General features: G+C 41.2%; 2 protein-coding genes and 1 non-coding gene across 5 annotated transcripts; 1 reads left to right on the top strand and 2 right to left on the bottom strand.

The window, feature by feature from the left end:
• Positions 1–39,464: 39,464 nt before the first annotated feature.
• Positions 39,465–116,538, bottom strand: TRRAP (transformation/transcription domain associated protein). Of its 3 annotated transcripts, none has more exons than XM_059862001.1 (72): positions 116,396–116,538; positions 116,131–116,205; positions 115,436–115,586; positions 115,021–115,070; positions 114,002–114,112; positions 113,352–113,456; positions 112,671–112,754; positions 111,865–111,921; positions 111,122–111,247; positions 110,716–110,793; positions 110,399–110,487; positions 109,463–109,559; positions 108,950–109,088; positions 108,388–108,466; positions 107,258–107,492; positions 106,170–106,497; positions 105,960–106,057; positions 105,109–105,303; positions 104,379–104,570; positions 102,801–102,966; positions 101,337–101,593; positions 100,495–100,695; positions 98,502–98,680; positions 97,307–97,506; positions 94,434–94,651; positions 94,117–94,314; positions 93,429–93,689; positions 92,304–92,465; positions 91,901–91,997; positions 91,334–91,455; positions 89,765–89,935; positions 88,992–89,060; positions 85,190–85,309; positions 84,751–84,870; positions 84,242–84,406; positions 83,654–83,835; positions 83,186–83,384; positions 82,654–82,782; positions 81,774–82,040; positions 81,011–81,217; positions 79,990–80,148; positions 79,768–79,902; positions 79,485–79,595; positions 78,497–78,643; positions 77,973–78,186; positions 77,164–77,289; positions 75,368–75,514; positions 73,996–74,198; positions 73,192–73,313; positions 72,121–72,334; positions 71,180–71,359; positions 70,690–70,836; positions 69,944–70,063; positions 69,365–69,652; positions 68,673–68,810; positions 68,179–68,291; positions 67,532–67,667; positions 65,011–65,202; positions 62,943–63,138; positions 62,030–62,295; positions 61,228–61,328; positions 58,848–59,049; positions 57,591–57,755; positions 55,563–55,653; positions 53,903–54,102; positions 52,892–53,153; positions 46,142–46,367; positions 45,518–45,735; positions 44,594–44,778; positions 42,672–42,875; positions 41,564–41,758; positions 39,465–40,744 (listed from the first exon to the last, which is right to left on the bottom strand). In XM_059862001.1, exons 3-72 carry the CDS (start codon positions 115,533–115,535, stop codon positions 40,460–40,462), a joined length of 11,541 nt encoding a protein of 3,846 aa, XP_059717984.1. In that variant the 5' UTR covers positions 115,536–115,586; positions 116,131–116,205; positions 116,396–116,538; the 3' UTR covers positions 39,465–40,459. The 3 variants fall into 3 exon arrangements, with proteins under 3 accessions (XP_059717984.1, XP_059717986.1, XP_059717985.1); XM_059862003.1 differs by having other exon boundaries at positions 98,529–98,680; XM_059862002.1 differs by lacking the exon at positions 116,131–116,205 and having other exon boundaries at positions 116,396–116,499.
• Positions 115,149–115,295, bottom strand: LOC132335569 (small nucleolar RNA ZL1). The gene has a single exon (XR_009488699.1). It is a non-coding gene; the product is annotated as a small nucleolar RNA ZL1 (small nucleolar RNA).
• An 807-nt stretch (positions 116,539–117,345) lies between the features above and the next one.
• TMEM130 (transmembrane protein 130) lies at positions 117,346–127,377 on the top strand. The gene is made up of 8 exons (XM_059862004.1): positions 117,346–117,514; positions 119,931–120,221; positions 121,629–121,797; positions 122,205–122,374; positions 123,036–123,120; positions 124,751–124,953; positions 125,934–126,046; positions 126,799–127,377. Exons 1-8 carry the CDS (start codon positions 117,451–117,453, stop codon positions 126,973–126,975), a joined length of 1,272 nt encoding a protein of 423 aa, XP_059717987.1. The 5' UTR covers positions 117,346–117,450; the 3' UTR covers positions 126,976–127,377.
• Positions 127,378–132,948: the final 5,571 nt, after the last annotated feature.

Below are 132,948 nucleotides of genomic sequence, written 5' to 3'. Positions count from 1 at the left end.
GTGCCACCAGGATTGTTCAGAGGTCACTCCAGCTGTGGCTCTCTCCTAAAGGAATGTATTTTGAACTGATTGTGCCTGGAAACATCAGACACAGATTAAGCCACAACACATCTGGCTGGAAATATCAAAGCATGCTGCTGCCTCAGCCACTTCTCCCATGGGAGACATCACCTGAGCTGTTACCTGGGGCTCCATCACACAGGAGGATGAGGGAAACCCCTCAGCTTCACACCCCTGGACCTGCACTCTGGCAAGGGCAGCCAGAGCACACCCTGGGAAGGGATCTGTCACCCTGCAGAGCCACAGAAGCCAGGGGGACACCCAGAGCCCCCAGGCTGTGCCTTTGCAGGGGGACAGGCTCCAGGAGGAGGGCAGCCATCCTGCTGTGCCCAGGTGTGCCCAGTGACCCCAGGTGACCCAGGGAGCTCCAGGAGCTGTGCTGTGACAGCAGCAGGCTCCAGGAGGAGGGCAGCCATCCTGCTGTGCCCAGGTGTGCCAGGTGACCCCAGGGAGCTCCAGGAGCTGTGCTGTGACAGCAGCAGGCTCCAGGAGGAGGGCAGCCATCCTGCTGTGCCCTGCTGTGCCCAGGTGTCCCCAGGGAGCTGCAGGAGCTGTGCTGTGACAGCAGCAGGCTCCAGGAGGAGGGCAGCCATCCTGCTGTGCCCAGGTGTGCCCAGGTGTCCCCAGGGAGCTGCAGGAGCTGTGCTGTGACAGCAGCAGGCTCCAGGAGGAGGGCAGCCATCCTGCTGTGCCCAGGTGTGCCAGGTGACCCCAGGGAGCTGCAGGAGCTGTGCTGTGACAGCAGCAGGCTCCAGGAGGAGGGCAGCCATCCTGCTGTGCCCTGCTGTGCCCAGGTGTCCCCAGGGAGCTCCAGGAGCTGTGCTGTGACAGCAGCAGGCTCCAGGAGGAGGGCAGCCATCCTGCTGTGCCAGGTGACCCCAAGGAGCTGCAGGAGCTGTGCTGTGACAGCAGCAGGCTCCAGGAGGAGGGCAGCCATCCTGCTGTGCCCAGGTGTGCCAGGTGACCCCAGGGAGCTCCAGGAGCTGTGCTGTGACAGCAGCAGGCTCCAGGAGGAGGGCAGCCATCCTGCTGTGCCCTGCTGTGCCAGGTGACCCCAGGGAGCTGCAGGAGCTGTGCTGTGACAGCAGCAGGCTCTGGAGCCAGCAGCTCACCCCTTATTGTGGCCACTAGGCTGGAGACACCTGGCTGAGAGGCAGCAGGGGAAAGGAGAAAAACATGAAAAGAAGGGAAAAACTGCATGGAGATTATCATTAGTGCATGGAGGAACCAATGCTGGGAGGTGTTTTTTCCTGTGTCTGAGGTACAGAACAGCTGCTTGGCTAATAGCATTATACAGGATCATGACAGAAAAGAGCATTAGCTGTATTATAGTTCAGGAAAGAAAAGAATTATGTGCTGTATATTTTTTTCCCAAAGACTAATAAAATGAAAAGGGTTCTGCTGAAGCCACTAAGGCACCCTTCAAATCACACACATTATAAATCAGCAAAGCCCTGAGGCATCATGTTTATATAGACACTTAAATTTAAAACAAAAATACTCAATCTTCATTTCTGAATAGAGATTCAATTACTTTGAGCTTTAGAGTCTGAATAATATGAAGTAGAAAACTAAGTTTTTTCCCCAAGGTATCTCTCACTCGTGGACCATTTAAATCACCTAGTTGCATGAAGCAGACAAAACAAATTATGCCAAAAAAGCAACAAGATTAGTCTTTTATCTGTGAAATCCAATACAAACTGTGAAATAGAAAAACATGCAAAAAGCACTTGGGCTATGAAGAATCATGAAGCCCTCCTCAGCTGTACTTCTTCCTTTTCCCTAATTCTATAAAGCTCTTCACAGAAAGGCAGCAAATATTTTATTACTGCAACTATTTGATAAGCTGGTCTTAATACTCCCTCCCTGTCTAGGTGAATCAGTGCCAGAGTAGAACAAAATTTCAAACATAATGCAATAGAAGTGATTATGATGACAACTAGAAAGTTCATTGAGACTACTCTGTGACAGCAAGTTCTTTTGGTTTTCCTTTTTCTTCTTTTTTTTTTCTTCTTTTCTGTTTTTTTTTTTTTTTTTTTTTTTTTTTTAATCAAATCAGAGATTGGCCACTAAAGCTTTGGTTCTCTAGATGAGAAGAGGAGCACACAGTGCTACCTCAGATTAGCTCAGCTGAGTTCAGCAGAGTCCAGCACAGAGAAGTGCACCAGCAGCAAGTTAAAGGAAAGAAGTCAAAAGTTCTGAGCTTCTCTCAAAGTCCAGGTTTGCAAAGCTGGGGGCTCCTGCAGCCCCTGTCACATGCTGCTGTGTCAGCATGGTGCAAATCCAATTCCTTCCTCTCACAGCCCTGCCACAGCCAGTGCCCAGCTGCTGCAGCTCTGCTCCTGCTGTGTGAGCACTCTGGCAGGGCTTATTGGAGGGACAGGAAAATGCAGAACTTTTTCATGAGTCACACCAAGGTTGGTAAATTCCAACTCCCAGGCTCCCACGAGCATTAAAGCCAAATCCCCAAGGAAGCAGCCACAGGTCTGGGTTTGAAAGGGCTCTCAGAGTCAGATCAATACCTGCCTGCCTGCCTCCAAAGGCAGATTCACTCACCAGGGTACAGCTGCAGCCAGGGTCACTTTATGCATCTCTGCCAACTACAGACAGATCTCCCTTGGACTCCTGAAGGTTTGTTTTGCTTGCCAGCCAATTCCCTTTCATTCTGCAACCACCTCTTAAAGCTTTTCTACTTCTTCATTACCAAAACAACTTCCTCATTGGAACATACAGAAATAAAAATCCTGGAAGTCACTGCCTTTTCATCAAACCACAGGAGACTGTTAAAATAATTGCAAAAGTCCAAAGTTTTTGACAAGATAGACAGCAGCACATGGACCCTGTGGGGCTGAGCAGTGCAGCTCTTCTCACAACCTCTCTAGTTTTACAAGAATTTGGGCAAAGCTGTGTACAGCACTCCTGCTGTAAAGACCCAACAGAACCACGTGCTCTTCCCACAGACACTACAAAACCATCTCTGATGTGCAGCACCCTCAGCACCACCAAAGAGTGCTGAGCTGGGCCCAAGATGTATAAATAAATGTGTTATCCTTTAGGTAAGATGAGTTAGAGTAGGGCAAAGTAATGAAAGCCAAGGACAGTTCTGCCAGGAGGGACTTGCAGCCCTTGCCCAAGGCTGCAGGTCTGGTCACCCCTGGGGCTGAAAGGCAGCAGGGGAAGTTTGTGTCTAAGCTTGCTCTTAGGCTTAGAGCAAAGTGCAGCCTGGCCCCAGACCCACCAGACTCAGAGAAGTCCAAACCAATTGTTTGGCTGGGACCTGCAGCAGGAAATCAGCACAAGATGTTGCTCTTGAGCATGAGAGTTTTCCAGCCATCTTTCTGCACTAGAGCAGCACAATGCAATGATTGGGAAGGAACTCTCTGAAAAGTCTCTGTGAAGGGCTCTCCAGCTGTAAAGGATTCTGCTAACAGTCCTCTGAGGCTGCTGAATGTCACTTCACAGTGCTTCAGAGGTGCAAAGCAGCCTTATCTGGACCAAAAGCATGGCCTTCAGGTCCCCAGAGATAAAAGGCCAGAGCACTAAACCATTCTGTCTTGCCAGCCACAATAAAGAGCCATTTAATTTAGCCAAACTCATTGAAAAGAGAGATTGATAAAGAACAGGACCAGATTATGTAATAACAAAAATGAAACTATTCCTCTGGGTTGGATGACACTCCAACATTCTTGCAAGAGAGAGAAATGGTAAAATGTTTAATAGAATTTACAGCATTTCATTCAGATAAAAGAGGATGCTCAATTTATGGGTGATGTTTGGCTCAGAGCAGCAATAAAAGTCAGGTCAATAAGTGATTTTTTTTCCTGACTGAAAAAATATTCTGACTAAACAAAGAATCACCATAAACCACAAACAGGCAGAGAAAGGAGTCCCCTGACATCAAGGCCCCCACTGAAAAAATAGCAAAAGGTGGCTTTCTTTTAGCTAGCTGGAAAATGTCAAAGCAAGGCAAATCACTTATGTGGTGTCTGTAAATAAAATATTGTCTAGAAAAATAACAACACTCAGTTGGAAATAAGTCACAAAGTCATTCCCTTGGGGTGAAAAAAAGAAATAGTCTTTTTAATTACAAGTACTTAACAAGGTCATCTGAATTTTTATTTGATTATATGAAGTGCTCCAAACTTAAGAAAATCCTGAGGAGGGAAATAACAGCAAAAAAAAAGTACAGGCATTTTAGAGCAGTGTTGAGAGCTTGATGCAGAGTAGCTGTGGAAATTTCTCTGTCTAATGGGGGAAATGGAGGTGCAGAGGATTTTAATAATCCAGCACTGGAGCATGCTCATCTTTTCTGCTTCTCAAAGACATTCTAATAAGGCACTGGAAAAGCCTGAGCAAACTGCAGTGAATACTTCAGGAAACATGGAAAAAACTTCTGCAAACTGAGAAAAGTGAGCAGCAAAGTGAGCCCCAAGTCCTTGGGACTCTGTGGAATGGTTTGCTCTTTATCCTGCTAGCAGCAGAATTTTATTTAGGTCCCACACTCTTGGACTGAACATACCCAGAGTGAGAAATGCTCCTCTGGCTTGGAGAGGTCTAATGACCCAAACCAAAGGGAAAGAGCTGTGTGAAAAGTAGGGTTTGCCCTATTTTACAGCTGGAAACCATGGCACAGACAGGTTAAATGAGCTGCCCAGGGTCACATGTACTCTGGGACAGAGTCAGAAATGAAATCCAAGTCCCCTCAGTTTCATGTCAGTGCTTTTACCTTGGACTATCATTTACTGTGAAAAACCACAAACAAATCAAGCCCTGCCCTATCCCAGCAGTGAGCTAAATCATCCCATCCATGTGACAGGAAACTGAAAGGAGAGTTCTAGGCAATGAAATCTGTCAGAAGCTCGTTTGTTTGAAAGGCAGGTCACTAATTTAGGTGCTTAACTCAGGAACCCACTCAGAAACCCTTAATCCCAGAGCTCACCCTCAGCTCCCTCTTAATACTGCAGAGTTTTGCACTGCTGCTGTGCAACCCCACTGTAGATCTTTTAATTACACCATCACTCTCTGCAGACATTCCCCTGGCTCCTGGGCTGGAACCTGTTCCATTTGAGCTGGAAACAGAACAGCCAAATAAGAACATGACTCAAAGCTCCTCAGACTGAAGAGAGAGAACAAGGAGAGGGAGGAAAACCACAAAGGGAAACTTTCTGGTTCAACTGTACCAAACACCAACTTATTTATGAAACTGGTTGTTTGCAAAGATTTCCTGCCAAGGGCTGGCAGGCAGCTGCCATGGATTAGAGTCAGGCTGCAAGTGCAGCTGCAGTGAAGATGGGGAATGGGCCAAACAAGCTTTGGCTGGCTGGGAAGTCACTGCTTCTCCTTCTGCCTGGAACACACATTTAGTTCTCCTGAAATGCACATGTGTGGAGGCACAAATCCAAATTCATGTGTTCTTCCTCCTCGAGGTCATAACCACGCCAGGCACCACATCCTTGGAATTACTGCATTTTTCAAAAACATTCTTACAGACAAAAAAAATGTCAGTTAAGGTTTTGGGCTTGGATTTTTTTAAGCACCACGGAGTGGACCATGAGAACAACAAGACTGAACACAGTGATGTGGCCAGACTATTCCCTGGCAGGAATCTCAGTGGGAGAGAAGCCTCCCTGGCTCTCTGGGAACCACCCTGAGGCTTGTTTGCAGCAGGCTTGTAATTTTGTACACGTGCCCCAAGCCCTGCACTTCTCAAGAAATTGCCACTGATAATTGCTGATTTATGCTCACAGACTTGGAGGAGCAGATTCAGAAGGCAAAGATTCACTGTATGATCCTGCTTAGGGTATTGTTATCTTTAAGAAATAAAAATAACAGGAGGACATGACTGGATTGCAATCAGCCACCATGCACATCACTCTCCATCTCTTTTGCCTCATGCTGTTTCCTGGGACTTTGCAGGGTCTGAACAGTCCCTCAAGGTCATTAGGGTAAGCTGGGGTAGAAACTGGATGCTTAAAGTGTTACACTCCAACCTTAGTTGCAGTTTGGCAGGTGGAGTATGGAGACTCCTAAAGAAAATACACAGCAGAACTGGGGCTCTAAACACCAACTACCACCCACAGTAAAAAAAAGGAACTAGTTACAAGTGAGAGATAAGGTGCTTGATGAAAAGTCTGAATTCACACAGGTTTGTCTTAGCACAATGATTTTGGAGGAAGAGAGATTTTAGTGATGCCATTAAATGCAATCCCTAGAGCAATACATCAGCAGAGTAACAATCTGTACCCAGGTACCCCCTCTCTGTGTCCTGACATGGCTGAGGTCAAAAAAGAAATTTAAATTTGGTTTAGTCAGGATCCTGGACATGACACAGTGAAGCTGTGGCTTGCAGGTATGTCTTCTGGAGAGAAACAGCAGAAAAACTTTAAATATAATGACTCCATTTACCCTTAATCCCCTTGCATTCACAAAATGAGTCTAAGTCTGCCAAAATCAGGAAGGTGCTCCATGCAGGCTAAATTTGGACCTGAAGCAAGCAGGATGCTCCTGCTCATTACAGCCACCACCCCTGAAAACTTTCCAATTCACTGATTATATTTGTAGCTCTGGGAGCAAGAAAGGGACAAATAACAATAGGCAGCTTGGCTGGAGAAAAATTACCAGTGATAAAAGACAACAGGTGATCACTCTAATGGTCCAAGCTGTCTTGGCTACCCCTTCTATCCCATTGCTCAAAGCCACAGGAAGATTTTTTAAGGAGGAAAGGAAGCTGCAATACCAAGTCCTTGAAAGGTCAGGACGAGCCAGTGGAAGGTATTTGGTGAAATAGTCAGGAAGAAAGAGAAATAAAAATATCAAGGTGGGGAAAAGTGAGAGCCATTTTCACTTGAGCCACTCATTTTCACTTTTCCACTCAACACCACTGGAATTTAGCAATGCAAAATCACTTAAAAGCTGTCCACAGCTTGAGTGGCACATTAAATACAACAGTGGCTTCCTGCATGGCCAGTGACATCACAGTGACCAGAGCTGAGGTGTCAGAGAGCTCAGGTGCTGCTTTTTCACTCACAGGCACAGGCACTGCCCACACTGGATGCAAAAGGGTCAGACCCGAGTCAGGAAAGAGACACTTCCCAAAAGCTGAAGAGAAAGAACCACTTCTACACACTTGACACCTAAAAAACCTCAGGGTCAAGCAATCCATCTCATCTGGATTCAAGGACACTGGTTTAGAATGAAGCTTTCTGTGCTCCTCATATTCTATTTATAAAGAAAGGAGCTTGTGAAGTTAGCTTTGTCTGAGATATAGGTTAAGAGTTGAATAAAAAATCAAAACTATTCTTTTTTTTTTTTTTGCTTTCCTTTTGTTGTGCAAGGTTATCAGAGCATCTCCACTGCTGAAAATGTGATTCATTTCAGTGTATGTCACTATAGATTCAGAAATTAATATGTAAGCATTAAAGTTAAACACCACAACCTAAACCACAAATTCAAAGTGAGTTTCAACTGGTTTTTCAATTAAAACTCTTCCATTTGAATAATCATTCTGCTGTTGTCCTAATAAGAAGTGGTAGAACTGACCTGACACTTTTTTTCACACTGCTGGAAGCATTGATATTTTTGCTTTTTATTTCAGACTGGAATTTTGTTCTGAAACAGAGGTTCCAGTAAAAGAGAAGCTCTTACTCCTGAATAGGCTGGCTTCATTTTTCCTTGGGTGAGGAAAATGATACAATTACTGTGATTGTTCTCCTTTTCCAAAGAACATTCCTGACATCAGGGGTGCAGCATTTCACAGCCACCCTCAGGACCTCACCCTGGCACAGGAGAACCCTGAGCTCACTCCATTAGCACAGCCTTGTCAAAAGGAACTCATTAAACTTCACAAGACAAATATGGGCAGCAGAATTTTGCAGAGTTCTCACCCATCCTCAGGCATGGAACAGCCTAGAAATACCAATAATGTGAGGACAGACACTGAGAGTAAGGCTTCACTTGGATATAAATAGGCCAGACTTGCCTTTAGGATGCCCACTGTAAATACAAAACTCAGAGTTATGCAGGTCTGTGGTGTTTTTCTGGGAAGTTGACTCACTCTGGTGTCAACACTTCCAGAAAAGACCCTGACTCTACCTCAATAAATTACCACTCTGTGTGAAGACATACATCCCATCAGTTCCCCAAAAAGGTAATTTCATTAAAGAACACACTGAAAGACCAATTGAAATGCTGAAGAATTTTCTCTTCATTATAACCCATTGGAAACATGCAACAAGTTGGGTTTTTTCTGGAGATTATTTATTTAGTTAACAATTTGATGGCTGAATTTTCACTACCACCCATTAGGTGCTATATTCCTTTGTGATAAGCCTGCCATAGGTTATTTACAGTCAGAAAAGAACTCTCAGCCCTGAAATTTCAGAAAGCTGTCCTGATCCTTTAATCCAGCTGACTTCTCAACGTTGTAAAGTTCTCCTTAGCAGATGGACTCTGATAAAACTCTCATAGATTTTATTTATCCTTTCCTGAGGGGAAAAGGTCACCCAAGACAGTCCCTCCACATCACCCTCAAGGCATACAGAGGAGGAAAGGAAGCTCTGTAATCCCAGGGAATGCAGTGCCAAATCCAGAGTTTGAGCTTCCCTTACAAAACACTGACCAATCACTGTTCTTACCCCTCCACTGTCACACAAAACAAATGATGAGGTTTTGAGTAGTGCACATGTGGAATAAATCACTGCTCAGGACACAGAGCACAGAGCAAGCTGAGACATGAGGAGCCAGCTTCTAGAGAAAGAGGAAATCAGCCTCCAGAAGGAAGCATGATTGTAAGACTGAACACAAGCCTTGGTCACCCTTTGTGCCCATACTACATCAACTGCAAGGACTGTGCCTGGGCAGAGAGCTGCCCACAAATGCTGCAGTTTAATCATCTGCTAGAAACCACAGGTCAAAACAGGCCTGGTCAAGCAAAGTGGGGCACAACAGCCAATGTCCTTCACCCATTTCCTTTGGTCAGTGCCAGACACAAACCAGCAGCAAGAGCTGTACCATCCACAGGCCACTTCCTTCCTCCCAGCTGTCACTGTCATCTCCCCTGACCACACAAAAAGCCACCACATTATGGGCATTCATCATTTCAGACCTATCTTTGGAAATAAACTAGAACTCAGTTGATCAGTTTGTTCCTCACAAACACCATAATTAGGCCAGGACATCTTTCCTGGCTCTGACAGATGAAGTGCATGGCATGTCTGAAAGCAATAGCTACAAAACAATCATGGCCACAGTTTGCAAAGTGTACCTCAGAGGAAAGTGACATTGACAGCTACCAAATAAAAATGACACAGGCCTGATTTGTCTCTCAGCTGGAAACGTTTTGTGAGGAGTGGATTTTTAACTAGAATCTCCATTTTCAGTGAACAGAAAGGGAGAAATGGGAATATAACACTGGTTCATGAGAACAACATACCAAAAGCTGCTGGTGCAAAGCTGTCACACAGGAAAAGAAACAAGCAAACAAAACCAAGAGAAAGAAACAATCCCTTCCCCTAGGTGAGGTACTAAGTGAAGTTCCCTTCTAGGATTTACAAAATAAAATCCTTTCAAGAGAATTTGCCCACTGCATGCCATACTTCCATAAAGGAATAGTCTTTGCTCATATGGGTTTGGAATGCAGACAAAATTTCTTCAATACCTTGAGATTATGAAAACAAAAGGGTCAATGTGCAAGTGTTGTGGAATAATTAATAGATACTTCCTAAGTATGTTTGTCATACTGGAAATATGCACTGCCCAGCTGTCCCTACCTTTCAAGGCAGGGACATTTCTCTGGGTAAATGCTGATTACTCCACAGGAAAATGTACATACTAATGTGTGTTGAGACAAGAGCTTAAATGGATTATGGACTTCAGGACAACAGTCTCGAATTGACTTCCCTGTAACACAAATCCCTGCTCCCCTCCTGACAGATTTATCCTCTGGTGTTCACAGCACTGGTCCTGCTTCCTCCTGCCTACAGCTAGTAAGTCAATACACTGATCTCTTTGAAAAAATTAAGTGGCATTAGCAGGAATAATTTGGAAAGGAAAAATTCTTCATCCTCAAAAACCATGGCAGTGCTCCAGTGCCCACGGGATGTGAATGACAGAGGGCAAAACCTCCCAAAGAAAAGCTGTGCATGCACAAGATGTCACTCTGCAGAACACCCCCTCACCCTTTTTATTTAGGAAGCTCAGAGAAGTTATTGGTTATTGATGTATCAAGACCATGTCCATTATATTCAGAAATCAAACAAAAATCAAGCCTAAGACACCAATCCTTCCAGGCTGCCATTCTCACCCTCTTGCTTCCAAAGACATTTACTCTCTGCTAAACATTAAATTGTTGGCATTTCAGTACAAAGCCAAGCCACAACACATAATGCTACAAGCAGTGAGCTGAAAGCCTTTTCTCTGCTCTGGAAAGATTAGAAAATGTTGTTGCACTCCATTTCAAGCCATTTCCCAGAAAAAGGGTCGTGATGTTGTCCATCAGATCCATTCTCTTCCACAATTTTTTCCTTTCTACAACTGCTAAATCTCCTAGTGTGCTTTTTGGCAGTACTCTTTGTTTGGTTTTGTTTTGAAACACACATTCCATTTGTCATCAGTAGGTTGCACTTTGTTGAGAGGGTAGACTTGTACAACTTTCACAGGCATCAGAGCATTGGCCTTAGCTCCCTTGAAAGCCTCAGCAAATGAGCTAAGCCCCAGGGTCTTTCAAGGAGTCGTGGTCTCAAACAATTAAAATCTACATTAACAGAAGTATTTGAGTATGTGCTAGAATTATTAAAAGCACCTGGCCTCCTATTTGAAGTTCAGTGGCCACTTGGCCATTTCTTATTATCCAAACCAAGTTTGTAAATTGGCCAGGAAAATCCTCCTTGTCCTCTTAGGTCTGGGCCACAGAAGGACAGCCTGGCCTCAGCACACCACTCGTGGCTACGGTGCTTCCAGCAGGGGCCAGCCTGACCAGGTGATCCTGCCAAGGGCCTGACACTCCTGCCGTGCCCATATTCACCTCAAATCACATTGCCTTGGCTTCAGGAGCAATGGTTTGCACTTTCAGAGCCTGGAAAATTAGACATGCATTGTGGATTCTTAGAAATTCCCCTTGCAATCTGAAGGCACAATAGCCCATGCTTGGTCACATAAGCAAACCCTCACTTGCACAGCTTCCCCAAGGGAGCAAAGGGAGCTCTATGACAGAAGAAAAAGGCACAAGACTTAGATCATGCACAGCTGAGACAGCTTTTAATTTCTCAATTGTCACAAGAGTGAAAAGAAACATCCCTTTCACACAGACAAGAAGCAGAAGGTTACAAACTGCTCTGTTCTCCAGCTACAATCAACACACATCAGAAGTGTGAACAGAGTGGCACTGCTCAGAGCAATTAGCCCAGTGGTGATTGCAAATACTCAGATTGCCAGGAACAGCAACTAGAGTGAGTCAGAGCTGCCTCTGCTTGCATTGGCAGCTGGTGCTCCCAGCGCCAGTCAAAAGACATAAAGACACTCTCTGAACTTTCAGCTCTGTGTGACAGTCTCTCCTTCCTCCTTCATGGCTTTTACCTGCCCAGGGCTGTGCATTGCTGGCTTGGCACACCCATGGAGCACCAGGCTCTGCTGTAACACAGGAAGGACATCCAGGTGCAAGCCTGAATCCCAGCAGGGTGGGATAACCCTGCAAGGACTCTTTCTAAGTGGGACTGCCACAGGAGAGACAAAGGAAGCACACCATGAATTAAATCCTGCCACTCTTCCCAGTGCCAGCACTAAACACAGGATTCACTGGGGATGAGGATAACCTTCAGGCCTCTTTTCATCCCTCTCCCAGCCTTCTGCCTGCTAAAGAGGGAAATTCTCCCTTGCTGGGAGATTACATCAGGGGGAAGATCCCCTCTGCTCCCTTCCCTTTCCCCTGAGCACCAGCAGGACAGAAAGGAAGGCTGAGGCACAAATCAAAAACTTTTGATCTGGTATTTCACTCCATTTTGTGTGTTTCTCTTGTTTTACAGTTACATTTCATTTCTCTAAATTGATGAATAGCCCCACACTAAAGCCTGGATTTGCAGAAATGCTGAGTGACCACGGCTTGGGCCAGTTATTTGAAAACAAAAGTTTTGACAGCCTTGTCAAAATATTGCAGCCCACTTCCAAATTTCATTAATGAGCTAGGTCTGCAGGTTCTTTTGCCTTGCACTCTGCTTCAAGCAAAATTCCTCTTTTTCTTCCTACCCTCTCCACAGGAAGGTTCCTTACTGAAAAGAGGTTTGAAAATCAAGACCTCACACCAAGTCCTGAACTTGAATCTGTGAGTGAACCTGGAGACATCCAGCCCCTGACACTTTGCAGGATGCTATAAAAGTGGTTCCCTGGAAACAGGAGGTGTTGCCAAGAGTGCTGACCATTGCTACTTTTCATTCCTTCTATCCTTAGAGTCAACATCAAATTTTTCCTTTCTTTCCTGTCCTTCCACTTTGCCACATTAGCAGAGCCCTGGGGACCACTGAGGCCAGCAGTGTGTGCAGAGTCAGACCAAGGTCAGCATTTCAAAACCAGATGGACCCTCAGTGCAACCACTGCTTTCAGAGAAGCCAGGATGGCTTGCTAGCTGGTACAACATGTTTGACACCCTTTCTTTAAGCACCCAGACACCAGAGAGTGCTCAGTGCTGGGAACCTGATTCACTGCTGCTGACTGGAGAGGAAGGAACAATGACAACCTTGTGAGAAGATTTTGTTCCTTTGTCTTCTGTTTATGTGCTTTCCAAAGGGAAGAGCCTTGCATTCTCAGGCAGTATGAGGCTAATGACTGCTACTGCCTTGCATTATTCAACAGGAAGTACACAATTAGATTCTTATGTTCAGTTTGGTGTTCACATTAGCATCAGGTTATCATAAAATATAATTATGTGAAGTTGTAAATATGTGCTCATCTTTCCTTTGCTGAAAACCAAGGGCAGCACTTGCATTTCCAAAGAAAGGTCACAGCTCTCTAAGCAAGCACAGCAAAACTTCTGCTTGAGCAAGTTCCCAGGACATGTTCCCACGTGGAGGGAGCTGAAAAATTACCTGAAACAGGACTGCAACAGGCTTCCTTTGGGCATTGAGGAACAGAGAGCAGCACACAATGCAACAACGCTGTGACAATGCAGGTATTGTCCAGCAAGGGCTGTGGGGACAAGGTGAGGAAGGAACCTTTGGACAGACCCAGTGAGTGCCTTGTCACCCAGCTCCTGTCAGAGCCTTGTCACCCAGCTCCTGTCAGAGCCTTGTCACCCAGCTCCTGTCAGAGCCTCGTCAGCTCACAGTGGAGTTGTGGAGGGCAGGCTGTCCGCCTGTGAAATGGGTGACACGGTGACACTGCCCGTGCTTGAAAACACAAACTGAGAGTGAGTCTGACTTGCAGAGGAGAGCTCAGCGCAGGGCTGGGTGTCACAGTCCTGCCCAGCAGCCTCCCCACCCCCAGCTGTCCCTCGGGCTGCATCCCTGTGCGCATCCTCGGGGATGATGCTGCAGCATCTGCCTCCCCCTCGTGGCACACGCAAAGAGCATCCCGGTGGCACAGCTCCCCCCGGGCAGCCCGGTCCTCTGCCAAAGGCCACCCGATCACATCAGCGCTGCTGGAAACTGGGCAGACTGCAAAAACCCGTGCTGGCAAGGGTGCAGTCCCTGTGGCTCGCAGCCCGGGTGGCGTGGTGCCCTGGAGAAGCGCTGCGGAGTTGCCACACTTGGAATGACAATGCTTTCACACAGCACAGGCCTCTGTTAATGGCCTCCTACAGGTCTAATTCATTAACTAATTTGACATGCAGGGCCTTAATTATAAGGCTCTTATCCCAGAATAAATAAAAGAGAACTTCAGGTTAAAAGAGCTTCAGGGAGCAAGGCCCTGCACAGGGAAATCCCAGCACGAGTCCATCCAGAGACCTTGGGCAGTGACCACGGACCCAGCCACGGGTGCAGAGGGAATTGCTCATCATTCCAGGCTTCACACAGGACACCCTGCAAAGCCTGCAGGAAGCTGCTGGTTGCTGTGAAACCATTGGGACTCCTGTCAGTTTGCAGCAAAGCTTTCTGCTTATCCAGCACAGAAACAAGACAGGGAAAGAGAAGACTGGAGATGTGTGAAGTCCTCCAATGCCATTGCTAGGAAATAACTCCACACAGGAATTGTCAAAGGGACTGCTGCTGGATGGAGATGGCTGATTAACCAAAGGTCTGTGGGTCTGAGTTCCTTTTTCCTCAAATCTCCTTTCCAAGTTGTTCTATTTGCCCACTTGCAGAAAAGCAGCACAGCTGTCTGTCCCTGGCTAATGGGGGGGTCTATTTCCTCTTAGAGACTGAAGCCACTCAAAAGAGAAGGAGAAGGAAAGAGCTTCTGGAATGTATTTGTATTCTAGTGCTGGCCTTACAGGGTTTAAAGTGAAGGGGGCTTTTTAACCTGTAACTACCCTGTGCTGCTGGCACTCTGCTTCTCCAGATCCACAGAGCTGCTTTCATGGCAGCTTGACAACATCTTCACTCCTGTAGCAGTGTTATCATAAGTCAAAGAAAGCATTCTGAAATTACCTCCATGCTTTCTGACACCTAAGCAGTGATCTATAAGGAGATCCAGAAATTAAATCAATCTAAGGACCTTCCAATTAAGGGCTTCAGAAAAGAAAGTTTCAGAAATACATTTTTCTCTTTCAGTGAGGAAATGATCACTGCTACAGAGAAACCTGTGAGAATCCACTACACCTGTCCTTGCATTCCCTCATCTACAGATTCCCTTGTCTCATGAAGGCACACATGTTCCCAAGGGTTTGGGATTTTCATGTAGGTGATGTCCCCCAAAGAGACAAAGACACCCTCTCCAAAAGACACCCCAAATGAAATCTTCTATATATTTTATTGTAAATACACTTCTTTTTAGGCCCACAATAACTAAAGGCCTCCCAGAAGAGATCTGCATTTCATCTAGTCTGTCAGACAGCTTTTCTAATGCAAGAACATAATTCCATATCTGGGAACAAACCACTTCCATTTTTTATTTGATAACTTCCTCCTGCCTTTAACCAGGATGAAAATTAAGCACAGGAGTAATTACAGTCACACACAATTACTCTCATAATTACTAACACACAGGCAGAGGAACCAATCCATTGTTTATGAAAACCAAGGCAAAGAAGTCTGTGTTCATTTCAGCAGAATCAGAACAGCTGAGGTGTCATATTTGGACAGCAAGTCTCAAAATTACAAAAGAAATAAGCCTGCTGCTTATTTTTTGTCAGTTCTGAAATGATCTCCAAAATTAGTCTATGGACAGTACATCAGAATGGATGCTATGCAGAGTTTCCATTCCAGCTGCTTCTACAGAAGAGGCTGAAATCTCCTCTCTAATACATTCACAACAGACAGAAGATTCACTGCTGTTTGGGGCTGCATGGGCCTCTGAGACCCAGAAAATCTTTGCTCAGGGATCCAGTAAATCCTAGGGAGGGTCTGGAGGTTGATGAGCAATTTGTCCAACTTGCTATCACATGCCAGGAATAGAAAGGAAAATGTCTGCAGTGGAAGCACTGCTCCTTGGCATTCAGAAAACTTCTGCCCACCTCCGTGCCTGGAGATGAGGGTGGAGGAGCACAGGCAGGCAGAAGATGCAAGCAAGGCACCTCCCTCTCCAAATCCACCAATTCCACAGCCTGTCCCCACCAAGGTGCCACTCTGCAGGTTGCACACAGCCAGAGCCCCTGCTCAGGAGAGGTTCCCTCCCAAGAAGGAGCAATAAAGCTCCTGAAGGGCATCTCCCATCTCCAGCCAGGCTGCTAAAGCCACACCAACCATGCATTTGGCTGCTTTTCACCTGCACAGCAGCAGCAGGGACCCAAGGAGATCCATCTCCTGCCTTCCTTCATTCTGAGGATAAAAGTCTGGTGGGAATGAAGTCTTAGCAAAAGCCAGCACAAACTCCTACCCCTAATGAGGCAATGGGAGTTTGGCCATCAGCCTGCACTGGAGAACTGCCAGATCTCATTTCCAGAGCCTCAATCCAAGCACAGTGAAATCTGTGGGAGCCCTCCTGCTGGTTCCAGTGTGTCCAACCCAAAGTCCCCAACAATTTGCTTTGTATTAAATGCCTGTGGTGGCATGCTTGAGTTCACCTCTGAACAGCACACCATAAACTGCAGAACTCCTGTTCCAAGGCTGTCTAAAGAATGTTCTCTGATTTTCTTCAATGAAAGAGAAGAGAGCCTAATAAACACTATATTTAAAATTCATATTTGCTTTTCACACTAAGAAAAACTGACAATAACAGTTCTTCAGCACCTTTGCTTAAGATAAACGAGACCAATTTTTTCTGTTTTCATCCAGGTCACAACTATACATTAAACTTATTTTATTGGTTGAGTCATATTCTAGAAAGGATTTATTTTTTAGTGTTTTCAAAATTTCTCATGATTTGAATATTTAATATAGTCCAAATATTCTTTTTTGTGACCTGTACTACTCTCTTGCTGCCTTCAGTGTAAGTTTGCTAACTATTTTACAACTTGGACATTGGGCATTTATAGATTCTGCAAGCTTGATGCACCAAAGTCCTGACTGAGAAAATCTCCAAGTAAACACCTTCAGGCAAACTCTTATGTTTTAAATGCAGATTTCAAGAGTTCTTATAGATAACATTATTTTCTTACTTAGCTCTTTATGAGATGAAATCTCACTCTAGATATCAAAGAATATTCTGAGAAAACCACAGCAAGTGCCCATTTTTCACCTCAGAGTGTTGGCTTCTGAGTGAAAACTGAAAAAAGTTGAGATAATAGCTGGGCAAAAGCCTGTTGACACCTGTAGTGCTGATGGAGAAGCACTAACAGGAAGAAGCCCAGTTGTATTTTAAGCAGTTCTATGATTAAATATGCAAAGCAGACATTCTCATCAATTCAGTAATGAACAGCAAAATGGATGATAAGAGAGCATAGACACCAGCCTATTTTTCTATTACCCCAGCTTTTCTTTTTAAAACAGATAGAACAGACCAACTGATTAAAATCCCTTTAATTTCCTCTTCTTTTAATGTCAATTAAACTTCTCTAACATGAAGGGAACATGGGGAAAGGCACAAAGCAACAATGCAATACTAATTACCTAGCAAGGGAACAAGATGATAATGATTAACCATGAAATTTTTTATCTAGAATAAAAGGATTTTGAAGGAAGGAGAATTTTGATTGGCCTCTGTGTGTGTAGCTTATTTCTGCAGACTGCAGGAGCCCTGCCCCAGCCACCCTGGGTGCAGAGATGCTGTTGTGGCTCTGTTGCACAATTCTAGCTTTTTACAGAACAGAATTCCTATTTTCTGGTTGGTTGTGCATTTGATCTGCATAATCACCCCACAGCTCTGAGCAGCTGACAGCAACATTTAATCCAAGGCCAGTGATTTCCTTTAATTATTTTAACTTTTTTTCCAATCAGCCATACACTGTGCATGGTTCTCTGCTCTCCCTGCTGGAACTGATACATTTCCCCAGCTCTCTTCAAACAAAATCTAAATACCCCAATTCAAGCCTGGGTGAATTCTGCTCAGTAAGTGACCCAAAGTGTCCAAAAGGTTCACAGAAGCAGATGTGCACAGAAAGGAAGATGATTCCATCCAAGCTGTTTGCCCATGGTTATCCTTCCTGCCTTGTCTACCAGCACTCCCCATTCCCAGCCTTTACAGCAGGTCCAGAGGAAGGAGGACCAGGCTGCTCGAGGCTGTGGAGCTTAGAAAAAGGGAGAGGAACCCTCCAAGGTTTCCCTCTAAAATGCTCCTGAATGCAGAAGAGCATTAGTGTGGCTGCCTGTTCTGGAATTTCTGCTTCTCAGGCTCAGGGTTCTCCCTGGAGAGCCATTCCCTCCCACCCCAAAGCAAACTGAAAACAGCTCCTTGCACCTTCCCCTTGGCTGTGCTGCTGTTCCCACCCTGCCCCTGGCTGGGCTCCTTCATGGGAGGGGACAGCAGATGGCACCCAGAGGGAGGTAAATGTATTTCCCAGCTCTGTTGCCTCCCCTCTGGGTTCCCATTTGGAGTCCCAGACACAGCCAGAGATGGGTGCTGGGAGAAGCAGCTTCTCCCTTGTGCTGCACAGAGAAACCACCAGGCCCCCGTGGAGGGGCACCACGCTGGGACAGGCAGAAGGACAGAGCTTTCTCTCTTGGAGTTCATTCAAACCAGGATACACTCATTATTTCCCCAACAGGAAGCCCTTTCCAGTTATCACCACAATAATGAATGTCTCCAGGGATACATGGCTTCCTTTATAATAATTCACCCATGAAAAGGCAAGAACAACACAGTGGAGAAGGCACTGAGCTCTTTTTGATTTTTGTTTCGGCCTCAGTGACTAGGAATTCATTTCATGTTTTAGGAGTCATTAGGAGCCTAAAGACTGTGGCAGCTTTTTAAAAATTGGCCAATTAAAGCTGAGTTGCAGTGACGTGGTGAGGCTGAGAAAAGGTGGCCCTGCATGAGAATGAGAGAGTTCCCTGCCAGCCCGAGCCAGGCAGGGAGCAGGAGGACACAAACCAAGGTGCCCCTTGCAGTCCCAGCTCGTGGGGCAGTGTCCCCAGGCTGTCCCAGTGCCCCCACACCAGGATCCCAGCCCTGGGTGCTCTTTCAGCATCCACAGGACAGAAAAAGCACATTCAGCTAAGACAGGGAGCTGAGGTGGCCTGGCACCATCTTCCTTCTTTCTCCCAAATCCAAAGGCAGAGACAGAACAGCCATGGATATCATAAAACAACTCAAAACCTACCTAAATTTTCAGTGCTGCTGCAGAGGCAGAGTGTTGACCAGCCAATAAAGATCAAGCCAAGAGTCCAGGGAAACCCATGCTCCCAGATGATGAATTTTTAAAATGCCTTCAGAGCTATTTGCCCACTCTGTCCCTGCAATAAACTCTAGATTTCTCAACTTGTAAGAGAGGATCCAATCCTTTTTCAAACTCTGATTAACTGAGCCCATCTTCAACACATAACAAATCCTGTCTCACTGAACTCCCATAACCTCACGTTGCAGCACAGGCACTTTGAAAAGGGAACCCCACAAAGAACTAAAGGAGCAGGATGTAAAACAGAACTATTTTATGTGAGGCAGTAGTTTCACACAGTTCAAGCCACCTTAAGCTAGGACAGGCACCACAAGTGCAGCCCTGCCCTCCCCTGTGATTCCAGTTGTTTGTTCTCAGCTCCACTCCTCCACCCCTGCTGTCAAGAATCTGTGTGGGGAAGTGGATCAGGGAACTTATCTGAATGAAAACAATAAAGTTCACCAAAGAGGGCAATTCTGGGATGGGAAAAAGTAGCCAGGGGCATAGGGGGGGTTGAACTGGTGATCCTGGCAGTAACATCTGCTGGTACTGGCTCAAAGTGCGTGTGAACCTTCACTCCTGTGACTGGGACAATTCATGGCATGGTTACAGAAATGCCTGCCCCTGAGAACCAGGGCAAAGCTGATATTCCCTGAGAGCAGCTCAAACAGGCAGGCTCCTGAATGGTGCAAACCCTGGGGGGAACTCAGGGCTGGAAAACACTGCCAAGGAAGGGGCCATGTCATCAGGATAATTCCCTGGGCTCAGCAGGAAACGGAGCTGGAGGGGCAGGTGAGCTCTGGAGGAGCAGCTGAGCTTGGTCTCTACGTGGGTGTGTAGGTCTGGGTGCAATACCTGCAGCTGGGTGGGCAGGCAGGTCTCCCCTGTGTCCCAAAAGCAGGAATTCTTGTGGTGGCTGCAGCCTCTGTGCTCAGGCTGTTTGGGAGCCCTCGTGCTCCAGAGAGACCCCTCCTCAGCACCCAGCCAGGGCTCTGTGCAGATGGAAGATCTGCTTCCAGCCATGCCTGGGCACAGGTCACAGGGCTTTGGTGCCACAGCTGGATCCTTGCAGACACGTTCCATCCACACCAGAGGGCTGCTGTGCACAGAACCAGTCTGGCCATCCCCACAGGCAGCCAGCCCAAGAGCTGGGGCTGTGTCCAGGTGGCCATGGGGGAATCTCCATGGGTGGGGGCTGCAGAAAGTGTTTCTTGTCCTAACTGATGTATTGAGGTGCATTTCTCAAACAGGGCAGACCAGGCAGGAACCAAAATTCTGAGTTTTCCAATGCCAATAGAGAAGGGAATGCACATTGCTAAAAACAACCTACACAGAACCAGACCAAGGAGACAGGGCAAGGAGGGAAACTTGGTTTTTGCTGATTTCTCATCATTTTCTCTTGTTTAGCAAAACCAGTATTAAGTGTTGTACTGTTACTATGCCTTCCCTTCAAATTACCATATTTCCAGAAGTCATAGTTCAGATTTCAGAGCATGAAAATGTCAGATTGAAACAATTTAGAAAATAACTCCATCTCAACCCATGCACCTTGGATGTGAAGACCAACTATTAAAGAAAATAAACCACAGGCCAGAGCTTTCTGGGACTTTATGCTGCTCAAATCAAACACAAGACAGTGGTGGGAAAAATACAGATAGAGGAGGAAAATTCCTTGAGCACAATGTTTTAGGAGTATCAGTGGTGTGATGATCCTGTAAATAATATAACTGGGTTTCTTTAAGGCTACTTCTGACCTGTCTGAAATTGAAGGAAAACACTCCAATTTATTCCCCTGTTTAGAAAACTCAGAACATATAATTACAAATATTACCAGCAAAATTGGCAGAGTGAACAGCTTAGTTAATTCAGCTTCATTTATCTTTTAATTCATTCCAAAGAAAAAGTAGTTGATTGATGGTTTTCATTTCAGTTAAGTCTTTTACTGTAAAGCATAAAAAAATTTTTTGATACATATGTAAATATACCCATTTACCTAGAATATTGTAATAATATTCAAATTAATAGTAAAGATTATAAGAAAAGAAAGATAACTGAGTGGCTGGAAAACCTTATTTGTTTTTGACAGAGTTAAGCCAGTTATAACAACCCATATTGTTTGTTATGTGCTTGACTATTTTGTATACTATCAAAGACCTAATGGTAAGCCCAAGAAAAGGGAGGCAAAAACATGACCTGAATACAGCCCACACTTAAAAATGCAAATGAACAACTACAGGTATTTTTCTGAAGGAACCAACACAATAAATGTTCTGCAAAGCACAACACTGTTTATATTAAAAAAAAAAAATTTAAAAATTTTTTTAAAAATCAGCCTTTTTGGGGGAGACTGGCTACAGCCTCCAGCTCTTTTTTTTTTTTTTTTTTGCCATTATTTCTTAGACTAAGAGATTAAATGACTGATTTTGATGATCAAGACAGCAAGAATTCTAGTATAGACAGAGATTTTCTCCGACCCAAATCCTAGACAGCAGCAGTGACAAATGGATACTCTGGAATGTCTCTGAGCAAGCAGTTTTATTCAAGTTCCTCACCTCCACACCATCAAAGCCAGTCCCTGCTCCTGGCATTGAGGGACACCTGTCTCAGCAGAGGAGGTGCAGCCTGAGCAGCCCCCACTGTCCCTTGGGGCTGGCTCTGCTGTCCCAGGGCTCTGAGCATCACCTGCACCATTGCTGTGCCACACTCTGGGGTTAAATCAAGGAGAGGTTCATTATCCAGCTTGGCCCTCGTCATACAGAGGAAAAAGGGGGAGGAAAGGCAAGAAAGAATGAGCTTTTTTAAAATCATGTGACTCCTGAAATCTTTGTTATTAGCCTTATTTCCCCAAGTCAGGTCTGCCTGGTGTCTGTGACAGAGATTGTTGAGTGACCCCTCCCTGTCCTTATCTATATCCATGAACCTTTGTTTTCTATTTTCTCTCCCCTGCTCACCTGAGGAGACCAGCTCTATTGGACAGCTGGTGTCCAGCCAGAGCCAGCCCACAGCTCCAGGTGAGAAGCCAAACTTGGGAGTCCAGCAGGATCTCTAAAGAGCTGCTGCTTCCCTGGGTGACCAGAGCACCAGTGGGGGATAAAAGAACAAAAAGCCAGGAGCCTCAGAGAAACCAGGACAAACCAGGAGTGAAAAGCCAAAAAAAAAAATCATATGGAGCTCCTAAATCATCTGTCCCACACAAAAAGAACTATTTCCCATGGACACCTTGTAGCAGCTTTAGTGCAGTTGGAGGTTTTTGGCAGCACAGTAATAACACTCTGCCTACAGCTGCTATCCTTCATTCCCCATGACCTAAAGCAGCTTCATTTATTTCAGCATTTTCTCAGAAATAAGAACAGATCCAGGCTGCTGCAATCAATGGAAATGCTTCCAAGAGCACAAGAGGGCTGTGAATCAGGCTCATATTTCACAGCAGGCACAGGCCTTTGCCTGATCAGATTCAGGAATACACTTTCTGTCTGACTCACAGAACAGACCTCCAGAGCAAACTGGAACTCTCCTAAACTGCAATGGAAACTCAGCAAATAAAGAACAGAACCTGTTCTGGGTGCCACTGGGGGAGGGAAATCACCAGCACAGAGCCCACCTGTGGCTCTGTCCTGGGGGACACTGCAGGACACAGCTCTGACACCCTGGCTCTGCCTGGGAGCCACGGGGAGCCTGGCACAGGTGGGACAGGGCCAGGGGCACCTGCAGCCTCCTGGAATCGTCTGGGGTGGAAAACACCTCCAAGACCTTCCAGTCCAACCTTCACCCAGCACCACCACGTCCCACACCCACATGCCTTTTGAACCTCCAGGGCTGGGGATTCCACCCTGGCCATCCTATTCCAGCTCCTGACCTCCCTTTCAGTGAAAAAAGTTTTCCTATTGCTGATCTGGAGTTCCAGGTTTGGTGTCAGGGCTCCCCTGAGCTGTGCAAACGCAGCCTCTGAGGTGAGAATTCATGTTAAACTGTGTGTAAGAGTGGAAAGAGTCACTTACCAAACTCTGGAATGAGGATTGAATGCTTAGAGATGTACAAGGATTCCCCTCAGGATTTATTCTTACCACAAATTGGCTGCCACACCAAATATTGTTCACTACAGAGTTACTTCCTGCTCTGTGCACAATAATTGAGGGGAAAAATAGAAAACAAAAGCAGCCAACAAAATCAGACTCCTTTTGGTACATTGTAGACACAAACCTGTCCTGGAGAAACAATTCTCATCCTTCTGAAGCTTGCACAACTATAGAGAAAACCAGTGAAAACACCTACCTTATGGCTGATTTATGTTTTACATTTAAGCAAACTGGTTTTCCAACCCAAAAAACACAAGAATGGACACAGCTCTTGTTTCCAAAATCAGCACCCCAGTTGTTGTTTTGGGTGCTGTCTTTTTTATTTCATAATTACACTATAAGAATACTTCTCCTGTACTTAAATTACTGTTTTCAGGCTCTCCAGCATGTAGAGGTAAAGAACAAAATCTCTTATTAGTATGCAGGCACGTCCAATGCTTTTAAGAGAAAGATCCCTCTCATAAATTGAATTACAGCAAAATGTTTACCCAAAACAAACACAGGGTGTGTTTTAGCTATCAGCATCCTTGTACTTACCTAAGGAAAACAATCCTTTAAAACATCAGTAATAAGCTCAGTGCCTGCCTGTGCAGTGACCTTATTTCCCTCCAGTCAATACAATCCACATGGGATTCTGTGTGAAAGAATAGTGCAAGGTGGGGAAGCATCTGAGCTCCAGATTTGTGTGTTGGGACAGCAATCCTCTGATTTGCTGGAAATAATTCTGTGTACAACTGTGTTTTGCTTCTCAGTATGGCAAAAAAATTGCTGTGGCACTTTCTTACACAATCCATACTCCTGGACATCAGACATGGATAGAGTCACTGCCTTCTCCAAAGTGCAGATAAAGCTGCAGGGCAGAAAAAATGCTGGGAAAAAAGGAAGTCTTTGCACAGCCTCAGTGCAAAGCTGGCCAGTAACTATTTTATCTACAGACTCTTCCAGAGGAGTGTGGCTTAAACTTTCCCTCATTAGTTGCCTCACAAAAGAAATATTTCCTTGCTTATGTCAGTGATAAGGAAATCCCAGCCTGATGGTGCTCACTGGGAGAGGAGTCCCAGCTTTTGTGCACTGACACAATATTGCTGAGTGATTTTGGGCTGCTTTGAAGAGGAACCAGTTGGGGCTGAATTAAATGTGTGCAGAAAATAAAACCAAACTTAGCAGTTCAGGAGTGGAGGCATCTGTAGACCACTAAGGACTTTTAGATCTCTTTGGTTTATACACATCACCATTTCTGTAAAATAATCTTTCATTTCAAGAGCAAATGAGCCATTTACAGACTGAAGAGCCTTTATGCATTCTGGAGCCTGAATGCACAGTGAAGAGCAAGGAGCTGGATGGAAACAGCAAGGAGGTGGAGAAATTAAGTGATCTCACCCTTTTTGCCCTCTAGAAGCAAGTTCCATCACACACAGCTCTCCCTAGCTCCCTGCTGCTCTGTGTGCTGTCCTCCAGGCTGGGGCAGACACACATCCAGGGATGTTCCCATCCCCAACACAAAGGGTCATGTTGAGCATCACCCACACCAGTGAAACTCCACTGATCTCAGGGGATTGGAGGAATTTGCTCATACAACAATTTCACACCCAAGATCCAGAAATAGACTGCCTGGGTGTCCTGATTGATGGCAGGCACCATCTGATCTTAATTAGGAGTGAATCTGTTGGGTCTCTGTAAGGTTTCCCTCCTTCCCTGGGTTTGACATATGCACCATATGGTTCATTTTCCAACTGGGAAACCTGCTCTGAAACCCACAGCAGCTCTCCCAGGTGAGATCCTGGGCTCCCAATTCTGTGATATAACACAACTAAATTTCCTACATGATCAAACACTGAATATGGAGACAGCTTTGCATTTATTGTCAGGTATGCATGACCTGTTTTATCAATTTCACATTACCTTTTCAGCAGGCATTTGAACCTGTTAACTTGCTCACCAGTGTTCATAAACAGAAGAAGCAGCTTACCCACTCTCCTCTTTTCTAAATGCTAAAACACAGGTAAACAAGCTCAGGATTGAGTTTAGTCTTTATAGACTTTTGTATTGCAAAGTTCTCATTGCTGATTTGATGGAAACAGGTTTATTAATAATCCCTGGCACTTTTCTTTCTGTATACAGGGACTAATCTCTATCCATTGACTTTACAGTATTGAAATCAAATGGCTAAAGTTGAATTTTTAGATTTCTAAATCACTCCTCTCACCTACCAAATAAATCACATCTTTGTGGTGTGAACACACTGTATATTTCTTTAGTAACTGAGGAACAGTTACTTAATTGAACAAATTAATTTCAAAGGGATCCAAGTTGCTGAAGAAGTTGTCCAGTGACACAAAATGACACTGCCATCCCAAACACGTGTCCACCTTGTCACTTGGTTAGTGCTGCTCAGTGTTTGAAATTTGAAATGTTAACACAATTTCTGAACTTGGAAAAGTTTACAAAATACCAAAACTCTCTTATAGCATCCCCCTGTTAAAATTGTGCATTTCTCCATATATATCTATATATATATTTATAAAGAATGAACCTTTAACATATTTCAGCATTGTGGATTCTACACATTGGAAGGAGAAATGGGAACATTGCTCCCACCCCTTCACATACAGTGAAATGTTAAACCTTGAGGGGAATTTGTCAAACAGGCTGGAAGGGTTAGAGCTTGACTAGAACCTTCCTGACCATTATATAGATATTTAGAACACTTAAGGACCTCCTATCTCTGGTGACAGAGACAAATTATCAGTTCCCCCTGCCTAGCATGGGAGCAGAGTGACTGCAGCCAGCATTTGCCAGCTGAGCCGTGTTATTTTGCATTACTGAGGGGTTTTGTGTTCAGATGATAAACTGTGCTCAGTGGCATTTTCTGTCACGGTGCTCTGCACTAAACTGAGCTCTGAAGGAATCAGCTCAGCAGCCCCATTTGGAAGAGGGAAGTTGTACAGAGAGTGAAGACACAAATTGCAGCTGAAGAGCTTTTATCTCTAAGTACCTGCCTGTTCCTGCAAAGCTGCAGAAAAGTTGACCAAGAGCTGCTGGAACTCTCAGCAGCTGCCCCAAAAGAGGAGGAGTCAGGGTGCCTCACCTATAAACCTCAGGGTTATGGGGTGTGGAAATGAGGGAGAGCTGAGAGAGAAGGAAAAACATTTAGTTCTCCCTCTTGCACCAACTCCACCACCTGTATCTTCCCCACGTGTCTTTTCCCACCATCTTTCAGTGATATTCCTAATTACACAGTGATGGAATACACTCCAAGTCAGTCAGAAATCTGCAGAGCAGGTAGACTGTGTGCAGCACCCAGGGTGAAGGGAACAGGCTCAGCTCACACCACTCAAACACAAAGCCAGGCATTCCCAACAGCCCTGCCACTGCCAGGCTGCAGCACAGCAAGGTTTTCGAGTTAAATCATTGCATAATATGATGGTAATGAGTTTCTCAGCAATCATTATGTCTCTGTCAGATGGTAATAAAATGGAGTATTTGTCCCTGCTCTTGGTGCACTCAGAGAATATGCAGATGTGCCAGTCCTCATTATATCTTGATAGAAACAAAATCCATTAGGCCAGGTGCTATACATTTTAATGAGGGAGACTTGTAGAAACAAACCCAGGTCAATTATAATGAAATGGTTACACATAGCTGAAACTGATAAAAATCTGATTGGGCCCATAGCAATGCACTGCCTCAGAGAGGCATGGTGTGGATCTGCTCATGGTGGGAGTGTACAGTGGGCTTTCAGCTCAGTGACTCCAGGTCATTGGTAGGTAAGGAATGATGTTTTCATGATAGGTGCTGCTTTTAAGTGTGCATGAATACAACATGAAAAATTAGTCCTTTGGGGAAAATTATTCCTTTGGGAAAAACACTTTTAAACTCTTTTTTTTTTTTATCCTCACAGGCAAAAAGGAGAATAAGAAAAACGTGAGAATTTCTTATGAGAAAAAGACAAATCTTATTCTGTTGATAAGTTATAATGGAAACAGCCTGCAGTTTTATACACACCATTCACTGATCCCCAAAGGTCAGAGTTAACTGAAATCACAGTTGCCATTTTCAGGACTAGAGCAGTGATACCCAGACACTGATATCTTTACTCTTTTCAGCTGTACTACAAATAATTTAGCAAGTGGCCATATTTGGCCCATTGTTTCAAACTCCTCACCCAGGCTTGTCCTTCCCAAGCCAGGTTTGGAAAAGAGTGGAGGGGGTAAGTTTAGTCAGACACAGGGGAGCTCACCCCAGGCAGGGAGGATACAGAACAAGAAGTTGCTAAACTGTCATCAGCCCATTCATGGCACTCACCATGTGGTCAAGGAGCCCAAATTTCAGCTCTGAAGAAGAGATTCAGCAGCCAGCACTGTCTCTGGCATGAGGCTTGCCTGGCCCTTCTCTCACAGCTCTGGCTCAGCCCTGCAATCCCCAGAGCTGGGAGGGTGAATCCCTGCAGGGTAAGCCATGGTGTGCCTGAGGTCTCCCTCCTGAGCAGCAATCAGAATGTGTTTTGTCCTGAAAAGACCACATGAAAGGGTGAAATGATGCCTGATTTCTCTTTTTGTGCGAGTTACATCCTGAAAGGAAACACAAGCTCTGCTGTGACTGCTCCAAATGAGCTCCAGATGAAATCTCCAACTGGCCCAAATTCCCACTGACTTCACTGGGTGCTTTGAACAGCACAAAGCAGAGTCTGATAGCTCTTAGCTGGAAAACATATTCACATATGGCTGCCCCATTTGTTCCTGACTCACTGAGAGCAGTGGAATTGCTTCCACGTCACACGTGTGTGAGCAATTTTCCAGACTGCAGCCATAAAGCACTGGGTAAAAATGGCTGTAGAGCCTCATGTCTTTGAAAGTTGTCTGTAGTACATGATTCACATAATTCTTTCCTCCAGTTATCCATTTATGTGCTTCCTTTACCTGCTTTAATCCTTCTTTGCTCCTTTTTGCCTAAAGAAAAGTTGCTTTACATTTGTATTTTCAGCTTTTACCTATTATGCTTCAGAGTCACAATGTTAAAAGAAATATTTGCTCTTTCCATTTAGACTACAAATCTGTGCCTGATACCAAATGACACCAGATTTATTTCTGCCCTTTTTAAAGCATCTAAATATAGCCCCTTTCCTTGTAGACGTGGTGCAGTTTACTAAGAGGGCCTCCAGGTTTCTCCAGGCACATTATGTACTATTCCCCTAAAGGATAATGATGGGAGAAAGAATTGCAGTCAGGTGTAGATATTTCTTTGGAAATTGGTTATTTCAAATTCACATTAAGTAAGAATAATTAAAAATTCTCTCCTGCATAAGGGAATTTGCTGAACAGGGATGAAAAAGTCATTTTTCCAAGTGCCTACAAACAATAGTTTCAAGGAAGCATGTTTGTTTCCTGACATACAGAGATTCTTGTTTTCTACAGAGGGACAACCAGCTATTAAATCTCAGTTGTGTCAAACATGAACATGTTGCCATTTGGGTGCCCATCAACCAACCATCACATGCCAACAGAAAATTCTGAGAACCACAACACACATGAAACAAATTCCTGCCTGTCCTCTGAAATATAAACCTTCATTTGCTCAGTTGCAATTACAGCAGTGACAACACTCTCTGTGCCTCTGTCTTCAAGCTTCCTAAAATTGCCAGGAAAAGACCAAAGGAGGCCTTTTGCATCTGTGGAACAGGTACCCACATTATTGTCATCATTTGAACATGGAAAAGATCATTGTGAAAGGTTTCATGTTCTCTGCAGCAGAGAGCTGTAGCTGAGAAAAAGGTGAAACCACGTTTGCTGCTTATATATTCTGCCAAATTAACAAGAGATAAACTGTGGGTGGGCTACTGCCCATTAATCCTGGCTTGTATTATATTCAGTTTAAAATGAAATCTGGGGCTTTGAACATCCCTGACTGAGATTAGATCGTGTCCTCACACAATACCTGACAGCCTTGGTGGAGCTGGTCTGCAGGGGCAACCTCAGTGCAGAACTGAAAAAAATCATTTCTAGACTTCAGCAGTCACTAAATAGCCTTACAGATTTACTCTGTGCTGTATTTTCTCCAGTCAACCCATATATAAATTACAAGGGCCTCTTGTCTTTTCCCCTATTATTATTTATTTTAAAAGAGCTTATTTTGAAGTTATCAGGAATCCATACACACTTATTCACCAGTGTAATTGCCTGGAAACTTTTCAGCCTTTCTGGTGTGACATTTTTCACCTTGAAAGGGACATTTGCATTGAGAGTTGAAAACAATTTTAAAACTCAAGGCTGAGAACACCCAGGATTGCTATTACTCATCTTTACCAAGCACTGACAGTTTTAAACCTCCTGAGCACTGAGATAGCTCTGCAATTTCCTGGGGGAGCCAACTATTGTGCAACACCATTGTTTTCCTGTGATAGCACTTTCAAATCATTAGTCCACAGAATTCCAAACATATCTGTAAACAGGTGTGATTTATAGCTCCTGGAGTGGAAAATCAGACTTAAAATATTACATTTTAAAAAACTGTTCTAAAAAGCCCCTCTGGATTTCTGAGGAAAGTGCCTCATCACTTCACTCTTTGCTTTGGGACAGCTCAGATGAATAAAAACCCCATTGTAGTGGGCAGCATGTAGATAGAGAAAATGACAGTTCTTTCACAAAAAGTTTAAGCTCGACACTTAAAAATATCTGTGTGAGACATCACAAGGGATTGATAAATCAAAAATCAAAATGTAATTAATTATAGTCTTAAAAATAAAATTGTGTCGAGAACATCATCCTTTTTCTCTTTAAAGAAAAATAAACAGGAATAATATGCTCCATAACACTTCAAGAAAAAGGATTTTACAAACAAATTATAATATAAATAAACTCCCAAGAGCCACCAAGGTTGGATCCACATGTGATATTTTCTGAATTTTGGAAAAGGCCAACAGGTTTGGGATGCAAAACTGAGAAAGAGAGAAATCAGGCAAAGACTCTGGACAGTAAAATTTGTTTTAAGGGGCCCAGTGGCCCTTCTAATGCAATGGACTAGAGCAAATCAAGAATAAACTTGAGATTTCTGAACTGCACCACTGTCATTAAGAGGTGGCTAAAACCCACAAGTTCTCACGAGCCACACTGCAAACAGAACAGAGATGCCAAGAGGGGTCTGTGAAGGACAAACTAAACTCAACACTCCCTAAATCCTGCCAATATTTACTCAGGAGATGTTCAGAGGCCTGCCCCATTTAGATCTCAATTAATTTAACTAGATTATTATAATCCCTCCTACTCAAGCTCTCCTTCACGTTCAGCCCATCCCCTCTGGCCCTGGAGTTTCCAGCCCCATCCCTGCAAGGAGGCAGCTCTGGCACAGAAACTGGACAGGGCTCCCACTGCAGTTAAAGCCAGGGATGGAACATCTCAACTGCCCTCATTTGTTTCTTTTTTGTGTGTACCCCACAAGTACCTCCCCACAGTCTGGGAACAGAGAATGCTGCTTTATGTCCTTAGTGCTGCACTCAGGCTGTGCAAGGATTCATCATTTTCTGAATGAACCTTTCAAATTCTTTGTTAAATGCATCTCTGTCCAAAAATCTTTTGGTTTTTTCCTTACCTCATGTAAATTCATCCTCTCAAAATAACTCACCACCTTTAATTACAGTGATCTGCTCCCCCATCCCTGTGGAAGGGTCTGTGCTGTACCCAATTATTTTAATTGGGTAGCCCCAAAGCATAAGGTTCCTTTAAATACCAGCTGTAGGTCAGCTGAAAATATAAGTCAACACTAGCACAGTGAGAAAGCCCAACTGTTGTATTTTTTTTTTACCATTTAAAAAATAAGCATAAGGTTTGGTATTAATTGGACATGAAAATGGAGTGCTTGTAAATTTGAGAACATCCCAACAGCATCCCATCAAAAAGTTGGAATTGACTACGTGTCTGCTTGGACTGAAAAAAAAATAAAAATTGATTTTTACTATTTTCAGACTTTGACGGTAAAATTTTCCATATAAAATGCATTGAATATTTTAAAAATCAACATTATTTTCATTTGAAGATAGTTTTAAAAAGAACAACAATTGTATTGCTTTCTGAAAGGAAAATTTCTGAAAACAAAACTCTTTGGGGAGAGCACTTCTCATACCTGAGAGATGGGTGACAAGGAACTGAGCCTTGGTCTGTCCTGCTAATGACAGTGTCCTTAGCCACAGATTAACTTGTCTAAATGCCAGGAGGAGAGTGCATTTATTGGGCCTACCCTGTCAAACCTCCCCCACCAGTCTTTGTCTTCTTAGTCCACATAACACAGCAGAATAAAAAATATGCTGAATAAAAAATATGCCCCTCTGCTGCTATAATCAAAGTGATTGTGTTTCAGATCAAAACCATTTATTTACTGCATGGATTAAAGGATTAAATTGCATAGGAATGCTCTGCCCAACATTTTGTGCTTGTGCTGGGATCCAGCTGCCCTTAATCTCCATATCATTGACACAGGATATTGATAAAATGGTTTTCCCATTATGGCTTGTTTGTTTGTGATGTATGCAGAATTAAAGTAACCAAAATAAGATTGCAGGGTCATTTTCTGGGCTGCACTTGAGTCCTGAGCCAGCTCTGCTGGCATCCCCTGCCCCTCCTGAGCCCTGGAGTGCAGGGCACCCACGGGGCCACATCCACCCTGACAGCTCTGGGCTCAAATTCCCCTCTTGCTCCAGCCCCCATGGGGAGTTTGCCCTTCACCAGGCTGAGTTAGGGTGGCAGGCCATGCAATGACAATGTGACATTGCCTCTGCCTCTGGAGGTGGCTCAAGGACCTCAGGTGGCTCAGGGACACACTGAAGGCTCTGGTCCACAGACAGCAGGATGGTTCAGCCCAGGGGAAAATGAGCCAAAAACACTGCTGAGGGAGCCAAGAGCCAATGGCAAACACACAGTGCCATAACTAAATATCTACAACATCTAAATCCAAAAGATCTTCTTCCCCAGAGCATGTCTCTAGCCCGAGGTACTCTGCCTGTAATCTATGGCAAAAGACACATCCATGGCCACACTCAGGCACTAAATGTTTGTTCCTCTTCCTGTACCTCCAAGGCAAGCTCAATATTTGAAATGTAGAAGATTGGAGATAGACTCCAGTCTTTCTTCATGCCCGTCCATGGGCAAGAAAAAATAATTTTATTTTGATTATGGACTGACTACAAAAGAAATTGTGTTGCCTGATGATGAGCATCCACTGCACGACTCTTGCTCTCCTTTCAGAAACAGGAACACAGTTCACAAGTAAAAAAATCCATGGCTGACCATGGTGTCAGCAGCCAGTTCCAAAAGATGAAGCACTTTTCCCCTCAGGTCTATTGTTGCAGGCTCTCTGCAAATTCAGGCAGACATCACTGCATCGAGTTGTGTCTATCACACAGGGAGAGCTGCCCTAAGAAAATATAGATAAAATCCCCTCTTTTTTCTTCTCCAATAAGAGGAGGTACCATCCACATATCCCAATAAGTTTCCAGTTCTCTGCAGCTTCAAGAATTGTTGACTTGGTAAGCAAATCCAGTAAGTTAATTTAGTGCTATTGCCTAATGATCACAAAAGAGGAGAATGAATTAAGAAGTGCCACTCTTTTATGAATCTTCTTCTATTTTACAGGGCACATGTTGGTGTGTTGGTACTGTTGTTTAAGATTATGATGCCTTTAAGGTTTATTTTGTTTCTTCAGGCTTCTGCTGTTTTGTGATTAAATGCATGGAAGCAAGAGGAATAATAATTATGTAATTTATGTTCATACACTTCCTCCCACTGGCAGGTTGCTTCTTGACTGAAATTGTATTATTTGATTCATGCACAGCTACCTATTAAAGATGGTGGGGACAGATACTGCAAATCCCTAAGAGCAATCATGAAAAAATATTTCAGCTACACCACTGATGTCAGGTCCATTTGCACATTTTTATCACTGATTCATGTTCTGTAATCTACTGCTTCAACTGGGAGCATTTATCCCTGCTCCTTCTGAATAGCAGCAAAAGCACACAGAGAGGTGAATCACACAACTCCAAGTGTGCAGCTCTTACCACTGACTCAGGCAAAATAGGAATATAATTGTTAACCAAATTTGCAAATTCAGAGAGGAACATTTTTGCAGCTAAGGCAATTGACCTGCGTGTTTGTGTTTTCTTCCACTCTAGGAAAAGTAGAACACCTCAAAAGTGCCAAAACCAGACAAATTAAATGGGAACAATTCTGCTAAAGGTTAAAGGGGTACCATTTCTTTTCTGTGTGCATCCAGTTCCTGAGTGATGAAACTAATCACAGCTGAAGAGCAACACATTATTTACACAGCAGGGACACTTAAAGACGTGGTTCTGCATTGTGCCAAGCTCTGCTCAATCTTCTCCTTTAAGAAAAATGTAAAAGAGTGGCAGGGAAATCAGAAGGAGGATGGAGTGAAGTAACTCAGCCAAGGTGACAAAGTGAGTCAATGAGAAACACAAACCAGATCCTGGCATTTGCCAGCCTGTGCCACGGCTGGCAGGTGTCAGAGTTTGTCTCACATCCTCAGATGGAGGAACTGTAAACTGAGTTTCCAACCATTCAGCTGCATTCCTCCAAGAGTGAACTGCAGTCAGTGGATAATTCCAATCCTGCATCTACATTTAGGTCTGTGTAAATAATAGTGAGGTTTCTAAGACTGATCTGACAAAGCTCCTCTGCTCTTTAGAAAACTCAAGGCTATTGTTTGACTGAACAACATTTGAAAGTAAGAGAAACAGTGAGAAGCTAAGGGCAGTGTTTTTGATTGCAAAGGAAATGCACCACAGTGTTTTGTCTCGTTGGAATCTGGAATGAGGCATTATGCCATTAATTCTGTGGATACTGTTGTTAACAAAGCCCCTGAAATCTATGGTTTCGATATTTGACAAAGACAGGACTAAAAACTGGTGAAAATCCTCTTCTCAAGCATGGCTTGTCGTGCTGCAGGAAATATCAAGAGATACACCAGCACAGCCTAACCAAGTATCCAGTCTTACTCAGAAACAGCAAAAGTCACAAACTGCTTTCTAGAAAAACCCTCCTGTTAAGAAGTGGGGGTTTAGACACTAAATTAAGTTACACTGACATTAAATCAGCCCCCTAAAGAATTAGTTTTGTGTCAGTCTACGAACTTATTTCACAAAAAACACCATGTGTGGGGTAAAAAGTTACCAAAGCTGAGTTCTTCTTCTAGGTGGATTTACAGAAGAATGCTACAAAGGAAGCTGAGCACCCTTGGATGTAAGTATTACTACAGCAAAATACCTTCATTCAGGTCATAGAAAATAACAGATGAATCCCATAATACACACAATGCCTAAGAAATACATGAATGAAAGCTGAACTGAGCTAGGTACCTTCCCCTGCAGGACTGACAGCCTGTTGGAGAGCTGCACACAGAACTCATGTCTGTGCTGAACCATCCCACAGCTCTGCAGCATCACATCTGTCACAGGAGGAGTAAAACAGGCATTTTGGCACTTTCAGCAGTTACCCATTCACAACACACCAGCTCAGTGAAACAGCCACAGCAGGGACAAGCAAGTCATCATTTCACCCCAAACTAAGGTTTCTTTTTTTGCAAGACTCTGAAAGGCTCAGGAATTTTGAATCTTTCTTTTCCCCAGATCACCAGATCAAAAGTAGATGGTCAGAGGAAGGGTCCCAAATGTTCCAGTTCCTCATTGTCCCTGTTTCATAAATCTTCCATTTTTGATCCATTTCCAGAACAGAAAAGAATCCCAACACTTTCACCAAGAGTTTACAGGCCATGGTGAGAAATCACTCTTTTCTCTCCAGAAATTTCCAAAGACAAGGGCAACACATCTCACACAGGGGGAGCTCCACATCTGGAAACCAGATCCAGCCTGCAGGGCAAATTCATCTGACCTGCCTCAGTTTCACTGTCATGGTGCCATCTCCTGGGGGTCTGTGCATGCCCATGCATTTTCTCTCTGCTAGTTTGTCTCTGCCAGGCATGCAGAGTGGAAGGGGGAAGAGGGCAAAGGGGCCGTGGGAGATCACAGAATTTTGGACCCTCTCCCAGAAAACTTTCTCTAAATTCATTTAATCCCAACAAAATTGAGTTTGGACCACCCAGACTGCAGTACCTAAACAAGAAAGGCAAGAAAATTGTTTTAACTTGGAGACACTTCCTTTCACTCACAAAGCCACTATGTTTTACAACACACACACACATCCTAAGGATCAAAAATATCAATTTTCCCCCACAGATTTACTTCATACCAGAGGGTTTGCACCACACACAGAGTTGGACAAGAAACCCTAAAGTCCCAATCCCCACTCCACACAGAATCTCACCAAGATGGGGAACAGTTCCTTCACACGCTCAAGCTAAAAAATAAATGGTAGCATAGGGTACTGCATGAGAGATTAAAAACCAGACTTTTTAATAATGGATGCTGTTAATTTACAGAATATTAATATGGCACTTTTCTCGACTTGATAATGGCTATTTTTTGGTATTACAGAAAGGAATAGGGGCAGCTATTCCACAAAGAAACAACATTTCAGTGACACCACCAGACCCCAATTAAAAGTTCTGTGCCACTCAGTATTGCTTCAAGGGATGGTGAGGCAATATTGACCCACTCCAAAGTGGTTTATGAATTGCTACTGATGAGAACTCTTGCTGAATAAGCAGAGCAGGTTCTTTAATGCCACTTTCTTACAAACAGCAGCAAGGGGGGGAGAGAGACAGTAATTAATGTGTTAGCACCAAGAGAAACAAAGAGCCAGCAAAAGTCTGTCCTTGCCCAGCTATCAGACTGAGCAAGCTCCTCTAATTCAGCTGGAACTGTAACAGTTCTCAGGGGCTGGACTGAGGGTCAGCAAGGCCTGATTGATTAAGGTACAATCCTGACAGTATTTTAGAGCCTGGATAAACATCCTTTTCCAAAAATAAAAATAAAATCAGGCTGCAGGCAGCAAGTGAAGCCCAGTATTAGGGTGTGGAGCACATGAATTTAACAAGGCAAAGCTAACAGCACCTCCAAATCCACCAAACATCCACAGCATGCTCAGCAGAAGGACCAGGTGGATTGGAAATGGGCTCTTGCCAGTGCTTTGCTATGACAGCTGGTTTCTGTGACTGCTCAGTGCTTTCTTCCAAGCAATCCAACCATTGTGGATTAAATGGCAAGAGAAGTGTTCATACAGAGCTCTAACGAGGTGAGTGCTGCTGAGCACAGGAAGAAATGAACTGCTCCTGCCCAGACCCACTGCCAAAACTGGGGGCACAGGAGAGGTGCCCACACTGGTTAGTGCTTCTCCCTTGGAAGCACAGACACAGCCAGCTCTGCCCCCTCATTTCTCACAAGCAGCATGACACCATCCTCCAGGGCTAGACAAGGTCAGCATGGGTTTCATAGCTCATTCAAGATGGATTTTCAAAGACTGTATTAACCACATGCAGTCCTCCAGTGGAGTCAGAGTGAAAAGCATCACCAAAGGACAAAAACACCCCAAACAAAACAAACAAACAAATAAAAATGCATTCTGTAACACTGAATGTCTCTTACCAAGTTTCCCCGATGATGTCCTGAGCCCTGAGTGAGCCAGACCCAGCCATCAGAGCAAGTTACCCCAGAGAAAACATTTACCAGGCTGCTCACTGTCCTTGGCCAGTCAGTCTGGGCTGGGGGATCCCTCTCCACTTGTTGGCAATTATCACAAGACTCCGTTCTTGAGGGGACACAAACAAAGAAATAAATCCCAGGGCAGCCTCTTTCTTCCTGTTTCACCGGGCTCAGCTTTGCCTCTGCCATTTCTGCTTCCTTGCCTAAAATTCCCTGGTTTTGCAGTGGATTCCACTCAGTCTCTCCCCTTGGAGAAGGGCAGGGGCAGCACAGGATGGTGCCCATCAGCCATCCCTCCCCTTTCCCTGCTCCTGCCCAGGATTTGTCTCCCCAGGCTGGCAGGGATCACCCAGGGGTCCCCCAGGCACAGGGGGGATGCAGTCCCAGATTCCTGAGCAGCTGAGGGGCCCCAGCTGGAACCAGGATGCTCCAATCCTATGTGGTGTTTTCTGGGGAGAATTGGAAGAAATAAAAAGATTTCTCAGAGTAAAGCATTGGATTATAACAGGGGAGGGAGAAGTTTGAAGGCAGAGAGGGAGCACAACCCATGCTTGGAGCTCTCAGGAAAAGGCAATGCTCATTCAAAGATGAAAAAGCCACAGTGAAGAGATGAAAGTCCAAGTGAAAAATTTCACAGACTTCTCTTTTTTTTTTTTTTTTTTTCCTGCATTTCAGCACCTTGAGCCCTGGTTTAGGAGGTCCCAGGTGAGGTGACACTGCCCTTTGGCTCTCAGCTCAGGCACACAGGGACAGTGAGACCTGACACAGACAAGGGATGATGATGACAAACCACATCCAAGTCACCAGTTGTTTGACATGGGCTCTCTTGAACCTCTTAAATGTGAAATGCACCCACACTGAGCTGATTAAAAGCTCCTGTGAGTGTGAAATCTTCTCTCTGAATAGGCTTCTACACCACAAAGGAACATTTCATACATCATATTTGAAACAGATCAGAGCCTTAAAAGCAACTTTATTCCACTGCCATTATGAAACAGAGCTTTCATTGTCTGCCTCTGAAACACTTTGAGTCATCATCTTCCAGCAATAACTAATCCCTTGCTCACTCTGTACCTGACAATTCGTGGACAGCCCAATTACAGGAGAGGAAAGTGGCACACCACTTTCAGAGGGTGGGCTCAAACACTCAACTCCTGATAAAGGCTTTTGTTTCAGAGTACAATTCACTTAAGCTAACAGGTTCTGATCATCTACTTGAGAGCAGAGTGTAATAAAAAAAAGTTAAATTGCAGCAGCATCATCTAATAAAGAAAAACAAAGTCAAACATGATTAGAAGAGTCAGGAGACAAAACAGGGTAATTTGAGACACCTGACAACTATTTATTCTCTATATATTCTCCACAGTTCACATTTTTATCCAGGTTTTCATGCCAAACTTGCTATTTAGTTGTTAGAATTTCTGTGCCTTGAATGACCTCCCAGAGTGCCCAATTCACACCAACAATTCACACCAACACAGGTGAATGTGCCAAAGCCTACCAGCATGTATATCTCTGTATTTTTACAGAATTATGGCTGGCACAACTTTGGTGTCAAGGACTTGTGACTAGTTACCCTCATGAAGTTCTGGTGAAATCTGTCCATAACTCTACTGAAGTTAAAAAACAAAACAGGAGGAATTTTCAGAATGGCATAACGCTCATACACACAAATTTCAGAGAGAACTTTAAATTTGACCTCTCTTGAGTGTTTGATTTTACTGAGTAATGACATGGGCTTTTTTTGTGTAGCATCTAATCTGAGGCAAGAAACCTTGAAGAGAACACTTAGAGTGAATTGACATTTAATGCAGCTTACTTTCAAGTATCTGCTCAGCAAGATGCATTCTGAGGATGGATCTCTAACAAGACAGAGGCAACCCTTATCTACAGTCATAAAAAATTAAATGCAGCTAAAAGAGATGTCACATGTTGGTGAAGAGAATCAGGAACTCCCTACCCTGTACTTTGTCAAACCACTCTCCTGCTAATGGACAGCTGCTGCTGATACAAGAGATGTCAGATATCCCCCAGGCTCTGAAGAATGCTCATGTAGAACTAAAAGCTTTCAGATTTATCTCCTGGAGCTGGTGGTAAAACCCTGGGTTAAGACTGTGTAACCCTTCTCACAAACTGAGGTGCATCCATAGCATTTGATCATGACAGAGAACCAGGTATTAACATTTGCACATGAACATCAGGGAGCTCATTAGAAGAACTCTGCTCCCTCACACCCCAGGTCTCCTTTCAGGAGTATATCTGAGATGATTCCATGAGCAAGAGAGATGTCACAAATCTGAAGACAACAAAGTTTGTCTCTCAACTCACATTCACTTTTTCCCATTAAGATTTCTATCATGGACAAAAAGTGGCTGAATTATCTGATGACTTCCTGTCAGGGAATGCTGTCATCTCTCAGACAGATCCAAGATGTGCAAATAAGAAATGATCCTGCATCTCCTCTGTGCAGTGTGTGCTGTATTTCACAGCTGCAAATATTACAATCTTCAATAAAGGGAAGGCAACAATTCCCTTCAAGTCATGCAAGCACTGAGCTCAGTTGTGAATGACTGCAGACAGAGCGTGTTGTGACACATGCAGGAAGTGCTGTGTTTTATAAGATTATTCTTGCCAACATGATTTTGATAAGGAAGTATTTGCAAAAAAAAAAAAAAAAAAGTTTCTTTTCAAATCTTTATATAGTCCTTAGCACTCATTTATTTGAGCTTGCCCTTGTACATAGTGCCAAAGAGCAATACTCTCATTGATACAAAAGGAGCACCAAGCATGGGAATGAAGGCCCATGCTTGTTTCATCCATCATACAAGGAAGCAAAACCACACTCATAGGATAATATTAAAAATGTTATAAATGAAATGAATACCACAGGGAGTTTTATAAAATATTTATTTGGAAAAAAATCACTCTGTACAAATGTAACATTCTCAACACTGAAGTTTTATAAAAATGCTAACACAACAAAAAGACAAGTAAAACATTAAACTGCTCTTCTTCTTAAATTACAAAGGAACAGATTCATTCTAAAGAAGCTACTGTAATTCTAAACAGTAAAGAGAACTTGATAAGGTTTTTTTTCTTCTCTATTACAGACAAATACAGATATCAAAGGATGACTTTTCCCATCCTTTTATAAACTTCCCCCCAAACACTGTCCACAACTAAACCAAATACTCTAAATGGTTTACACTTTTACTGTACATAGTTTGTGCTCCAGGAAAAGTCAGCACAATTTGATCATCATTTTCTCAGGGCCTAACAAAATCTCACCTCTATAACATTTGGTACAAAATTGTCTGTACAAAGCAAGACTGCTCATGTAAATTTGAAGCAAACTTAAAAGTTAAGAGCATTTTTCTGTGCCTTCAATTTGGCATTATGAAGAGAGTGATTAAGTAAAATTTCACAGAGGAAAACTCAGTAACTGAGATTACTGTATTTTTCTTTTTTATTTAGTAATTACTATTGTATAAAAAATTCATATACTGCAAGTTATTAGGAATGGCAGACCCTAAATCTAACAATGCTAGTTTCATAGTCTTCATCATAAAATTAGATTTTTCTACATATTATTTTTCTCTCTTCATTTTAATCTATTTGCAAAAGCTGCTGTTGCATATCAACTGCATAAACAGGAGAAAATGTCTCCTCATGAAATCAAAACCAGTAAAAAGACCACACTACTGTAAACAGAGCTAGAATGAAAACTGACAGAACACAGTGTGACAGGTAAGCCGTCGTCTGGAAAGCTTTTTTCACATCTTCTTAACACAAAATATGGCTCACACCACAAACAACAGGAGGAAATAAAAACAACAAAAAAAAACCCCAAAACCAACAAAACAACAAACTACTGAAAGCTTTGAGTCACAGCCAGGGGTGCCAGGCGGGGTCCATCCGGCACAGGTTGTCCAGGCTGTTTGCAGCTGCCACCAGGGTGTTGACTTTGCTTTCCCCTCCCTCAAACTGGGCCAGGTTGTGGAGGCGAGTCATGATGGCAGTGACAGCTTTCTGAACCAGAGACACCAGCTGCTGGCTGTCCATGTTCTCAGGCTGCCCAGCTGCTGACAGTGGAGACGAGGTGTCCTCTTGGGTTTTTTTGTGCCACGCGATGATTTCATCCCTCAGCACAGTTTTTAGGATGCCATCAACCTATATGAAAAAGAAAAATCAGATTATTAATCAAATCCACAGAATGATCAGGTTCTATCAGATTACAGAATTGTAACTAGATTTTAGTTGACAGTATTTTGACATTTTTGATGCCACACTGCAATTTCAGACTTTTCAAGACGAGTGTGGCTTCCAAACATTTTATTATTTCCTCTCCAGGTATTCCTTTTCATAAAAAGTTTCCATTACAAAAACACAACACAATGACTCCTACAGAAATTAATAACATATTAAGATATTGATACACAGATACAGTTGTGTACACCCTGTTTTTAAATTGCACAACTAAATTCATGGCTTCTACAACACACACACACAGAGAAGTCTTGGGCAGAGATTTGGAGCACTTTGAAAAGCTGGAGGGTTTTATTGCAGTCATTACACTCCCGGGGAATATTATTTTCTGCTACACAAGGAAAGAACACTGACTACAATATCCATACATATGTATTTAATATATAGACACATATATGTTATATAAGCCAGCTCTATCCTTGGATGAAAAAGAAATGCCTGCAACAAATACTTTCTCATCACTGAGCTGAGTTATTGGTATTAATCTGCCAACTCCAACAATCTCAGGCTTCTAAAGCAAAATTTTATGTGTCCAGTCTGAGTCAAATTAAATGTTTACACATAACATAAAACATTTCCAACATTTCAGCTGGCCTTTGTGATGACCTCAGGGTAAAATTTTAAAACAAATCCGCACCATCATGCAGTTCCTACCTTCACCAAAAAACTGCTGTTTTGTTTATAAATAGTCAAACACAAACCTGCACAAAAAGGTATACAAACCTTGAAGTTTGGCTGTGCAAAGCAGCGAGCTACTGCAATCATGGATGCAGTGAGGGGCCCTGACACCCCAATGGTGGTGAGGAACTCCGAGATGTTGGGGGTGAGGCGGAAGGGCACCGGCCGGTTGGCGTCCAGATCTCCCGTGGCATCGTTGATGTCAAAGCGAAAGTACGCCACGTTGAGCTTGCCAGTGTCCTGGGAGTGACAGAAACATGCACAAAAGCAATTAAAGGAACTGATTTTCCTTCATGGAACCAAAAGTAGTTGGGTTTTTGTGTCTGTTAATGCTGAGTTCCAACAGTGCTTCAAAAGCGTTTCACTTGTTCAGCCAAGCAGCTTTTGAGCCATGAAGATGTAAATAATGGCATGAACAAAGGTAAGTATTCCACTCAAAATGTTGTGTCCAAACTCTTCACTAAATACATGTATTACCAAACTTCAGGAGTAGATTCCTCTGGATCCTGATCTCTATGGAGTCACTGCCAATAGACCTCTGGGACAACATTCAGTGTCCAAGGCTCACTGTGAGCAAACAGCTGAACACTTAAGAGAGGGATCAAAAAATCTTAATTGCTCTACAGACTCTAGCTCTCCATGCATTAAAATTACATTGAGACTTTAACAAATACCACCTTTGTTCTTTTTTAAGGTGGCAAACCTCATTTTAAATATTGGGTTAAAACAGAAAAATCATGATTAATAGGAGTTGTAGCTTGATGGATAAGCTCAAAAGAGAAGGGTATTTGAAAAGGGATATAGCCCTTTAAGAAAATCAAGTTCTGTATTTTATTTTTCTTACACCTAATCTATTTAACACAAAGGTATTTTGAAAGCAATATAAAAGAGAGACTTAGCAGTCATTTACATGAAGAGTTCAAATACCTAAGAACAATTTCACAAAGTTCTAAACTCTCACCACAGAAGGCAGAGTTGATGTCCACGGGGACTGCAGGTGAAAGTGCTCCCTACAGGATGTGCAATCACACAGAAATAAAAAGCCCACTGAAATGCACTGTTAATTATCTCTGTTGAACTACGACTCATTTCAAAAGCACAGTGCAAACATCCACCTGATCCAAGACGACAGAATGAGCAAACTGAAGCACACCTGGGCAATCTGCAGCATCTCAGGGTTGAGCCTGTTCAAGTGGAAGATGAATTCTGCAAAGCCAATGAGGGCTAGCTGGATGGTGAACATCTTCCTGAAGGTCCAGTAATCCGTGGCGTTGGGGAAGGTGTGCAGGGCCCACTCCTTGAGCATGCTGCGAGGCACCATGTTACTCTGCACCTCCTTCAGGATGTCTCTGAGGACCTGCACAGCAAAAGGGTTACTTGGAAAAAGGCATTTTTAATGCACTCTGAGCAACAGACAAATCGACCTAAAACAACTATCAATCTGCTTTTAATTGCTGTATCTTGTTTTAGGAAAAGAAAAAAAAAATATAAAGCATATACTAGGCCCAATTACTTAGAAAAAGAAGGATCTGTTCTGCTACACCAGAAAACATGATAGTCATTTTGACTTCAGTTAAAGGGCTGTTAAAAGTTTCAAATGTAAGAATTCTGAAAATAGAAACAAGTGTTACATAGCATTTCCATCTTTATTTTTTAACAAAAAAGTCTGAGAATTGTTTAAACTATGTCTGTAATACATATTTACTGTGTATTTTCTAATACCTGTATTTGGAATGGGACTGGCATTTTACCCATGAATTTATACTAACCCTAACTGAAAAGAAAACCATAAAACCACCTTATACATCACAACTGGTTGTTTGGTGGAGGTTACAGAGAGGGAGAGCTTTGTTCTTTCTGAGTACTTCATTTATTAGATGAGATTGCCTAACTGCTTCTGTTTGGCTTACATGAATGGATCCACTGGCAATTTTAAGAGAAATATTAGAAGAACATGGGAAGCCTGCCTCACAGACCATGCTGTAGCTGCTTATGTAAATTAGAAATGCTGCTTCCCATGCTGTCAATTTATTATTTTTAAAGCACTATACAAAAAAAAAAAAAAAATCAATCAGCACCCTGCCTGTTTTCAGTTGCATTTACCCAAAACAACTTCCAGTAATACAAATACAGCCTTTATTTTAATAAAATCATTCCAAGATCACCTAAAACTCTGAAGAGATACAGAGTTCTCATGCAAAATCTAAATACATGCAAAATATCCAACCACCACCCATGCACAATGTATCTGTCTGACATCTAATGACATTTACCAAACACACACATCCCTGCTGAGCTGAACTGCCTTTAAAAGACAGGCTCTGCTGAATATTTCTATTTTCCATAGAAAACCTTTAAGCAAAGTCTTAGCTTTATATATAACAATAATTTAAATCTGCTACCTCTTTTCTAAACTCCAAAATATTCTGTTATTTAGTACATAATGAACTTCCTAAATTCTGAAGAAGCACTGGGGGGAATTTGCCAAGGCACAGCAGAGTGCTGGGGAAAGCCTTAGATGAAATTAGGCAGAGCAGGGTGCTGGGGACAGCCCTGGATGAAATTGGGCAGGGCAGGGTGCTGGGGACAGCCCTGGATGAAATTGGGCAGGGCAAGGTGCTAAGGACAGCCCTGGATGAAATTGGGCAGGGCAGGGTGCTGGGGACAGCCCTGGATGAAATTGGGCAGGGCAGGGTGCTGGGGACAGCCCTGGATAAAATTGGGCAGGGCAGGGTGCTGGGGACAGCCCTGGATGAAATTGGGCAGGGCAGGGCAGGGCTCAGGGCACAGCCCTGGATGGAATTGCCTGGGGCAGGGCAGGGCTCAGGGCACAGCCCTGGATGGAATTGCCTGGGGCAGGGCTCAGGGCACAACCCTGGATTGAATTGCCCGGAGCAGGGAAGGGCTCAGGGCACAGCCCTGGATGGAATTGCCCAGGGCAGGGCAGGGCTCAGGGCACAGCCCTGGATGGAATTGCCTGGGGCAGGGCAGGGCTCAGGGCACAGCCCTGGATGGAATTGCCCAGGGCAGGACAGGGCTCAGGGCACAGCCCTGTGCTCACCCCTGCTGCAGTACCTGGTGACTGGCCTGCGTGCCCCGAGCCTGCACCGTGGCCAGCCGGTCGTAGTAGCGGGAGATGGGGTTGTCGTGCTCGATGCCCTTCTTGGCGCAGCGCTGTTTGTAGATCTCCACCAGGGACAGCGAGGAGGGGTTGTCCTCCACCAGCCGCATCTGCGGGGACACTGCCACCACCCGCGGCACTGCAGGGGCGGGGCACAGAGAGCAGAGCAAACCTCAGTTCATCAGAGCCCAAATGCTGACACACCAGCCCTCAAAACACAACCCCAATAATCAACTGGAGCCAGAAAACTTTAATGCTATGCTCATAACTCGTTTACAAGCTCAGGTATAAAAGATCTACAGTAGGATTTTTTTTTTTTTATCTCAACAGAAACATCAACAGTATTTTTGAAAAAAAATTGAGCACTCATCATTCTTCCTATTTTTCTTTACCTTCAGGAAAGAGGGTACTACTTTGTTTAGATGAAATTCATCAGCAAAAAGAAAAAGTATTTCTTCTGTGTTATGTGGAAGACACAAAAGAAATTCAATATTTGCATATCACAACTCGAGCAGAAAAGTTTTTGTTCTGTCCCTCTTCAGTTGTCTCTAAATGTTGTCTTTCCCGTTATATTTCCCATACTTCAATGTTGTTGAAGTATGTGCACACATTTCCACACCAACAGGCCCTGTGCGCATCTCTTGCCTTAAATATTCACAAGAGCACTTGATATCATAAGCAAGGCACATCAGCATTTCTAAATACCAGACCCCACGCAATCAGCTGCACTCCTCCAGAGGGGTGCTACAGCTCCAGACAAGTCTAATCACCCAGCCAGATGTGAATTTACCTTGTGAATATTCAAAAACCTCCAGCCATTATAACCTCTGAGCCCAACTTACGTTTAAAAACAACCCAGAGATCCCTCCTTGCAGTACCTGTGAAGAACAAATGCCTTTTGGTGGTCTCCTTCCTCTTCTCCAGGCAGGGGTTGAGGAGGCGGAGCAGCTGCAGGACGCGCTCCTCGCGGCGCGACTCGGTCAGGCAGGCGTCGTTCATCACCAGGTACGGGTAGATCTTCCCGTTGTGCCCGCGGATGTACAGCCTGCGAGCTGCCGTGTTGTGCTTCTGCACGATCTCCACCCTGGGCATGAACCTGCCAGGAGCATTTGGAGAGAGCTCTGTAACTCTTTTGAACAACAGGATCTCTAATGGTGACAATAAAAGCACAGATCTCAACTTGGAGCAATGTACAAGAAAACTAAATATGCTCTGAACAATGCAGGTGTTTAGTGATCAAATGTAAAATTATTGAAGGAGGATAAATTAAAAAGGTCTTACACCAACGTTTGTCTATAAATGTAATACACATACATAAAATATTTATCTACCATAAAATATCTATCTGCTTTTGCAGAGTGGATGGATGGATGGATGGATGGATGGATGGATGGATGGATGGATGGATGGATGGATGGATGGACGGACGGATGGATGGAGAGGGCTTTAATTTTCTTCTCTGCTTCCAGAATTACAGCTACCAAAGGGAATTTTTAGGTTACCTTGCTATCTTGATGTAGTAATGTGTTGGCTTTGGCATAAGGAATTCTCCAGGTATCTCTACTTCCGCAGTTTGAGCTGAGAAGTTACTCAGAAAGCGGCACTTCTCCTCTATGAGGAAGAACTTTGGAAGCTGTTTAGTTTTGGCCTCCAGAATTTTGATCCATTTCTTTAGTTTGGAGATAAGGTTGTGGAGTTTCATTGATCCTGGCACACTGAAGTCAAAATCTAAAAAAAAAAAAAAGGCAAACAAAAACAAATCACCCAATTCAATAGTGCAAACCAAACACACACACCCCCACTAAGCTGAACTGCCTTTAAAAGACAGGCTCTGTGGAATATTTCTATTTTCTATAGAAAACCTTTTTGCAAAGTCCTAGCTTTATACAGAACAATAACTTAGACCTGTCAGAATCCGCTACCTCTTTCAGAGTATAAAGTTCTAAAATATTCTGTTATTTAGTACCTAACTTCCTAAGATTTTCCTGTTTTAGACTCACACAAGCATTGTAAAGTATATAGTGAAAAATTTAAATACTATTACTGTATTGAATGAATTCTCTATATACTGCAACCAGACATACTGCATAGAAGGAAAGCAGTAAAACCCCAAATTATTACATCAGACCACTTAGTGAAAGAGGAAAAGTAGGCTTACTTTATAGCACTATAATTTTCTACCTGTTTCATTACAAGTCATTTATTTATTTATTTATTCAAAACTCAGTGGAGACTTTTTACTCCTAAAGTGAATGAAAGAGCCCCAGTTGAGGATACAACATAGAATCTGTGAGGAACTGCAGGACAAATAAGAAAATTGTTGTTATTACTATTCTCTTCTCAGCTGCAAGGAATTCTTATTCTTTCCTGTCTTAGACAACAACTGAAAGACACTACAGGAAGAACAGCCAGAGCAGCCCAAAAAAAATGACAATATTATGCAAACAGCCCTGCTCCTTCCACTGCAATGTCAACAGTACCACAGAGTGAGAATATCTCCTTTAATCCACATGCAGGTGAAAAAGGAACTTTCTCAAGGTCAATATATGGACTTCAGAACATTATGCAAGTAATTCTGTGACAGAAATCACTGCAATACTGAGCATCTTCTGGGGCACACCAACACCATCTTCCCAGCATTGCTCTCACTACAGTTACAGACAAAGCAAATAATAAATAAATAAATGTCTCTGAATTCCCCAAAAGAGGGAAAATGAATAAACCACATACATGAAATGATGGCTCAGCACTTCAGTGCCACAACAATGAAAAATTAAACACACTTGGATAAGAAGACAAACAACTCTCTGTAAACCTCATTAGTTATGGCATCCCAAACTATGCAAGTTAACCTACAGGCTTGAATTTTTAACTCATCTTCACTCCCTAGAAGATGCCATTTTAAGCTCAACATGTCTCAAGTGAAAAAGCAATTGAAAAAAAACAGAATGACAATTGAGTATTTCTGAGATTTGCAGCCAGAGCAGAATGGAATCTTCAGTATTACTCAACACAATGGAAAATTAAGTCTTAAAAATTAGTTTAAATTTTCTTGCAGAACCTTCATTTCAATATGTTATATATACTCAATATTTTCCTAAGTTGACAAAAATACCAAGAACCAAATACACATGAGCACTGCTCAGAAAATTTGACCACATAAATATGCTAAAAGCATCTGCCTGCAAGTGTGCCAAGAGTGAATTAAGTATGTGCACACAGCAATTACTGCATTATAAAAGCTTTTTCAACCACAATTAAACCACTCAAAACTCTGACTGCCCAAAAGACTTACTCCTAAAACTTAAAATATTCATTTAAACAGCAGAGCTCCTGTCTTTCTACACATACACTCTCCTAAGTTTTTTTTCTTTAATCCAGGATTCTAATGCCAAAGAAAACAATGCACCTTAGGATTGCTTTAATTTTGTTGTTCTGTTACTTAAATAAATATCAGAGAACATATAATCCAACATATTTCACTGTGTATCCACAATAAACTGATATCCTAAAATCTTTCAGTAAAAGACCTAACTTTACCAGCCTAAAAGAGAACAAAAAAAAACAGCTCATACAAAATCCTTTCCACTTCTGTAAGAAAAAAGTTTATAATGAAAAATACAGTTTCATATTTATGGATGTAATATTCTCTTTTCTTTTTCTGCCTGCTGTGGGCAGTGCATCTACTGCAATATCACTGTAAAACACTCTTATTAAAATCCCAAGCCTACCCTCTAGTGAGCAGTGGGAGTAAATCATTTCATCAAAGTGACAAAATTATTGCATCATTTATCTCCCGAATCTCTGAAGTGCAGGAAAGTACCCTCAAACTGCAACTAGTTTTTGTGCTAATGTGAATCAGCCAAGAGGTAAAAACACACATCAATATATTTTCCTTACAAAAAAAGTCACTCAGTTCTCTACAAGAGCAGCTCTAGTTTGCTGAATGCCTTTTTTAGGATTTTTGTTGTTCTTTTGTTTCCCAGTGGCAGATGGGAAACACAGCAAGTTCAATTAGTCTTTCTGCTGGTGTCACAGAGAGCCCATCTGAGAAGAAAAATCACTTCAGCTGGAAGAAAGGGAAACACAGCACCAAACATTATTTGAGTACAAAGTCTCTCTGCTTTGCAGACATCTTAATCTATATAAACAGTGGCTCTGTTTAAAAAAAAAAAATCCATTTCTTCAGTATTTAGTACTGGAAAACACCTTTCTCCAGCTAACACACACTGGTCTGAAGTACCTCACTACTTGTACCTCCTATTTCTAAAAAGGATGGGAAGTTTTCCCCCTCATCCCTAACGGGGATTTTCACAGAAGGCCATGGCACAGACTGCAGTGGAAGCAGTTTGCTCTCTCTTCTCAATGCTGCTGAAGTTTCTTGCCACTCTCAGTGGAAGGAGAAATGGGGCACAATCTCCTCCCCAGTGAGACAGACCTAAAACAATCCTGATGCCTCTAACACACTTTGATTGAAGGCTGTACCATCACTCCTCAGGAAGAAACACCAAAAAACATACTCCAGGTAGCAAAATCAGAGTATCAAACCTTCTGTCCCCTCCAGTCCCCTTGACCTGCACAACATTACCATGGTATTAAGAAAACAGAGAATACCTCCAAACTAAGACTCCAGAACTATATAAAAAAACCTTTCTGCTACACTGGAAGAAAATAGTTCTGATCAAAGGCAACAGGCTATTAATGCTTTCAGAGCAAGAAACAGTCCATTTGAAGATGTTTAAGATTATTCTGACCATAGGAAAAGCCTGATTCTATTAAAGGTTCACATCTGAAGGATCTCCAGCTAAAAAGCCAATAACCATGTCAAGTGTCCCTGAGGACTGAGTTGTAAGCTCAAGGCTCACAGAGTAGGACAATTCTTTATGTCCATGACACTGAAGAAGATCCAAGCATTCTCCAAAACTGAAGTCCTGTCTTGCTTTTGAAGATAATATTCAAACATTTATATACTCTACTTCCCAAAACTTCTTTCCTATCTCACAAGAACTTTTGGAAAAAAGCAACAAAGATGAAAAATCTCCATGAGAGGACAGCAGAAATATGGAGCAGAACTTCTGGTTTATCACTCAGCTCCAGAAAACCAAAACTGCATGTACCAGACACCAAGGTCAAATATCATCCATCTCTTTACCTGAATTTCCTGGATAACATCCTGTTACCTAAAAATTACAATGGAAGCAAAGAAAGAGCTACCAAAGTACATTATGCTCACTCTTGAGCAAAAGGGAAAAAAAAATCCTTAAAAAGGCTGCAAATGCACAGAGCTCCTCCCCCTGCCCCCTCCTAACAGCTCAGAGCCACACTTGGGCTTCAAGAGCTTCCTCCTGACTACAGAGCCACCAGCACAGTGAAGGATCCACTGTGCTGGGGACAAAGTCTCCAGGAAATTACCATGCCCTTCAAGGCGGTATTTTGGAGCTCTCCATTCATATTCAGCTTGAGAGGAGAGATGGTTGCAGAAAGAAGCTGATCCAAACTCTAAACTATCATCTCCCCACAAAAGGACAATTGAGGCAGCTTTTCTGCTGCTTTCACTGCTGAGAGAGCTCTCAAAGGGAGCATTTTTCAGCATTTTCTTTTCTTTGATGTCAAAAGGTTTAGCAGAAAAGGAAAGAACAAAGAACAGATGGTCAAAGAACTATGCATTTGAAGTTCGAGAAAAAAAATTCAAAGTAAAATTTGTTTTTATAATATAACATTAGGATAGATAAAGATGACCTATCACAGCTCCAACAGCCCAGACTGCTACAGACAAAGAATTCAGAATACAAAAAATGGTGTGAGAGTCTCCAGTGGCTCCAAACAGGAATCAAAATACAACTCTGATGTTGATGGAAATGATTATGCAACCAAACCCTGCTGAAAGTGTCTATAAACCGTAGGTGTCAACATTGATCTGGGAATAATTGACAAAAAGTTTACTCCAAGACAGCTCCTTAGCCTGAACACTTTTGAAATGAAAGGCAACCACTGTAATTATCTGTCCATCATCCAAATGCAACTGGTACTGAGAACAGGAAAAGCAAACATGAACATTGTGGTGTGAAAGAAGGACATATCAGGCACATTCTACAATTGCATTCTTGTAATGTTAAAAAACTCTTGCAATTTTCAGTACAGCAATTACAATCCTATTCAGTTATTTACATATATTTTACTGTTATTGTAAAATCAATAAAAAACTTATTTTCATTTTCTGCATAACGAGTTAGATTACAGAAATTATTAAGTATGCTGATTGGTTTAATTTCTTCTGTTTTCCCACATGTAATTTGTCAATTTAGACACTGAATGTAATAGATTAAAATTAAATCTAATCCAGCACTGAACAAAATAATTACGTGTATCCTGCAGACATTCATATTTCATTGTACTTGAAAAATAAACCACAAAATCTCCAAAAAAAAAGAAAGTAATTACTGTTACTTAACTGAAGTTTACTAAGAAACACTTTGCATTTGATGACTTTACATTACTTTTATGACCAGGCCTATGTCATACTTTGGTTTATATGTTGTTCCATATAATTCTTTAATTAAGAGAGGACATCTGAAAACCTTAACAGCCATTTATAGATCACAGAGATATAAAAAAAATAAAGACAGCATAAAAAATACTGGAAATCCTCTCCACTTTTTAACTAAAAGTTGTAACTGAATCGTAATTAAACTTTCTTAAATGTTTTTTTTAGAGATGTTTTGGAATATTACTTCAGACACTGCAGACTGTAGTCTGGCATTCTATTTACTTTTCCTTTACACCTTGGAAACCCCAGAGCTCTCTGATGCTCACAGGAAAGGAAGTAGGAGCTACTGTGACAGACCAAAAATAACTCAAACCCAACCAAGCTCATCAACAACACTTACAGCAATAAATAAGTGGGTATACCACTGTTGCAATGGAAAGACTATAAACCATTACTAAAAATCAAAATCAAGTCCAAAGCTGCACTTAATGTAGAGCATTTTCAGCTGGAAGGGATCTACAACAACAATCCCCAGATCCCTGATCCAGGGCTGCTCTCCTCTCCCCAGTTACACCTGTACCTGCCATTTCTGTTCTAGGTACAGAATCCAGCACTTGGACTGGTGAAATTTCACTCCATTAATCATTATCCAATGATTTTTTTCCCCCCTGTACGCTCCCATTAAAGACACACAAAGTGTTTCTACTTCCATTTCCCTCCCTGTACACTTCATCCAGTAAAAATTTAATCATATGGTTCAGGACTTTCATTATCTGCTGTCATGCAACTGCTGTGCCTCAGAAAGGGCATCGTGCAAAGCATGGCATGCACGAGAAATGTGGGTCACTTCTACAACTCACTTTGACAGGATTCCCATCAGTTCCCTTACTTTCACAATATTATCAGCAAAATGCTTGAAAAAACATCCCAAGTCTACTTGTCAAACACTCTCATAGATGTTTAAAGAAAAGCCAAGGAATTTATGCAAAACTCAAAACTCTGGCAACCCAAAACCCTGATGCCAATCAGTGTCACTTTGTCATGTATGAGCTGCGTGGCCTTAACACATTTCACCAAACAAATCAAGCTTGTCAACAAGCTTTTCTTAGAATTCAAATCAAGATCAGATACTCAAATATGTAACCATTGGTTAAGAGAAAATGAATGAAGTAAAAAAGCTACTTCCCTCAAGTATCTTTTTTTATTAGATCTGATTAAAGTTATTGATTCGATTTACCAGTGATGTAAATTTGGGTAATAGAATTTTTATAATCTAGTTACCCAAAACACTAAAGTCATCTTTCTCATCAGAAGTAGGCTGTTTTGAAAGACTTCACATAAAATCATCAGTTTGGAGTTCTGGGGTGAAAATTTCATTAAACTCTGGCATCACAGAGAGACAGAGATCATTATTGTCCCTCACATTCAGCCAGCAGTTCTGCTCAAATTGCAAAACCATTGCACTGAAGTAATCTAATTTATCTTTAGACACATATGTGATCTAACCACAGTTTTCAATAACAGAAATACAACATATTTATTCTCTAGGTTGATGTCTGTTTTCCACTTGAATTACATTTATTGCTGCGCAAAAGACAGAAACAAAACTATTTCAGGTTTGCTGAATGACTGAAAAGTGCCATTTTCTAAATTTTCTCTCAGGAAAGATATGGGAATAAAAAACCAGAAAGCCCTCACAGCTGAACTGTGGGGGGAAATTTTCTGGAGATTAAAAGCAACATTTAAAAAAATTTTAAACATTTACCTGTTGTAAATTGGCCTTTTAACTTCTGGAACACGGGGTCTTGAGCTGTTGCCTGTGCTCTCCTAGCTAGTGACTCTGAGGCTGCACTAGAAAACATGGTGGACACATTAGAGACATTCTCAAGACCTACTCCAAAGGTGCTGACTAACTTCTTGACAAAATTCAGTGTATGAGGAGTGATTTTGGCATCTGAAACAGCTCCGCTTTTCTCAAAGGCAACGGAGTAGCACTTTGCCAAGCCCTGCTGCAGCTGTCTGAGCACCTAAGAATGAAAAACAGAAAAAACAAAATAGTCAGGAAGATCAGGCCTTCTGATTTGACACCAAATATTCATTCCCACTGCATTTTATACAGTATTATGCTTTTAGAAACTCTAAAACTCTACTCTTAAACTTCATCAGAGGGTCAATCAGAATGACAGCACTGAATTTCATTAGCTTTGCAAACAAACAAACTGAGCAGGGGAAATGCTGCCTCACAAAGGACAACTTGCTCTTTCAACAGCAGGTAACTTTTAGATTTCATATTTTGAGATATATGAAAAAAAAAGGTGAGGTGAGGAAACCTTCAAATAAACACTGTGCTAGGCAGACAGAACAGTAGTCCAACACTCTGAGAGGCAAGGAACAGCAGAGTGGCAGGTCCATCTGCTCTCTGTTGCAATGCAAATTTCAAGTAATAATCACCACCTGTCACAGACCACCAGATCAGGAAGGAAACTGGTATCTCTGAGCCTTAGTGTAAGAATATACATTTACAGTTAGGATGAGCAACAGCTTAAATCCTAGAGGGATTCATCACATTAACAGCTCTGCAAAACCCCTGTACTGCTTCCAGAAATAACCAAGATCCAAACTCCAATCAGAACAGTCAGCTCCACAAACATCAGTTTACTAATCAAAACAAACAGTTATGCTTTGATGTTTAAAATTAATTCTGGGTAAATATTTTTCAGTTAACTTTCCCATAGATGATCCATACATTCATTGAAGGTGCACTGAAGCCAAATACCTCCTCATGCCAATTCTCTCTGAACCAGACCATCTGATCCACAATGCCTTCCAGAGAGGACAGAAGGGTTGGATGCAATTCCCTCTGCATGTGCATGATCCTGCTGCATCTCCACATTGGGGCAGTGGCTCTGATGGGCCCAGGGTCTGAGGCAGAGTGGGACTGATTTCCAACTGAACTTGGCTGCTGTTGCCCTGAATCTGGAAAGTGAACATTAGAAAGGAAATAAGCATGACCTTTCATGAACTTGATATGTCAGTTTGAAATAAAATAAATTGTTCCAAGAATTGGCTTGAGATTTACATTAAATATTAACTATGTATTCCTTACTGAGTTTCAGAAAGAATTTTTTAAGAAAGAAAATTGGAGGTTTTTTTGAGAAAACTCTGCACCAAATGCTATTTAGTGGTACAAACTTCCCAACATCAAAGCAAAATAAACACTCCTCAAAAACACATAGGAGGTGTAGCTTTTACATCACTAACCTATACTCTAGAAGTAACAGACATTGTTTCATATAGGATCAAACTATTTCAATTATAGGCAGTTTCTTTCCCTCCACTTTTGGGGAGACCTTTCACAGATAACTTAAGAATAAATGTGTTGATGCTAACAACAGAAACTGTCATAGTCTGTATCTTTTAGCACAAACCATCTCTAGCATGACAACTCCATCAGACAGTGATGAAGCAGTTTTGCTTTATCAGATGACCCCCACTAACTCACACAACCCACCCACCCCGCAGTGGTTTTTGGCAGAACCTACAGGGAAATGTTTTACTATTGCTGGAAAAGAATAAATTATGAGGGTATGTGGGCATCTCCTTCTGCAAGAGTACCCAAACAAAAATAAAACATTATTTAATTAGTGCCCTTTCAAATTTTATACAGAAGTTTAGTGAACTAATTCCCAAATGGAAAGGGCAATTAAATGAACAATGCACTTTGAAATAAAGAACACAGAACTGAAATGAGAGTTCTTCAAGTGGCTCTCCCAGGATTCCAAGGAAATTAAATGGGACAAAAGAACAACTAAATTCTGTGGCATCATTTGACATAACTATTCCAGATGTGATTTGTTCTTGGGAAAGAGTTGTTGTACAAGTTGCTGAATGCTTTCCCCATCTCCCAGACATTTCTCAAAGCCAACACTGCTTTCACGAGCATTGAGATGCTCATTTTACTCAAAAATTCACCATAAAAAGTTATTACAGAGATACAATTTTTTCAAGTGTGACTCCTTTGAAAATGAACTATATGTTCATGCTGCCAATGAAAATCAGTCAAGAGAATCTTAGAAAACTGTGACATTCTGTATTTGTAAACCAAGTATTTTCTACTTCTCCACAAATTTATCAAGTAAAACACCCAGTAAAGAACATGTGATTCTCAATAATTAAGGTGATATGAGAATGAAAGAGATAGAATTCCTCTTGGTGAGTATTTTATACAAGAAAATTCAAGACAGCTCAAGCCATCTGCAGGTTTAACTCCACAGAAACAAATCAATGCAAGCAGAGCTTATCAACAGTTTTCTTCCTTAGCTTTGCTAAGTTGGTATGTTTTCTAGAGAATCTGTTTTCTCTGTAGTATCCAGTGAAACTTGACCTAACAATTAAGTTCCAAAGAGTCCAAACAATTCCATAAGGACCAAACTCACCGCTCTTGTAGCGCTCTCGCTGTTCTATCTTCAAGGTCAAATAGAGGGTCCTGATAGGGAAATAAACAGCCTGGGGGTAGACTCTTCCCACCTATTTGGAGATACACATTTCTCAGTTAAGGAATACTGACTACAGATCACATCAACACAGACAGATTCTCTTGTAAATGAGTCCAATTCAGGAATAATCAGCTCTTTGTGTTAAATAACAGCTTATGGAAATTAAAGATTCTTTCAGTAACAGGAACCCGAAGAGGATGAATTGGTAGCTCCCTGCACACACTGTTAAGACATTACCTAATTAGGGTTTCCAGATCATATTGCCTAATAAACCTGAAAGCAGCATAATGTCAGAGCTCCAGCTGGGCCAGCTCAAAGATCTTACTCATGTGCATAATGGAAGAAAAACAGACATAATGACAGCAGTTAGTCTTTAAATTAGGCCACAATTCCCAGCAAGCCCCACGATACTTGATAAGAAAGCCCATTAGAGAGTAACTTTACTCCACCTAATGTGGCACTTAATGTAAGGGGATACCAACTGCACCCAAAAATAAAACCAGGATTTTATGGCTTCCATTAAAAAAAACAACCCTAAAGAGATGTTGACATTCAGCATCCCATTTCAATCTGTAAATCTCAGTATCTATTAAAGGAAAGAAACCACGTGCATACTACCTGCAACAGAGCAGATCTTAAGACATCATTTGAGGCTTCCTCAGCCACAATTTTACTAAATCATAGATCCTTTCTCCATCCAAATGGATATGGTAAGTGGTGGAAATATAGCAATGGGATTGAAGCATTCAGTAATCTGGTATTTATGACAGATCACTAACCTGACACACACATGCTTCATGCTGTAACTCAAAAGTGATTTGAAGAGAATTGTGGAGTTTTAAAACAGTAACACAGAAAATATGGTATTTTTGATTTCATACTTTTTCTATGTACCTGAAGTTTAAAGGTAAGACAAACAGGAGTATCTGTGATATTTACAAGCCTAAGCTCCAACTAGAGTATGACTTTTGAGCAAACACTCACTTCTACAAATCTTATACAGATCTCAACAAATAAAGTGTCTGCAAAGTGTTGAAATGAGTATTTTCTGCCAGAAGACAGTAGAGCACACTGGTGTTGCCAGACAATACCAAGCCACAGCCACCAAAGTTTGCCTTACCAACTCTGGCATCTTAAGCTGCTTGGCAGCAAGGTCACTTCAAAGTTACATTTTAATTTTCTGAAGAGGGAGGGAAGGGAACATGAGTACTTCTGCACACACAGACACTTCCAGAGCTGTGTACACCCATGCCAACACAAATGGACATTATCTAGCTACAAAAACTCACATTCTTAGAGGTCTGAAAGAGCAAAGACAGGGGACAGGATAAGAGGAGCTCAGTCTCACAGGATCATAGAACACCCTGAACTGGAAGGGACCTGCAGGGTCAGAAATTCCCTATCTCAAAAACCAAGAGGGGAGGGAAAGAAAGGAGTTCTGTGAGGAATTCAGCACAAGTTGTCCATGCCAATTTCCAGGAAACAGTGGAGCAGGCCTGGAATTCAAGTATTGTGGGAGCTTCCCATGGCCACCTGTGCATTAAAGGGACTTCACAACTGTTTTACATCAACCTGAATGAACAAACACCAAAACACTCCCAGACAGAGTTTGCCCTTTAGCTACTAAAGCTAACCATTCTTTACTCCTACATTACAAGCATTTTAACTATGTATTTTATGTGTTCTATATCATTCACAAAAATACATTAAATAGAATTCCAGAGGGAGAGCTATAATGCCTTATACAAATAAGGATACAATTTCACTGGATTTAATCTCAGTATGTAAAACTCACTCTGAATTTTAAAATATCCTGCTTAAAGGCAGAAATTACCATTTTTTAACACATCAACAGTTGCAAACAATACCATTTTTAAAGTTTGGCATTTTTGTAATTTGCTTTAAAGAATATTCATGTTCACAAATGAAGATTACAGAGAAAAAGGAATTAGAGATTATCTCCTGTACCTGACTGATGAGGTTGAGGAGGAGTTTGCCCTCTGAGCCAACCAGGCACGTCAGCAGCTGTGGGATCCAGGCCAGCCACTGGATGGGAGGGACACCAATACAATACTTGTCCACTGCATCAGCCAAGGTGTTCTTATCATCATCAAAACTCAGCAGCCAAAGAACCTAGGAGAGAATTTCAAGAGGCTCTCTCAGTGCTTAAATTTAAGCCACATCAATCATTATGATGCACAAAAGCAGAGATATTTTATTAATGACTGTGGAGTCCTTGAAAGTGTTAAAGCTGCCTCACAGATAAGAGCTTACATTCATTGTGCCTGGCCAATGCTATTTTTCCCTCAGAGATAATATTTAAAGAATGTAAAAAATAAATGTAAGTGAATTCCTTACTATGAAATAAGAAAAGAGCAAATGAACATGACTGCCTTCCAGAAATTCTTTGGGATTTTGGCTGGGGATAAAAATTTAGGCAATTTTATAGAACCTAAAATATACAACTCCAATAAATGAACCTTGATACAAGAACTTGGTTATTTCTCTGGGTATTGTTAATTATTTTAATTGTCCACCCCCAGTTTAAATTAAATGTAAATATATTAAGCATTGACTAAAAATCATTAACTATTATGTATAGCCAGACAGGGAGAATAATAAATTTCAGAGTGCTGTTGAGGCCACCTTCAATCTCAGACAATATTTTCTGTGTTTGTTTTATGGTCAGAACAGATTGTCTTCCCTGGTCTGGTACAATTTCTTCATTTTCTTCATAAGAGAGATTAAATATCCCCAAACTGAGAAACATACAAAACAAATAGCTTTTTTTGGCCAAAATTTTGCTGAATTTCAGAGTAAAACTGTACAAAAAATGCTTATCTGGAATAAAATGCAATACTTAGGTAAACATCAATATTATTTATCCATAGTAATGATAAACAGACCTCAAACTATGTTACTTTTCAAAGCACCAAAGGATGCCTTTTTGCAAGTACTGCACCACACTATGTAGCAGAAATGCTGGATGTGATTTGTCCTTTTCCTCCTACAGAAAGGTTCCACATCTAAAGGAAAATCCAGACATCCTACTGACATAAAAACCCCAAAATGAGTTATGAGCAACCACACACAGCCCCTCCATCTAAATGAAAGCTTTCCCTCAGTAACCCTTCCTCTGACTGCAAAAACTTGAGCACTGAACATCATCCCAGCCCTTGCCAAGGGGGTGAAGCTCTGATTCTTTTTTAACCCCCCAGACCTCACCTTTGCTAAGTATTTCCTGGATTTGCTCTCATTCTGGTGGCGACAGGCGTGCAGGTAGCAGGTGATGGCAGACACCCCCAGGTGGAGCTGCCTCTCCTTCACAAAGATGTTCTCCAGGTAATCCCCCCACATGGCCCATGCCTTCACCAGCACGTCGTGCATTTGCACAGCTGCAGAAAAAGCTTTGTTTGCTTCTTCAGACCTGCATGGTGACAAGTAGGAACATGAGTTTGATATAATTTAGTAACAGCTAGTTGAAGTCAGATTTCTGATAGGGCAAGCAATTAGTTCCTTAATATTCAGTGACACTTTTGTTAAGTTCTCTAAGAAGGTCCCTTACAACTGTTTTGTCATTGCTTTCCTTGCAGTTCAGCACCGACAAAAGTAAATGCTTCATCATTTAACACTTAGGAGACTGAAAACAGTCTCATAAGTGTTAAAAATTTCACATACTCCCTTAAAAAAAGAAAAAAAACTCCCAGTGCACTGCAGTGGAAACCCAAGCAGTGAAACTGGGAGAAAGAAGAGCAAATGATAACACAAGGGGAGTGAAGCAAAATCATTTAAACATGCTGCTCCACTGGGCAAAAACAGAGTAAAGCAACATTAGGAAGATGTTATTTAAGTTATCTTTTAGGGGGAATGCATCTTACTTAACTCCCTTTCCAGAGAAGTCATGAAAAATTTTACACTCAACATTTTCTGGAAACAGTTAGTTCCTCATCACCACAGCTGTAAAAGTTTCTTTTGTTCAACAGGAAAAGTGAAGGAATGTGAAGGTTAATTACACAGTTCTGGGTAACCAAAAGATTATTTGTTTGTTTCTTCTGAGGTTTTCTCCAGGTTTCCTCAAGTGTCACAAGTCCAAAATTTGGCATGATTCATCCCAATATATATACAGCCCTTGAATCTCTGTTACTTCTTAGGCACAAAAATAGAGGATGAGAAAACTCACATAAGCATTATCAAAATGAGGAAATTTTAAGTTTTTCAAGACTCTTTATTAACAGAAAGGGCTTCACTTCTCCCTTGCAGAATAAGCACTGAAATAACCAATATCAAAGTAACATAATGCTTGTTTGACTCATTTTTTTAAAATTACTTGTAATGTATTTTTAACATAATAATATTAGCTTGGGGGATTATAATACTAAATTAAAATGACCAGCTACTGAGGCATAACTCTAAAAAGGAAAACAGCTTTGTCTGTCATGTGTTAGTTTTTGTGCTACATTAATGCCCTTGCTTTCAGAAGCTCCCTGCACCCTGGATGAAGGTTTAAAGAGAACCAACCCAGCAGAAGCCTGATGGATGACTTTGTATTACTACTGCTCCTTTGTAAAAAAGGGACTTCTCTGTCCATTTTCCTTTCTCCCACCCTACAATCCATCACTCCTGACACCTGAGGTGGCTTTTTTTAAATGGTTTCTATCACCTTGCCCAGCCAATGGGCAGCACAGGAGGATGCAGGAGCAGAGGTGACCTTTAACTTCAGTTTCGTTGACACACAGGCAATCAATCAGCAGTCCCATTTTCAGGTTCAACACTGCCACTGGTCCTAATTGAAACCTTCCTAAATTCCTGACCTCAGCTGCAGTGCTAAAAAATGCTTGTGTGGTTTTTGGTACTGTAAGTACATCAGAACCATGTTTTTAAACAGAAACCTTTATCCATTTTATCCTGAAGGAACAGAGACAATTCTCTGCAAGAATTTTTAAAAATTTAACAATATGGGGAAGGCACACTTTCTTCTCTTTACATCTCAACTACAATTAAGCCAGTGACCATATAAAAGCCCACTGTACTTTCCATCCAAGTAATTGCATTCTGCCTATTTAAAATTCTCCCTTGTATCCACAGAAGAAGATATTTATCATTTCCTGACTTGAATTGCTATGTGGGGTTGCAGTGTACAGCTTGAGACCTGATGGATTTCATTCTGTAAGTGGCCACAATGCAGTGGTAAAGGAATTATTCCACCCACATGTAACACATAACAAAACTGTCATTAAATCCCATGCCCACTAAGTGCTCTTGAAATCTGAAGGGGTCTTTCTGGCATCGCCAAACAAAATTTGACTGATGAGATATTTATTTTTTGAATTAAAGAGAGATCTTCCTCAGAACAGTACAATGCCTGTCAGTGCAAAGCAAAACCATTACTACTTCTATCCTACAAGGCTTCAATATAGGACCAATCATTACATCTCCAAAGTGCAAAGGAACTCTCACAGATACTTTTACTTCCTTACACAGCAGTGAGAAATTTTTGGCTGGTATAAAGACATGGAATGGCTTTTCTGCTCAAATACTGTGTTGAATACTTCAGCTGCATTTTTTTCAGATGTGTGTTAGTGCCTCTTGCAGCCAGCATACTCACTTGTTAATCTGTGCCAAGAACATTCCCTTTAAAGCATAAAACTCTGCAGTCATCTCCTTGGTGAAGTACTTCAGATTGGTTGATTCAATAACTTCAAGACCCTGTTAAATAAGCCTTTGTGAGAAAAGTCTTTTAAAAGAGAAGGCTTTGTTAAATGAAAGTGCTATAAAACAACAGCCAAAATATTCTCTTGAAATTTAAATAGCATGACTTTCAAATATTTCATTTTTATTTTAAAAAATACAGACTGACAATTTTAAGTTTTCACTGGCCTACGCAAAGCAAATACTACAGACAACATTGAGCAGGTTATCTTCCCACCTTGTTGATGTTATACTTATGTTATATTACAAGGTTCATTTGCTGGTCAACCACGTGGCAGTGGGTTTTGCCTAAAATCACACTTTTTCCTTTCCAATACACACAATTTTACTTCAGTTTGACAGCACCCATCACTCACGAGTCAGACACTCAGTGTTGCTGTTTCCCATTACAAATAATGCCATTTTCAAAGTCTTTCCATTTATCCATCTTGTAAGATTTGAATAAACGTACTTCCACTTTACTTCTAGGTCAGCTAATTTTTAATATATTCACAGTATCCAGTTCACAGAGGACATTAACTGCTTTGGACTGCCAGCATGACTCCAAACAACACTCCCTGCAGGGTATAACATGGCCAAGGCAACTCAGCCCCTGCTCTGGATACAGGCAGCTTGCTTAGATCAATGCATCTGATGGCTCGTGGTGTTAGAGGACCCATCGAGTCCCAACAGCAGCTCCAGGAACAAAGCTGCCCTACCTGCATGCACTCATTTTTGCCCATGACTCCAGCCAGCTGCAGGTAGCACTTGACCTGCTGCCGGATCTTCTGGAAGCAGTCCACGATGGGCACGGTGGGGATGGTGTGGATGCGGCTCAGGATGTCCAGGGCCACGTTGACCAGCCCCTGCTTGCGCGCGATCTTCCCGTACTGGATGATGGCCGAGGCCGAGGCGTGGACGCCCAGCATGGCGTTGTTGGAGCTGGGGTCGTGCTGGGAGCTGTTCTCATAGGCAGTCACAATGGCTGGGAAGGCAAGGTGAAATGTTTGGCACACAGGGAGCGGCACCTTACGTAGCAACACACGTGACTTAAGATGAGGATGACTTAAGATAATCAAACATTTCAATGAAAATTGAATAAAAACTACAATTCACCAAAATCAAGCCACCAAGAACTTATGTGTTTGTAGCATTCACATTCTCTGAAAAATCCCCTCGCCCAGGGTTTTTCTCCTGGGAAGCTGAGAAGCCTCAGAAAAAGGAAAACAATTCTTATCTCATTTGCTTCGCCTGTGTTGTGCTCATGTGGAATGTGTTTGGAGATTGTTTACCCACAGGTGATTGTTCCATTGCATTCTGCTGGGAGTTGTTTTCACTCTTTGGCCAATCAGGGCCAAGCTGTGTTGGGACTCTGGAAAGAGTCACGAGTTTTCTTTATTATCCTTTTAGCATTCTGTAAGTATCCTTTCTGTATACTTTAGTATAGTATAGTATAGTATAGTATAGTATTTTTAATATAATATAGTATCATAAAATAATAAATTAGCCTTCTGAGAACATGGAGTCAGATTCACCATTCCTCCCTGCCACGGGGATCCCTGCAAACATAAATACAACAAATGTTGTCTGAAAAATTCTATGATGAATGCATGCTGGACCAGGCAGACTTACCCTGGTAATGATGCTGTCTCCACATGAAAATGCTGCTCCAGTGGGATAAATCATCTGACACAATAGGTAACCTGTTCCTCCAAGTCTTGACAACAGTCTTCATATCATGTAAGCTGTTGTTCCTCCCCAGATTAGTTGGTTGCAATCCTGCGTTTATTTGGGCTGCTTCCTGAAGTTCAATTATTTGCTGTGCTGCCTAGAAAACATAATCAATATAAATAAGGAACAAACAGAAGATGGCAGCAGTCTCGAACCCACTAAAGGCAGAAGACAGTTTGTTAAAACTTCAACCACCTGAAGAAAAGGCCCACAAACTTTAATGGAATTTAATTACCTGTAGTACAATAAAGACAGTGTAGTATTCTCTAAGCTACCACTTGGCAGATAACAGTTGTATTCACTGTTAATCAACCAAATGAGATAACTATTTGAGAATAAAAAAAAGGCAGTCCAAATTTATAGAGTGAAATCTCTTGAAACAAAATAAATTAAAGTAATATTTTCCTACAATCATCTCAGTATCAGCTCTCACAATAGCTTAACCTTCATCCTACACCCATTCATCACATAAATTTAATTTTCTCATGGGTATTTAATCACATACTATCTGATATTTAAAAAAAAAGTAATTACTGCAGTGCAAATTCAAGGCTGCATTTGTACCTCTGTCAGTCACTGACTAATTTATCATTTCTTCACGAGGGATATATACATATTAGATTGTTGTAAAACTTGTTTTAATTGATATCTGAAAGCAGCTAAATATTTTATTTAGCAATATTAATCTTTTCCTGCTGCAGATGCTGCCATTCTTAAGCAGGGGAGGGGGGCAATTTGAAATATGGGTGAAATCTTAGCAGGAAGGAATTACATTCATTGGGAAGCCATCTAATGGTATTGTGTGAGCTCACAAATTGTACCTATTTACTAGATAACTTCTTCTGAATATGGAGAAAACTTCCATATTCATTCACTTTATCTGATGCATCAATTTATATTATAAAATTTCAAAGGCATGAGCTGCTGTGTGAGCTCTACCCACAGGAGCAATCATTCTATAGAGGTCTCTTTGTATATGGTGTAGATTGGTTATGAATCACATAGAGTGAACCTACTGATCTTAAACAGAATCACAGAGGCCTCTGCATCAAAGAGAACTCAAAGCAAAGTCCTCTGCACTTCCACAGGCAGGGCTCAGTGTCACATCTCTGAGCAATGGCCCATCAAGAAATCATCCCTGTTATAAAAACTGAGCTATTCCACAATTTCTCCCCTGGAGATAAAAGGCTCCCTCCACAGGAACAAGAGCTTTGTCAGGTATATATTTATGGGGTATCTAAACAGGGACAAAGCCTAAATGTCAAATGAAAGGCATGTTTTGCCTAAATCCCACACTACCAAGCCCAGCACGATCCTGCCTCAGCCCCACTTCCACACTGGTTCCACACAGATCAGAGGAGACAAGGTTCATTTTCAAGAATCTTCTGAAAGTAACTCTAGGCCAAATCAAAAATTTTAAAGATGGATTTAGGCATCTACTTCTGTTTGATTATACTTGTCAATAAAGCATCTACTTTCAAAAATTCTTCTCTTGCAGTTGAAAATTAATTATTTACATGATTAAATCCAAGAGAAAACAATGGGGTGTTGACATTTTATACATTTCAAAAGGAAACAGAAATCCATTTTTGTTATGGTAAAATGTGTGTGAGAGTTTCAAAGGACACAGCCATTCGTTTTTCACCATGTAAAACATGTTATTTCATTTCATTGAATAGTTAAACTACATATTCCATATAATCACAATTGTGCCAGGTGCTTCCCAAAAATATTTCTGGAGATCTGAAAAAAGGTGGGTTTAATCACTAACAAGCTCTTCCTGATAAGCAACAAGTACTGTGAAGAAACAGAAACACACATTCTGCAACTTTGAACAAAAATACCACGATGCAAAAACTATCAGCACTATATGTATATAATAAACACTAAAATATTTCACACTTGCAGCTACTGAAAGTTCTGAGACCTGCTGCTGGAGGACAACTGGAGGTAAGAGCTCTGTTGTTACCTGGAGCAGGGGGGTGTGGACGTGGGACACGACGTGGGGCAGGCGCCGCCACTCGCGGATGGCCAGGCTGCTCGCCATCTCCACCAGGCGCTCGATGAAGTTCAGCTGCTGCTCCTCGGGGTGGCAGATGGCCAGGTACCCCCTGTACATGTTCACCTTCCAGGCCATCTCCTTTGGACAACTCAGCTCCACCTGGTCATGGAATAGGAATAACATCCAGTAAAGATCATTCCTACTCAAACAGTTGATTTTTTTTTAAGCTTTCTTACAGCTTTGATGTTTTAAAAATAATCTCATTTCTTAAAAACATTTGATTGAAGTATTAACATTTAGGTCACCAGAAGAGTTTCAGCTCTCCTAAAGTTACTGGCAAGGGCAGGCTAGCAAATGAATTGCCAATTCAGCACAAGAGAAGTGCCCATGCCCAAGCTGCTGCTGGGGTATTTTTACACTGACAACTGTAATGCATCTCAGAGAGCTGAGCCAGCCCAAAGCAGCCCTGGCCCAGGAGCAAGAAGCTCACAGCAAACAATTCACCCTGCACAAAGTCAGGAGATGCTTCTCAGCAGATAACACACGCTTTGTCTGAAATGCTTCAGGGGCTCCAGAACATGTAATGGCAACTTCTCATCTAAAAGGATCCTGTGCCTATCTGTCCCACATCATGCAGCATTGTACTCCCTGTCTGCTCTAGGGCATTGCTAAGGTTATGAAAATAAACAGCTGAATTTTTTCAAGTAATGAAAACCAACTTCTCATTTAAGTTAAAGTAATTCCTGAGCACAGGTGCAAAGTCAGGTAACAGTGCTAAAATAATTTATAAAATAATTTTAAACCATTTCCTCGGAATTCTGGAACAGTAGAAATATGGCAACTAAACCCAGCAAAGCATTTGAATTGTGCAGCACCTAAATTCTGTGAGCACTTTACAGCAAACTTGCACTGAGCCAGTGCTCACCAGCTGACACTGCAGGCCTTTAATCTACAACTTTCTCACCTCTTTTTCCTCCACTTTACAACAAGCTCTTTATGGTTTGATGTGCAACACAGAAATCCCCCTGCATTATCCTCCTGCTGATAAACTGTATGGTGACCATTACAATTGTTATTCCTGTTATCCTTAACTGACTTTTACGCCTGAGCCAGCAAAGAGAAAGTGCCAGGTAGCATCCTTACACTTACACAGTGAAAACAATCTCCTTCTTTATTATGTTATCTACTGGATCATTAAACACAATGGCAGTGTGAGCAAATGGAAACGAGTCTTGGGTCCTATCAAAGGCTACTTGCTGTTTTAATAGCTCAACTTTAATGGGTAGATTATTAAAAATCTTTCACAAAGATTTACGAAAACTGATAGATATTTGCCATTGTCTCTAGCCTCTCCTGTGAATCAACCATGGAACTTGACAAAAAACAGCCACATTAAAGAATATCAATAAATTGGAGTAGTGAGGTACAGCAGCACAGAATCAATTATTCTTTCAGATCCCAATATTTATGCAAACGTGTGCTGACACTTCTACAAGAACCTGAGTAGAGTCACAAAGGCTCCATTTATGGCTTCAGCAACATCTTCTCCTCAGTCATAAAATAAATGTCTCATTACTGAAAATACCTCTTTTAATACAACTGCAGCTGCAGCATATCAGCACTTACTCAGGGTTGTCACTTCCACTCAACTTGCAATTGTCCAAAACCAGAAGCTGTCAGATATGATCTATTTCATTCTCTTCAAGCCCAAGGCTTGTAATATTCTGGACAATATAGTTCTTATTTTAGGCTTTAAAGGTTTCTCAAATATTTCTATACTTAGGCTCTGAAGGTGCATATTTAAATAGGACACAGAATACTAAGTGTTATAAGAACAAAAGAAATTAATTAAAATGTAAATAGTACCCATAAGACAGTTTTTGTTGCATGTGCAGTTTGCTGCTTAGACATTTGGCTTCGCATTGTATTCTAAATATATACTTCACCCTTTCATTGCAAATTCTGGCATTTTAGCAGAGTAATTTCAGTATTGCCCCACTGTATACAATAGTGCATTAAAGATCTGCAATCTCGTTTCCACCTGTGATTTAATACAGTATTCTCACTTTTTAGATTTCAGTTTTACCTCTGGTAATTGTTTCTATATTAACTCACCAGATGAACAACTCTACCTACCATGAACAGAGAACATATTTCCTTAAAATTAAAACAAAAAAGAAAAAAACAACCTAAGAAAAACCAAATCAAAACACAAACCCCCCCACCCCGTGTTTTCCATCTTCTTTATATTAGTGACACCATATTCAACACTTAAAAAAAAATTCCAGACAATCAATTGGCAACTCCAAAAGAAGTCTGCCATTGGCCCCAACAAGTTCAAGATGTCCATGCAGCCTGGCAGTTTACAGCAGCCTCAAGAATAACCACCAGCTTATTCTCATGGGATGGTTCCTAAAACAGTCACAATGAAGATACCCAAGGCAGGATGAAGAAAAACTAATCATGAGCACAAAAAGCCCTCACTCACCTGCACCAGAGCCTCCTTCATGGCAATCCAGTTTGAGACCCTCCACGCACACTTCAGCACCAGGTAAGGATTTATGTGACCTTTGGACTGACCATATTCTGTCAAAGGCTCCCACTGGTTCAACTCTTTTGAGCAACTAAGAAAATCAAATGCAGTGTCAATTTTGTTACCTAAAAAACCCCAAAAACTTCAATAAAAGTGACAACAAATGTTTGTGTATCAGAATATTATCTGTGTATTTGTTTGTCTACAGACAGCTTTGCAAGCACTGCAGAAGTTTTATCCAGATGGGAAGACTTTTTTTTCATTTATTTATTATCAGTTATAATACAAAAATCTGTGAACAGGGAAGAGCTGCATTTTGTGTCTCCCAGAACAACCATTTTAAATAGGAAAAACAAATTTTAGCTCCAGTCTGTTTCCACCAATAGCAAATTACATTTTTACAGCAATTCAGGCATATCACTTCTGAGGCTCTGTTAAGGGAATACAAAATAGCTTTTTTTATTCCCTTAAGTTTTCCCTGTATCTGAGCTAAGTCCTGAGGTAAGTTTACTCTCATAACTAATGCTTTAAACCAAGAGCAGGGTATTTTGCTTCTATTGCAAGGTAAAAATACTTGTTCCACATCAGCTTCCAAGTCTTACCGAATCCAGTGGTCTTCCCAGAGCTGGTACTCAGGGAAGATGGAAGGGGAAGCATTGCTCCTTTCATGCTCTTTTTTAGCCTTCTCCATTGCTTTTTCATAAGTTTCTTGTGCCTAAAAAAGATCCAACAATTCCAGGTTTCCATCTGCTATGTACACAATAACTCAATACTCTTTTATTTTTAAGAACAAGTGATAAGAAAGCCTTCATAGACTTGAAAAAAATAGTCAAGTGTGTTAAATTCATTCCTGAATATAGCTATTATTTGACAGCTTGACAAATATCATGAAAATCTGATGGGTGTGCACAAAAGTTTCACCTTACCTCAGTATTAAAAGGCCTCAAACTCCTACTGTAGACAGCAGAGAAGCCATGGCACTTTCCATTTTCGAAGACTGAACTTAATAATTAATATTCAGAGGTTTTTCCTGCTGACCAGAATATTTATCCTGACAGTAGAACTACTCAGATAATTTCTAAAATCAAGACTGTACCTGTTCAAAAAAGCCATGCTGTTCATAGGCAATGGCTGTTGCTGTCTCTGGGAATTTGCAGCGTTTCTGCCACAGCCCAGCCCACATATCCTCCTCTTGTAACAAAGAGTAGAGCTCAGCAAGGGAATCCAGGATTTCCTGCAAGGTTAAGAACACATATTTCTCCACAGTTAAGCTCTCTTTATAAAGCATAGTAGGTAGCAAACCCCATGTTCTACAATGAGGCAAGCTGAGAGACATAGAAATAGAGAAGGGCTTATAAAACTTATTAAAACTCTCTTTAAAACTCTACAAGGCAAGAAATTAGTAAGACCCATGTACTGAAAACAACACTGCATGACAAAAACATCCTAAGGCTTGTACACTGACTCTTGCCTGTCTTCCCTAACACAACTGATCAAATCATAAAAAACCAACAAAAATTTTCAACAAGTCAATAATACAATAGGACAAGAGGAAACAGCTTCAAGTTGCACCAGGGGAGGTCTAGATTTGTTATGAAAAATGTCTTTACTGAAAAGGCTGTAAAGCACTGGAACAGGCTGCCCAGGATAATGTTAGAGCCACTGTCCTTGGAGGTATTTAAAATACATGCAAAATGTGACACTGGGGACACGGTTTAGTGGAGGACTTGTCAGTGTTAGATTTTTCTCTTCATATTTCACAAGGTATTTCAATAAATATAACACTACCTGTTGAGGAGGAGTTATGCTTTCCTGCTCATAAAATTCTGTTGTCTGTTTAGGCTTAATCTGCAGACTGAGTCCTTTTTCAAAGGCTTGATGTTCCAGCATGAGTGTAGAACGAAACCAGAGGTTGTGAGTTTTCCCCAAGTACTTCAGGACACAAGGTCTGATGGGAATGGGAGGAACACACTGTGACATTGCTTCCACAAAGCAGTTCAGGGCACTTGGCTGGCAATCCCGCTGCACCTGATGGCTTCCACTGCACAAGAAAGGGCTTATTTCACCTGCTAGAGCCTAGAAGAAAAAACATCATATTATCTGTCTATTCAGATTCTTCAATTAGATAAACCAGATTTAACATCTCTTTAGATGAGTACAACCCTTCAATGAGTACATTTCTCTTTGTAAAATGAAAGGCCCTATTTCTCTCAAAAGATGTATTGATACAGGTACACAGCATTCAACAGGCTGAGAATGGCAAGTATCTCAAAGCTAGTGAACAAAGTCACCACACAAACACATTTTCCTGGAACAGCAGTCATTCACAAAGAAGAATCTACAAATGGAGGGGAGAGAGGTTCTCACATGTTGCTGTCTGTCAGACAAGATTTTCCAAAGTCGTGAAAATAGCTGTATCCAAGTCTTCTCTGCCAAAGGTGTAGAAATGTGACATAACTGAACAAAGGCACTCAGCAATGCTCCCGTCTGGAAACAGACAGATGTACAGAAATAGGAAAATACAATTAATCCTGTGGCAAAACAGTTCAGTTATACAGTTGTTTCAGTAGTAATACTAATGTCTTTTAAACAAAAATTTAATCCTATTTTCATGTTGATCAAGACTCTGATTCATTACTGCAACCATCAAAAAAAAAAGAATGAAAAAGGGAAGATGTTGATCATTTTGGTAATAGGAATAATCAGGTTAATTGGATAGAGCTGTTGCTAGTGTGGAGTAATTTAAACATAGCTTTCAGCTAAATTATTTTCTCAGAAATTATTTAATCATAAGATGCTGATACACATTTTTGCTCCTATACCCTGTATTTGTCATCACTAGTTTCTGAAGTGAATTGTTAAAATACACTTACAGTGAAGGAGGATGACATTTAATTTTGTAGGAAAGGGAAACAGTAATACCAGCAATGAAGTGAAGGCTTAAGAATTTTTTACCACAGGCAAATAAGAAACTACAGATTATAAGAGATGTCTACACAAGGTAACTCAGTTAAAAAAAAAGAAGTCTGAGAGAGAAAAAGAAAAAAAAACAGATTTAGATCAGTGTGAAGTTTTAGGATTAAAGTGATTTGTCACCAACAACCTGCACCCACCTTCACTTCCCGAAGGGAGTCGAGGAATTTGTCGTGCCGGTTGGTCAGCATGTGCAGCTGGTTGCCAATGTCCTTCTCTGAGAGTTCCTTTGTTTTGGGAGTGCTGGTCTGATCTCCTGGAGCCAATTCAATGTCTATTTCAACATCCTACACAGAAATTAACAACACAGTAGGTAAAAATAGGCATTTTCTGTGTACTTTTGCTTATTTTCCACAATAGAAAACACCTTTCTGATCTATTTATTTCAGGCTTCACTGTTTCTGCTCCTTCTTCAGGTTCAGACCTGTAATTGCCTAGAGTGCTGAAGTAAAGGCTAAACGAATGAATGGGAGTTCTGAGAGACCCACGCATGCTTAAACCACAGGAGACATGAACAATCTGCACACATCATCTTCATCACTCATTCTCCAAAGGTATCTGGTGAGAGACTAGGAAGAGCTGAATTCCATCCCAAAGACTGCTTTCTCCACACTATTTTCCATCAGTTACCTCCTCTTTGGATTCGCTGTTCTCCCTCTCCCGAGGCTCTTGCTTGACGTGAGTGACCATGGCAAAGGCTGCCCTGTCGTGGCTGTCAGCCAGGTTGATGACATTGGTGATGGAGGGCAGCATGGCCCCCTGGCAGCTGGTGCCAATCGTGGTGTTCCTCTCACACACTGCCAACAGCAGCTACCATGTGGAGAAGTAACAAGAGTTTCTGAACATACATTTGACTGCAGAACTTCAAAGAAAACATCACGATGGTTTAATATTTCAAGACAGGATAAAAGTTGCAATAGTAAGTTTAAGGCCTACTTATCACCTTTATTAATAGACTCTCCGAGGCCTAAAGGCTGTATTTTGTACTTCTTAACACATGTATTAATTGTCCTCAATCTGCTAAAATAAATACAGATTCTGTTACCCTAAAATGGACGTTCACAGACACCTTACATTTATGCTTTAATATGCAAATTGTTAAAATAAAAGGTTTTGTCCCATTTTATTTTAAATAACCCAGGCAAAGATGCAATTTCATTTCAATGCAATCCCACCTAACAGCTGTCATACTGTTAGGAAACATTCCAGCTTTAACAGTTTTCTTGAAATCTTCTCCTATAACAATTCTTGGGGTTTTTTCCATAGTCATTATCAATTATAAGAGATTGCTTTCCTTAAGTATTACCTGGTCATTAAGCTTATGGCAAAGTAAATAGATTTTAAACATTTCTATTCGAGCCACTTTCCAAGCATCAGCATTTCACTGTTTAGCCACTGTATGTATTTTTAAGCACCACAGGAGCTGAGGCAGCAGACTTGGTATTTTCAGCTTTGATACAGACAATACACTCCACAAAACACACACCACACAATGCTTTTACACACAACAAGGCAAAATAAGGAATGAAACATGCATCTAATTGCATTTCTGATACAAGTAGTTTCCCTACCTCAATGCACTGCTTTATCCAGAAGTGATTTCCCATTGCTTCCCAGTTCTGGGAGCAGGTCACATACAGCAAGCGCTCATAGACGCGGCGTTTCATGGAATTGTCAAAGACCTCAAAGAATTTGGCTCGGATGAGTGGCTGGGCACAGCGCAAACCAGAGAGAAAGGCTGGCTCCAGTTTAGCTGTAAGTTCACTCCCAGAAAGATTCTCATCCCTAAAATGAATAAAGATGAAATAACAGAGCCATTAGAAAGAGAAGACTCCTAGGTTTTGTATAAAGGACTAAAAACCCCAAGAGATGACATTCTGTAAAACCACACATGTGACAAACATCCAGGTGCAGGTTTTGGGAGAAACAGCAAGGAAAACTTTGCTGCTTGTTGTAAAACTGCCCAGAACTACCAGAAATACTCTTTCAGGATAAAATCTTACCATAATTGTGAAATACTGAGCTACACCTGTATCCTGTTTGAAATGGCAAATGATATTGATTGATAAAACTTTCTGAGCACTGTGTGCACACAAAAGTTTTACACAGTGAACCAGCAGTGTACAGCAGCAAAGTGACTGCAAAATAATGTGAAGTAGCAGCATCCCATTGAACACTTGGTATTTGTTAATAAGGTGACTATTATAATATTTTAATTATTTCATTGTGATTCAAATCTTCAAGTCTACCTAGCAAAAGTAACTCTCCCAAAAGTGTAATTTACAATTTAGCTTCAAGAAAAAATAATCTTTATATCCTATGAATGTGAAGAGATAGATCTTAGCTGTAACCACAGTGTTGAGAATACAGTCAGTTACAAGGATGCCTTGGGAAAGGAAGAAATTGGGGTGGATGTATTTCATCAGTGCCAAAAGTAAAAATCCTTACTAAGGACCTCCTGTTTTCAAACTGCATTCCATAAATATGCACCATGGTCTCAGTAAAGTGAATTGATTTTGCATTTTAAAGAAAAAAAAATCCCTTAATTCAGACCTGAAAGGATTGATGATATGTTATAGAGTTCATATATGGTACAAATTATGAAGCAATAAGCTTCATAAACGATTAATTGCTATAATTACCTATAGACATAGTTAACAAGGTCTAAGAACTGAGCATTTAATTCAAGGTCTTCTGGAAAACGCTTTTCAATGTAAGTCATCATTTTCACCAGTAAAATGGACTTCTCCCGGAGAGTAGGTGTCTGTGGTAAAAGAACACATGATTAATTTGGTCAATTCATCTTAAAACATGCAGAGAACTAGCACATTCAAATTAAAACTCAGCCATTCTTTACAGGACTCTGCTTCTAAAGTACTGAAAAAGAGCTTGGTAGGTCAGAATTCTTAAAAATAAAAATAACTCAAGCACTTATCCTCCTAATATATACCGGAGAATTTCAGAATTGTGACTAAAAATAACTTTAAGTTGTTCAGGGATTAAAAAATTCTGATGTATATTATAAAAAAGTGAAGGTCCTTTTGTACAGCACTAGGCTGTAAAGAGCTCAACTCTTAACAAAAATATGGCAGACTGAGGAGGCCACAAAATGTTAAAGATTAACACAATTTATACCAGCATTAGTCATCTTCCTCCTGAAGAATCTTTCTATCCAGGTTAATGTGAAGTATATTTTAAAACTTGAAAGGAAGTTCTCCACAAAGCAGCATTTGAGATCAAACACCAAATATAAGCCTATAAAATGCCAAGTATCTATAGCTGCAGCTATTTTCACAGGGAATGAAAATAGTTCAAACACCATCAAGGGCGTCTAAACATATATAACAGATCATTACAAACCTCATTGTCAAAACTGATGAATTATATTGGCTAACCATAGTTATTTAGTATTTGAGAGCAATAATGACTTCATCTACTCAATTTACCTGATTAGCTGCCATTGGGGAATTGTTCTTCACCCACTCCTCCACTATTTTTACCACTGCACGAAGAATTTTGGCATCAGTGGATTTTTCAATGAGAGATGTTAGAATAGCTTGTATAAAATTTTTCCTCATTTCCATGCTCATCACAGCCAGGCGAGTTTTCACAAGATCCAGACTCAGCATTACCAGTTCACTTGTACCTGCTATGGATGCAAAAAAAAGGGTTAGAGTTGTGTATTCACCTATGAACCACCTAGGAAAAAAATTTCCAGATAAGATGCTGTAATTTTAAAAATATCAGCATCATCTATTGCCTGGCAATACATCCCCAGAGATAGTGTGTTCAGAATTACTACTTTACATTGCTACAGAACTAAGGCACAACCCAAGGCCAGTTTGAATGGGCCTTTAGCAACTGTCTGGTGGAAGGTGCCCTTGCCCATGGCAAGGGGTTGGAATTAGATGATCTTTAAGGTTCCCTCTAACCCAAATTATTCTATGATTCTGTGACTTCCTTCAAAACCAAATCCATTCAAAATTCTAAAGGCAAGCCTGTTTTTTTCCTTTCTGCAGATCTTTAGTAGAAGGTATTACAGACCCCTAATAGTGAAAAACTACAATTAACTTTGTAAAAGAAATTGTCCGTGATGCAGCTAATTCCGTAATTCTGTTCAGCTAATTTCCTGACTTGCTTATCAATGAAGTTTAATAATTTTCCAATTGTTTCTCAGTGTTAATAAAATTTACAAGGTTCTCATTTACCTAATTAAAGTATGGGCTGGAAATCTAACAGCAACAATCCTTTCAAAGTGTTTACTTCAGTAGCTTATTCATTAGTAAATTACAGGGCCCTTTACCAGCACTGAATTTTCTTCTACAAGCACATCTGATTTTTTCTAATTCATTTGACATCAGAATTATACTGACTGAAAGAGATGCTATTTTAAGATTAAAAGCTAAAGTATCAGGTTCAACAAGTTAATTCAAACACAGTTGTTCCAATATTATAAAATATGGAAAAAAAGTGAAAGCACAGAGCAATCAAAAAAATTCAGCCCCTCTCCCCTCAACACTGCAAAGCCTTGAAGAATTTCAGCACTTCTATTTACACTGCAGCTCAACAAATGTTTCACTAACCCTTCACTGAAAAGGCTGGGCTAATACTGAAATTCATATATTAAGCAGGTAACTGGATCTCATAAGTGCATTTTTAGCTCTCAATACTTCAGTAGCACTACTCACTAAGGCTGAACTATTTTTCAACAAGTTATAATGCACACAAACCCCGCAAAGTCCTTTGAATCCCTTTAGGATGAAGATATTTTAATATTGCCAACACTTCTAATCATTAACAGACTGTACAAGGTAATACCTGTGTTTGCTTCTGCTGCTCCTGCTGTTGCCTGTGGGTTCAGGTGTTCCCTGACCATCTTCTGCAGGGACCTCATGAAAACCGAGATCAGCCTGTCAATATAGCTGGGGTTGTTGCTGCATGCAGATTTCAGAATCATCAGAGTCCCTAGAGATAAAAACAAGGCTTCAGGAATTAAAACTTCTCTTGGACATGACCTGAGTAAGGTACAGATGCCCTGAAAGAAGGATGGGACTACCCAGGTTACAAACATTAGAAATCTGGAGAGATTTGGAGAAAATTTTCAGTTTCCACTTCAGTCCTTATAGCAAGTCTAAAAGGTTACTTTTGCTCTAATCAAAATATTTCGAAGTTTTGTATACAAAGTGTGTGATGAACAGCAAAGGGAAAAAGGGAGGACAGGAAGAAAGGCATTGAGAACAAATATTTCCCCAAGACATTAAAAAATGTAACTACTCCTGATGTTGCACATTTATTTTAGTAGCAAAAGTAGAAAAACTTTTAAATTAGTAGGCACAGGTTTAATAATTAAGAAACTATAACTTGGGCTTTCTAACCTAGAAACTTTATAAAGCTTAACAAATCAGTTTCTGTGGATTGAAGACGTTAACTCAAGTTGACTACTTCACCCTTAAAAAAAACAAGCACACACATCCTGTAAAATTTTACGTACTTAAAAAAAAACTACTGCAACTTTCTAATTCAATCTATCTACACAACATATCAACAGAAGCATGCTCTGGTCATTGAATGGCTCCTGCCAAAGTTTTGATTTCTTTTTCTGATCAGATGGGCACAAAATTTGGCCCACAAAGCTCAGCCTCTGAGCCACAGAACTACTACAAAATGCACCTCCTGACAGCTTGATTGTGGTGCTGCTTTTAAGGGAGCTCTGGACAAAATGTAAGAAACATCTTTCATGGTTAGTTTGATGTAAAGTACCTCCTGACATCTGACAAATAGGCAATTCCCAAGGTAAAATTACAGCCATCTACACAGCTCACAGAACAGAACATTGAAGGACATTTGCCATTTAAATCAGCAGGTTTTCCAACATTGTACAATTTCAGGTCTGTATTACCAACACAACCAGTTCTGGGCCAAACTCTATTATCCCTATATATCTCTGTCATTCTATTATGTAGCTGAGTTGTATAGCAGCTCAGTAAGTACAAAAAAACAAGACAAGAAAAACATTTCAGCTCTTCAGAATGGTCAATGCTAAAAATTCAGATTTTGTCACTCAAAAAAATTAGTATTTTTGTAATTTCTTGATTACTGACAGTTCAAGATCGATAAATACATAAATCTTAATACACAACCTAAACCAGCTAATAAATGAGACTTAAAAAAATTAAAAAGAAAGGCAGGAACACATAAGACTCTACACAGATTCCTTGAACTGTTCTGTTCTATCTCAGAGGACTTGCAGGATTTGGCTTTTTTCCATGTAAGAAGGTGCCAGGAACTTTTACTTCTATTTTTTGCCTAATATCAATATTGCACCTTTTCCCTATGCACTTTGAATACAAAAGGCTTCCACCTAGCAGATCTACAGCTCCCTACCACCAAAAATTGCTCCCAAGACACTTCAGGGAGCAGACAGAACACAATGAACCCCCCTCCATCCCCTCTCTTCACAGACATTACATCCAAGCTCATCTCTCAAGTGGCTTGAAATGCTTACCACAGCTTCCTCTGCATCAGACCAGATTTATGGAAAAGGAAACTTGTGACAAAGACATGACTCATTCAGGGGCATTCCCACAGAGCTGCCAGGGGTGTGGGACACCTACCAAAGAGCTGGGAAGGGTTGGCATTGGTGGCTTTTTCATAATTAGTCAGTCCTTCATAAATAACCTTCCCAACTGCAGCATAAAGGCACTCCAGCTCTTCGTACTTGGAAGCTACACTTGAGGTACCTGCAGAGTTCAGAGGTGTGTTTAGTTTTGGTAACATTACCCACAGAACTGGCAAAGAACAGTTACACTGTGAATGTACAGTCACTGAAACATCACTGGAGTCTTACACTGTCAACAATGTAAGGTGACACAAGCAGATCCCTCATTTATATAAAGCTCTTTATACCAGTATGTCTTTGATAATAGTGTACCACTTCTTCTGAGTAACTCAATTTGATGAGCAGTCTTACATTACTGATTTACTTTTTTCCAAGAAAATATTATCTAAATTAGCTTCTATTAAGACACAGCATATTACTTATTGCCTTTCTTTTTTACACTTTATCTCCCTTGTTTCAGCAAAACAGCAAACTTAATAACTAAAAAATTGCACTTCTGAAGCTGAAAAATTCTAATTGCAAAAATACATTAAATTTATAGCATGCATTTCTTGAACTAAAGTTATGACAGCCACAGGTTATTAAGTTTTTATGTCAATGGATAATGATGCATTCCACATGATTACTTCTTTCAGCTTTTCCTTTTTTAATCAGAGGTTGAAAGTGCAAGCTAAAATGGACCATTAAATGCAGGAATCATAAAACAGAATATTAGCACATTCCAAAGAGTGCCTTCATCCCACCCCTCAACCACTTAAGTTGTGCAGCAATAAAGGATAAAAGGAGGAAGAAAACAGCACTCACTTGGTTCTGTGGGGAAAATTCCCATCAAGCGAGACAGCAAACTGTGGACAGCTCTCAAAACCTTGGTGTTCCCACAGGTCATACAGGCTGCTACCCCTCTTTGCAGGGGCTTGAAGCTGCTCAGGATAGCAGGGGGCTGCAGCACAGTCAGCAGGAAGCTTAAGACCTCTAAGCCAGTGCAAATGTTGGCAAAGTTGGCCTGATTGGGCTGCTCCTAAAGAGAAAGCATACAAAAAGGCAGTGAGTAAGGGTAAACAAGAATTACACAGATTACTAAACTCAGATCAAATCTGTTAAAACCGACTAAGAAAAAATCCCCAAAAATAAATAAACCACACCAACCAGTCAGTACTGCAGCTCTACAAATTATAACCACTGCTGCAACTCACACACTTAACAACTTCGTTATTTCACTACAAAGAAAAGATTAGTACTGTAAAAATCTATATCCAGATATGACTGGTATTCAATCATCCCACATGCCAGGGAAACCTAAAGACCTACAGGACTAGAATGTTACCTACCACAGTCATGAGCAGCTTATCAAACCACTGCAACTTCAGTTCTGACTTGGGCCACATGTCTGGCCTTAAAGCTGTTTTCAGAAGGTTGACACAGCGACGAGACAGCAACTCCCCAGGGGATCCAGCAGTGTTGGAGTTGTCATTGACCTAGCAATTAATCAGAGTTAACAAAATGACACCCTTTTGGAACCAAGCCATTAATTTATTATTCATTCCTTGCAAGCATGTAATTTCTTATTTCTGAAATGGATAAGCTTAAGTAGTTTTATCAGTACAGTCACACAGCATCTAATGCATAAAAAGCTGACAACTAATAATAAACACCAGAACTAGTGTCTAAATTGCTTGCTAATTAACCCAAATCACCCATCAAAGGTGTACTTAAACAAAAGTTTCATGCTATCCTTTATTACTACAACTCTGAACATACTCAAGATGGTTAATCTTTACTGTTTGCAAGGTATCCATAAACATGTGCAGTTCTTTACTCAATTCATCTTTATACTTAAGAGCACATCTATTTTGTGCAACAGACTGTGGGATATAAAATCCCATGCTACTTACCAGCTGAGTCTGCTGCAGGAGCAGAAGCCATAAAATTTGTCTGCCTGGAGGTACACCCAGATAATTTTTCCCATTCTAGAAAAGTTAATTCCCTCCAAATTTTGTGAAAAACTTTAGCTCTACATGCTGCAGCAAAGTAATTCCATGTATAGGATTTTGAAAATAAAACTTCAATCATTACCCCTAGACACAGTCATTCCCTATAAAACTCTAAATATTTTGGGATAAAGTATTCTTGACATTTAACCTAGGCAACAGAACAAGCATACATTGCAGCATCACCCAAATATGTAAATTAATCATGAAAACAAAGCAGAGAAACATTAGAATAATCCAAGCCTAAAAGGACCTGTGTGAAAAGAGGGCTTTATGGGTTTGGCTGCTCCTCCACAGTGGTATCTGCATATCAGAATAACCACAGTACCTGGCAAGCAATTCTAATCAGGAAATTCACAACAGTGTCTGTGTGCTGCTTGTCAATGGGCTTGGCAAGGAGGGCATCAGCTCCTGGCAAGGACTGGCTCCGTCCAAACACCTGCATGCACACAAAACACAAAAGCCATCAGCCAGACTGAAGGAGGAAAACAGCAAGAACAGATTTAAAACACTTGCTAAAGTTAAAACCTTCAGTTTAGGGCGTTTCAAGTCATATGGAAAAAACAATTACACTACTTAGAGTCTCTGAACAAATCCTGATTTTCTCTTACAGCACTTATTGCTCCTGTAGCTGTCCTGAATCGTTTTACTTCTTGGCCAGAATCCACAGACAGTCCTCTTTTAACAGCAGATGAGGCAGAACTTGCTCCTTCTCCACTTGCACTTGAGTCCATATCTGAATCTGGCTGAAATATCAGCAATGTGCATGTTAAAAGAAAGTACATTAAACTGTGGAACAGTTCAATCTTTACCCATTTATTTCGATTTCCTACCTGCTGGTCTTTGATTCTTTGCAATTCCCATTTAATAACAACTTCAGCAAGATCCACAGCTAATTTTCTCTGCTCTATTGTAACACTGGGAGTGAAGCCCAGTCTCTGCATGGCACTAACCATATGCTGAACCAAGTGATGTCTCACAGGATAATAAACCTGAAAAAATGGTTTCACAGAAATGTTAGTCATTAACCACTAACATTCTACACAAAACCTACAAAGTTGAAATAAAGCAAAATTGTAAAACAGTCATCAATCCCAAAGTTTGCTAAACCTGTACCACTTCAAATTTTACAGTATGGAAAATTAACTGGTGCATTGAAAGTAGTATTTTTGCTACAACTTTCAGTAGTGACTACTGATTCCATGCACTCAAATGAACACATTCTTTTTAAGACACATGGCTTCTCAAGGACCAATCATACCAATTTTTTTCCAAGCCTTTTACAGAGCTTCAACTCACATTTGAGCACACTCAGATATTCTTTCAAAAATTGCTGAGGCATCAATTCCTTAAAAATGTGTATTAGCTGTCCCTTTGGATTGCATTTTAAGACGTGTTTTCAAAAATGTTCCTATGTTGACATTCTGCACCATTCCCCCATTTGTTTAATGTTTCCCAACATACACTGGCTACAGATAAAAGTGATCTAGTTAATCCCACAGAATATATAAAGCCAAACAAGAAAGGATTACTGGAGGATGGCAAAGAATATGGTTCTGCACTTTGTTTAAAGAACTCTTAGAGAATCTTCACAGACCTGTTAAAGAACACTGCTAATGCATGTGCAATGAATTCATCTTGCAGACACTAACCTGACATTTGGAGTTCTAACTTCAATCATAACAGAGCTTAATAAATTACTTGCCATTAAACAGTTGTATTCAGTTACAGATAAGTATCTTTACTTATTTTGAAGCCAAACCATATAAATCAGATTATGCTGCCTTTCAAATCAAACTATTTACTTCCTTGATACAGGAAATACAGTGAGTACCAGAGTAACAGTACAAGTACCTTGAAATGTTGCACTATCAAGTGCAAAATATGTACTAGTTGGGGCACTGTATGGCCCTCCTCCACAATGATTTTTCGTGTCCAGTGAGTGAGCATCTGGTGTCCATCCTCCATTCGAGCAGGCACAGCTGGAGTCAGGATAGCCATGGCCTGCCTGACAATAGCCCGGGCTTCCATTGCATGAGCTTTGAGAAGGCTGTGAAAAACCTGAACAGCAGAGCTTCTCATCAACACTAATACTGTATGCATTTACAGAAACAAAGCATTTCTAAAGAAAGGGAAACGACAATACATATTTTCTAAAAACCACAATTTTTCTCTAAAGGCCTATAATTTGCTAAAAATACCATGATACATCAGCAGCAGAAGGATAGAGCACATACTTCTGTTTCTCTGTTTCCTTTACATTCCCTTTTCTTCCTCCCTCTGCACTGTCCAATTTGAAGTTTTCCCTTGGACATCACATTGTGTTTCAACTGAAGTGTCTCTGTCTCTTAAATGAAGAGACATTCCCAATTTTGCTAATTCAACCAAAACATCTGCTTGTCTTACTTACCCCTCCTGCTTTCACTCTTCTTCACACTTCTTTCTATACTCTCCTACTCCCAAGCAAATCTGTATTAAACCTTTGGCCTGCTGCTTCTGCATTTGTTTGTGGTGTTTGAATTATTCTCAGTATTCAAAACCACCATGCAGCTTCTACTTGGAATCTTACAATAGAAGAAAGCACTCCATGAACTTAACACAAGCCCGTGGTCAATACCTGCAGAACGATCTTCTTGTGAATGGCAAACTTGGCAATGATGTGTGCCAAGAGCAAGTGGCCACTGTACTTGCAGGCTGGGTCCACGCAGGCCTTGGACAGGAGGCAGGGCCAGGCAAAGGTCATCAGGCGCCGCAGTTTGCTGTTCCTGTTCTTGTTGTTGTCGTGGATGTGATGGGGGGCATGCTCCACCAGCAGTGTGGCAAACTGCAGCAGGTAGATCCTCAGAGAATCCAGCATATCAGCCTGTTTTTCTGGATCAAGTACCTAGTTCCAGGCAGAATCAAAGAAGAGAGAATGAAGATGACAAAAAAATTACTTACTTTTATTATTATAAAGGCAAAGTAGCAAATTTTTGCTTTTTGACTGGTTTTTAAGAAGACTAAGAACTAATTATAATTGCTTTCTTGACTCAGTTTAGTACCCAGAAAACAACCTCCTGAAGTGTGAACCTTTAAATTATGAGCACATCTGTGAAACTCCCAAACTGCTAACATATAAAAAGAAATAAATAAAATACCCTAACCCTCATCTTCAACAACATTGGTTTTATAACCTCTGACTGGTTCCATGAGATAGCAGTGAATTAGAAGGACACTGATGCTGGGTCATGGAAAGCTTTCCTTGGACTGGGATTATAGCCAAGTAAGGCCCATTTCTAAAGCCACATTCCAGATCTGAAAACAGCATAAACTGAAAATTGTAGTCCCATCATACTGATTGACTAATAGATCTCACATTCAACATTATGAAGCAATTCAACATAACAGACCATAATATTCAGAAGAGAACAACTAATTCAAACCAGGATGAAAAGTCAAATGAGAGGAGCAACTTTGTTTGAATTTCCAAATCCTTCAATGTAAACAAAGACTGTTACCTTTGTTATAAAAACACTAGTGATGCTTTCTGGATTATCTCCTTCTGGGTTTGGGGGGCCTAACAGCTGTTCACCTTCTCCTTTTTCAAAACTGTACAGGAAAGCAGGATTCAGGATATGTTGCAGCACCTACAGAATATAAAGAAAGCAAGTCTTACTTACTATTGTATTATTCTAATGGCAGGAAACATTCACAGGTAAACCCACCTGTTGGACACACTCACTGATTTACAAAAGGAAACTATACATAAAACCCCAAGAAAAAAGATACACACCAATTTTTCCCCCTCTTTCTTCCTTCCAAGGGCATAGACTCTTAGAAAGTGTAAACTAAAGCAGCCAGCACTGAGCACAAGATGAATTGCTGTCTCTGTTTATTATCGCTCTTCTTCAGGTATGATATTTTCACCTAAATGACTCTGCCAATTATCAAACTCGTTGACATTTAAGTAAGGGAGTTTTGTTGCCCTAGTTCCCAAGAAGAAAATTAAACCTAAATACCAGGCTTCTTTGATTTAATTGCTTTAGTTACCTTGGCTTTGAGCTCATCTCCAAAGTTTGGGTCATTCAAGTCTACAAACCGGAAGAACAAAGCCCGTTTTTGGGGGATACTGTAGTTCTTGGGGATCTCTTCTTCCATGTATTCCTTTAAGAAAGTCATATTGCAGAGAAATCGGCCCGTAAAAGCTCGAAGCAACTGGAAGAGCAACTCTATATCACCATAATTCCTTCTGTGGAAACACATAAAATACAAAGCTTCTGTGAAAAAAATACCCAAACTACTAAGCTGATGAAATTCATCTTTTAAAGGAGCAAAGAAGCAAGAGCAGCCAGTACTACAGGAATGTTTTAAAGTTCATAGGAGTATAAGGAGATATATTACACTTCCTCTTCAATAACTGCAAACCATTTATAGTAGGCCTATACACCTTTACAGTATTTTCAAAATTAAAATTAAAAAAATACATGCAGGGTCTAGGAACTAAAGATTTTTACGTACTTGCAGTAATTCAGTAAGCAATAGGCCAGCAGCTTGGGCTCTTTCCAGTTTGTTGCAGCCATATTCTCCTTCCTATGTCTCTCCTGAAAAGCTTCACTCACCCATACACGTTTCAGCTGATTCACCAAGGAGTGTTGATTTGCTAACCAACATTCATCATTCTTAACAATAATACTTATGATCTGTCCAAAGCAAAACAAGACAAATGCACAGTCAACACACAAGAGATCTGTCAGGAGAAACAATGATATACGAGCACTTGCTTAAGGTCAATTAAGGGTGCTAAAATATTCAACAGCAAAACAAAAGAGTGAAATACAAAATAGTTTAGATTTACAAAAATAATTTTTTTTTTTAGTTTTGTTGTCATGCTGTCCTCTTGTATCCTACTTGACAAAAATACAGAGATAATTTGAGTCTCTTTTCCCTTCTCAAAGCAGCTCTGGCTACAAACACTCCACCTTTCTTCAAGTGTTTTTCTATGAGCTGTTATGCACACACACACTCACTGAAAGCCTGGATGTAAGAGGCCTGTAGCTGAAGAGGTTTCAGCTATCCAGTGCAGAGACAAACAAGATAAATGAGTACCTTGATAGCCTGGAACTGCAGGTCGAGGCGCATGGTGGTGGTGCTGGGGGAGCCAGGTCTCACAGCTGCCTGGGCACCCACAGGCAGCAGCAGGGTGATAAATCGGTTGGGATTAGCTGCCAGCACATCCCGCAGAGGTTTGGCATCTTTATGCTTCAAGAAACTCTGCAAAAGGGGAAGAAATAATTTTAATAACCTTTAAAAGCCAAAATACCAGGCGACTATATCATCCTGTAGCTTTTATATGCCACACTAAAGTTGCAGAGGTTGTATTTCACGTATATAAAAATAACATCTACACTTCAGTAATAGCCTTACATGATCTAGAAAGGTATAAAATCAACACTTCAGGACAAAACAAATACAAAACCAGGAACAGGAACCCTGCAGTCAAGAGTAAGACCATGATTAAGGACTACAAGGTCATACAAGCAAAAAATATGCAAAAAATGTTCATCAGATTTGTCAAGTTGAGGGTTTTCTCCAGCTCCTCTCCCCACACAGCTTACCATAAACATTCTGCTCCACTGTGGATCATTTAAAGTGGCTTCCATCATGAACAGCTCCACAGTCTGGGATGGATGACGTGTCAAAAACTTTATCAGTGGTTCTCTGAATGGACTGCCAGCCTGAAACATTCATAAACCTTAAATTAAAAATGCAGAGTATAGAGTATTTCCCACTAACTTACTACCACTCAGAAAAATACGTTTGACTTGGCATTTATACAGATACAAAATGTTCAGAACTTGCATGATGAGAATTTATTGATACTTTCAAAACTTCACTTCTAAGGGTGTAAGGCAAATGTTAATACCTCCTAAAGGCTTGAAGAGCATATTTTAGCATCAAATGTTCTCACACTATATTTAAAACATTATAATTATCATACACTAATGTTTAAGACTATACAGCAAAAATTTCAGCAATGTTAACTTCCACTTTTACCTCGATTAACATTGCTCGTTCTGTTTTCATAACAACTTCCAGAAGAGGTTTAACCAGAGTCTGTGGGGCAGCTGGGATCAGATGGAATAAATTTATAATTGCTGAACAAATCTTCATTTCCTACAGGTAAAAAGAAACACAATTAAATAAATATTACTGGCTATAATGTATAAAAACAGTATCACACATCTTACTTCTTTTTTTCCCTCTGTATTAGCATAGCCAGCAGCCAAATGCAAAAGGTTAACATAGACACAGCATCTACTTACCATACTGCATGAAAAAAATTGCACCTGTGGAAGTCTGCCCTACCCCCTCTGATAATATCATGGTTTAAATTTCATTTTCCTTGCCAGTGAAGTGGTGTTTTACAGGTAAGAGCTAAACACTGTAATGATACTGCTGATGGGGGAGTTACAGAGTGCTCACTGCTCTACACCAAGTGGGTCAAGCACCAAACAGCCAGACCTTCCCCCCTAAAGCATTTCTGCTATACACCCCACACCCCAGATTACACATGAAGAGAGCTTCAGTTTCCTCACAGCACTGTTCAGCCTATCTCACAAACAGCTGGTTACTGTAAAGTCAGCTCTGTTCTCCCACTAGATATTAAATTCTCCAGAAGTCCAAAGCCATTTTGCTTTTTATTGTGTGATTTAAATAGAGACTGTATTTCAGCTAGCTAGAGTGTAGATTTCCCTTAGTAAGAAAAAGGAAAAGACAAAACAACAAAACCACCCTCACCATCTCTCTAAAACCAAGTTCCAGTATCCAAGATGATTTTACCAAGTGCATTACATTTTCTCAACTGAATTTAAACACAAAGCATTAGGCTGCACTCCTTCAACCTGATCTGCCCAGACAGACCCCACAAGACCCCTCTCATGGACTGAAGTGCAGGGCTGAGAACACATAAAAACCTTTTGAAACCACTTAGGACTTCACAGAACCTAAAAATCCTGCTCTTCCTGGTACAAACAGGCTCAACATCCTTAACTGCAACGTGATCAAAACAGACAAACAGAAGACAATTCACAGCACTACACTCAAAGGCACAATGCACTGTGCCCAAAACACAATGACAAAACTAACAAACCACAAGTTAAAAGAAAAAGTAAAACCAAACAAAACAACAACAAAAGAAACCAAGACAACAAAAAAAAGTTCCTGGTGCCTGCACTGAGTTTCTCACCTCTACCCTTTCCGTGGCATGCTGAACCAAAACAGAAGTCACAGCATGAAAGGAAAAAGCCCATAAAAACATCAAATAAATGTACAAATCAGCACATGCCCCTCTCCAGGCTGCAGTCTAACTTCAGCTCAGTTACTTCCTCATCTCAAACAGAAGGAATGGAGATAATCAGCATCTCACATGCTCCAAACTGTCCTCCAAAGAACTAGGATGAAATTCATGCTTTTTTCTATTTTTACATTGATCAGACATAGCTTCTCAAATATTTAAACTGAACAAAAAAATAATAGCGCTGATTAAGTCAGAGGAAACAACATTATAGCATATTTGAAGACAAATTTGACCACCATCTATTACAAAACCACTTTCACTACTTGAGCTACCAAGCTATGAAGTCCTCTAGGCTGTGATGCAGAATTTCCACCATGGAAATTTCTACCCTCTGACAAGAGGAACAGCTGGAGGCAACCATCTACTCAAAACTTATTCTTTCAATTACCAGACATGACCTGAAATCCCATGCCTTTCCTGGCATGGGAAGAGAGGAAGAAAGATTTTAATCAAATATTTTATTCCCTGGACCAATGAATTCTATTTTAATCACTACTTAATATATTACATTTTAATTTGTTCATCTCTCTAAACAGCCAGATCACAGCTCAGGATCACAGCAGGGCTGTCATAAATTATTTAGGTGAACAAGGCTTCGTTATTCTGGCATCAGTGTGGATCTTTACAACAGTCATCATTATGCAGCATTTCTAACTAATTTTTCAGTTGGTCTGGAGTGACCATTTTCATGTGAAAACTCACTCCACAGACCTTTTAAGTATTCTGTAAGAGGCTTTGCTGACCAGCCTTTATCTGCACAGTGCTGGAGAACTGCCTGACACCACCATCAAAGGGCACCTTCATCCCATGCTGCTGGAAAAGGATGGAATGCTTGGAACAGCACCAGCACAGGGAGGGCACATCAGGCTTTCCTGGTCAGTTCTGTTCTCCACTGAGTGTTTAGCAGCTCCTCTACTCAACCACACAGTCTGAAAGATCCAGCCTACTCCCCAACACTGCTTTTAATGAGTGTCTCAGATGCTGGAATCTCACTAGGATTGTGAAGAAAGGAGAGAAATGCCAGTAGCAATAACTGACCAGTTTCACCATCCCTGTTTTTCAACAGCACAATGTACACACAGACATATGAACACAGCCTGCCACAGCAACTATACAAAGACCAAGCTGTGTGCTCCTGCAGTTTCTCAGAGTTTTTATTTTTAAGGAAACTTTGGAGCAACAACTAGGAAACAGAAAAGTAATATACAATCAGCTTGCATTGACACAATTCTACTTGAAATGTTTCCAGACTTCTCTTGTCCCTCCAGATTCTTTCTCAAGTCTCTGGTGTGCACTCTTCACTCAACTTATCTCTCTAAATGCATAACTACACAGAAAATATCAACAAAAAACATTAAAATCAAAGAAATTCACAACTAAACATGACTTAGTGACAAATAAAAACTGTTCTGGAGGTGCCACATTGTGGTTTAAAAGATTATTGCTACAAAAAATCTGCAAGATATCTGTAATCATCACATTTGAGGAAAAGTAAATTCCAAAAGTATATGAAGGCCTTAGGACTACTCTGGCATGAATAAAATGAGGTTAACTGAAGAATGCACAGTGTTTTAGTTAAAACATAAGAAACCAATCTTATTCTACTTCATTAGAGAACATCTAGGTCTAATATAAAGCAATGACCAAATTCAGATTAAAAGCTCTCTTTGCAATGACAGGAAAGAGAAATGAAAAGCCATTAAGCCATTTCCACATTTTGAGGGAAATAAAAAGCCAATGTAATTTCATTTTAATTTGAGAAACAAATGACATTAATAGAATTCCCCCCATTTTTTTCTTAGGTGCAATCACAAATCTCAACACTTAATGAAAGCATTTAGTAAAATATTAATAGAATTGTGGGACCTCTGGTAATGTACAGGAAACTGCACTGAGGCAGGAATTCCCATCAGTATTGCTAAGAGCACACAGTATTGACATTACACTGCACATTTTTCCATTTAAAAGGGAAGTGATCAGCTTCCCATGCTTCTACACTGAGGCCATTAGTTTTACTGGGAGAGTGATTTTAATGTGATCCCAACTAGTAAATATTGAACTTGGTTTAAGTAAATTAAATTTTAAATTAACTGGGATTATGTTATCATTATGTATAATTTTCAAAAGGCTATATTATGAACATCAAACATACTAATGAAAAATGGGGGATTATGCTGCTGAGCTCACCAGCCATTCCAGTCAAGAACAGATTTCTAAGCAGAAAATCCTGAGGGGGAAAGGAATTACAAATGCTGCTCCCACACTAACCTAGAACAGTCTCCAAAGTAACCATTGTCAGCAGATAAGAAGTTCCTCTTCCTGAGACTTCTAACAGATATTCAATATTCTACATTCTATCCAACGAGTCTGTTAGCTTGTAACAAAGCATCAGTGTGTAATCAGTTACGGCAGCATTTACAACTGAATGAGTTCTTTAATTCCAAAACAATAATACTATTTATTTCTTTTCTTCTCACACAAAAGCATTCATTAACTTACATTTCCATCACTCCGTTGTCCACCTTTGTGTGTAATAACTACAACTTCCATCCATTTACGCAGGTGTTGCTACAAAGAAAGGATAATTAGCATTATTCTTCTAATTAGACTGTTCCATTTTAACATATGCTACAAGAGACAATATAGAGGCAGAAATAATTCTCTGAAGGAAACAAAGGGAAGAATTATCAGTTATTTTCATTCCTCAAGTTTAAAAGTTTGTTGCTAGAAGTCCTCTTCACATTCAAAAAATCAGGGATTGTAAGTACATATATATACAAAAAATTTAAATCCGATAGTCTTACACTCTGATGACTTGCTTGATGTGTATGCATTTAATTATTCATGCAAAGAAGATAAAGAATTCATATACCTAGTTTAAACACTGCAAATAAACAGAGCAACACCTCCCAAAATTTTATAAATCAAGAAACCACCAAAACAGATTAAGTGCATTGAGAAGTAAAATTGTTAAACGTGCAAATGGCACCTTGCTTAAAGATAAATTTGTCCAAGCAAAACTTAGCATAACTAGTTATGTTTTCACTAAAAAAATAAAATATCCTAATTTTTTTCATTTAGAAGCCCACCAGAAATTTACTCAAATTGTTTAAGGAAATTGGGGCTTTCTCTTAATAGTGAAACAAAAATCTTTTACTTCCAACATATACATTGAGTCACTACTGAACGTCTTTGATTTCTCACCAATAAAAATAGTAGCTAGAAGAAAATTTCTTCTGGAAGAGCTAAAATAAAAACTTGGATGGGCTTACCATCATCTGATCACAGAATTTATCATTGAAAGAGTTTGGGAAAAGCCTGGTGACTGAGGTCAGACGATTCACAACATTGAGGGTCAGACTCCGATAGTCCCCCAGCATCATCAGCAATGGCCTCATGTGGGTATGGATTTGATCAACTTCTATGGTAGCTCCTTCCAAGAACTGCAAGAGAGGGCACAATGAAGATACAGGTGGAGAGGGACATGACTTCTGTGCAAGCATTTCTCTTAAAAGGATCCAGCTGACTTGATTTTTCTTTTATTTTGCTCCTTCAATACAATAGTTCAAGCAACATCTAGTGCTAGAAATATACACAGTGACAAGATGGATTTGGGAAGCACTGAGGTATTTCTGACACACAGCAGGACATTCCATTAAATAATCAAGTAGGAGATCATAATTGTAGACAGACTGAAAAACTGCTACAGCTATAAATTAAATACACAGCTATGAACAAATTACTTAGCCACTATATTAAGAACTGCCTGTGAATCTGGCTGAAGGCAATAGAGCAAATTTCTGTGTTACAATCTGCATGCATCCTGAGCAACAGAAAAGGTCAAAAGAGCCTGGCTGCAAGCAGCCAGAGAGAATATTTCCTGTCATAACCAAATATCCTGTGGGCTTGTTTATCCCAGGAAAAAAACAATCAGACAAACCTGATGTATAGGTCAGAACAACCCTTATTTGCTACCTCTCAACCCAACTATGTTGTTAACAAGCCATAAATAGTAAGTGCCTTCCTTCTCATGACCACAGTGACATGAAAAGTCACACAACCTCTGGCCAGTCAATGGCACAAACAAATGCAAACCACCATTATTACTGCAGTTACATTCTCTGTTCCATGTCAGCCCATCTACACAGCATTACAAAGAGGCTGCAAGTAATTTCATTAGCTTTTTTCTTTTCATTTAAAATAACGGAATTCAAATCTTGCTGAATCAGAATTAGGCACAGCTATTGAACAATAAATCATGATGAAAGAATACCCTTTCCCTGTTCTTCCAGCCTTTATAGATGATAATGTAGCATCCACAGGTCAGACAGGGCAGTGTAAGGCAAGGACACTAATTCTGACCTCAAACAGGACAGTCAGGGTCCTGCTCCTTAAGGTAACCATCACACTGTGATGCAGGTCTAACTCTGCTGTCCAAAACCAACTATGGGATCTCCACTACTTCTTTTAGGAACACAGACAAAACATACAATTTTTACAATAAAGCCAAGCCTGTACATTTGAAGCTATTTAGAAAAAAAGACTCATTTACAAAGAGCAGTCCAACAGAAAGAGGGAAAGACTGCACAGAAAGACTGAAAGATTTACCATGGTCCTTATCCAAGAGCTTATAATTCTTAATTGCAACCTGGATAATTCTTTATGGCAAAGTTCAAATCCCAAACAAACACATCTGACACAAACTTCTATCAGCATCACTAACAAAAACTGAAAAGAGCAACAATATTTCCTCTAGAGAACTTCCCCAAGAAGTCTTGTACCAAGGAAGTTAAGCAGAGAGAACAATGGCCTCAAAAGGAAAGTTGTTTTAATACAGTCACCTTTCTCATGCATGCTTCTCCTGCCTCCTGCAGCTCGTTATTTGTTGAATTCAGTGCCTTGAAAAGTGCAGCAATGATTTTCTCTCTTGACTGAGGCAAGTAATTGCAGGCAGCTAGAGCATCTGCAAATATCAAAGTAAATTTGTTCTCTTTGTTAACTCAATTTCAAAGGAGAGGAGAAAATAAACCCTAATTCTACACTGTTTCTCTTATAGTTTTCTTTTCATGTCATCTCAAATTTCAGCTAAAGTACTGTATGCATTGCCAAAATCAACAAGTATCATAAAATAGTAAAAGAATGAGAATTCTATTAACATTCTATAGTTTTCCTAATGCTTTATAACATAATTAATCTTAAAATATTTTGGGTTCCTTTCAGAAAACTGAATTCTAGTCATTAAGAAGGCAGCAATACTTTCCCATTATTCTCTCCATTAAACTGTAACCTCAGGAGAGCAGTCATCAGTCTTCAGTGCTCAGGTTTTCTGCTGATCTCAGGAAGCAGACTGCCCATTGCTCACAAGGACATTTAACTGCATCAAGTCTTGTTTAGGATGTTTTACTTACTTAAGGCTGCAATTCGAAGAGGTACAAGTGATGGAAGACTTTTGTAGCAAGGTAGTTTCATTAGGGCAGCATCTTCAGCCTCACACAAATTCAGTAACTAGGGAAAAAATAAACAATCATTTTAATATTGCTACTCACATTTGAAACACCACTATCTCACCCCCACCTTTACAGACAGCTTTTCATCTACAGCACTTTTCATCTTAACTCAAAAACAGAGGATCCTCTGCATTGACTGCTGCAGGCAAAGCAGACTTCATTTGATGTTTCAAAAGGGAAATTCTTGCTTTTCAGTCAAAGTTTAAAATGCACAAATTAAAATACGTACTTTTTACAATGAAAGTACTCACACCATCATACAGAAGCATCTACATTCAAAGATGAGAACATAAAAACAAAGTACCTCTGTGTAGAAAACCTTGTGTTCCACAACATTCAGATCCATTGTAAACAATCTGGGCTGCAGAGTTGTGCAAAATGTATTTCCCTCCATCAGGCCAATCTGGGCATTTGCAGGTTGGTGCCGAAGCAAATGCTTTTTAGGAGGAACCATGTCCTGGAGTACCTACGTGATGGAATTTAGATTACTGAATTAGCAGCTATTGAAATGACCCCACAGACCCAGCCACCAAGAAGACACCATTAGTCATGGCTCTAGGTTTCTATCCATTTTCTCTTGTAGCTCCAGATGTGTCTTGAGAAGAAATTAAGCTAGAGGAAAAGCAATTCTCTGAATTACTTTGATTCACAGTCAGTTCACAAAACAGTGGAGTAGCTGTAATAAATACATATTCTCTGTGAACAGATCTATGATATTTAGTAACTTCAGACAACATTGTGAACAACAAAGAAATTCACAGACTGAAGCATTTCAAACAGTCAAGAAACAAGACTATTTTAAGCTCCTAAAACATGAGAAGACCAAAAAAGTTTGTGTAACTTTTTTCCATTACACCAACTTCTCACCTTCCTCATTATACAGCCTCAGCAAAGTAAGATATCAATTAAGGAGTTTCTCAGCATAATCTGGAATGTTATCATGGCCCTTAAGACTTATGTGCATTCAATTATCTTCCAAAAGACTAAACAATATCAGTTTTAAGGAGTATCTAGCCAAAAGGTATTTCAACCAGCTTTGAAGTTTATAGTCTCTTTCTGGATAGGGAAAGGCATGGCAATGATGCCATATATTTAGAACAGCAAAACTGAGTATCAAAATGTAATGCCTATATGGCCTAGCCTATGTCTGATTGGTGGCAGGATGAGCAGCCCATAATTTAAGGAAGTAAATCAACCTGAAGACACTATAAATACTGGCTAAGTGTCAAGCAGAGCCTGTATGAATCTCTGTAGTGCTCCAGCCATTATGTAAGCTTGAACAACAAAAGGTAGCAAATGACAAACACATGCCATCAAAGCACTACAAATTTAATTCACTAGTGTGCAAAAACGTAGCAAGAAAAGCATTTCTGTAAATCCAAACTGGAAAACAACTTTAAGCTCCAGTTCAGTGAATATTTCTGCTTACCTCTTTATGTGGCTCCATGATGACTGTGACACTTTTGCCAGTGACCTGTGCAAGCACCTGCAATGAATGCATGGCTTGTTTCCTCACAGTGGAGTTTGGAGAGGTCACTTCTCGAACAAGGTCATGTGTGACATGATGGAAGGACTTTTCCTGTGCTGCAAGGATTTCTTCTGTTTTTTCTTCATCTTTTAAAGGAGTTGCACATCTAATCAAGAGCTGTTCTAATGTGGTCTTTGCCATAGCAACTGCTCCATTGGAAACCTGAGGCATCAGAGATCATTTTTATCAGCTAAGTACAGAACAAAGATCACAAATCTACACCTTACTCACCAACTTAGAATTTGATTTTGATGAATCCTGTGATTCTGATTTCCAACTAAGCTTAGTGATTCTGTGGTAAGTGGCAGTGAATCTGTGTTCTTCTGTGATCTACGTGTGGCCTGTACATTTCTATTCTGAAAGCAGCAAGTGTAACCTCAAAAACTTCAGCAAAATTATGTGGAAAAATCTGACCTCATTCCTAACTTCAGAATTTGGTTTGAATTAAAATTACTAGAATTCACTAACTCTTGCAGGTAAAATGCATTTTGAAGTTCAGTGAAATCGATATTACTAAGAGTTCAACCTGTGTGAATTTAAGGTCAGAAATTTTCCCCACACTATTTGATAAAATTCATTCATTACATACCTCTCCAGTTAGGTCCATCATAACAAAGAGAAGTGCCTTCAGGAAAGTCTGCTGGTTCTGGAGGACCCAGATCAGTGGCAGCCGTTCCATAAGAAATTTAATGGACACAACACCTCCTAGTTTAGCATACCAAGCCTGCTCATAGCAGCAAGCACACAGACGTTCCACAATGTATGAAAACAAGGGAAGCTGACAAGCCTGGAAACAAAGAAATTGATCAGTTTCCTTTTCCCATCCTCTGGTAGCCTCCAAAATTTTAGAAGCAAAATGGCATTGGCTGAAACTCAATCATTTCAATACACTTTTTAAAATCTTACCCTTTCCTTTGAACCCAAGATGATGCTTGCAACATCAAATATCACTGCTAGGGCCACCTCTCCTATTTTGCAGAGCTCCTTCTCCTCATATGCCATGCAAATGGCTATGGCATCAATAAGCACCAAGGGATCCATGCCTTTCGACCCATTTTCTTCACTGTGAAACATGGCTGTGCTAGGCTGGCTCCCAACCTGATAGCACTGCAGCAAGAAAGGACCTGGAATTTGTAACAGGGAATGGGGGGGAGGGGAAGTAAAGATAAAACAATGGATATTTCAATATGAATAGTTTTTTAATTAGGTTTTACTACTCCTCGGACTAGCTGATGGCAAAACCAGTAAGCCCTGTGCCTATTTGCATATAAATGGATCGAAAGGCATCCTTCACTCCTAGGAGAAAAAAGATTACATCTACTTGAATATTTTCTTCTATGCACTGCAAGAAGATTAATTAAAAATGAAGAGTCATAAAAATCCCAGTTACATTAATGTGACAATGAAGAGTGATATGCTTACAATATGCCTTTTACAAAATTATTTGTCATACAGCCCAAACAAAAAGTTTTCTTCTTGGATATTAGACACTGCAATGCTCCAACATTTACTTAGTTCCCCTAAAGGTCCTTCAAAACCACAACTGGAAGCAACCTAATTAAAGACCATCTGCAAATAGTACTGTGAGTATTAAGTTACACAAATGCTCTGGAACTGTATAAGCTGTTCTGTGCTGCAGTTATTTCATTGCTGTAGGATTTGCAGAGCATTATTAGGTGACTGATTGCTTCCTAAAATTTGTTTAATAATTCCCGCTGCTCTAAAGAATTAAAACATAATTCTACCATCAAACAAAAATCCAGTGCAGCTAACCAGAAGGAACTGAAATATCGTGATTTTAAAACAAACAGCTGTGTGTACAAGCACTGAGCTGTGCCCACCTCCCCTAGACACCCAGAGCCATGTCCCCTCACTCACCACACTGTGTGTACAGCACTGAGCTGTGCCCAGCTCCCCTAGACACCCAGAGCCATGTCCCCTCACTCACCACACTGTGTGTACAAGCACTGAGCTGTGCCCAGCTCTCCTGGACACCCAGAGCCATGTCCCCTTACTCACCACACTGTGTGTACAAGCACTGAGCTGTGCCCAGCTCCCCTGGACACCCAGAGCCATGTCCCCTCACTCACCACACTGTGTGTACAAGCACTGAGCTGTGCCCAGCTCCCCGGGACACCCAGAGCCATGTCCCCTCACTCACCACACTGTGTGTACATGCACTGAGCTGTGTCCAGCTCCCTTGGACACCCAGAGCCATGTCCCCTCACTCACCACACTGTGTGTACAGCACTGAGCTGTGCCCAGCTCTCCTGGACACCCAGAGCCGTGTCCCCTCACTCACCACACTGTGTGTACAAGCACTGAGCTGTGCCCAGTTCCCCTGGACACCCAGAGCCGTGTCCCCTCACTCACCACACTGTGTGTACAGTACTGAGCTGTGCCCAGCTCTCCTGGACACCCAGAGCCATGTCCCCTCACTCACCACACTGTGTGTACAGCACTGAGCTGTGCCCAGCTCCCCTGGAGCCCCAGAGCCATGTCCCCTCACTCACCACACTGTGTGTACAGTACTGAGCTGTGCCCAGCTCCCCTGGACACCCAGAGCCGTGTCCCCTCACTCACCACACTGTGTGTACAAGCACTGAGCTGTGCCCAGCTCCCCTGGGCACCCAGAGCCGTGTCCCCTCACTCACCACACTGTGTGTACAGCACTGAGCTGTGCCCAGCTCCCCTGGGCACCCAGAGCCGTGTCCCCTCACTCACCACACTGTGTGTACAGCACTGAGCTGTGCCCAGCTCCCCTGGACACCCAGAGCAGTGTCCCCTCACTCACCATACTGTGTGTACAGCACTGAGCTGTGCCCACCTCCCCTGGACACCCAGAGCTGTGTCCCCTCACTCACCACACTGTGTGTACAGTACTGAGCTGTGCCCAGCTCCCCTGGACACCCAGAGCCATGTCCCCTCACTCTCCACAGTGTGTACAAGCACTGAGCTGTGCCCAGCTCCCCTGGACATCCAGAGCCATGTCCCCTCACTCACCACACTGTGTGTACAGCACTGAGCTGTGCCCAGCTCCCCTGGACACCCAGAGCTGTGTCCCCTCACTCACCACACTGTGTGTACAAGCACTGAGCTGTGCCCAGCTCCCCTGGACACCCAGAGCTGTGTCCCCTCACTCACCACACTGTGTGTACTGTACTGAGCTGTGCCCAGCTCCCCTGGACACCCAGAGCTGTGTCCCCTCACTCACCACACTGTGTGTACAGTACTGAGCTGTGCCCAGCTCTCCTGGACACCCAGAGCCATGTCCCCTCACTCACCACACTGTGTGTACAAGCACTGAGCTGTGCCCAGCTCCCCTGGACACCCAGAGCCGTGTCCCCTCACTCACCACACTGTGTGTACAAGCACTGAGCTGTGCCCAGCTCTCCTGGACACCCAGAGCTGTGTCCCCTCACTCACCACACTGTGTGTACATGCACTGAGCTGTGCCCAGCTCCCCTGGACACCCAGAGCCATGTCCCCTCACTCTCCACAGTGTGTACATGCACTGAGCTGTGCCCACCTCCCCTGGACACCCAGAGCCATGTCCCCTCACTCACCACACTGTGTGTACAAGCACTGAACTGTGCCCAGCTCTCCTGGACACCCAGAGCTGTGTCCCCTCACTCACCACACTGTGTGTACATGCACTGAGCTGTGCCCAGCTCCCCTGGACACCCAGAGCTGTGTCCCCTCACTCACCACACTGTGTGTACAAGCACTGAGCGGTGCCCAGCTCCCCTGGACACCCAGAGCCATGTCCCCTCACTCACCGCACTGCTGAGCCACGGCCACCATGGTGTAGTGGCGGATGAGGCTGGCCACGAAGGGCAGGGCGCTGGGCCGCAGGTCCTTGATGACGGCCGACATGAAGGCCCCGGTCAGGGCCTGCTCGAAGGTCTTGCGGGCCGGCGTGTCCTGGGCCTTGTAGCGGTGCGAGATGATCACACTGGGGATGGACTTCTCTGTGAAGCTGGAACACAAGGGTGTGTTCAACAGAACCCCGAACTGCAGCACCCCCCAGGCCAAACTTCATTCACACTCTGCTCTCCATATCCAAGTCCTTCTCCACCTCCTGTTTTCCCCTCATTTTGATAGAGCTAGACCAGTCCGTTCAGCCCAAATTAATTTTGTCAGCCACTGGTCTCCAGCATGATGGATAGCTTAATTTCATCAGGAACATTTAAAGCCAGTGGTTCAGAAGAAGCCACATATATATAATAATAGGTACACAGGCATCACACTGCAACTCAATTACAGAATGTCATTTTCAATATTTTGACATTTTTCCCTTTTTTAAAATGACATTTGATTTTAATCTTGAATGATTGAAACATTATTTATCAAATCACTGCTCAACAAAACGTATTCATTGCAAATCTATATTTACGTCAAGTCTAACAAGCCCAAACTGTGAAAGCTACTACGCTCTTTAGCTGCACTTACTACATTGCAAGAGTCAAAGTCAGCCCACACTTCTTGGGCAAAGATGTTAAAGTCGTCAAAAAGCAATAAACTCATGAAATATCAATGACTAGAATTGCAAAACACGTAATAAAAGCTCCAGTAAAAGGCTCCCACACCAAGATAAATAGAGGCTGCGTGTGACTGTGCTATAGCTTAGTCACCAAATGAAACTGAATTTTGTCTTTCACTTTAGTAAAAGCTTAGATGTACATACAAAGTGTCACAATCTAAATTAATCTCTAAAATACAATTAAGCACTAGAATATTCCAATTATTTAAAAAATGAAACTAAAATTAATCATATTGATCATATGTAATAGATTATACACAGGATTGTAATTAGGGGAAGAAAATTAAACTATGAAACATTAACATGTCACTGGCATTAAAAAACATGCTAACAAAACTCCTTTTCACCAGCAGGCAAAAACCCCGTGAATTGCACAGACTAATCACTGTCTCTAAACTGGATTGCTCCAAGACACCATAAATTTTACATACACATTTACGTTTAAAGAATTGTCATACTTGGGGTGTGCAAGGAGCTGGTACAGTGCATGTTTGTTATCATCCAGGCTCATCATGGCCACCAGGAAGCACTTGATGACCTCCCAGGCCTGCCTGCGGTAATAGGGCTCCGTGTTGGCACTCTTCAGACAGTCCAGGGCCGTCTCGATTGCCTGCAATGCAACAAGAGAACCCACACACTCCTTACTCTTGGCTTTTACCATTAGGTCATTAATCAAGGGAATGGGATCATTAATATATATTAAAAGTAGCTTTCAAAGTGGGCTCAGTTTGGAGTGCCCGAGTTAGGGAATGCAGAGAGGGCCTGAGAGCGTGACTTGAAAACACCACGGTATTTTCTGAGCTTTTGTACGTGCTGAGTTTCATGGCAGACACATTTACCTCCATGGTCAGAAAGCATTTCAAGTCATGGGTGAAATAAACCTTCACTGTGTCCCTCCCCTTTCCCAAAAAGAAATTTTCCTTGTCTTCCCTTCAGCAATAATTGCTGCGTCAAATCTCTTTATACTGTATGTATACAATGCGTTTATATCCATATATAAGTGGTACCTTTCCGTGCATGATGAAATGTCCCTGTAAGCAACTTCTAAACACCTGTTATTTAATGGAAATAGTACTCTTCCTTTGCAAGATTTAATACATTCAAGAGTAATTCGAATCAATCTTTTAAGACATGAAGATGATTAAAAAAGGGGAGTACATCTCTTTGGGAAATTTCTATTTTGTGTTCATATATATAGAGATAATACATAAAAGCACAACTGTCTAATTCGTATCCTTTTCCCACAAAAGACTGGAAGATAAATGAGATGGGCATTAAGTAAAAAAAAAAACATGTAAAAATTGTTCTGGAATGCATGAAAAAAGAAATTATCAATTGCAAGTTAAAGCTAAACATTCATGCTTAATAAGTTTATGCAGAAAAAGCCCCTGCTACAAAGTGGGCATTTTTCTTCCTTGGTATTTCCACTTACTTAACTTATCATCCCAAGTTTTTATCACAGCATCTCAATGAAAAGAAAAATAAGTTTTGGACAGACCACAAAAGTCTACCAGGGCACTAAAAGAAAACAAGGATTTCTTGTTTTCAATTTATTCCACCTTTTTTTTTCTTTGTACTTTGACATTTCCTTTTCATAGATACAAAGTGTTCAGCAGATAACACTTTCTTGGTCACCACTGAGCAGCTGCAGATTGCTCCATATCAATGTTAGATGCTAAAATCCTTTGGAAAATTTAGTTAGAATTAAACCTAGCAGGACAGGTAAATGTCAACAGCTACAGTATTTATATGTATTCAATTCATCAGCTTCAGTACAGTGGAGAAATCAGTAAATCTGCATTTTAAGAATCACTTTTCCAAGCTATTTTTAAGCCTGTTGGCTGGATGGAGCCAGAGAGCCAGCTGCCTGTGAAGAAAATTGCTTACTACATTCAGATGGTATCTACTTATGAAAGTCTAATTTAAAAGGTAAGCATTAAAACTCTACAGACCAAATTATCTCAGAATCCAGCTTCACTCTCAGATATTAGATTGCTGTAATTAGTGAGAACTAAGCACTTGTGATACACCGTGACTGCCAGATGAAAGCCAGTACAGTACAAAGTGCTTCTAGAGACAGCAAACAAAACCAAATCACTGGAGTCATGAGAACAATCCCCACTGAAGAATTTCTACAGTAAAATTTTGATACACTTCAAAAAGCAAATAAGGACTTTTAGATGAGACTCCTGCTCCTAACTAAGCAATATACCAGAAGTTCCAACCTCACCCATTCTGTGAAAACATTTATTTGGGCCAGTTTAGCTCCCTACCCCATCACTTTGTAAGAGCAGTACAGCATGCCTAAATCTGTTATTTTGGGGGTGAAATCTTACACAGTTCATAGAAGAAATCAAGAAAGAACTTCCAGACAGATATTTTTAAAGTCAGTTACTCAGCACTGACAGTAGCTTAAGCCCTTACCTTTTCCATTGGGAGCTGAATGGATGCTTTACAGTCTGAAAATTCAATTGTAATACTGGGTCCTTGGATTTCTGTGACCACATATTGTAGTTTCTGTGATTCCTTCAACATCTTCCTGTTACTTCCACCAAATTTCCCAAGCACACGATAAGCCACGTGGGAGATGCTGTCAGCAGGATTGCGCAGGGTTCTCCACAAAGCCTGGGGGTTTAAGGTACACAGGCAGGCCAGGCTTACTTCAGCATTGTTCAGGTTGTCATGTAAAAAAAACATCTCACTCCAACATTTTTCAAGGTGTAATGTAAAAAAAAAGTCAGGGAAAACACTTTATTCTTGTATTTAGGTAACTGACCCTGCATAAGTTTCTTATCAAGGTTGAATATCAGCAGTCTCAGTCCACAACAGCCCAAGTGCTTTGTAACAAGGTTGTCCTAAACGCAGTTTAGATTAGACTACTGTCACAGCTACAAAATCTTTGCTGTCTTGGAGTGCAGTTTCATGTTTATGATAAATATTAAACAACACTGTTGATTAAAAAAGCAAGCCAGTTAAGGCTGAACTGAATTAAGCTCAGAGCTAGTTTTGAAATAGAGAAGCAAAAAAAGTAAATAGAATGTAACCATTTAACAAAGTATAAAGGAGAAACAATTCATTCCCTTCTAAGTTTTCAGAGTTTTCAGTTTAACAGCACAACACCAACTACCCTTCTACACTCACATCAGACTGGTACGGGTTTCATGACAGATTTTTCAAGTTTTTGTAACCAAAGCCTCACACAAATTTCTGACGGTATTCAGCAAAGCAGTGACCTCTTGTGGTCCAACAGGAAACAATACATTTACCTGCATGAGCTCAGCTCGAACTGGCTGAATGTGGTCATACAGAAAGTCTGGCTGCAAGTTATCCACACACAATTCCAGAGTTCTTAAGCCCTGGCTAACCAGGGTCTGGGATCCATTGAGGGCTGACACCAAGGGGTCCATGAGCATTGGCAGATAAGGCAGCAGCGAGCTCAGACGAACGGGCACAGTGAGGCAGAGCTCCACAAACAAGTCTTTCATGTGCTGCTTGTGAAGGCCACTTTGCAACATATTAAGTCCTGAAAGTTATGGATAAGTTACACACTCACAGGAAAAAAATAGTCCACAGTTTGCTGTTCAAAATTGCTATTTTATCAGTTCAGGAGAATCTGATGTTTTAAAACACTGTAGAGCTTATAGCTCTGTAAATAATGGATTTATAAAATATTAATACCATTCTAACTTACATCTAAGGATGTCAGGCAGTGAATGCTTTTTTATCTACACACATATAGAAGAAAAAGCATCTATACATATTTTAAAGTTTAATATTAGACTCAGTAAGGCAGCATTTGAATACAGCAGATAGAAAAGAAAAAAAGATAATTTGATTCAAACCTCGATCTTGTAACAATAAAAAATAAACCCACACAGAACTTTTTAAAAAATATTTTGAATCCTGAGAAGAAACATTCAGTGAATCCAAGTGTATTAATTGCCCTATACAGACTAAGCACACTCCCCAAGTGATTTTTCTCCCCATAAAGATTTCACATATTGCATGAATCTACTGACATGAGTTTTACATAATGATTTATTGATAACATATATATTTGCTAACTACAATAAAAATTGTCTCTACAGGTGTAGATCTGAACCAGTCTACAGTCCTGGAATAGTTCTGATTAGCTCGTCCTTAGGTTTAAGTAGCTCTCCACATTTCACTCTCAGTATTTCTGGAACATAGTTCTTGCAAGCATAAATGCTCAATTAATCAAACTGACTTATTTCCATTTCTTTCTGCAGTCTGGCACTACTTGAAGTTCTGTTTATCATGCCCTTGCAGGTGCACACACATGCCCTCAACTGCAGAACAGCCAGAGCTTCGCTGCCATGTTCTCCCCACAAAACCAGTGGTGGCCTGGCAACGTTGCTTCACCTACTCAGTCATCCCCCAAATGCTTTATGCCAACAATATTACCCATTGCAAAAAACCCCAAACAAGTAAAAGAAACAATCAAGAAAACCCCGACAGCCCCACAAAGAAGAAAAAAAACAAGCAGCAGAAATTGTGAAGCAGCCAAAACTATGGAGCCTGAAGCAGCTGACAGTAAATGAAAATAAGCACATTCAAGGTATTTAAATCAATCACTAAACTCAAAATCAGAAGTTACTTATCAGGGGTAGAGCTTTAGTTTTGAGGGGTTTTCAACTACATAACATAACTTGATTCTATTCACATAAAAAAATCAGAAGCTGGGGCAGGGAAAGAAGGTGTTGTTCTACCTTGCAATAAGTTTGGTAACAGCGGCAAGAATTCTTGGTATAACAGATCATGACTGCCTCCTCCAATAGATCTGAACAGTGCTCTGAGCAGCAGGAAATAGTTATAGGGCTCTTTGGCAGTCTGTGCAAGTTCCATAGAGCTGTTCACAATCTTGTGCAAATGTGGCTATAAAGAAAATAAAGCTTGAAGATTAATAAAATACCAGTTTTGTCATCATTGTACTGTACAAGAGTTTAGCATGAGATTCTGCAAATCTGACACAATGAGAAAATATTTCCTCTCAAGTACCTGGGAATGGGGAGCAGAAATCAGAGGTGTCAGAATGAAAAGAGAAGACTCTTAACAATATTGATTTACCCCTGATCTAATTTCATTGTTAGTTCTTAATTTTTGTGAAAGCTAAAATTTCATTTTGAAAGCAAACTCTCTCAAGTAAAAAAGGCTATGGAACTTGTGGCCTTTCTAGAGCAGAGGACATGAACACCTTTACAAGATTCATTAAAAATAGTTGATAAATACCAGTATTCTCATGGACTAGAGACAAACAGCAACGTGTCTGGATATTATTAACATCTAAAAAGCTTTCTACATTGCTAGGCAAATGCTGCAAACAGCCTTCATCATTCAATTGAAGTGTGTGTCCAAGGCCCCTAGCATTCATCCTAGAGAAACAAAGTAACAGAGCATGAAACTGTGAAAGTAGCAAATTACACTCTTTAAACTTCATCACCATCTTATAAAATCCAAATGACCTTGATTCTGATGACAAACTGCAAGAATTAAAGCAAAATTATATGAATATTGCTTCATATTACTGTTAGTTTTCAAAGATTCTGGGAAATTGGTAATCCCCCCTGTATCAGAAATTTTGTTTGGTACAAAGTACAAGGAAGAAAAGCAAAGAGAAACTATGAGAGAACAATCAGTGTTCCATTAAATCCCTAATGTCTTTTCTAGATACAGGCAGCTGCTGCTTTTATGAGGAAAGTGCACTCTTGCTACAAGCTCAGCATTTCTAAATTCACTGAATAATGAGATGATCTCATCAACATAAATAGATCCTTGGAATACATAATATGTTGTCAGTAGAAAGAATAGCTTTCCTTAAGCCCAGGCTTCCCAAGAGCATAGAAAAATCTAACTCAAGAGATACATGTCACTGAATATGACATGAGAGAACAAGATTCACCAACACACAAAAAAGTGATTTCAATCCAAGCAAAAATCTTAAGTTAATACAGAAACAAAGAGAAAACATGCAAGAATTTATGCATGTCCTGACCATGAAGTTACATGGCTTATGGCAATCACAGACCACAGTCATGTATCAGCCACTTCTACTGAGAATTAGTACATCACTTCATAGTTTCAAATATGAGGAAAATATTCACAGAAACCATATCTTATAAACAAGAGAATGTACTTGGAATTTGGAAAAAAATTGAGATGTGTCACAAATAGTGCTTCTAACATTAAATGACTCTCGAATTAAACATCAAATAACTCGTGTTACTGTGCAAAACTCTTAGGAGTGCTGTTTTTAGAGGAGACTTATTTTTAAAACAAATGACCTTTACCTTCAGCATTTGTTCATTTTCAGCTGCAAATAGTGAAACTGAGCCAAAGACTAACTTGAACAGCTTGAGATACAGATTGGAGAGTTCCACATTAGAGCCCATTTCTGGCAGACGATCCAGAAGATACTCCACCAAAATGGTTGCAAAGAGAGCAGAGGTAGTAGGGTTTGCCAAGAAAGAATTGGCAACAATCTATAAAAGGAAATCACAAAGAACTTATTAGTGCTGTAATAAAAAGAACAAAAGGATAAATGCACTATGCATTAAAAAAAAACCCTAAGATAAATTTCTTTCCCCATCTCCACTGCTACCCAAGTGATTCTGTTTGTCCTCAGTGGAAAACAACAATCTACCTAGCTTAATGTTGAAGCCTTAGATTAATTTTAAATTAATATTATAGCATTTTCATTCTGTAAAACAGTAGAACATGAGCACAACAAGCCCAACAAAACAACAAGTTCATAATGTTCAGTACTTTTCAAGAATGAAGTCCACTCATATTTTCTAAAATTTAGTGTTCATGTTTGTATTGAATCACTTAGGTAAAGTTTTTTGAAAATCCATTTTTACATTATTTTCATAGACTACTATTTATATAGACTGGTTCAAATCTCATGTGCTAATTTCAATATTATTATTGATAATTCTACATCAGTCATACGTACCTCAAGGCATAAGCTCTTTCCTACATGCTGTTCATTATCAATTTAAGAAGTAAACAGTAACATACCTGAAGAGCATAGTTTTTAGAGATCCTCTCCACCATGTAAGGAACAGTAGTTTGAAAGATTTCTTTAAAAGTTAAAGGGTTCATCATTGTGAACACACCAGCAAAATGCTCCAGAACTTCCTTTTCCTCTTTCATCCTGACTGTCTGACAGTTTGCTACTCGAACATATGTCTGTCCATTTCCTGCTATTTGCACCTACAGCAATTGAGAAAACACATACACTGGTTATAGAATTTGAGTAGCTTATTCCTCATCATTCTTAAAATAGCTTTTGAAAGTAACTGAGATTTTATGGGTTTTACATGCAAGCCTCACACAAGTAGAAGTTGGACGCAAGAGCCAACCATGACAAAAATACTAAAATTAAGTGTTTTCAGAACAGATTTTAAAACTAGAAAGTTAGAAATGGAGAAAAACAACAGGAAATTTCAATGTATTTACAAATTACTTAAATACCCAATCAAACACATTTACATTTCATTAGTACTTTCTGTAACTACAGAAGATAGACGTGAATGCTTCAACTGTTAGCTAAACTATCTTTTTCAAGGAAAAACTTAATTCACTACATGAAAGACTATTATTTCCAGTCTGACCTGCCTGCATGAACAGACAAAAATGGCTGTTGAGAAAATAATCTGTTGCTTGCAAATAGTAAGTACGTTGAAATTCACTTTTGAAATTAATTCTTCATATTGAGCATTTCTCAAAAGTTATGGTCCCAATTAAAGACTTAGTGAAAATATACTATATGCAAATCCGTGTTTTAGCTGACAAATAAATCCTCTTATTAAAAGATCTAACATACAGTAACTGTACAAATAGAAGTACTATGTGGGCAGGTTACATACCTGATAAATATCTAATGCTTGCATTGCATATTTTACCAGTTTTATATAGATTTGAGTCTCCTTAGGCTGCAACTGCTTATTAGGAATGAATTGTGCTTCTGAAAGAAGAATAAGAGAGTTAAGCATTAAAAACTCTATTTGCTTTCATTCTAGAGAGGTTTTTTTCTGCAGAATTATGAGAGATAAAAGCAATTAAATATGCAGTTTTACCACCAGGAGCTTTGCACGAGGTGATGCCCCACGTGATCGTCTTGACCCCACAGACCAAAGTTTTCACTAAGCTCCGGCAATCCGTGACCTGAAATGTCTGCTTGTCTTCTTTTTCTTTCTCCCCTTGTTTTTCAAACACAGGCACAGGTGCAGGGGCCACGGGAGTGGCTGGGGCAGGAGATGGGACAGGAACAGGGGCTGCATTTGCTGCTGTGGGCACTCCAGGTAAGGCAGCTTCAGCTGCCCCGAGCTCGGACTGGGGCTTGCACTTCTTAAAAATGACAGAGAGCTGGTAGCGTGCTATGGTGTGGAATTTCAGAACAAACACCTAAGGCAAAGGAGGAGAGGAAAGAGCAAGGAGGGGGGAAAGAAAGGGAAAATAAGTTTCTTCTTCAAAAATCATCCTAAATTTAAGAGCACTAATATTTCAAACCAGCATACTGAGATCAATAAAACTTTCAGCTATTTTTGAAGTCATTCAAATGACAGCAAATGTTTTTAAATGTATCAATAAACTAGTTTGCCTTCTTCAAACAAGTAGTGCACCCTTGACTTTCAAAAATACAAAAAACAACCTCCATATAAAGATCATTAAAAAGGATCATTATGTCTTCAAAGAGCAGATATTTTTAATTGGACAGATTGTATTGTGCCATGCTAAGGACCCGTGTGAAGATCCTCTTTAAGGGCTTAAAAGAAAAACCACACCAAAAAGCACACCCATAACCACAAGGCATTAAAAACTACAATTCTTGCATAGTCCTACACAAAAAAAAAAAAAAAAAAAATTTAGAATAAAATTATTAAAAAAAACCCAAGCTACTCAAAACAGGCTTTCAATTTCCTGCTTTGAAACTAGCCACTGAATGAAGCTGAGTTGACAAAGCATCTCCACTACACCTGAGATATTATCCCAGCTGCAGAGCATTTTAAAGAGCCCTCCTGTGAAGCACTGAAGTGAAATACAGTACACAGGCTGTTCCTACATATTCTAATTTCTGAAGAGAGGAGAAAGTAAAATGTGATTGACAACATACTACAAAACAGGATATCCAAGCAATTATCAAATGCTTTAAACAAATCAATACCTCCAGCATTCTCATAAGGATGTCTCTACCATTTCCATTTTCCTGTTCACTTTTAGACCGGATACAGTCCACCAAATTTAGCAGGAGCTTGCAAGACATGGTCTGGATACTGCTTGGCAAGGATTCATCATCAATGTTCTTGGCAAACAGCTGGACAGCCAGGGAGAGGTCATTGAGAGGCAAATGCTGCCGGACGTGATGGACCAGGTCTGCCAGGGTGCTGTATGCAAGGGGTCTACAGCCAAAACAAGGAATGAGGAAAACACACTAAGCACAACTAAAAAGTTTCCTAATCTGATTAAACAAACAATTACTGCCCGGAGGTACTTCCAAATTTCTCAATGTAAATTTTCTATTTTCATATGCAAACCCAGAGTTCACAAGGCTTTTTCGATTACATGAGGAAATTTTAACCTGTGCAATTTAACCAATGATGCATCAATCTATCCCACAACTCTGGTATTGCCTCTCTGATCTTTCTTCCTTCACTGCAGAACACCTCACTACATATTTTCATCTACAAGCAGTTAATATACATGTTAGCCACATTTTGAGCAGGGCTGGTAATCTGTTTCGTAATTAATCATAGATGATTCTAGCAGAGAAAATACTTCTAAATCTAATACATGTTGTCAATAAGGTACACTTGATACTTAGACAAAAAGAAGTTCAGATTCAGACTATTGAAGACATAGAAAGTTAAGTGGAGAGAACTTACTTCTTCAATTGCAAACAAGTAAGTTTTAAAGTATTCATTGCCAAAACAGTTTAAATCTCATTCAGATTTTACACCAGATATAAGACTTATGGTGTTTCACAAAATATTGGGCAGATACTGAGTTGGTTTTCCTGTTTTGGTTGTCCTCCACAATTCAAAAAACTGAAATCATCTTCATTCACCCATTTTTCTTATTTTGTCCTACACTCATACTACCATGCTGCGCCATCAAAGTGTTAAACAAAAGCCACCATTACAGCAGGAGAAGCTGTGCCAATAAAACAATCTAGTAAAATTAGTTATTTGAAACAAAGATTTAGGATCCTATACAGAAGCTGCTGTAAATATTAATGATTTTCAAAGTAAGCAGCCCTGGCAGGCACTCAGATCATTACTCTGAACTTTCTCATACCTCAGCGTCTCCCGGGCAGTGTATCCAGAGCCAATCAGTATAGATTCATCAAACAGCTTGTCCATGCATGGAATAAATTCTAGATTTTAAAAAACAGAAAAATGAAAAAGCCATACACAACAATTGGCAAAGGAAATAATTAAAATAAGATAGTTAAGCAATAAACATTTAAACCTGAAGTTAGAAAGTGATTTTATCTCCAAATTAATTTCTGAAGCTTATAAAAGTCAGTGCCATTTACAAGGAAATTTTCAAACAATCTCTTGTGACTGTCTACTCCACTGACACTTGCCCCTTGAGTAACACTGCAGTACTCAGGCAATGCCAATTTTATTTGCAAAGAGAAAAAAAGTGTTCAGGTTATTTACAACTTTGAAAAACTTTTTGTACATAACTAATGAGTTACTGGAAATGACAAACTGGGCAACCCTGCACACAACAATTCTATTTGGCCTGGCATCTTGTGACAGTCCAATATAAGTAAGTAATATGCCTCAAAAATTGACAGAAATAGCAGAAATCTTTCCAGTTTACAGGTACACTTGTAAAGAGTGCTACATACGGCTCCTCAGATCTGTTGTCAGGATGTGCTTAGCAGCAATCAGGAGCTCCTTTCTGAGGTGTGCTGTTTCAGCTGGACAATTGGAGAGCAGCTGCAACATTCCTTTTACCATTTGCTGAGAATATTTAGCCACTAATTCCTGCCACAAAAAAAAAGAGTAACATGAATACAACTACCACAACGTTCTATTCTTAAGGTTTGTGTTACATTTGCAAAATAGCACGCCATTAAAATTCACTAGATTCTCTTACAAAATCTAATCCTAAAACTAAGACACAGTAGTCATTCCATAAATGCCCAGGGAGGGGAAATGGCATATTTTTACTTTGTATTCACAGGATACTTTTGATAGGATAACCAAGTACAGCTACTTGGTTATACTTCCAGATATTCCACACAAAATCTCCCATCTCCAACCCCTGATGCATTGCAGTCATGCAGGTTTACTTGCCTGCCATAAAGCAACTAGAAACCTGATGCATTAAGTACCAAAGTATTCAAAATTCATCCTACCTGGTAAATTCTGATGATGTAAGCCAAGAAAGACAATGTTTTAATCTGAGCAGCAATGAAATCAGCATACAACTCCTTGTTATAAAGTTTATGTTGTCTGAAATGAAAGAGAACAGTGGTTACAATTTTATTCCTCCCCTTTAGTATCTCCACTCAGAAAATTCAGTGAAGCTTCAAATTACATCATCTTGTAATGAAGTTTTTGCTTCTTAAAAGAATACAATCCCTCTGGAAGAGCCCATTTTCAACAAGCCCTCTGCCATTCAAATTCCCAGCAGCACTTTCTACAGAAAGCCAAGCCAATACAAAGCAGCACACATTTGGCTCAGCTCCCCTAACTGGGGCCAATTTTTCTCCAGGCAATATTCCCTCCCACAGACTTGTCTGTCTCTCTCAAGCTCCAACCACTTAACCAGGTCATCCAGGCAGACAGGGAAAGGCAGAGATCTTGCTCCCACTGCCCTGATCAGAACCACTTGCTGCTCTTCAGAAACATCCCTCTCTGAGGCAGGAAAAGCAGTGCCTATCCCTGAAACATCACAAGGCTTCATGTAAGCTACACCTTGAAGAGCACAGCTCCATCATGGATGGTATGGAAAAAGATTAAACAATGACAAGTGTCCACACTCCCAGGGTCTTCATCACTGCCTGTGACAATGTGGATTTTTGTCAGGAAATCTATTTTAAAAACTCATTATCAAATAATAACTAGCACCTATTGCACAACTATGGACTCTACCAATGAGATATAATGACAATAACTTCACCTACAGAACCTTGGTAATTTTTAATAATCATTGCTACTTTTGAGATTAAAAGCATAAGACCAGAATCAAAAATCACAAGATAGAAGACAAAAATATTTTGAGCAATACTGAATGACAGGTTTAAGTAGTTTATCTCAAATATCATCAAAATACTGTTAAATGCTCTTACCTTGCTTGAGCAGAAACTTGTATTATAATAGTGTTCATAATCAAGGGCACAAATTCAGCTACTACATTATGAATGTTCAGTTTGTAGAGCTTAAAAAAAAAAAGTATTATTAGAGAAATTCACAAGCCACACTTGCAGTCAAATTACTGGAGAGCTAATCAGAAAAAAATTAAGACATCTCACCAGCTTTATTTTTAGATGATATTTTAATTTCAAATATATATCACATTCATTATTACTAATATGATAGCCAAGAGAAGTTACCTGAGCCATTCAGTAATGAAGTATTTACATGCAAAATACTGAAGTGTACTAACCTGATACATGAGAACAACAATAATAGGTAGCTCAGCCAAGACCTTTAGGGATAAAGATCCTCTGGGAATTATTGAATGCTGAAAGAAAGAATACATGCTTTACAAACAGTCTAATTATTAATTCAAAAGAGTATGTAAAACACATTTTTACAGAAACTGCCCATTTTAGTAGCACTATATTTAACAATAGCATTTTTAAAACATAAAAGTAGTGGGTATTACATTAAATAAAAATCCTGTAATTACAGCTCCATAGAAAATACCTGGAAAGTTTCAATCAGCTTCTACATAAAAGTTTTGATAACAAAAACAAGCAAAAAGAAAGTCTGTTATTTTTGCCTGGCATTATGATCTGTGGTCCTGTGCTACAGCCAGTCCCCCAGCTAAGAGCAGTGAGAACACTCACAGTCCTCGTTTCGCTGTCCTCTCGCTCAGGGTTCACCTTCACCACGATGGTTGTAATCATGCCAACCATCTCAGGAGTGGGAACAGTGTTCTCTGGAATCACCTGAGGGTTCTCAAAGTACCGATTCTACAAGAAAGAGCACAAGGGAAATATCACAATGCCAGTAACAGTGGAAAGGCCATCCATCTCCTCAGAACTCCCCCAATAATCCTCCCCTGGAGCAGTTTTCTCCTCTCTGCAGTGATGTTTGTGCTGCAGCATCTGCCCGGGCCAGACACACACCCTGCGACCTCTCCCCCTGGACAGAGCAGCAGAAAAGCTCCCACAGCCAAGGCAGCTCCTCTGCTGAAGGAAAACATCCCAAGAGTTACTCTGTATCAGGGAGGGAGGATCAGACTGGAGCCTCCCTTCATGACCTCACCCTTCCCTCAAAACCAGACACATTTGGGTACCTGGAGACCACTGCAGCCAACCTCACCCTGCTTCAGAACTCCAGCTCACCTCCATCTTCTCCTACCACTAACCTTTTGTTTCTGTGTGCCAGAAACAAAAGGTTTCCCAATCAAAATCTAAATGTCTCCAGTTTTAGACATAGTTTTAATAAATAGATTCACTAAAACTATCTTTACTTTGTATCAACAGACGCAAAATAATGATGTCAGTATCTTTTAGAGATAAAAATCAAGAAATAAGAACTAGTTTTCTGACTAAAGCAAGGGCAATTTCATAAATAAAAAGCTTACCACTACTTTAGGAAGTTCCTTGTAAATCTGTTTCACAAAGTCCAAAAAATGATGAATCTAGGAAGGAAGAAGTCAGTTACCATAAAGAAATTTTTAAAAAATACTTTTAAAGCCACAATTTTAGAATCTCTGTATTAACAGCACAAATATATAAAATCTCTACTCACCAGTACAGTATATTTTTTATGATAACTGAAAATAATCTGAAAGTGTTCTCCTACCTCCTTCTGCTTTGTTAGTATTAATTCAAATTTCACTTGGAAAGAATCTGATCTACCTACCAACTTTACATAGTTCCAATATGGTATTGTTAGGTATAATTACTATGAAACAACTAAGTCTTCCCAGGAAAAAATCAAGGCAAAAAGCAAGAGAATAACAATGCAAATTTCCAAATTCCCCTCAATGAGTCACAGGAGAGAAGAGGGGAGGCAGGGGGAAGTCAGTCAGAGTAAATTCTTTTTCAGGATTTTCCCTTACACACTAAAAAGGCATCAATTCTCTTCCTTTGTGTGGGAATTTTATTCCTTAGACAGCTCATATTGTCCATAAACATTTAAACCAAGTACAACTAAGCTTTAACAGTTTGGTTTATTCCCCAGGAGTGCTAGCATTATGCAATTTTCTTTTAAAAAATCACTTCAATATTAAAAAAGGGAAAAAAATTAAACATATGGTTATGACAACAGGTCAGGCAACATAAAAGGACAACAGCAAAACAAGCCAATCAACCCAGTTGAACAAAATAGCAATTCTGAAGAGCATGGCAGCAAGTTTTATACCATGTAACACCAGTGATGACTTACTTCTTGAGTGATTGCTGGTCGGAACTGTTTGTGCAATTCAATAATTATTCTCAAGCAAATCAGTACATTTTCTTCATTCTCTGTCTGGAAAAAAAAAAGAAACTTTTTAGTGAGCTCACTGCTGAATTCTCCAACTACTCAGTGGGTACTTCGAAACCCTGTAAATTTATACTCTTCTCAACAGTCAGAAGTGCCCCATTAATATGGGTTTGTGTGAGCAAAATGCCTTTCCTTGGATACCCTGCAGTCCCAGAGTATGGCTGAAATTAAATCCACCCCTGGGGGAGTAAAACCCAGACATTACAAGCACTCTGTACCATCAGATCTGCTCCCATTGCCTCTCAAACAGAGACCCCCATGTGAGCTTCAAATGAGAGTGCTGTGAATTCCAGGAGAGAAAACAAACTCCCAAGAATAAGCTATCTGCCAGAAAATCCTGCCCAGCATGAGAACAGCTCCCTGCATTTGTAAAATCCGAGTTTCTAAAGGGCAGAGGAGAGCAGGCAGAAAGTCTGTAGATGGTAAGAGAGGGCATGGGTGAAGCTTAAACAGAATGTCTTTCCATTCCTGCTCCAGCAGCACAGCTATTGAAAACCTACCCCAGCAAACTCTGGAGATGAAGAAAGTAGAAGAAAATATTTCAGAACATTTCAACCAGTTTTAAGAGGAAGTAAAGAATACCTCTAGAAATCTGAACATCACAGACAGGATATTTTTGGTATGAAGACGAAGATGTTCATTTGTTGGTATTCTGTGAATTATTTCAAGCACAAGCTTACGGAGTTGCTGTAGGAAAAAAAAAAAGGAAAAATAATGATATGACAGAACTTTTTGAAAAGCCCACAAAACCCAACAATTAGTTGCAGGATCTTTTTCAGCTTAATAATTCTGCATATTGAAATAGAAAAAAAGCCATTTTATTTCATGTAGACATAGCCTTGTATACAAAAACATAACTCTTCCTACTACCCACCTATGTGAATGAAGCAAATTTAACTAATTTACAGCTGGAAACCAGACTTTTTTTAAGGAATGAAATTTTAAGTATTTAATGACAAAGATTCAACTTTTGCCTTTCATTCCTAACCTTCAGTAAAGTCAGTAATTTGTAGCAATGTGCAGTATTTCAGTAAGAAAGCCAAATCTGTTGCACCTACTTTTCCTTCTTTTTTACAGAAGCCCAGATTAGCAAAGTTTATAAGTAACTTATTTAGAAACAGGACTTTTTCAGTTCCACTCCACATGACAAATCTATTTTTAGCAAGTCTTAAATTAGTTCATTAGGTTAATCAAGGACAGCAAAAAGGCAGGAAATGCTCCACACAGCTTACCTGTGCTGGCTTCTCCTGCAGAAACTGAACTTCCCCATCCTGCAGAAAGGTGAGAAACCGAGGGATGATGTGTTCCAGGAATGTAGAATATTGAGGGGATGATGTCACATTCTAATTAACAAAAAATGGGGAGTTATAGACATCACACATTCAGTACATTCAAAGCCACTATGAAACATTTTCAGTGAATTTTGAATAGATTCAGTGACTAAGTATCTGCTGACACTACAGAACCACGTGACCGCCAAGAGAACATTAGCAAAACAAATACAAATCCTTCCTACTGAAGGGAAAAGAGAATCAACTAAATCTTCAGATTCTAACAGGTCACCAGACTAAGCAGTTAAAACTATTATTTTAGTCAGATAAATTGTTTCAGAAATAGCTTAGGCAGATAAAAAACTCCACAAGAATGATTTTAGTTTGCTATAACTTCAGAACAGGCCCATAACAACTAAGTATTCAACTAAAGTATAATTTCTGCTGACACAAGGCTGGGTTAACTTGTGTTTCACATTTTCTCTGCTGCTCATCTAAAAAGATGGTCCATCACCATGCAAAAGATGTCACTGATGTCAGATTCTACATCTGACAACTTCTCTCTCACTTCCACACCATGGAATACTCAGAGGAATCAGAAGGGCCTCTGTTTCACAAGGGCACAATACACATTTGAGCTAAATAGAAGAAAGCTTTAAATACAGACATTTCATAGCATTCCAAAACTAGAAGAAAAATTTCTTACTTCACTTTTATTTAAATGCTTAATGAATAAAGATTTGGCAATGAAAGCTCACTAAGTCCAAACGTAATTCTTCAACAATCTGGTTAATTCCTAAACACAAACCTAGAATCAATGACTAGTAACCATATAAATCATTAGTCACAGGATACTACCATTAATATTTTAGCTGTATAACATCAGAAATTCAATTAATAAACTAAGCACAAGAAAGGCTGCCAAACCAGGGGGTTTTTGCTGGGGTTTTGTTGCTTGGGGTTATCATCTTTTTATTTACCTCAAAATTCTCACTGACTTCCTGCATCATTTTCAATTTGGTTTCATCAGCTGAAAATGGAAATTCAAGCAGAAAAATGTGAGTGTAAAACTAGGTCATGAAGGAAAACAACAAACTCATTGATCAAAGAAGCAATCAGATCTTATCAGTTTAGCTATCACAGCCCAATTATAAGACACACAGTAGTCTCAAACAACCACCGCACAACTGCACACACACACACACACCTCACTCACTTTGGCTCATGCAAGTGTTTCTCATCATTTTGCTTCTTCAAAAATCAAAACTCAAACAAATTTCAAAGTGAATTTGACAGATTTCACTGTCTCTTTCATCAACTGTCAGAACAAGTCTGCAACACTTGTGACACAAACTACTGAAGAGCTGCAATTTACAAGAAGAAAAAGTCTCTTACGTGTATTGACATCTGTAAGAGCAGCCACAAACTGAAGGTATTTTTTCATCAAAGTGGTTTGGTCCACCACCGTAGGCCCTTGCGCTGAAACAAATGCCATCTTGGAGGAGTAAAGATCAGCTTTCAGTACATAAAATCAAGATCAACACACCTACAAAAGAATACAGAAGTATTTGCTAGGTTACATGGCTTGCAAACAGCAGCTATCCCATCGCCTACACCCATTCTTCTAACATATTGAAGAGGACCACCTTTTCCAAAGACCACAACTGTAATATTTACTTAGGCTTACAAGTACAACACCAAGCATGCAGAGCACTCATTGTGACAGGAGTGCACTAATAGATAAAAGGGGTTATTGAGCTCTTCACAGCACCAACATTCCCGTGTTCTGCGCGGTTTCCTCTCTCCCAGCAGCAGGCTCCAGGCTCAGGGATGCTCCCAACACGCACACCTGTCATCATCTGCCCTCTGCCCCAAACTTACGGCTCCCCTCGGACACACCCCTGCGGGACTCGCTCCCAGGAGCGCCTGCAGATGTCCTGCCGCCACAAGCTGCCTGTCTCGCTCGTAAAGAAGCCTAAAATCACATCTGGCTTGAGAGATCGGCGACCTCCCTCCTCCCCTGGGGGGTCTCCGTCAGTTTTGCTCCCGGCCAGGTCCGGCCGAGCCAGCCCGGGACCCCGCGCCCTCACCTTCCCCGCCGCAGCGCTGTTCGCCCGGGTTGCTCCCCGCTGCCAGGGCGCCGTCACGCCGAGCCCATCTCCGCCCTGCGAACACGGGCACCGTGAGCGGCCGCAGCGGCGTTCCCCCCGCCCCTCAGCCCTCCCGGTGCCGCGCTCGGCCCCAGGCCTCCGGCGGGGCTCCGGCCGGCCCCTCCTGCCCGCAGCGCGCCGGTCCCACCTCCCCCCGCCCCGCTCCACCGCGCCCAGGCCCGGGCCCCACCGGGACGCTTCTCACCCCGCGGCTCCCCGGGACCGCCCGGCCGCGGCCCCCCGGCTCCCTCCTTTGTTGCTCCCGGAGGCCGCCGGCAGCGCATGGGCGCGACGGAAGCGCCCGAGCTCAGTTCCGGCCGCCTCCTCCCGGTGCCGCCTCCCGCGCCTCTCCCCGGGCGGAGACGGGCGCGGCACCGCCCGCTCCCTTCGCCGGCCCCGCGAGCCTCGCACGGCCCCGCCTGGACCCGCCCCGGCCGGGCGCTGCCAGAGGCCGCCGCCTGAGGCCGGCCCCGCCCGTCCCCTCGTCCCCGGAGGCTCCGCTGGCGCCGCGGCCGCCGGTAACAGCGGGCGAGGGGTTACCGGGGTAGAGGCGGCCGCGGCCGGTGCCTCCGGCCAGGGCACGGCCCACCCCGCCCCGACGGTGCCCCGGGGGAGCGGCGGCACCACCGGAAGCGAAGCGCGCAGAGAAACTGATCCGCCGCTAGAAACAGAACGGCGGCCCGGAGCGAGAAAGGGCTTCGAATGTTGAGTTTAAGAAAATAAAAAGAATAAAAGTGAACGAATTAAAACCAAAATGTACAAAACAAAACAGGAAAAAACAAAATAAAACGACAAAAAAAGAACACTAGAAAACCACATTCCGGCGCTTTTGCTGTCGCTTCTCTCCAGCAGGGCACCCGTTACAGGCCGTTCGGAGCGCTGCGGGACCGGTAACAGCAGCAGAAGTGCCCCCGGCAGAGCCATCCCCGCGCCGCCGCAGGAATACTTTATTTATATGCGCTTGCCGCAACCAAAGCGCGGCACAAACCCCTTCCCAAACACTCCGGGATGTCCCCACGCTGTCGGCAGATGGGAGGCATTTGTGGGTTTTATTGATTATTTGTTTAAACCGCCGGCGGCTTTGCATCCCTGTCGCGCTGGCAGCGCGGTCCCGCAGGAACTGCCCCGGGAGAGGCGGCGCTGCCGCGGGGGAGCGCCCCGGGGGCGCGGACACGGGAGCCGCAGTGCCGCGGGGGCAGCGCGGCCCAGACCCGCTCCCGCTTCCCGAGCCGCCCAGTGCCCGTCCCCGCGGCCCCCAGCATGCGGTGGCTGTTCTGCATCCTGCCGCTGCTGCAGCTCGGCCACGGCCGCTCCCCGGCCGCAGGTAAGGGGCCGCCGGTCTGCGCTGGCATCGCCGCCGGGGAGAGGGCGAGGGGTGCGTGGTGCTGGGGGCGAGGGCTCAGACCTCGGAATGAGCTGCATCACGGGTGGGGGTGGTTCCCTGTCCGACCCTGACAGATGTCACAGCGATGAAAGGAGCTCTGGGCACGCTCCCACCACCCCAGACTTTATTCTCAGGCGTTGCTATCTTGGTGCCTGCAGTGGAGGTGGGGCATCCCGGGAAGCCGGGGTTCTGCTTTGCACTTCTAACCCAAAAGCTGCACTTCTGCTGACCCCGCGCCGCAGGTCACAGGGCATCTGGGCAGCTGCTGTCCCTCGCTATGGGACTCACAGAGCTCCGTTCTGCAGAGAGAGGTCGGAAAGGCAGGAGAAATCCCTGAATTGGATGGAGTGTTTTGCTGTGCCGGTCACTCCCTAGGTGACCTTGGGTTAGCCGCTGAACCCAGCTGCTGCAGCTGTTGGGATGGTGTGGCCCTGATTTGTAAGGCACCGTGATAACCCCCAAGGAGAAGTGCTAGATAAGCATGAGGTAGTCGGCTATTTTTTCCCTGAATTCTGCTGAAACTAAGTGGAACATAGCCTGAATCTTCTAGAGACATGAAACCTCCCTCTGCCAGATTTCATCAAATCACAAGCATTTCTCTTTTAACTCAGAAAACTGAACTCAGGGCCATTTCTTGTGCTGTGAAATGAGAACAGTGGAGTTCTTTCTCAGGCAGAAGTGTTACAGTTCATTTCTCACAGTTCTTCTGCCTCCAGAATTGTTCAGCACCTGTGATCTGTAAAATAAAATGCACAAATACCATCTCTTTCATCCCATCCCAAGCTGATGGGTGCAGAAAAGCCAGCACAGGAGTCAGCTAGCCCCAGTGCTCTCCTCATATTAGAAGCCATGGATGAGTGAGAAATGCAGTTTCTAAAGGTCAGAGATTGAGGTCCCTGGTAGCAGTCTGGCTGCTGAAAGAGAGGATAAGGAAAGGCTCCTGCATTAGAGCCTCCCAGCTCTGCTGCTTTGCCCAGCACTGCTGATGAGAGGAGAGCCAGGTAGAGCTCTGATACAGGGAAGGGAACATGCTCCATGTTGGAGGCAAGCAACTAGACCCTGCTCCCAGCTCTGTCCCAATTCACAGCTATTTTGCATTTCCTTTTGGTTTGGGGCTTGATTTTGTTTTTTAACACATTCTTCTTCTGCACTGCTATTTTTTGGGAAAGATTTAATGTATTCTTTTCACAAAACTCAACACTGTCTATTGCAGTAGTTGCAAGATCTGAAGTAAGTAATTTGAGTAAACATGGCAGAGAAGATAATGGTGAGTCATTCAGAGCAGCAGTATCACAGGTCCTGCGCCTCTCATGCCTTGGTGTCTCATAGAATCATAGCATGGTTTGGGTTGGAAGGGACCTTTAAAGGTCATCAAGTTTAATCCCCTGCTATGAGCAGAGACATCTTCAACTAGATCAGGTAGCTCAGAGCCCAGTCCAATCTGACCTTGAATGTTTATACTGGGCAACCCGTGCCAGTGTTTCACCACCCTCATTGTGAAACATCACCTCCCTCAACCTGCTGGCTGATTTTTATACAGCCTCGTATCTTTCTTGGGCGGACATTGTTGGCTCAATCCACCAGTAGCCCCAAGTTCTTCTCTAGCCCTTCATCCCCCAGCCTGTATACCAGGAGTTACCCCAATCCAGATGCAACACCTTGCACTCAGCCTTGTTCAGCCCATGAGGTTCCCATGGGCCCGCTTTTCCAGCTTGTCCAGGTCCCTCTGGACAGCAATTGATCTGCCACTACAGCATGGTACATCTTTTATTTGCCTTAGGACTTCTGGTCCTTCCCTGTAAAAGGAAATTTAGGGTGGACCATAGAACAGAAAATGCTTCTACTGAGTATTTTTTTATGTTTACTTATGAGGAAAGTTAGATGAACTTTTCAACAGAACTGGCAAAGGAATCTAGTGAATGAAATCTCACCTGAGTTTGAAAGTTTGCTTCTTTAGGGCAGAGATTAGAGCTGAGCCTCTTCCAGTAGCTAGAAGTCTAGTGATTATGTTAGATCATTAGTGACAACCTATAGCCAGCATGCAGCTCTGGGTGTAAAACCTCATCAAAGCTTTTGTGATGTTCTTGACTGAAGCTGTCTTCTACTATGAACATTTCTAGAACCCAGTCTGACATATTGTTTACTGCTATTTATTTGAACTCATATACACATGCAACAGTTTCTGTTCCAGATATTTAAACAGTAAAAAATTATAGTGGTAAATTCTTTGCTGGGATAAGTGTCATTGTGAGTCATATAACTAGAGCTGACTAGTTCAAATGTATAAATAAATAAATGAAATTTAAAATTCCATACAAGAAGGTTTGGTTTACTCATTTTCTTCTGCTTTCCACAGAGTTGCATAGCCTGGAAATAACCAACAATGGTCCCATCACAACAGGAGCTCAAGCTACTGTTCAAGCCAGGCTAAGAATGAAGAACAAAAATGTCACATCAAACTGGTATCACTTTAACTGGGTCTATGCTCCTCTGATTCTGATCGAGAAATCCGAGCAGCAGTTTAATTCCATAATTAATGTGACTGGTGAATTCCCTGGCACTTTCCCTGTGTCTGTCTGGGTGACTCACAAAAACTGTTGGTTGTGTCGGCCGATTGCAAGAAACGTCACTGTGCTCCAGATTACAGGTAAAATGGGTGAATGGCTTTCCAGCCTGTTCCTCTCCAGGAGCTCAGGATATAAGCCTTTGCAGCATCAGGGAGAAAGCCAGTGTAAATATGGCTTCTGACAACAGAGTTTGATTTGTAGCCCTGTGGCTGGCTGAAGGTGGGTTTGGGGGGCATGGTAGAATCAGTACCATTACAGCCATGCTCTAGTCTCAGCAAACCCAGAAGAAAGTGTGGTGCTGCCTGTGTTTTCCTACCTCTGTCATTTAGAGAAACTGAACTGGAAACCAGATGCTTCAGCAGCTGCAGTTCACACATCAGCATGGGTCAGTGATGTCCAAACTCCTAGAACAATCCTTCTTCTTCTGCTTCCCAGCATTTCTAGACCTAAAGATGGGATGACCATCAGCAGTGCCAATCTGCTGCTTTTCTCTGTTGCATGACACAGCAAATCTTAGGCCATCAGCACAGCAGAGCATTACATTTTCTTTTAAAGCTCTGTCCGAGTGTATTGAAATTGGATCTGAAATCATGGCTGCATTTCTAAATGTTGCTAAGTGCAACTTCAGTTCTCTGGGAATATTCATAACTATAAATAAGGGTTTTTTTTACAAATTAACCACTGGTGTGCCATGGTTAACCAGATCTCTGATACAGGGATTGACAGCCCCATTCCAACAGTAATTGCAATTATTACTTGTGCATCACCAAAAAACCTTTTAACCAGATTTAATGACTTGTTAACAGGATAAGAGTCTGTTACTAGTAATCAATAGCCCATTAATTTTATAACGAGCTGGTGTCTCATCATATCTCTTTGTTTGTAGGTTAGAGAGGATTTTTTTAGATCAGTCCTTGCCACTCATTGCCCAACCAAGAACCTCTCATAGATAAAAACATTCCCCCCTTTCTGTATTCACAATTTATAGCACATCTGTAATTCATATAGCCAAATCCTAATTTCTGTAGAAACAGCTAAAACTAAGGGGGGAAAAAAGCTACATCAAAAACCTCACAAAACAAACAAAAACCACCATCCCAGACATGATGAATATGTGTACTGGCCTGACTCTGAATCTAGATGCTTGATATCAATACCAGTTATTTTAAAATAAATAGTAAAAGTTTATATTGAGCCCAATCAGTCCAGGATTATTTCTCTTAGTTCTATTGGGTGTTTTATCATGGCCCATTGTATAACCCTCAATAAATATTTTCGTTTCATTGCCTCATTCACACGCATGACAACGCTGAGTAACAGCTGTAAAATACCCTTAACCACTTGGACTGGGACACAGCAAGACTTACCCAGTACATCTGAAAGGATGTTTTGATACACAGAGCATGCTGTGGAAGCATGCTGTCATTCTTCTGTCATATATGCTGTCATACATGCTGTCATTCTTCTTTCCCCTTTTTATTCTGCAGAATTTATCACAGGGAACCTCACCATAGCCCAGATAGAAGACAGCAGAGTTACCACACATGGTTCTAGCTCCCCCGTGGACACAGTGACCCGGATTTCCTTCTCTCTTCATGACCCAAGTCATTACTTCAAATCAGCATCATTTGTCTACAACTGGGATTTTGGAGATGGGTAGGTGGTTACTTTGTTTGCTTTAATGAGTATTCAAGATGGTTCTGATTCAGATGTTAATCTAGAGAAAAATCCCAATAAAATCAGTTAGCTAATAGTCAGCCTGCTATAAATGTTGTTTTCATAACTTACTGACTATTCCTATTCAGTTTCGTGAATTCTTTTAGCATTATCTTTAGTTTCTTTCATTAAAAATGCAGAGATTTACTCTGGATCTTGTAGTTCTATAGGTAATACCACAGATATAAATCCTCGTTTATATGGACATAAAGTAGAATTAGAGTCACAGCCACTGGAAGATTGTCTGTAAAGAAAATATATTAGAGCTTGTCCCTTTTTAAACCAGAAATATGCAAGCACTTGGTAAAAGGCAATTTTGATTCTAAATCTTTTCCTGTTGCACCCAGAGTTTACCAGATTACCAAGGCACCCTTTGTCTACTGCAACTGCTCCTCCATGGGGAACCGCACGGTGCACCTGAAGGTCGTGGCTGAATGGGAGCAGGTTGGAAGCATCATACACAAAAGAGAAATGATGCAGAAAACTGGTGATTTTACCACAGCTCTGGAGCTCTTGGGTAATTATGAAGCATTTGCACCTCCAATGCAGAACAAGCTGTGTATGTACAGATACAATCTAGTGTGTACAGATACAATCTAGCTTTGACATGGTAACACAACTTCAACATTGTTTCATGTGCAAGGACTGAGTGAACACTGACAGTCCTGTGTTTCCACTGCAGAATTGACTATTTGCTCTTCTAGGGCAGAAAAATTGGTGGAAACAGATAAAATCTTCTGTGTCTTTTTAATCTACAGATAATTTTACTGTCTTTTGTAAAAGTCTTACATACAGTTCAAACAGCAAAGTATTTATGGTAACTTAAGGTTGATTTGTTTGTTTAATTTACACCAGCTATCCCTAAACAATAAATCAGTTAAATCAAGCATTAGGAAAGTCTCATTGATTTGATCAGCCTCAGGAATAAAGAAACACAGTATTAAAAATGTAAAGAATTAATAAAGTTGATTATACATATAAAAAGGAATCAGACAAAAAGTCAGAAAACTTACAACATCTCTAGTGGTAGGTTTCCTTTTGGGGTGTGAGACAAATAGTATTATTTGTGGGACTAATGAAGCTCAAACCTGCAAGTCTGTGCTATGAAAACAAACCTTCACTGGGAAACCAAGTTTACATGTGGAGTGTGATATCCCTGGCTTTTCATTTTTTCTCAGATGCTGTTAAAAGCATTGACATAGTGGGCTCCAGAGAGACTCATGTAATGGAAAACTTGAATTTATCTCTTCATATCAATGGCACGTAAGTAGCAAACACAACTTCTTTCCTTAAAATTGTCTCTTTCAGTGTTTCTCCCCAGTGTTTCCTAAAAATAGTTTAACCCCACAGAACAATTATTAAAAGACAAAACCAAAACCACCTCCTTCCCCCCAAAAATACTGTTGAATATTGCATTTTCCTGACTTGAAATGCCATCAGCTCTAAGAGCCTGAAAGACCCTGCATCTTTACAGAAAAGAATCCTCTTATATAAAGCAAATGCTATTTTTTTTTTAAATCTTTGTAAAGGGAATGTTAAAAGACAAGTAGCCAGAGAAATAGCAGGGGGGAATACATCTGAAAACTTCTTTCTGAACTTTTCTCCTTCACCAATTTCCCTGATATTAAATTGAAATATATTCCTAGCCTTGTTGCATAACAGCAAAGCTTGGCTGGCATAGGAGATGAATGGGTTTGGGGAGTGATTCTGGCAAAGTTCAGATTGCCACAAGATGAATAACACATAGGAGCCCCGTGCAGCAAGGATCATAGAAAAACAGGAGAGCTGTGAGCACCTCAATCCTAGCACAAGCTCCCTCAAGTTGCAGCATTAGAGCACATTGGAGTTTTGCAGTGAGCAGCATCCAAACTGAGGCATTTACCAAAGGCATTAACAGTCCCAACAGACAAAGCAGCATTCAGAAAGTGAAAGGCATATTGGCAGGAATGGCAACTGGAGATGGCATCCCAGTAAAGGTGAACAGCCAAAAACTATGACAGGCAAACCTGACATCAGTAAGACAGTCTTAGTGACCTCCTAGTCACAGGACTGGGGCTGATGCAAGAGGAGTTTAAGATAGAGATGCAGTGACAAAGAGATGGGTTGTCAAAAACAAAGCTAGAAAATGAGATAAACACATAAACCTGATGCTTTCTTTAGCAAAGAATGTTGTAATGAGATAAGAAACAAAAAGCTAATAAAATAGGGTAAAGAAAATCTCTGTTATCAGAATCAAAGTCTATAGTGCATAAGGTGAGTTTAAGCAGAATCAGTTGAAACAGGGATCTGGAAAGGTAAATAAAAGGCTTCAATTAGATGTGGTGAGAAGCCACATAGCCACAAAGTGCACTAAATTGCTTGATAGTAAATAAAAGCCCTTTTGTTATTGTAAGGGAATGCTGTGATCCTTGAAATTTACTTACATTTTCCAGCTATTAGTCCTTTGTTCAGAGCTCATCTTATATTCTTTCCAGTTTCATGTGCAGGATGTTTTAATTAAAACAGTCTTGGGTGTGCTTCAGTGGTACAGACAGTAATCTCTGTGAGAAGGACAAAAAAAAAACTACCTTCCCTTGGAAGTGCAGGAAAAAAAGATTCCTTTTATCTTTATTGAAGAAGGACTATGGAGTTTTCTACACACCGTGGCCCACTGATGACCCTTGCAGGTATTCAGCTCTCAGCTGAAAGACCTGCCTTTATAGAAGCATCACAAAGAACTTTTTCATTTGGCATATGCTATAAACCAAACAGTGCAGTGGATAATTTATTTGCATTTAAATTAACTTCATTAGTTTCAAAATTATTCTGCTATTTTAACCAAGCTCTTTGCTGAAATTTTTTGTAGAGTTTTCACCTTTTTTTTTATTTTGCCTTTTTGCTCTTGTCGTTGCAGCCCACCACTGGCATTATGCTGGCTTATAAAATCCGAGTGCATTCCACTTGAAGGTGACAAATGCCATCTGGTGGAGATCAGTGGCTCCTGCTACAACCTCAGCCACACCTTCAGGGACGCGGGGCAGTACTGCCTCAGTGTCAGGGTGGAGAACGGCGTGACAATGCTGCAGACGTACCACGGGATCAAAGTGCGGCCAGCAGGTGAGGGACAGGGAGTCTGAGCAGCACGGAGAGTCCCAAACAGGTTAGGGACAAGCGAAGGTTAACCAACTGCAGATGAGGTTTCAGGAATGTGGTGTAGATCCCTAAAACAAGAGGAATAAAAAGGGAAATGAGAATTTATAATGTGCCTGCTGTAATTGCTCTGAGCTTCTTGTGTTCTGCTGAACTCTTAGTCCCAAGAGTGTCTTGAAGCTACTTAGTACACTGGGAAGGCTGCATTACTTAAATGAAATATTTTTCAGTTTAAATAGTCCAGCTTTTGTAGTTAGAGAGGATAACTAGGGAAATGTATGTGTCTGTAACACTATCTTAATTAAACAGTCTCAATTCTTACTGCTTAGTTTAGTTATGGAATTTTGAGGGTAGATTTTTCTAGGCTTCCATTTCATTACAAGTCTCTGTCCCTCCTGCCAGTGACCCCAGCTGGCTCCCCCATGCATGGTCACACATGGCCCTCCTGGGTCCCTAAACCACCTGGAAGAGGGGTTAGGTGCCAGGGGAAGAGGATGGGGCACAGCCAGGCTGTGCCACAGAGTGGTCACACCATGTCACTGGGAGCCAGCTGTGTACAGACACTGGTGTGCATGCAGGATTCAATCCTCTGTGCTGGAGGCTCTTGGCTGCTGTGGAGGTGAGAGTCCTCCCCATCCTCTTGGAACCCTCTTGGGGTACCACAAACACCCTGGGGAGTCAGGGGCTAACACGTAACTGGGTGGAGGTTTTTAGGCTCTTCAATGCAAAGAGAGCATAAAGGGAAAGACTCTTACAAACCCCTCTCCCACTCCTGAGATTTCAGAAAAATCTGGAGTGATCAGAGCTGAAAAGTTTATTCCTTCTTATAGACATTCCATCTTTTTTCTAAAAATACTCCTAAAATTTCTTCATTGTGTCCTTCTCACTGTTGCCTTTTTCTGGGGTATTTTGTCATTCCAGAAATGTGTCCTTGTGCTTTTTCCTAGGAATGCACCCAGCCTTCTTTGTCCTGCTCTGCACTGCTCTGGTTTCAGTGATGCTGATACTGGTGCTGTACACAACCTTTCGAAGTCACACACAACAAAAAGATCTCGTGGAGGTATTCAGTTACTCTTACTTTGAGTAAGGGATAGTAATGAGGTAGCTTTCAGCCATGAAATGTATCTGATATGAAAGGTTCTTCAATCCCCAGACAAACAGAGTGGGAGGGAGAATTTCCCTGGTAATTGTGATCTGTTCCACAAAAAAAAACCCCAGCAGTGTAGGCAAATGAAGAAACAGCCATGCTTCTGGTTTGGTGCAGAGAACTCTGAATTGCCAGAATAATAATGGGCAGGTTTTTAATATTCCCAAGCAGATGCTTGCATTGAAGCATCCATTCCAGAGGATCTGCCTCAGAGTAGTTACATGAAAGAAAGCAAGGAGACAGTGCAAGATGATACAGGATAATGAAAAAGGAGGGGTATGTTACCTAAAGCAGCCCTAAATTGTTACCTACCCCTTGTATGTGGCCTTCATCTCCCCAGCTCCCTGCCATCTCTAATATACTCTCACTTGCTACAAAAGGTGTTTTTGCAATAAGCACGAGTTCTTAAATCAAAAATAGCTTTCATGGTACTTTGGAAAGTACCTAATACCCTTTACACTGTGCCACAATATAGATTATATACCTCTAGAGACGCTGTCTATAAGCCATGTGCACAGCAGGTATAAATCAGAAGTCTATTTGAAGTTAGTGACTGAGTAAAAATGGTTGAGGACCAAGTGCCATTTGCAGCCCAATGTGCTCTTGCTGGACTTGAGCCAGTGGGAACTGAACTAAAAATTAACTTTTTGGTGTTCCTTTCCCAGGTAGCTGACTTTGACTTTTCTCCACTGTCTGATGAACACCGGTCTAATCATTCCAAGTCAGGCTGTGGCCCAGTATGTTGCAGATCATGTTTTCTTCAACCATCAAAAGAAGCTGCCTGGGAGAGTCATGAACTTCTACATTCACTTTACAAGCCAGTCAAAATGTACACACTGTGAAGAACACAACTGCACTTTGGTTGCACTAACTGTCTAACTTTCTCACTTAGGCTAAGTCAAAAGCCTGGTGCTGCATGAATGGTTTGGTTTAGCCAATGCAATGAGGTTCACCACTTGAGTTCCAGCACTTGAGTACTTCATTTTCTGAACTTAAAAAGAACAAGAAACACAGTAAAAGTAGCTTTGTATTTTTAACTTATACGGGGGGTGTGTACATTTACAGCTGTAAATGCAGCATTTTATTCTTATGAAAGATTGTTTTATGTGCAGGTTTGCTAAATTCACTACCTCTTGTAATTTCTCTGTTCCTTCTGTTCTCTGTTCCAAAGAAGAAAATGCCTAAGACAAACATACCTCCTTTCCTATGTAAACAATATTACTGGAAATGGAAGTCACCCAAAATACTGTTGAATGTGTATTTCTTCTATTAAGGAACTGATGTGTCCATGTTGAAAACATAGGAGGTGTTCCCAATGAACCAGACTACCTAATTATGTTGTTCTTTTTCCTGTCCTAAAAGACCCCTTTTTAAGCTAATGGGCTTCTGTCAGACTGCAGTGGTAGTGACATACTCACCTGCTAGCAGTATTTTGGTCCTGCATAAACCTCCACATGTCCACCACTTTCTAAAATAGAATACCAGTCTAACCTGTATAAGTAGCTTTTTTTTTTTTTTTAGGCTATTCATGCTTCTTTTATACCTCATATTGCTCCCCAATTAGCCACCAAAGGTCCTCTTCCAAAAAAATGCAACAATTGTTCAGCAAAACATATTTAATTGAAATTCCTAATCAATGTTCAAGGCTGTATAAACTCCATGCCTGCTGCAGACTATCATCTACTATCAGCTTCCTGCTCAGCCAGGCTTTACCACTGACATTTCAGAGTACCCTGGAGGCTTTTAAACAGAAGTGCCTTTGTGTCCACTTCTTTTTTTAAATGTGACACACCCTCCCCACCTCTGTTTAAAGCATATGGGTATTGTGGGCTTAAGTTTTTTCATAGTATCTCAGATGATTAGAAGATAATTGTCTGAATGTGAGGGGATTTACCATGAGGTTTCTGGGGTACTCATCTCACATGTTAGGCTTCTATGCTTCCTCAGAGGAGCCCAGAGCTTCAGTTCTTCTGTGAAAGAAATTACATGACCCTTAATTAACTTGATACATTTAAATTAAATAGGATCATGTAAGATAGCAAATCCTATAAACCCAAGGTTTTGTCAAAAGGTCCCTTCCAAAGCAGAACTTCTTTCAGCTTTTCTTCCTGAGAAATGGTATTTCTAAGCAAGCTCAATTGAGAGTGGTGTTCTTTGTATTCTTTCTCAGTGCTCTGGTATCAAACTCTTATCTTCAGCCATATTCAGTTACTGCTAAGAATGTGCCCCTCTTTAGCAAAGAAGCCACTGTGCCTGAGAGCTTCAGATTAATTGTTTATTCCTGAGATCCCAGCCCTCTGAGCCACTGCCAAAGGCAGTGACTTGTTCTGGGATGTCAGTGTAGTTTGTAAATGGCTACATGGTCCTTGGGCAGTGGAAAGAAGAGATTTCTGATATGCAAAATGCAGCTCAGAGTGACAGAGTCCTGAGGCTGCACAGGGGTTTCTGCAGCCAAAATTTAGTTTGGGCTTCTTTTATTACATTTGTGAAAGACATGTGGCCCTTGCTGCTGTAACACACTTAAAGACAACCCAATGATACATTAATGGATGTATAAAAGGCCTTTTCTTCTCCATATTGTACTGCTAGCAAAGACAATATCTGTGAGAGCAGACTCAGTTATAGATACATGCAACTGGCATCCTTTGGGTTTGAAACAGGGCATTTGAAAGGAATAAGACTTATGCGTGGCCCCCTTGTGAATTAACACCCAGGTGATAAAAAGGGCGTCATGGGGAATTAGGCCATGAACTTTGCTGCTTTGGGTTTTTGCATTTGTGTTCTCCTCCATATGTCCAAACCAAGATACCTCTGATCATGGCAAAGTAGGTATCAACCCCCATCAAAAAAGTGGGACATGGAGCCAGAGATACAGAAGACAGGCCTAAGAAAATCCCCAATTTCCTATTGAGAAAAACAGAGCAAATGTCCTTCAGAAGAACATTGGCTCTTACTCTCTGCCTAGAGTGAAGAAAGGATGGCAAATGAATCAAATTATTCAGGAGGGTAGAAAAGATAAAGTGCTGCAAAGTAGAAAGTCAACACTATCACATACTGGAAGACACTTCTTCAAGAGCAGAAAAGAATAGAGGTTAGAAAAAAAGACATCTCTGGCAAAAAATAAGCACTGGAGAAAGTATACTTTAAAGGGTATGTCAAGAAGCAAATTAACCAAGAAAATTTAAACAGCCTTAGCAAATTGAAATATAAGTATGAGAAACATTCACACGAATATGTTCTTGAATCCAATATGAAAATGCTTCCTGCACAAAAGACTGATCTGTGGGTTTGATAAATGCATCTGAAATTGAAGACAAAAGGTAATTGAGCAGTTCAGGATATAGCAATGAGATTACTGGGACGTAGCAAGGATCAGAAGGAGGATTCATTTTGTTAACCTTAGAAATCAATGACCTGAGAAAGGAATGTTCAGCACAAGGATCAAACTCACTGACTCAAAACAAGAGTCCAGTGAGTGCAAAGCCAAAGAACCATTAAATTCAGGGGATAAGCAAGAGTGTGGGCAGATAAAAAATGTATGCAATGAGAACTTTTTACAAGGAAATGCATTTGAGCACAGAAAGGTTCTGGAAATGCACAGCAGAAAAACACACAGCAAAGCAAAAGAACTTCTGTTACTCTGTAATTTGTCATATAAACAATGGTGTTGGTTTGTGCAGTAATTGTGAGGACAATTCAGCCTTTTATCTTAAAAGCAGAGCATAAGGCTCCATGGCTGAATGGGTCAAGGCTGAATTTTATCTTTCCTCTCTGGAAAGGAGATTTCATAGCCCAAGCTGTGACCACAGTTTGAAGACACGAGGCCTCTATAGCGTTTGCTGGGTGCTGTAGGAACAGAAGTTTTCTCAGCAAAAGCAAGGTGAAGAACTTCATATTTAAATGTTCAGCTTTATTATTAGATAATCAGCCAACACTTCACCTTGATTTTTGTGCCAGTTTCCGTGGAAACTGAAATGCCATCCGGCAGCTGTCACAAAATTGCTCAGATCCTGCAGATCTCAGCTTTGACAGCACACCGTGCACTACAAATGTGGAGTTTTAAATTGCAGCCACGAAAGTGGGGAACACAGAAGTTTCAGAAACTTCTTTCAGAGCTGGGTATACTCATCACCATCATGTGTTATTCCTACAGCAGTGTGCACAAAGAGAGGAATCCCAGCAGATCACGGAATCATGAAATCATAGAATAGCCTGGGTTGGAAGGGACCTTTATGATCATTTTGTTCTACACCCCTGCCATGGTTGCACAAGACCAGGTTGCTACAAGCCCCATCCAGCCTGGCCTTGAGCATTTCCAGGGATGGGGCATCCACAACTGTGGGCCTGTGTCAGGGCCTCAACACCCTCACAGTAAACAACTCTTTTCTGGTGTCTAAATTAAACCTCCTCTCCATCAGTTTGAAGTCATTCTGCCTTGTCCTGTCACTACATGTTCTTGCAAAAAGTTCTCTCCACCTTTCTTGTAATCTCCCTTCAGGCTGGTGTGGGAACTCAGCACATCACTCCTGATGCCCAGAGCTACCGAGAGAACCCTTGGGGGGCTCGGGAGTCCTGGAATGTTGCCAGAAGTACTTGGTGGCTTGATTTTGATCCATCTAGGGATGTGCCACCTGTGTATGAGGAGATGAAACCTGTGAGAATCACTCAGGTGTGAATGGTGAAGGGAAGATTTAATGATAGGGTGAAGCACAGATTTTGAGGTTTTGGTACAGGGGGGTTATGGAGACAAGATGGAGGAATCAGGGCGTGTCACAAGGCTCCTCTTTCTTCTTCTTGTCATCCATCTTCTGTGGTGATGTTGGCATTTGTGGATTGGTCTGGGGTGAAGGTGCACTTGGTGACAAGGGTGATAGGTCTAGGGAATAAAGAGTAAATATGATATACATAGTTTTTGCTATAAAAGACGCGGCCACCTCGGGGGCGGTCAGAGTGCCTTTGGCTGCCATGCTGGTCAGATCCAGGTCGGGCAGAGAAGGAACTTTGTAGATAAGAAACAATAAACAATTCTGAAGACCGAAAAACCTAGAGTTCAGACTCATCTTTTGAGGCCCAGCGTGCAAAGAACCATCCTACGCGTGTGTGGGAGCAGAGATAGACAGCAAAACCCCATAGCCTGGGGAATCAGGTCAGCCCAAAGCCTTCCCTTTTCCAGGCTGAACAATCCCAGTTCTCTCAGCCTTCTCTCACAGCAGGGTTGCTCCATTCCTCTGATCACCGTGGTGATCTCCTCTGGACTCATCCAACAGCTCCAGCTCCTTCCTGTGCTGTGCTGGGGGCAGCTCTGCAGGTGAGGTCTCACCTGAGGGGTGCAAAATCCCCTGCCTCTATCTGGTGTTTTATAAAATGCTCCAGTTGTACAACTGTAACAACTACAGGAACAAATCATACTAGAACACTAAAGAAAAGACTAGCCCAGCCAAATAATTTTCTAATGGATTTACTCACAGCAGTCTTGGGAGGCAGAGAAGTGATATTATCGCTGTTCACAGAGGCAAAAGGGAGCCGTGCAGAGATACAGAGCTTGCTTGAGCACAGGCAGCTGCAAATACCTGCATAAAATTTGAGATTAAAAAGATTATGACCATCTACCAAATCCTTGTCCTCCTGTTGGAAATTATATAACTGTTCTAATTTTGAATTAATGGCTTTAATTAATTTAAATTAATTTGTTTTATTTAATTATAACGAGTGTGTTAATTATAAGCAAAGTGTTAAATCACTTTTAGCCAAAACTTAGCAAGAGCAGGCATTGGGGAAATACAGCTTGGGGAAATTACAGAAACTTAAAAGTTTTGGTAAGCTAACTTTAATACGCTTCAATGAGCAAGGCCTGGGAGAGAGTGATGTATTGCTGAAATTGGATACAAAAAGTGAAGAATTTATGGACTACAAAGATGTTTTTCAGGAACCAGAAGGTAAAGAAGAAGATAACAAAGACTCAGTATATTTGTGTTGGAAAATCCTTGCTGGAGGAAAAAGAAACTAAAAAGACTAAAAATATGAATCAGCAGGAACAGTGAGAAATCCATAACCAAGAGAGGACAGAATGTTAATTAAAGAACTAATTGTGTGATTTGGAATCAGTGAACATTAATCTCTTTGTTTGCTAAAAATATACAAGCAGGTGAAGAAGTTTTGTATCAGCATCTTGTGCGGAGGCCGGAAAATTTTGTCGGGACACACACCCACACCCCCCTCTCTTGAGCAAAAATGAAGCAACACCTTTCTCGCTGGCACTAAAAGGTGCCAGAGGGTTTATCTACCCCGGAGGGTTCAAAAAGGCTCTGTTAGGGTTTATTTCCCCGGCGGGCCCGGGGCTTTGCTGCGGCCCGCGCAGTGAGGGCGGCTCCGGGCCCAGCCGGGCCCCGCCGCGCATGCGCCGGCCGGCAGGGGGCGCGCGCCGCGCGGGGAATCTCCCTCAGCCGCCTCAGCGCCATGGCCGCCTCACGGGGCGGGGCACGGGGCACGGGGCACGGGGCACGGGGCACGGGGCACGGGGCACGGGGCACGGGGCACGGGGCACGGGGCACGGGGCACGGGGCACGGGGCACGGGGCACGGGGCACGGGGCACGCTCAGGGGCGGCCGCCGTCCTGAAAAACAGCGGCGATGGTGCGGTGGCCCCCCCTGAAGCCCTGAGGCCACACTCGGGGTCATCACTGTGCCAAATGCTGTCCTGCACAAGCCTTGTGTCCCTCACTGAAAGGCGATGGATGGATGGCTGGATGGACAGACTGAGCATGTTGTGCGCTCCTCAGAGACAATTTTCTCTACTTTGTTCAGTGCACTTGAGTG

The sequence above is a fragment of the Haemorhous mexicanus genome, chromosome 17, assembly GCF_027477595.1.
Source record: "Haemorhous mexicanus isolate bHaeMex1 chromosome 17, bHaeMex1.pri, whole genome shotgun sequence".
In the NCBI taxonomy this organism is placed as follows: Eukaryota; Metazoa; Chordata; class Aves; order Passeriformes; family Fringillidae; genus Haemorhous; species Haemorhous mexicanus.
The sequence above is the reverse complement of the archived record's forward strand: the minus strand, read 5'-3'. Positions and strand labels throughout refer to the sequence as shown.

Coding starts and splice junctions, on each gene's coding strand:
- TRRAP (XM_059862001.1), bottom strand. CDS start 115,535: ATGGCATTTGTTTCAGCGCAAGGGCCTACGGTGGTGGACCAAACCACT. Junction 115,071..115,435: donor TCTTACAGATGTCAATACAC/GTAAGAGACTTT, acceptor TTCCATTTTCAG/CTGATGAAACCAAATTGAAA. Junction 81,218..81,773: donor ACAAGAAGATCGTTCTGCAG/GTATTGACCACG, acceptor TCTGCTGTTCAG/GTTTTTCACAGCCTTCTCAA.
- TMEM130 (XM_059862004.1), top strand. CDS start 117,451: ATGCGGTGGCTGTTCTGCATCCTGCCGCTGCTGCAGCTCGGCCACGGC. Junction 121,798..122,204: donor AACTGGGATTTTGGAGATGG/GTAGGTGGTTAC, acceptor TGTTGCACCCAG/AGTTTACCAGATTACCAAGG. Junction 124,954..125,933: donor GATCAAAGTGCGGCCAGCAG/GTGAGGGACAGG, acceptor GCTTTTTCCTAG/GAATGCACCCAGCCTTCTTT.